This window comes from Mixophyes fleayi, chromosome 9, assembly GCF_038048845.1.
Source record: "Mixophyes fleayi isolate aMixFle1 chromosome 9, aMixFle1.hap1, whole genome shotgun sequence".
Classification (NCBI taxonomy): Eukaryota; Metazoa; Chordata; class Amphibia; order Anura; family Limnodynastidae; genus Mixophyes; species Mixophyes fleayi.
The window spans coordinates 109,933,235-110,077,413 of NC_134410.1; the positions used below are offsets into that span (position 1 = coordinate 109,933,235).

The 144,179-nt window shown below is 41.8% G+C and overlaps 1 protein-coding gene across 2 annotated transcripts; it reads left to right on the forward strand.

Moving 5' to 3' along the window:
* The first annotated feature begins 9,513 nt into the window (after nucleotides 1–9,513).
* On the forward strand, nucleotides 9,514–108,839 carry LOC142100945 (uncharacterized). 2 transcript variants are annotated; one of them, XM_075184869.1, is made up of 8 exons: nucleotides 9,514–9,835; nucleotides 10,749–10,801; nucleotides 13,168–15,500; nucleotides 27,018–27,159; nucleotides 31,476–31,590; nucleotides 33,798–33,921; nucleotides 37,029–37,154; nucleotides 104,862–108,839. In XM_075184869.1, exons 2-8 carry the CDS (start codon nucleotides 10,756–10,758, stop codon nucleotides 104,952–104,954), a joined length of 2,979 nt encoding a protein of 992 aa, XP_075040970.1. In that variant the 5' UTR covers nucleotides 9,514–9,835; nucleotides 10,749–10,755; the 3' UTR covers nucleotides 104,955–108,839. The 2 variants fall into 2 exon arrangements, with proteins under 2 accessions (XP_075040970.1, XP_075040971.1); XM_075184870.1 differs by lacking the exon at nucleotides 104,862–108,839 and adding an exon at nucleotides 95,933–96,350.
* Nucleotides 108,840–144,179: the final 35,340 nt, after the last annotated feature.

Below are 144,179 nucleotides of genomic sequence, written 5' to 3' on the forward strand. Positions count from 1 at the left end.
ACCTGTCATCACCACCTAAATTCCTCCGTGTGATTGATAGTAAGAATTTGTCCAGCTGACTGCATGTCCAGGATGAGTATGAGATTGTAATAAAATATATATTGCTACAGACATATCCACTTTTCTTATTAAAGTATTAGAGGGGGTGTAAAAAAAAACCACACAAAGCATAGCCTAAGCAGCCCACCACTGAAACCCCCAAAATATATATAGCCAGCCCCTGGGCTGTATAGTCTGGGCAAGCTAGCAAACCTTTTGGGAAACCACAGCTTGGGTAACCTACTATCATGGTGATTAGACTCATGGCTGATCACAGTAGGACTGTTTGTAATATAAATTTCTCTCTTTATGCATTAAATAGCAGTATCAACGATGTCCACTTTTGCCTCCATAAGTGCCCTATGGTCAATATCAGTTGGCGAATCTGTGCATTCTCTTTCTAACTTTTAATTCAATGCTCTGTTTGGAATCTTTTTCTCTATACCTATTATGAAGTACTATCTATAAGGTCATAAGGCCTCTAGAAGATGCCTTGAAGGTGAACCGTGCCAGCAGTTTTTGAAAGTGGTCTCATGTAGGCGGAGCCAACACAAAGTAGGCAGGGTTAGTACACCGTAGCCACAATGGTGGTAAGCAGGGACAATGTCTGAGATGGCGATAACTGAACGGATATTGCTGTGGTACAAGTACCGCTGAGATAGTTGTTAAATAGGCTTCCACATGCAAAGGTAATCTTTCCTCTGGCAGTGGTTACCGCTGGCAATAGCAGCATTATCAAATTCACACACGCAAAGGAGGAAACACAGGCACACACAGAGGTGCACACACACACACACAAAGGTGAGGACAGATGTACACATGTGCACACATGCACAAAGGGGGGGGGGGGGGGCAGAGGCAATGCCTATGAAAATATCTCCTTTTATTTTGTCTGCAATATGTGGACATTTTGGGGTGAAATATCTATAATATAGTTGTCACTGGGGCAGCTATGTTTAAATATGTACAAATACAGGAGTTAACGGCGAATATCTAGCAGCAGAGGCAGACCTCTCCTCACTTGCATGCACTCAGCGCTGTTATATTAGGTCCCCTCACACCCTGTAAAGTGCAGTGCATGTGTAACGACTCCCACTGGAAACCTAGATAAACTTTGGACACGAGAGAGGTTTTCACCTATAGCAGCCGCCTTTCCCATAGAGAGCGATGTGCCCACAGGTGCTCGGATGCCCCCAGGACCTAAACTCAGCTTATTAAAGTTTATCTTAGGTACCAGGAACCGATGAGATGTCAAGGAAATAATGGAACGCAAAGTGACGCAATTTGCTTTATTTTAAATCGGATGGAAATTGCACCCATGTACAGCCGTATTCAAGTACAAGAGAATCGGTGTAACTATGCTCTGGCTATACGATACTTGCTGTATGCAGACAGACACAACGCACTGCAGGATGCTCACATGCATATGTGCAACATAGTCCCATTAGAATGCATGGAAAAAATAAATGTGCGCTTGCTGGAACTCGGAACGCCCTTACTGTACACCGCCTACCAGCATACGCTGCTTCCTTCCCCCATTCTGCCCTTCAAATCTTAGGCAGTCAGAAGTGTCATTTGCGCTTGAACTTGAACAGCACGCACTTGCGTTGACTGGTGTAAAGTCAGAGCATGAGAGCAAAGCCATTGCGTGCAAAATACAGCACGGAACGGGAATTACGTTCGAAGATGAATCAGGACCAGGGAGTATAGTACACCAGGCGGTATACAGAAGGTGAACCATTAAAGATGCACATGGTTGAGGGCAGGCAGCGAGCAGGAATAGCTGTTGACAAGCAAGAAGGTCTGGGAAGGCAGCGAGCAGTAATGTTCCAGGAACAAGCCAATGGTCCAGACAGAGATTATCCAGAAACAATCAAAAAATCAGGCAACAGGTAGTCAATATATATATATTCAGCAAATAGCAGGCTTCACGAAGTGCAGGCACAAACGCTACTCACCTTATCTGTCATTAAAACTAATGAGGGCCAATCTGAATGTTCCATTGGGAGCGAGTCCCCCTTTAGTAATTAGTGATTGCCGTCACCCTCTGGATCCGATTTGGGCTTGAATGGAGAGCTATACCATGGAGCAGGTCTGACAGAAGTATTGACGGTGGGAGATTTCAAGGTTACAGGTGATCGTTCCTACCAAATAGGTATAAGTGTAAACTGTATTCTGTATTCTGCAAAGTCAACGGTCTGGAGGAACCAGCCAACCATCAGCAAACAGTTGCCGCATCAGCTGTACACTACACCCAGAAGTAAGCTGTTTTAGGTGCCGGTGAAGACTCGCCTACAACTACCGGCGCTTTCAGTGTCTGATGACAGAATACCATCAGTAAGAGTGGTCAGTAATGGCAGGTTAGGGACGGTAAAAGGGAAAACCAAGACAAGACAAATAAACCGTTGAGAGGGAAGACTTGTTGGCAGAGTAAGCCCGTCTGGTCACATACCTGTACTCGGCATGAACAATAACCGGAGAAGTTCATATTTCAACAATCTGATGACTTCATTTAGAATTAGTAGCAAATCCAGCGACACAGTGCAAATTTGGACCTGAACAAACGATATTGTAATGCATAGGGTGCATTTTTGTATGCATGCTGGTTGCTTTTGCATGTAGCAGCCAAATACTGAGCTGGTTTAATTTAATTAATTTTAGAGATAAACTAGGATGTTCCTAAAACCATACTTTAAATTTGCTGCAACATTGTTTTCTCTGTGTATTTACTCTAAGGCGTAGATTCACTAAGAATTGTGCAAAGTGCTGGTTTTAATCTGCCACACATCTCCAGCAGTTTACTGCTCCAAACCAATGCATTCGCTATAGGGCTGTTTGAGGCTGAGATGTTAAGTGACTGGCGATGTGTGGCGGATTGAAAACAGCTAAACCGTCGCTTCAGTCAAAGCCGCCAGAAAAAAAAAAAAGACTTGTTTAATACCTGCTTCTGATTGGCTAGTTAGCTCAAACGGATGAGGCACCATTGACTTGTGAATTATGTGGGCAATGTCATTTATTAGTGAAGGGGCAAAATTAATATATATTTATTTCATGGGGCAAATTTTATTTTCTATTATATTAAGGGGCCGCAATTATCCCACATGACCAGTTGAGGTCAGAACCTCTATCCTAAGTGGCACCTTAGATGCACAAGGTGCTACAATCTGTTAAATATAACTCAAAATAACATTGCTTTTAGTAGTAAAGAATAAAACATACAAAACTCATAAGAGCTAAATGCAACAGGAGGTGGAGGAGGGTACCTTGAATACAGGTACACATACTTAAAATAAATGAACATACTTCATACTTTACCCGGTAAACATATACCATAATAAAAAATAAAATTTAGAAACCATGTGCTACAGTTTGTTACTCATTAACTTAAATGTCTGATTTTTAGATGTATAACATAATTATGCTGTAATATCTATGATTCATGTCATTTATTTGGGCAGACCACACCCTTTTTTGTAATGGAGATGACAGAATAATGTACATGCGTTGCTGTAATTCATCATTTGTGTTTTAATTCCTATATATCAAGTTTCAATTCATTGTAAAGTTATTAAAAGGTAATTATTATTACGGTTAATTAAAGGATTATGTCTCAGTAGTTTTTAGCATTTACAGTTTACAAGATGCTAAGCCAGGTTAATAGACCACACTGCTTGGGCGTTCTTTAACTTTGATTATATACAGACAATGACTTTAGATCCTAGTTATTTTGACTGGGGTGTGAGGGACAGAAAGTTGAATTTTTGATAATCAAGAATAAGAGTAGTAGTTCCATATTTCATAAATATGAAAATCTGCTTTAGTATGTTTGATTTGTAATTACTACAACTGAACTAGCATAAAGCTGGGTACACACTATATTATTATTATTATCATTTATTTGTTAGGCGCCACAAGGTATCCGCAGCGCAGCACACAGTACTAACAGTAGACTATACAGGGTGAAACCATACAGAACAATGAACAAAAAGTACCAATACTTCAGAAACTCCAGCCAGTCATATGCAGTGAAGACGGAGCAGAAGAACAGGTATGGAGACAGGAGGGAAGGGGGCCCTGCTTATACGAGCTTTCATCCTAAGGGAGGGTAAACAGACCAGGCACAAGAGGAGAGAAGGGAGGACGAGCTAAAGGGAGGAGAGGGGGTTTAAGTAGATGGTTGGTAGGCTTTGAGGAAGAGGTGAGTTTTGAGTGCACGTTTGAAGGAGCACAGAGTAGTAGAGAGACGGATGAAACGAGGGAGGTCGTTCCAGAGAAGGGGGGCTGCACGGGAAAAGTCTTGGATTCTGGAGTGGGAAGAGGTGATCAGAGTGGAGGACAGGCGGCGGTCGTTGGCCGAGCGCAGGGATCGGGCAGGAGTGTGAATGGAGAGGAGGTTAGAGATATAAGGGGCAGTAGAGTTGGAGAGAGCCTTGTAAGTGGTGGTGAGGAGTTTGAAAAGGATTCTGTAGGGGAAGGGGAGCCAGTGTAAGGCAAGGCAGAGAGGGGAGGCAGACAAGGAGCGGCGTGAGAGGAAGATGAGTCTTGCGGCCGCATTGAGTATAGAGCGGAGGGGGGAGAGACGGGAGTGGGGGAGGCCAGTGAGGAGGAGGTTAAAATAATCGAGGCGGGAGATGATGAGTGCATGGAAGATAGTTTTGGCAGCATCCTGAGAGAGAAAAGGACGGATGCGGGCGATGTTGCGTAGTTGTAAGCGACAGGCTTGGGCAAGGGAATGAATGTGGGGGGCAAAAGAGAGAGAGTCGTCGAGAGTGACACCCAGGCAGCGAAGTTGGGTGACAGAAGAGATGGTGGTGTTATTGACGACAATAGAGAGGTCATGGTGGGATGGGAGTCTGGGCAGAGGAAAGACAATGAGTTCAGTTTTAGAGATATTGATTTTGGCGGAGAGGCAGTCGGATACCCGAGCGAGGAGGGTGGAGGAAAAGATCAGGAGAGGAGATATAGAGTTGAATGTCGTCAGCATAAAGGTGATACTGAAGACCGAAGGAGGAGATGAGAACACCAAAGGAGGAAGTGTAGAGTGAAAAGAGTAGAGGGCCAAGAACAGAGCCCTGCAGGACTCCTACGGGGAGAGGGTAGGGGGAGGAGGAAGAACCAGACGTGGATACAGAGAAGGAGCGATTCGCGAGGTATGAGGCGAACCAGGCATGGACAGAACCAGAGAGGCCGAGGGAGAGAAGAGTTTGCAGCAGGATGGGGTGGTCCACGGTGTCAAAGGCTGCAGAGAGGTCAAGGAGGATGAGAACAGAGAAGTGACCCTTGGATTTGGCTGATAGCAGATCATTAGTAACCTTGGCCAGGGCAGTTTCGGTAGAATGGAGGGGACGGTAGCCAGATTGGAGAGGGTCAAGGAGGGAATTGTCTGTGAGGGGCCTGGTTAGGCGGCTACAGACAATTCGCTCAAGTAATTTGGAGGCATAGGGGAGAAGAGAGATAGGGCGATAATTAGCAAGAGAGGTGGGGTCAAGATTGGGTTTTTTGAGGATGGATAGGAGAGATAAGAGCATGTTTAAAAGAGGAGGGTACTACACCAGAGGAGAGTGATAGGTTGAAAAGGTGTGCTAGGTAAGAGCAGGCAGTAGGAGAAAGAGAGTGAAGGAGGTGAGAGGGGATGGGATTGAGAGGGCAGGTAGAGGGTGGAGAGGAAAGAATAAGGGAGAGAACTTCTTCATCGGTTGTAGGGCTGAAGGAGCACCAGAGTTGGGTGATGGGGGGAGGTGAAGCGATGAGGGTGACGGGAGAAGGGGAGGAGGAGATGTTCAGTCTGATGGCCTCAATTTTGGAAGAGAAGAAAGTGGCGAAGACAGAAGCAGAGACGAAAGGCAGGACAGAGGGGGGAGGGGGGGGGGAGAGGAGGGAGCTGAAGGTGGCAAAGAGGCAGCAGGTATTGGAGGACTGAGAAGAAATGAGGGACTTAAAGGAGGATTGTTTAGCGAGGGAGAGGGCAGAGGAGAAAGAAGAGAGTATAAATTTAAAGTGGAGGAAGTCAGCCAGGGAACAAGATTTCCTCCAGAGGCGTTCAGCAGTGCGAGAGCATCTTTGGAGGAAGCGGGTCAGGTTCCAGTGCCAGGGTTGGGGAATAATGCAGCGTCGGCGGATAGAAGAGGCCAGGCCAACAGCGTCCAGGGCAGTGGTGAGGGAGTGATTGTAGAGAGAAGGAAGCCTGGTCGGGACAGGCCAGGGAGGGGAGGGGTGAAAGCAGAGTTTCGAGAGAAGAGGAGAAGGAGATGGGGTCAATAGCATCCAGGTTACATCTAGTGAGGGTAGCTTTGGGCGAGGCAGGAACAGGGGAGGAGGACAGAGTGAAGCAGAGGAGGTGGTGGTCAGATAGTGGGAAGGGAGAGTTGGAGAAGTCAGAGAGATCAGAGATGAGAGAAGACAAGGTCAAGGGAGTGACCAAGACAGTGGGCGGGGGAAGAGGTCCACTGAGTAAGGCCTAGGGAGGAGGAAAGGGCGAGAAGTTTAATGGTGGCGGGGTCAGAACAGTTGTCAATAGGGATATTAAAGTCACCATGTATGATGGAGGGAAGGTCAGAGGAAAGGTAGTGGGGGAGCCAGGCACTGAAGTTGTCAAGGAAAAGGGAGGAGGGGCCTGGGGGACAGTAGATGACGGAGACACGGAGGTGGATGGGGAGAAGAGACGGATGGAGTGTACTTCAAAGGAGGAGTGTTACGATTCCTAGTAAACTCAGCAAGCAGCCACGAAAGTATAATACAAATGTCTTTATTCCAGCAAAATATATAAGCAAGGATTCAGTTCCAGTAACATGCAGGTTTTCATAAACAGGTATAACTCCCAACATAAACATGAACAGGTGTAGCAGGAAGGTACACAGAAATAACAGGTTCCACAGAATGCCAATATAGTTTGAATGCAGGGATAAGAAGGGTGAGTTACCCAATTCCAGGATGCAAAAGTCTTGTCCAGGAAGCAAACAGAGTCCAGGCAAAGTAAATGTCACAAGCAAACTTGCATAGTCCAGTAATCAGGCCAAGGTCTAAGGTAACGAGAGGTCAAGCAGTATCCAGTATTCAGGCAAGGTTCGGGGTCACAAGCAGACAAGCATAAACAGTAAACAGGCCAAGGTCACAACGGGAGATCAAATATCAGCAGACTCAAACTGGACCAGGGGGAACACAAGCAGCAGCCAGGTATACAAGGATGAACTGCACAGCTTGAGGCAGGTATTTAAAGCAGTGCGACAGGTGCAGGTCTAATTAGGCATAATGCAAGGTGATTAACTCCTTCAGGCATGTAGAAAAGTTCAGGAACAGAACAGCAGCACCTCTGGTGGTATAAGGTACTGCTGCTAGATACAAATAACAGGCAGAGTTGTAACAAGGAGAAAGAGAGGGAAGGTAAAGTAGGAATGACACAAAAAGTGCAGGTAGGGGATAGGAGGAGGCCCACTCCGCCTCCTGGATGCTCGTCTGGTCTGGTGGAGTGGGTGAAGGAGAGGCCCCCGTAGGAGAGAGCGGTGGGTGAAACGGTATCAGAAGAAGTAAGCCAGGTTTCAGTGATGGCAAGAAGATTAAGAGAGTTGGAGATGAAGAGGTCATGGATGAGGGAAAGTTTGTTGCAGATGGACCTGGAGTTCCAGAGGGCACAAGAGAAAGGGAGGGAGGGAAGAGGGGAGATTCGTATGAGATTATCAGGGTTGATGGAGCGAGGGGGAGGGTGAGGGGTGGGGCAGTGAGAGTTGGGCGAGAGAAAGGGGCTAGGGGAGAGGATGGGTATAGGAAAGGAGTAGGGCGGCATGGTGAGAGACAGGGGTGGACTGGGAATGAGAGAAGGGGCAAGAAGAGGGTAAGGACAAATAGCGCTGCGGTGAGGGCAGCAGCGGGGGGTAGAAGTGGGCCAGAGCGGTCGAGTTAGATATGGGCTGACAAAGCAGAGTAAGACAAGAACAAAGGGACTGCAGAGAACAATGAAGTATAGCAAACTACGGGGTATATTTACTAAACTGCGGGTTTGAAAAAGTGAAGATGTTGCCTATAGCAACCAATCAGATTCTAGCTGTCATTTTGTAGAATGCACTAAATGAATAAAAGCTAGAATCTGATTGGTTGCTATAGGCAACATTCCCACTTTTCCAAATTCGCAGTTTAGTAAATCTAGCCCTACGAGTTTTTTATCCAATTATCATGCCAATCACACGATAAAAGACCATTTGGTCAGATATCACATTAGTGTGTACACTCTCACGATCATGTTTTATCGTATCGTTTGATTTGATTTTCTAAACTTCCTAAAAAAATCCCGATCAACAATAGAACGATGTTGGGCAAATGTAGAAGTGTGTACGCACTCACCACTAGCAGCGTAGGCAGATATCTATAGAGTGTGGGCAGCACAGTGGCTCAGTGGTTAGCACTTCTCCTTCATAGTACTGGGGTCATGAGTTTGATTTCTGACTATTGCCTTATCTGTGTGGAGTTTGTAGGTTCTCCCCGTGATTACGTGGGTTTCCTTCAAGTGCTTCGGTTATCTCCCACACTCCAAAAACATACTGGTAGGTAATTGGCTGCTCACAAAATCAACACTAGTGTGTGTGTGCGTGTGCGCTAGGGAAGTTAGACTGTAAGCTCCAATGGGGCAGGGACCGATGTGAATGACCAATATTCTCTGTACAGCGCTACAGAATAAGTGACGCTATATAAATGAATGGTGATGATGAGCATGCAGGGGGGAATTCAATTGGGCTCGTTACTTGAAAAAGTAACGTGGCCTGCGCACTATTACCGTTATTACGGTAATAGTGCGCATAAATACCATCATTACGGTAGTTTTAACTCCGGCTTTTTGCTTGCAGCTCCCTTATCTGTGAGCAGAAAGCTGGGTTAATATTACCGTAATAACGGTAATGTTTTTTACGCTGCGGTACTTCGGGGAGAATTTAATTTTCCCCCGCAGAGTCACAATCATTTTAGGAGATGGTTAAGACAGATGAAGAGCACAGATTTGACGGTAAATCATGCAGGTGTGTACACAAGAATCTGCATGCTCATTGGGACTTTCAGTCATTGGTAAAATTGTTACAGAAACCGCATCTGCAGTATTTTTCTGCAGTGTGTACCCAGCTTAAGTTATCTATATTTAATTTTAATAAAAAGAGAAACAAACTTGCTAGCATGCCCATTTAAAATGCAAAAAATTACATATTTTAATTTGCTGTTCTATTCAGCCATATTGCAGATCGTGGAACAACTGAGGATAAATCATTTCATACACAATCCTCTGCATGGTTTGCTGGAGAATAAGAGACCACTGTTGGAAGGAGAGTGAGGTCATCTGCTGAAGGGGGAGAGAACTGGCTGCAGATCACGTGTCCAGGCTGTGGGGGGAGCAGGGCTGGGGGGGGTCTGGGTCTGGCTGCAGATCACGTGTCCAGGCTGGGGGGGGGGAGCAGGGCTGAGCTCTGCCAGGAAGGAAATGTGTTAGCTGCAGAAACAAAGCCATTGTGAGCGGGTGTACAGAAACCAGAACTGCTTATTGACCAGTGACATTTCCCATCCTGGCCGTCACAAAAAGTCAATGACAGGCATGCAATACAATGACACTTACATCCCTAATGTAAAAAAAATCAGATTATATCTCCCAAGTGCTGCTCCTTGGAGCAGTACAGTGCACACACCACCCCAGCCAGCATTGAGATCTCCCCATACGTCTAAGTGATGCTAGATCCACACTTCCTGTCTGCACGATAACATGCAAACTTTACTGCCTGTGATATTTGCAGCAGCCTCCAGATCAAAATTAGGGTTGTATTTCCAGGTAATCTCCAGACTGTCATTATGCATGTGATGGGTTAGGTGCAGGGAATGACGTGACAGCCCATGATTAGAAAAATAGAGGTGTTTTATTCAAGCTTTATTGATATCTAATCTGGTTCTTTTGTGTTGATCCCATTTCAGATGGTGGCTCATGTGCTCCCTGTTATATGGTTCTTTATTTACACTCCTATAGCTCAGCCTTCAGCCTACTTGGTATTACTGAAACATCAGACATCCATTTGACAGGATTGTTTTGGTGTAAATAATAAATTAAAATAAATTGACTTGATTTTGAAGCTGTAATAAAAGTTGCTGATTAACTGTATCCTGAAATATTACCTCAGTCATTATTTATTTATTTACTTTTAAAAGTTTCAAAATAATAAGGGATTTTATTGTAAATGACAAGATTGCCAATTTGAAATGACAAGACTGGAACTGTGTCAATGTAAAAATATTCCCTTTGTGTGTTTTAATGCACTTACAGTTCTCACATTTGACATGGAGATAACATATCAGTGTATTTTTATTGGCATGTTCTAGAAAATTATATTCCAAGCTCACAAATGTTAGGTATAGGCTGCTGAGTAAAAATGGCGCCTGCATCTCTGTTGAGTCAAAACAGCCAGACAGACTTCCTCTTGCTGGATAAGTCACACTATGAGCCACAGGTATGCAGCATGACATTGGGGTATCTTTGCAAGGGGACATCCAGAGATTAGCCGGCACTTTCCAAAAAAAACCTTTGCCTAAGGCTAAAAAAACAAACAAAATAAAAATAGTTATCTTCTAAAATAGCTCTAACTCAGAGTGACAATGCTTCACTACTTCATTACTGCCGTAGGGGAAATATCTTTTTAACGCTCACAAAAATGTCATTACATGCTTTAAGGAAATGTTCCTTTTTTTTGTAGGACAGATATGGAGGATGTATCTGTTGCTCCCTGTGATGAATCCTCTTCTGAAGGTAATTCACATCGTAATGCACATAATGAGTCATGTTTTAGTGTATAGTTTCTATGATTTATTTCTATAGTGAAAGTTTCTGCAGTAAAATCGTTGTCCCACTTATTTTCTATCTGCGGTCATCATACTGTGTTCATTTACATATTTTTACTGCATGTTATTTGGGGGGGGGTTCAGAGGAAAGTGAAAGTGACTTGCTGGAAGTTCTAGAAAAATACCTGATAATTAATGTTATTCTTCTATTTTACTCATTACATTTCTCTTACTAAAGAGCTGTAGGAAAAAAACAAAAAACTTTACACATTGCTGCTCATTGCAATACAAACGGCATACCGCCCTTCCAAGTGAATGGTTACTAAAATTAAAATTGTGATCATCACTGAGGGACCCATTTAATTATCTGTCATCGCAACGATGACAGATGATTTTTCGTGAGCGTTTATTAAAAAAATCCCAGGACAGTGCATCTGATGGGAGGTTGTCCCGGCGTTCACTTCACTTACCTTAGAGCTACTGACCTAAGCTCACACATGCGCAAAGTGACTTTGCAATTGGGGCCGTTCATGTTCCGAAAAGCTAAGCTTTTGTCCAATCGTTTTTCCCTCTTTTTATTGTTGGCATTTCGATTCATTTTATGGTACACGTGATTTTTTCTTTTTTGTCATTTAGTCGACATTATTTTAGCACATACACTAGTTTATTTTAAAAATATATGTTTATAGGGGTAACAAATATAATAGCACTTTTTTGGTGCAGTTTCCTCGGACTCCTGCCTACTTTATAGTTCCTAACAATAGCATGACATAGATTATTTTAAAGTGAACATACCGTTAAGGTGTGAATTCAATTAGCCATGAAGTGCAGCCAGACATTGCCTTGCTGTCCGGCTGTGCACATTACCGGCAGTGCGGTACAGAATCTCTGTTCCTTATCTTCCCACATCTCTGTGGGACGTGAGGGAAAATGAGCAGAGATTTTGAGAAAAAACATTGAGGCGATGTGTTCCGCGGATAATTGAATTTCCCTCAAGAGTCCACATAGCCCATGTAGCTATCTGCAACTTCCTTATTACCTGATAATTGACCCCAAGTGCAGTGTTTGTAAGCCTGTGCTGGAGAACAGGAACCATCCTGAGGTTCCACATGACTATTGAAGGATGTGCAGAAGTGAACGTGGCACCTGATTGGACAGTTAGACGCTACATTCACCAGAAACCTCCCATGTATAGAATATTTGAATTTCTCACTTTTTAGACAGCCCTGTAGCTGAAATTTGTCTTCTACCTGCAAATGTCCTAGTCCGTCAGTTAATAGTGGAGGTGGGGGGGGACCCACAGTAATTTGTTACTTGGGAAGATGCTCTAACTAAATAGAATTGATACAATAAGGTGGGTGAGGAGCGGTTCTACAGCCATTATTCTGCTGCTTACATGATATGGTTGGAACACTATAACTCTTAATTTGACACAACCCCTGAACATGTTTATAATACAATTGAAATGCATGTGACACCTCTGTTTCCAGTGTGAAAATATCAGTATACTGTAAACTCTACAAAACCAAAACAGCCGTTTCATTGTCTTGCACAGCAGCACATACCTGCCCACTGATCCCTCAGCACCATATACCTGCCCACTGATCCCACATACCTGCCCACTGATCCCTCACCACATACCTGCCCACCGATCCCTCAGCTCCACATACCTGCCCACTGATCCCTCAGCACCATATACCTGCCCACTGATCCCACATACCTGCCCACTGATCCCTCACCACATACCTGCCCACTGATCCCTCACCACATACCTGCCCACTGATGCTGCATACCTGCCCACTGATGCCGCATACCTGCCCACTAATCCCTCAACACCACATACCTGTCAATTGATCCCACATACCTGCCCACTGATCCCTCAGCACCATATACCTGCCCACTGATACCACATACTTGCTCACTCATCCCTCACCACATACCTGCCCACTGATGCCGCATACCTTCCCACTGATCCCTCAACACCACATACCTGTCCATTGATCCCACATACCTGCCCACTGATCCCATTGCACCATAAACCTGCCCACTGATCCCTGAAATGTTTTAAGCACAGACGTAGGAATTCAATATGCTATATACATTCTTTTATATGATAACGATATGCTTATGAGGACAATGCTGGACATAAAAGTAGCTTTGCCTTCAGTACTTGTCTCAGCATCACTTCAAAGGCGATTTATTGTTCTTTAGTGATTTTTCTTGAATCCTGTTACCAAATTCCTAATGGTTTTCCAACTTCCTGACACTTTGTCTGATGCTTTAATAAATCACTTAAGCGTTGTTGCCTGATTTCTTTTTTTCCCTACATTTTAGATAATACTCAATCTATGAATGGAGAAACAGTAGGCCTAGCAGAAGATCTATATACCAAACCCCTTCTATTAGATGTTGTAAATGGGTGTGATTTGTCTGCAGCAAGTAACCATTTAAAACCGGAGGAGAACTTGCAGTCAGAAGACGTTCTTAATAACAACAAAGTAGCATCTGAAGAAGTGTGTTTCACAATCCAAAGACTTGTACCTTCAGGGGATGCTACAGCAATCAAAGATCATCTATCCTTTGCAGACGATCGTAAGGAATTGTTTTTTATATCATCTGAAGACATGGAATATAAAGAGACACTTAATCCAGTACGTGACTTGGCTCACTGTTCAGATAAAACGAAAGAACAAGCTGGGGGACAACTGTACAATGGCCAATCAAACCAGGTTTTGGAAAATCACACCATAAAAAGTTACACTGACGATATCGAATGTAATAGCGAAATATCTCAGGATGGACAGGAGCTTGAAGAGACGCACATGGAGACAATAACAGCTCGGGCAGAGCTGTATGACCCCTGTAAAGTGGACTTGTTAACTCTCAAGCAAAGTCTTGAGGATAAAGAGGAATCCTACACAACCGAGTTTAGCTTATATGAAAATCCAAAAGAAAAAGACTGCCTGAAAGTAAAGAATTTTAAAGATAAGCCTCTCTCAAAGACACTTATTGAGCATAACAGTGAGTTGACTATGTCAGACGAAGCCCCAGTGCAGATTATTGGCGCACCTGTAAGGTCACCGGATTTATTTGAAGATATATCTAATAATTTGCACACTCAAGACTGTAATGAAACAGTGTACACTGCAAACAGTCATTCAGATGTGAAAAAATTTGGCATTCACTTACAAAATAGCCAACATGATGTTACGACTGGTACTCATGACATAGTATCTAGTATAGGGCACCTTGATTTATTGCCAATCAGCACTCGCTCGTTTGATTTTCAAACCAAGCACACTGGGATATTTTTATCAAAAAGTGACGGTACTAGGACGAGTAAGATGAGAAAGGAGCGCCAACCACCAAAAGGTGGGAGGTCAGGACCGCATTATGAAATAGAAACGGATTCACATGAGTTGGAGTTGTCTGATAAGGAGAATCTATCTGAAAGGGAAGAAAGCGGAGATGAAGACAACATCGATAATTCCCTTCATTACGGCAGTTCAAGACTTGATCACAGAAAAGAGAGACATCAATATGTTTCGGACAAGTTAGATCCCGATGTCTTGCACCTGCTGGAGATGCATCTACGCAAACAGCAACTAGTTGACATTAAAGAGGAAGGAGAGGAAGAGCTGCTGGATCTTCACATTAACAAAGAGAAGTCTCGTTCGGAGTCTTTCAAAGTGTTGCGGAATATTCCGCCCGTTTTAGATATGGTTCTGGAGGAGCCTGAGCTGGAGCATTCAGGAGAGATGTTGGAAGACGGCAGCAAAACCTCTTCAGATACGGATTCCGATGACGGCAGTAGCGTCTGTGCCATGGAAATGTCTCTGATGGAGTCTCTGCAACGTGACTTATTGAGTAGAAGTAGCAAGATAGATAAACATGAGATAACCACAATTCTGCAGACGTCAAGCCCTGAATTGTCCTTAGAAAGCAAAAGCAAACAGAAGGCAGGTGCACTGCATCGTAACGACTACAACGTCAAGTGTGAAGGCCTTAAACTGCAATCTGATGGATGCCTAGCACAAAGGAGAGGTCCAAGTGATCTACAAGGGATAAAGGTCTGCTCTGCAAAAGATGGAGACCTTGATTCTGACTTTATTTCTGAATGTGCTGCAATGGGTAATATCCATGATATTGGACTGCAGGCAGAATGCAGCACCTTAGATTCGGGGGAAGGGTCACCAGAACAGCCTGCGACACTTAATGACACCGAAGACTTTATTACTGAAAAAACTAGCATGGGAGAACCGGATCGGTCATATGAGTGTGAATCGGTAGACAAAGGTCTGAACCCAGATGTACATGAGAATGGAATATCCGATGCAGTGACGACTGCTACACTCACAGGAACAACATTAAATGACAGTAAAGAGGATGCATGTATAGGGTCAGAAACATCTGTGAAAAGTGCAATCAACTCAGGTTTACCATGCCCTACGTTTCATGGAAACCTGGAACCACATGACATCATTGAACCTTATTTGGATGGTGAAACCTCCTCCTTGATCCAAAGGAGTCAACAAGCTAATAGCCCTTGTCCCAGTGACGGCTGTGATGACATAACTGGAAGTTATTCTACTGAGCCACGTGATGGTGCAGACAAAGCTCTGGGGAGCGAAGAGATACGCCTAACAGATCTCGCCAAAGATCTACAGGTTAGATGTATTCTCAGATTACTGTAGCTGCCACCAAATTGCATTGACCCTCAGGTGTCTACTGGTGCAAGATGGTCATTGCTATTAATATGTTGAATGTACTTAAAATCACAGCTGTTTTATTATATGGTTATGAAAACGTCACCGTATACATAGCCGGTAATGAATTACACAAAACGCGTTGCACATTTTACGTTATAGAGGTTATGTGTGGGTTTCATGGGAATTATTGGTTTTGTACATATGTTTTCATTGTCTAGTAGACTGTTGTGCAAAACCAAGAATTCTCTTCAAATCTGCAAATGCTTCAACATCCGTGATTAAAAGAATGAAAAAATCACATGCTTTGCCTGAATATCTAAAAGAGTAACTTGCTAAATTCAAATTAAAATAATGAAACATTGAATAAACACTATGGGCTAGATTTACTAAGCTGCGGGTTTGAAAAAGTGGGGATGTTGCCTATAGCAACCAATCAGATTCTAGCTTTCATTTATTTAGTACCTTCTACAAAATGAATCTAGAATCTGATTGGTTGCTATAGGCAACATCCCCACTTTTTCAAACCCGCAGCTTAGTAAATCTAGCCCTATGGATGTTGGGGGAAAAAAACTATTTGAAATCTCCATGGTATATTTTGTCAGGCTGTGAATTGGCCCCAATTTAGAGTTAGGAGTATATTCTGCTAGAAGGGGCAGTTTTACACTTTGGATACACCATGTTGCATTGCCAGTAAAATATACAGAGAGATTTAGAATTGGGAGGGGGCGTATAATTATTAGTTATTATATAGCACCTATATATTACGCATCACTTTACAGAGAATATTTATACATTCCCTTCAGTACCTGCCCCAGTGGAGCTTACAATCTATATTCCCCGCCACACAGACGCACACACGTATACTAAAGCTAATTAATCTATAGGTATGTTTTTGGAGTGTGGGAGGAAACTGGTGGAAACCCTCAGAAAAACAGACATAGAACATACAAACCACATTGATAGGACCTAATCGGAATCGAACGCTTGATCCCAGCGCTGTGAGGCAGCAATATTAACCACTGGTGCTTGTCCCAGCTCAATTCTAAATCACAGCGTTAAAATAAAGCTGTCCACTATATGTTTGCAAAAGTAGGCGGTATTTTCCTTGTATGCAAAAAATGCATTTGCAACCCTGCAACACGGTTTGTCCAGATGCAGCTTTTTAGCTGGATTTGCTGGACCTTTGTGTTCATTACCAATTGCTGCTCCGATGTATCCACTCATAGGGGCGTATTCAATTGTTAGCGGTAACGCTGATAAACGAGCGCTCAAAAAATATTACCGTTTATATGGTAATATTGCGCGCGAAAAGCGTTAATACGGTAGTTTACTCGCGGAATTTCAGCTCGCCGCTCAGGGGGCTGCGAGCTGAAATTCCGCGAGTAAATACCGTATTAACGGTAAGATTTTTTGAGCGCTCGTTTATCAGCAATACCGCTAATAATTGAATACGCCCCTTAGTATGCCCCATACTTTAATCATCCCCCTATTGCAGTCAGCATGTTATTAATGTCTATTGCACATAAAATGCATTTGTACACTTGCACCTGATTGCAAACACATGCTCTAGCATGTATACATGACAGTCATCACTATCAATCGGCACTTACATTTGACCTGTAGCTGGTGCGAGTGATACGACAGAAAAACACTTACTTTAGAGATGCCCAAAGCTTGAATCAGACGCTGAAGCGTGCACTCGAGCTTGGCCACGTCCCCTTACTGTACATCGACTACATGCATACGCCATACGCCCCTCCACTCATGAAATCATCGGCTGTCGTAAGTGTCCTTTGCGCTCGAAGATGAATTGCATAGACTTGCGTTCTCTGGCGTATAGTCCAGCTCTGCCATGAGAAGAGCAATTTAAGGCAAAATATTGCAAGTAACGGCTTATACGTTCCATAATAAATCAAGCTCATATTGTATATCTCTCCCTTAATATGCCATACACAACAGTTTTATTCACTAGAGCAAGTGTAAAAAAATCTGATTTGGTATAATGCCATTTATGGACATGTACCGGTCACTCGATACAGTGACTGAATGATGGCTCCGAATCCAATTGGTCAACACACACGTGGCGGGGCAAAGTTCGTCCTGCTGGTCATTTGGGCCACAGAAGGCCCATATTCATACTGGCTAACAAACACACATTTACTAATTAAGCCATCAATGTGACCCTGATCAGCTTTTTAGCAGTCAAAACTACCCAACCTGATTGCTCTGTGCTATTATCTTTGGATATATTGGATGCATTATTGTGGGCATTGAGTGGTAAGCACTGTCTTTAAATACATTCAGCTTTTAAACATTTAATTAATGATAGCCAAGTCATGAGCAACATTTAGTTTTGTGTTGTTTTTATTTTTGCTATTTCATACATTTCCTTGGTAATGGACCATTGTAACTCGGATGTAAACTCCAACTAGAGCTTACTTTGCTAACCATAAAGCTAGCCATACATGATAGTCATTTTACCCATCAGCCCAAGAGCCAAGTGACTGAATCACTGCCCAAACTGAGTGGCCAAATTGGATGCCCACATACACAGGCCGACAGCTAAGTGTTCATCATATACACACCAGACTTCTACCCTGAAGAAATTAACATGACATTATAGAGCAGGGGTAGGCAACCTGCGGCTCTCCAGGTATTGTGAAACTACAAATCCCAGCATGCCTTGCCACCTATCTGCTGGTTATCTGCTGGCAAAGCTTGCTGGGACTTGTAGTTTCACAACACCTGGAGAGCCGCAGGTTGCCTACCCCTGTTATAGAATATGCAATTTTTCAGGGCAGTATGTTCACATCAGTGCCCCTGTGGGATATGACTGGTATACTCTAGTTGGAGTAGTCAGGCCTCTTTGGAATTAGTGAATGAAAAAATTTACAAATGGAGTAAAAATCCAGCTATAAAACAGTGCTTTTATTTCAAGAACACTGATATACCGAGTGAGGCTGGGCTTTATTCCATCTTATATTGTTTAGTTAAATCAGATAAGAATTTTGACATTGATCATAAGCAAGCAGTCATCACAGGGGTAGTAAGTTTTGAAATTACTTTGCTACAGTAGTAGTCAGAACACTTTTTCTTTATTTTAATATTAACGCAAGTGTGGGAATTATTATTACCAATAAATACTGCTTGATTTTGCTAATCAATATTGGACAGCTTTATTTTAACACTTTTATTTAGAATTGGATGGGCTAGTACAAGACCGAGTGGTTAGCATTGCTGCCTTAGGGCCTGAGTCATTAAGGAGAGCAAAGCATAAAAAAGGAGTAACATTTGCACCTGGGCATTGGAGGGGGAGGTAAATTTAATAAGTGGGGACAGATTTATAGTTGGGGTAAGGCATGTCCTAGATCCACTTTAAATTTCAGTGTACAAATAAGCTATCAAGTATGTGTGCTAGATGAAAAAACAGCCAGTATTTAACTTATATGCAAAATAATAAACTAATTTGCACCCCTTGCATTGTAGCATGGTTTGTCCCGGAGAACATTTACTCCTTTTTTGCCTTAATGACTCAGGCCCTTAAAGCGCTGGGGTCATGGGTTCAGTCCAACCAGGGCCCTATCCGTGTGGAGGTTGTATGTTCTCCCTATGTTTCCTCTGGTTTCCTCCCACTCTCAAAAGACATCCTGGTAGGTTAATTGGCTTCACACTACCCTAGTCTGTGTGTGTCTACATTGTAGGGAATATAGATTGTAGGCTTCACTGGAGCAGGGACTAAAGTGAGTGATTAAGTATTCGCTGTAAAATGCTGCTTACTATGTAGGGGTTATACAAAAACAAACAAACCTGGTAAATAAATTTAAATAGCACCAGTATAATCCACCGCACTTTTAACGATTGGGAAATGCAGGGAGGGAGGTTTATAAAAGTGCCTTTGCTGTGGAAGTGTTCCATTTTTATTTATTTTTATTATGCAGTATATTTACTAACCATCCTGAGACCTACACTATTCCAAGAGCCGCTCTCTGGAACAAGCTTAGAAATGCCGACATCATAGAAAAACTGCCAACATAATTTTGCACAGGGTGGAAAGGATCATTTGCTCCCGAACTCCCCACTTAATTTACTATTGCTGTTGCCTGTACTCTCCATTAATTTAGTTTTAAAAAGCACCCTACACACCAATTAATTAAGTCCGCACAGGCAACTGTTCTAGTCAACTAAAGTTGAGGAGCAGAGCATTTTGTATCATCATCGGTTATATATATAGCGCCACTAATTCCGCAGGCAGAAGAGGTCACGTTCGAGGGTCTGGTCATGGACATGCAAGAACATAGGTGCTACATCAATGATTCACACACAGAAATGTCTTCACCTTAAGGTAGAAAACACAGCAGTAGGAGGTTGACATAGAGATGTGATGGCTAATCTGTGACACTCTATGTGTTGTGAAACTACAAGCCCCAGCATGCTTTGCCAGTAGCTAACTAGCTGATAGCTGGCAAAGTATGCTGGGGCTTGTAGTTTCACAACACCTGGCGTGTCACAGGTTAGCCATCACTGTCATAGACCCATGCTTTAGGGCTCTGGTTAATTCTGACTAGGTGTGGTGCCATTAGAAATAATTGCTTCCACTTCACACCCATGTACAAGCATTGTATTGGCCTTAAAATTGCTAATAAAATGCACAAAGTTCACGCCTGTGGGTATGACACCTAAAAATACCTTCCTGTCCCTTACACCACCATTGTGTCACTCTAGTATCCTCTTTAAAAACATCAGCGTCAGTGCACTGGTTCTATGCTAAAGTGACTGCGTTTAAATCCATGAATTCACATTTCTTCTATCGTAATACATTTTACACTTTTCCTGATCATGTGACCTCTTATTAGTTTTAAATGTTTGCTAAGTTCCTCTTATGTGTAAATATGTAAAGAGTACCCCTCTGATGTTTTTTGTTTATATTTCATTACTTATCAATACAAAAACAAAAAACTCTATTGGTTTAACTCAACCTTATCCAAAACTACATCAAGATAAATACTTATACCCTAAAGATCATTTAAAAAAAATATATATATATTTTCAGAAAACATCAACATATTTATAAATTTTACATCATATTCCTCAGCATAATCCATTATGATAATATTGATCATATTATGTTTTAAAATGTAATTTTTTTTTATCAGATCATGTTCATCAGGTCACTTTACTTAAGCAGTATTTAACAGTCTTTAATGTACCACATTTTATTGCCAAGAGGAGTCCCTGTAATTAAGTTTTAGTGCTCGTGTGAAATGGGTCTGTTATTTATTTTTTATCTGGCTTGGCTTTGTATTGGCGCTTTTCACTGCTTTTGGCTTTAAGTCCATGATGGTTTTGCATTTGTAGAGTTTAAGTAATTATCCATATTATTTATATCTGTGTACTCACAGATAGTGTAATGTGTTGCTGCTTTGTGCCATATTTCTGTAAAAGTTCATCCCACATCTTTATGCCCATTCCGGGCATACTCAGTGCCCGGGGGATGGTTAAAGACATCCCCTGCAGTCCGCTAGATCCTCCTGCGCCAGGTACTTTCCTCACCTCTTGGCACGAATGCCCCTCCACTGACCTGCAGCCATTGACTTGTCAATAAACAAGCAATTTTATTTCACCCTCTTCTATGTTAATGTATCACATCTGAAAACTAGACAATCGTAGATATATTTCCATGGCCAACGAGCACCAAAGTCTTTTTTACATTTGGCCAATCTCCACATATTGAATTAGCCCTCAATTTAATCAGAAGTTTAACACAATTATTGGAATGTGTTTTAGTATTGCATTGGGTGTTACCTGCACACAGCTTGTCAAGGCAAGTACTCCCCAGGCAGTAGCAGTGTTTATCCTGCACCCTCTGACACAAGCTGGAGGAGGGGTGTGGCTACAGTAAGAGATACAGACTCCAGTATTAGCAAATTGTAGGGATATATTATGCTCCCTGCAACCATCAAACGTTGGGTACAATAATGGTGTGAACACGTTACAATCAAGAAGAAAATGATCCCTTGCACTCACTTTTTTAGCAATATACTAAAGAACACTTTAGATAGATGCACTCTACATTAAAAACAGGAAATGTTCATTCTATATATTGTAATCATCAACATTTATTTATATTGCGCCAGCAGATTCCGTAGCGCTTTACAATTGGGAACAAACAGTAATAATACAATACTGGGTAATACATACATACATAGAGGTAAGAGGACCCTGCTCGCAAGCTTACAATCTAATCGGCAATGGTTTGATACTCAAGGGTAAATGCTACATCATATTGAATATTTATCCAGCTAGAATGCAGAGGTTACAAAGTATTTAGTGGGCTGTGTGCTCAGTCACACAACTATGTTGGTCAGAGGGTTGTTGTCTTGTGTTAGATGTGTAGAGGGTGGTAATAGGGTAACCTAGGGAGATTAAGAGGGTGGTAGAGGAATACTATAAGCTTGTCTGAAAAGGTGGGTTTTCAGAGAACGCTTGAAGGTTTGAAGACTAGAGGAAAGTCTTGTGGGAGTGAATGCCATAAAGTGGGTGCAGCCCGAAAAATGTCCTGTAACCGAAAATCGGAGGAAGTAATGAGAGATGCAGAACGGAGGTGTCTTGTTGGGAGATATTTTGAGACAAGTGAGGAGATGTATGCTGGTGTAATTTTGTTGATGGCCTTGTGTGTTAGTAGAAGAATTTTATATTACATTCATTGAAAAACAGGCAGCCAATGCAGAGACTGACAGAGTGACTCGGCAGATGTAAAACGATTTGCAAGGAAAATCAATCTAGCCGCTGCATGCAAAATAGATTGTAGGGGCTCGAGTCTGATTTTGGGAAGACCAGTAAGGAGGGCATTGTAATAGTTGATGCGAGAGATGATGAGTGCATGAATTAAAGTTTTTGCAGTGTCTTGTGTGAGATATGTGCGTATTCTAAAAATGTGTTTCAGATTGTACATTATTCTGACCAACTCTCACCAGTCTTTCCCACCTGGCCAATCCCCACATTCAACTAAACATGAATTCAATCCCAGTTTCAACACTTTTATTGTAGTTTCCCCTTGTGCCAGATTTTGTCCAATAAGCTGATATTGCTTTTAAAGCTGTGAGTAGGTAAGACTCAATCCATTTAAAAGACTACCAATAATAGAGTTAAAATTTACATTACATTCATTTTGAGAGACAGGCAAAGACCAAGGCTTCAGTGTGCTTTGGGCTTCTGTGGCTTAATGCGTATATTAAAATACTGGATAACTTACACAGGTTTTAGCAGAATGTTCAATCAGAGTGGTTGCTAACTGGCAACTGAGTGTTTGTGCAAGATTGATATCACTTAAAAAGTAAATATCCCAATAATAGTTTCAATTAAATTACAACCTTGCTCATTTGCTGACAATCAAAAATATTGAGCATTTAAACCAGTGATGGGCAACAGGCGGCCCTCTGAGCCCTCGGCTCTTTCCTGCTTTGTTATCAGGACTGTTTTTTTTATAGCTTGTAACACTTGTTTACCGTGCCTGCCGATAGGTAATAGTGCGCGGGCCACGTTACTCTTACAAGTAGCACGGTCAATTGAATTTCCCCCTCAATCACTTAAATTCTTAATAATAAGTAATTAGTAATAAAAATAAGTTAAAACCAGGGGCAAACGCAGGATTTGTAGAGGGGGGTTTCCATGCCACACCACCAGTGGGCGTGACCAGCACGCTTCGGGGTAGTGGCTATAATTTTAGACGGTGCTTGGCTGCTCTCCAACTCTTCCTATCCCCATCATATACACGAGCAATGCTGCGTGCACTATTGTTAGGGGCACACAGCTCTCCCTTTTCGAGCAGAGCTGTGTGAAGCGGACATACCTCCCAACTGTCCCTACAATCAGGACAAAGTCCTGACTGAGTGTGTCAAAACAGTTGACAGACTGTCCTGCTTTTTCCATTTACTCTCTGTACTTCTTGTACTTTTATATTTAGTTCATGGTGCCAGTTGACATACTGTAGTAGGATTTATCCTGACAGGTTAGAAGACAGCAATGCAGAGGGAATCTGTAACCTGTACCCCTCTCCCTCGTATCTCCCTCACTGACAATAGGGCTATCTGTAAGGATGCATAGAAATGTCTTGTATAGATTGCTGCCGCCTGCTTATTGCAGGGGGGAAGTGGCAACTTGTACCCTGGGAGACACACAAGGATCCCACGGTAACTTAGCACCACTCATATTTTTACTATAACAGACTATTTTGAGAAGAAATGTAGATGGTAAACTGGTAGTTTGGTTCTCTGCCAAACTCATGGAGAAATTTGTGGTGTGATTCTATGATGTCCATAAAACGGCGACACACACACTCCGTCTAATAGAAGGGTGTCAGCCTTGAGCTGTGAGAACACGAGTGACCCAGGGGACAATTGCCATGCTGCCCTCTCAAGTCTTAATGACATCCTAGGTCCGGTAAGAGGCCCATCAGCTAATTCATCCGGTTCCTGGCCACACACTGCCTTCATACAGCATTGAAATTGATGTAAATGACACTTTATTTTGGAAAATTGAAAGTGTATATTGTCATTTTTTGTCTCTCTCTCCTCTCCCCTCCCCCTTTATTTCTCCATGTTTCTCTCCCCATGCTCTATTACCTCTTTTTCTCTCCCCTCCCCCTTTATCTCTGCCCCCCCTCTAGCTCCTCTTTCTCCCACCCCTCGTTCTCCGTCCCTCTCCTCTCGCCCCCCCTCCCTCTCCTCTCGCCCCCCTCCCTCTCCTCTCGCCCCCCCTCCTTCTCCTCTCGCCCCCCCTCCCTCTCCTCTCGCTCCCCCTCCCTCTCCTCTCGCTCCTTCTCCTCTCGCCCCCCCTCCTTCTCCTCTCGCCCCCCCCTCCTTCTCCTCTCGCCCCCCCTCCTTCTCCTCTCGCCCCCCCTCCTTCTCCTCTCGCCCCCCCTCCTTCTCCTCTCGCCCCCCCCTCCTTCTCCTCTCACCCCCCTCCTTCTCCTCTCGCCCCCCCTCCTTCTCCTCTCGCCCCCCCTCCTTCTCCTCTCGCCCCTCCCTCTCCTCTCCTCTCGCCCCTCCCTCTCCTCTCCTCTCGCCCCTCCCTCTCCTCTCCTCTCGCCCCTCCCTCTCCTCTCGCCCCTCCCTCTCCTCTCGCCCCTCCCTCTCCTCTCGCCCCTCCCTCTCCTCTCGCCCCCCCTCCTTCTCCTCTCGCCCCCCCTCCTTCTCCTCTCGCCCCCCCTCCCTCTCCTCTCGCCCCCCTTCCCTCTCCTCTCCTCTCGCTCCCTCTCCTCTCCTCTCGCTCCCTCTCCTCTCCTCTCGCTCCCTCTCCTCTCGCCCCCCCTCCCTCTCCTCTCGCCCCCCCTCCCTCTCCTCTCGCCCCCCCTCCTTCTCCTCTCGCCCCCCCTCCTTCTCCTCTCGCCCCCCCCCTCCTTCTCCTCTCGCCCCCCCTCCCTCTCCTCTCGCCCCCCCTCCTCTCGCCCCCCCTCCTTCTCCTCTCGCCCCCCCTCCTTCTCCTCTCGCCCCTCCCTCTCCTCTCCTCTCGCCCCTCTCCTCCTCTCGCTCCCCCTCCCTCTCCTCTCCTCTCACCCCCCCTCCTTCTCCTCTCGCCCCTCCCTCTCCTCTCCTCTCGCCCCTCCTCCTTCTCCTCTCGCTCCCTCTCCTCTCCTCTCGCTCCCTCTCCTCTCCTCTTGCCTCCTCTCCTCTCGCTCCCTCTCCTCTCCTCTCCTCTCCCCCCCCTCCTCTCCTCTCCTCTCCCCCCCCCCCCCCCCCCCCCCCTCCTTTTCCTCTCCTCTCCCCCCCCCTCCTTTTCCTCTCCTCTCCCCCCCCCCTCCTTTTCCTCTCCTCTCCCCCCCCCCTCCTTTTCCTCTCCTCTCCCCCCCCCCCTCCTTTTCCTCTCCTCTCCCCCCCCCTCCTTTTCCTCTCCTCTCCCCCCCCCTCCTTTTCCTCTCCTCTCCCCCCCCCTCCTTTTCCTCACCTCTCCCCCCCCCCTTTTCCTCTCCTCTCCCCCCCTCCTTTTCCTCTCCTCTCCCCCCCTCCTTTTCCTCTCCTCTCCCCCCCTCCTTTTCCTCTCCTCTCCCCCCCTCCTTTTCCTCTCCTCTCCCCCCCTCCTTTTCCTCTCCTCTCCCCCCCTCCTTTTCCTCTCCTCTCGCCCCCCTCCTTTTCCTCTCCTCTCGCCCCCCCCCCTCCTTTTCCTCTCCTCTCGCCCCCCCTCCTTTTCCTCTCCTCTTGCCCCCCCCCCCCTCCTTTTCCTCTCCTCTCGCCCCCCCCCTCCTTTTCCTCTCCTCTCGCCCCTCCCCCCTCCTTCTCCCCTCCTCTCGCCCCCCCTCCTTCTCCCCTCCTCTCGCCCCCCCTCCTTCTCCTTTCACCCCCCCTCCCTCTCCTCTCGCCCCCCCTCCTTCTCCTTTTGCCCCCCCTCACTCTCTTCTCGCCCCCCCTCACTCTCTTCTCGCCCCCCCTCCTTCTCCTCTCGCCCCCCCTCCTTCTCCTCTCGCCCCCCCTCCTTCTCCTCTCGCCCCTCCCTCTCCTCTTCTCTCGCCCCTCTCCTTCTCCTCTCGCTCCCCCTCCTTCTCCCCTCCTCTCGCTCCCCCTCCTTCTCCCCTCCTCTCGCTCCCCCTCCTTCTCCCCTCCTCTCGCCCCCCCTCCTTCTCCTTTCACCCCCCCCTCCTTCTCCTTTCACCCCCCCCCTCCTTCTCCTCTCGCCCCCCCTCCCTCTCCTCTCGCCCCCCCCCCCTCCCTCTCCTCTCGCCCCCCCCCCCTCCTTCTCCTCTCGCCCCCCCCTCCTTCTCCTCTCGCCCCCCTCCCTCTCTCTCTCTACCCCTCTCTTTCTGCTCTCTTATTCCAATAAATTGCCAAAAACATGAGTGCTTTGAAAACCGTATCCAAATGTGTTTGGCCACAGTAGTTAATGGAAAAAATGGATTAATCATTATCAGATGTATTGCAAAATTGGAAAAACTGCTCTGGTCACTGGAGTATAACATACCTCTGTTTAACAAGACAAGAAATATTTGTACAGTTTAACAAAGACTTCATGGCACAGCACTACACTCAATTAGAAAGGCTACATACATTTAATAAAAATTTGTAGGAAATTGGTTTCATATACAGTAGAAGTGTGTATTATGTATCTCTGTAAGTAGCTAGTAAAGAGGTGTCAAGACTCTTATTCCAGTCCTGCCCAGTGCAATAGCGGAGAAAGTATGAGCCGTTCTATGCGTTTTCCATGCATTCAGCTACATTCTGTTTAATGGAGTCTTGCTGATCGCATTGAGAGCACATGTACTGAGAAGCATGTCCTAGAGCAATTGTTGACATCACAGGCAAGGTATGCGATAAGGAGCCACCTTACAGCAATTTATATTCATTTGTTTTATCCCTATATCTACCTACTTCTGAGTGTTACAAAAACGTTTGACCTAAATGTCTGTATAAAACCCCAATTCTCGCTGTACAGTGAGTGATAATTATTCTTACCTGTTTAATTTTTTTTTTGGGCTTTATTCCATAGGCAAGTGTGAAATCTCCAAATGAATCTATCTTATCTGAACCATCTGCTGAAATGAGTACACTACATTTACACCTAGAAGAAAAGATCATGGCTATCCTGGAGAAAGCCCATGCTGCCGATTGCAGATCCTCACATCTACAAGGTAAGTAAAGTGTGGTCTATTGGAGTACAACAACTTATATATCACATTGTGCAGTATTGTTATAAGATATAAACGTACTCTTATGTACAAGAAGGCCGCAGAAATATACACCATAGAGGTTTAACTTATTAAGCTACGTTGCCCTATGTACGTCTGATGCGCTCTCTTTGGCATCATCTGTGATAGGTAGCATCATGCTGTTGGCATGTCGATTATTCCAAAAATGTCTGAACTTCTGTGGTTTATCTCACAGCTGATCGTTAGAACAGCATGTTCTTGGAATTGCACATAATAATCACAGGTTGTAAATTAAGTAAATGCTGGTTGTTTATGATGATATATCTGACGGACACCCTTCTGAATCAAGAAAGATCATCGCTGTATTATGTATGAAGCTTTTTTCAGAGTGTTGCAGAAGCCTTAGGTGTGCATTAAGGGTTCACAGTTGCAATGTAATAAACTAATGTTAGAATGGGCGAAGTCATGAAATAGAATTCTCGATCAACTGGGTATAATGGTTAATGCGAAGTCTTGGCTGTGTTTGCGGAATGCTAGAATGACTGAAGGTCTTTAGTCAGACCTCTTACTATAAACACATGCACTCAGCCTCCCCTCCCGGGGCGCGAGGTTAACATATCCTTTGAACGCTCTTCCTTATGAGGAGAAGAATTCCTTTACAATGCCTTACTCAGAATAATCCTCCAGAAATCTCTCTGCTGGATGACCCAGTAAGGATTGTAGAACAAGGCTGCTGTAATTTGTAATAACCACCTTCCTTCCACACACCCCTCCTCCCTTGTATTCCCCACTTCTGTGATCGTGTCATGGTTACTGTGTGAGGAACTAAGAAACAGCAGACCAATGGAAAGCCTTGCCACCGCTAGTGCCACTGCGTTCAGGTCATCTATTTAGATTTTGAACAGAAAATATGTTCTAGTAGTTACAGTTCTATTGAAATTGTAAAACACAAGAAATGACTCGTATAAACCTGCGTCTTAAGAGTTATCTTGTTTCTTAAAGGGTTTAAGTAATATATACTTATGTCTATTGTACAGTCTCAAATGTGTGCTGCAATTATGATATTTCTGCAGGAAAGCAGAAAATGGGACAATTACTTATAATTTCTACTCACCACTTATGTCACCGGTGCTTGTTATTGGGTATCGTTACAGTGACAGTCACCGGTGCTTGTTATTGGGTATCGTTACAGTGACAGTCACCGGTGCTTGTTATTGGGTATCGTTACAGTGACAGTCACCGGTGCTTGTTATTGGGTATCGGTACAGTGACAGTCACCGGTGCTTGTTATTGGGTATCGGTACAGTGACAGTCACCGGTGCTTGTTATTGGGTATCGTTACAGTGACAGTCACCGGTGCTTGTTATTGGGTATCGTTACAGTGACAGTCACTGGTGCTTGTTATTGGGTATCGGTACAGTGACAGTCACCGGTGCTTGTTATTGGGTATCGGTACAGTGACAGTCACCAGTGCTTGTTATTGGGTATCGGTACAGTGACAGTCTCCGGTGCTTGTTATTGGGTATCGGTACAGTGACATTCACCGGTGCTTGTTATTGGGTATCGGTACAGTGACATTCACCGGTGCTTGTTATTGGGTATCGGTACAGTGACAGTCACCGGTGCTTGTTATTGGGTATTGTTACAGTGACAGTCACCAGTGCTTGTTATTGGGTATTGGTACAGTGACAGTCACCGGTGCTTGTTATTGGGCATCGGTACAGTGACAGTCACCGGTGCTTGTTATTGGGCATCGGTACAGTGACAGTCACCGGTGCTTGTTATTGGGTATCGGTACAGTGACAGTCACCGGTGCTTGTTATTGGGTATCGGTACAGTGACAGTCACCGGTGCTTGTTATTGGGTATCGGTACAGTGACAGTCAGCGGTGCTTGTTATTGGGTATCGGTACAGTGACTGTCACCGGTGCTTGTTATTGGGTATCGGTACAGTGACAGTCACCGGTGCTTGTTATTGGGTATCGGTACAGTGACTGTCACCGGTGCTTGTTATAGGGTATCGGTACAGTGACAGTCACCGGTGCTTGTTATAGGGTATCGGTACAGTGACTGTCACCGGTGCTTGTTATAGGGTATTGGTACAGTGAATACAATTAAACAACTATCGGAGTGTAATATTACCATTTCTTCAAACGTTATACAATGTGAGGCCCTAGGCGCCTGGGGCCTCACACTGTATTCTGTATTAAGGGTTGGAACTCCCCCTTTTTTTCCCCATTTTTCCCCCTATCTCCCCTTACGGCAGCACTGTCTTGTTAGCTACTTCTTTTAGGGAGCGCAGATTTCCATTCTTGTATTTTGTACTTCAAATGTTGTGTTATGTTGAGAAAGTATTACTGATTACCTAATCCAAGTGAATGACTAAAGATGGCCACGGATTTGTAGATAATGGCAACCAAGTTAGTCATTTTCACAGACACACACAGTGTTCATGACGCATTGTTCGACCTCCCAGATTAACAATTTAAACTACTAACATGATTTTGGAGGGAAGAGCGGACCCTGTGTGTTATTATCTGATGGCTTGGAAGGGGTTGGTAGATCTTTTGATGTCATCATATCCTGAAATATCTTAAAATCATAATTGTCCCGTTTGGCCCAGTTTGGTTGCCTGTCTACTACTGCTAAGAATATTAAAGGATAACTAACATAAATGTTTAGTTTTGAATACAATGCAAAATGTTAAACTAAAAAACAAAATTATTCTAGCAATGACCACTAAACCTAAAATACAGTTTTAGTTGGCTGATGTGAAAGAGGTGGTAATATTCACACGTTTTTATGCCTCTGAAATATTTACACATATATTTGTGAATGTCTATGCCAGATATTTTATAACCCATGATTGCATTAGGCTATATACCCAATGGCATTATTTAATGCAGTGTACCAGTGTTTTTTATCTACTCCTTTGCAAATGTACAATTTGGGGGCAGCTTGGTCAACCTCCAATGACCTTTCAACTGCGAGAAATATCACTATTAAAAGCTCCGCCACAAAACTTTTGTGCTTTGACAGTTTCACTGGCAATATTACTATTTTTTTATTTTTTTTAATTTTTAACGCAAACTGATCACCAGTAGGAATGAGGCCTAAAAATTATTTCTCTAATAAAACTACTCGTTTGCTGGATAATCTGTCAACATGTCTCAAGTGAGTCTGAGAAGCATCTACAGTAGAAGTTCCCAGACGGCCAGGACTATGTTTATATTTTTACAACACATTGATGCAGCAGTTTTGCTTTTCTCTGAAATGTATTAAACATACTTGCCAACTCTCCCGGAATGTCCAGGAGACTCCCGAAATCCGTGTTGGACTCCCAGTAGAGCAGGCAAGTCTCCCGCATCCTGCAACTCCCTGGCAAAAATAACGTGATTCACGGTCAATCGCGTCATTTTGGCCCTGGCCAACGTGAGAAAACGGCATTTCCGGGGGGGCTAGTAAATGACGCAATTGACCGCGCCCCGCCCCCTCCCACCCTCTAGCCATGCCCCTCTCCCGGACTGCATTGCCTGAAAGTAGGCAAGTATGGTATTAAACTATAGGGGTTGTCCATTTTGTCCTGATCCTGAGAGAAATGCAAATATTTAGAAACGGATTTGCAAATTGTACCCTTTTTATCTTTCCATATCACTGCTACCAGTAGTTAGGTAAGCAATCAAAGTGATCCGCAATTTCTAAATATTATCCAAAATATGTGAAACCATGGATTTACAATATGTAATAATCGGTATGCCCCAAGTGCTATTAGGTGACAATTTCCAAATGCTTTCCTTAAATATTCACACCTACATATGGTAATGTATTGTGACTTAACTGGTATACAATTTTTTTTATTTTGCGTGGCTATCCTTCTAAAATTAAATTAATCAGGGCAAACCATTATATCACTTTGAATTTGAAATCTCCTGCTGACAGTCGAGTTCTAGGGATAAATGTATTAACCTGCGCTTTTTGTAAATCGATGATATTCGCCCGTTTTACCGGGGAAATTTAAAGCGGCAATGGCTTTAAATGCAAAACGTGCCTTTAAAGCTATTGCCGATTTAAATTTCTCCTGCAAATTCGCCGAATATCGTTAACTAGCAAAAAAGCGAAGGTCAATTAATACATTTACCCCCTAATGTGGCGTATTTGGTGTAAAAACAGTTTTGGTAATAATCTGTCCTGCATTTGATTTTTTTTTTTATTACTATGTTTTTTAATAAAGTGATATTAGTATAGTTTTTGGTGTTTTTGCTTTGCTGTTCACCTTTTTGCTTTGCTCTCCCACGTTAGCTGAAGCTGAGCTCCTCTGGAAAGAGAGCACAGAGTTGAGGAATGAGTGTAAATCTCTGTCTAAGGAAGCGGCTGAACTCCTGTCACTGTTCACTCAGCAGTCAGTTGTGCACAGGTAGGAGCCGAACATTTGTGTCAATTTCTAATGCTGTTATTAATTGTCTTTATTTTTAGAAGGCTAACGTATTAAGCAGCTCTTCACAGAGAACGTTTAAGCATTCACACTGCACAAGAGGGGCTTACAGTTCTAATTCTTTTCCATACAAACAGATACTGGGGGGCAGCAATGCTAATCAATGTGCCACCTTGCCATCAATCAATGTAACAATTGACACTTTAATTGCAGCTTTGTTTTGCTGGGCCCCATCGTTCAAACCTGATCCTTACATAGAGCATGCATCATATAGGAACGTCACGCACGGGTTTACCTCTAGTTGTCATTATTTGTTGAGGCCATATAACATTTCAGAGCAAACTAACCAAGAACTTGGTGTCATGACAATTTAGTTAATAAAGGAAAGTTCCCCTGGTCTGACAGTATTTGTTGCTCCTTTGCCAACATTTATTTTAATCTAAGGGGTGTAGGATGGCGGTCTATATGCATCTAAGTACATTGTACATTTTATTTTTGTGGCTGGCCAACATCTGTGTGCTCACTCTGGATGCCTGTTACCCCTTCTCCCACCTGAGGTGCTCCGCATATGTGTGTAGTTGGTCATATATATGTAATCCTCAACCAGAAGGGGTTCTAAAGTAACAATATAAATTAAAATCAGGAGAACATCGTATAGTGTAGTATATTAGTGCACCTTCAAGTAATTCAATAAAAAAAACTGTATATACTACTCATCAAGTGTTACTCCATGGATCTAATAATAACATGGGATTGTTCCCAAGAGATCCTTAACTTGCCCACCAGAATGTGTGTGTGTGTGTGTATCTATATATATATATATATCATCATCATCACCATTTATTTATATAGCGGCACTAATTCTGCAGCGCTGTACAGAGAACTCACTCACATCAGTCCCTGCCCCATTGGAGCTTACAGTCTAAATTTCCTAACACACACACAGACAGACACACAGACAGACTAGGGTCAATTTGATAGCAGCCAATTAACCTACCAGTATGTTTTTGGAGTGTGGGAGGAAACCGGAGCACCTGGAGAAAACCCACACAAACACGGGAAGAACATACAAACTCCACCCAGATAAGGCCATGGTCAGAAATTGAACTCATGACCCCAGTGCTGTAAGGCAGAAGTGCTAACCACTTAGCCACCGTGCTGCCCAACTTGTGTACCGCCACATGTTGTTGTGTGAGTTTAATGTGCTTCATACGCACTTGATTAGCATTGGGTAAGTGTTTGCAAATATTTATTTCTTCCACCTGTGTTGGCACAATTTGAAGCGCATTGAACGCACATTTAGCGCCAGTAGCTACAAGGCTGATACGAAGCTTATGGTGACTGTTGGAGAAGCAGGTTAGTTGGTTGTGGGCACAGCATTAGAATTGGTGTACTGGAAATTGTCATTCTGCCAACATTTAGACAAAGCGACAAGCGTATATTTTGATTAATTTTGCCCCTTTGTCTAATGTTTGTCACACAACAGTAGGAATGGATGCTTGGTAGTCTGGAAGTTGTAAATGAAATGCTGATGTATCTCAGCCCTTAAGTTTGTGAACAAATAATTCTTCACATTGTCTTAGAGACGGTAAAAGGCCTTAGCGTATTAGCAACATCTAATAAAATATGTTCCTCAATGTAAGCCAGACCGTGCACATATGTACTAAAAATATTACTTCTGTTTTTGCCTCACCTCATGTATTTATCCTGTCACCATCATCATCAGCTGTTTATATGGCGTCACTAATTCCGCAGCGCTGTACACAGAACTCACATCAGTTCCTGCCCTATTGGAGCTTACAGTCTAAATTTAATAGAAGTCAATTAACCTACTAGTATGTTTTTGGAGGAAACCCCCACAAGCACGGGGAGAACATACAAACTCCACACAGATAAGGCCATGGTTGGGAATTGAACTCTTGACCCCAGTGCTGTGAGGCAGAAGTGCTAACCACTGAGCCACCGTGCTGCCCGTATACAATGTCATAAATTCTTGGCTGTCTTAGAATGTGGTCACTGAACTGTATATTGCAGTACTTTCTTGGGTCAATTTGTGTAATCCAGTGAATTTTCAACTGCAAAAGTCCTACAATGCAACAAGTGATGTTGGTGCATTAATATCTATTTACTGGTTAAAACAATCCTGTGTGCTGAAATGATCTATAATGACCTATTTCTCCACTGAACAGGCACCCGATGAAACAAAGCTCACACAAGACAAAGGCCGGTGGGAGTCTCCTCAGCGACACTAAACCAAGAAACAAGGAAACACTAAGTCTTAGCAGTAAAGCTAATCCCAGGAGTAAGAAGAAGGTACTGGTACATTGTATTTCCTTTTCTAGCATTCTGAGAATCCCTACGGTGCCATTTGCATCAAACACATTATCATAGTTGTCTTTAAAATATATTGTTGCGTATTACAACTTGATGCACTTATAGCAAATCATTACAATACATTTACGTTCAAACTTTTACCATAAACACAAAACAGATTCCAGCGCTGAGCTTACTAATACCCAGTTGATAATTAAGTTGCGGCTGTAACGCGGGATCTTGCTAAACATCCCATCACAAAACCACAAATGAAAACTAAATGAACAGCTCTGACAGACAACTGGTATAAAGTATATAAATAAATAAAAAATGGACTCACTACGGCGGAAATAAATGATTAGGAATGGTTGTCTGCAAAATAAATTCAAATGTATTAAGCCCAATAAACATACATAATTAAAAAACAATCTAAAACGTGTAATTGTTAGTGCACATGATATAAAAAATTCCTAGGTCAGTACTAAATAATAGTTCATACTCAACACTATTAAATCAAATTACAATGGTAACATCCTAAATTAAATAGCAGTATAATAATTAGAAAAGATATGTTTATATATTTGTAACAATAATGAGCACATGAAATATACTCCAAGAACGTTTTATATAACGCATGCCCTTGGGGTTTTTATATAAAGTTAGTAGGAATATAACGGTTTGTTTATGACAATTCCTCCACAATAATAACCCAAAAATAATAAGTGTAAGGGCAAACTCAATTTTTGTCCGGGTAACCGATTGAACAACAAAGGAGCAGTCTATTGAGAATGTTAATCCATATGTTGTTTTTTTTTGTTTTTTGTTGTTGTTTTTTTTCCAGTTTATGCTTATTTATCTTTATTGAAGTTTTTAAGGCAGTTTCAACAGAGATTCACGAGAACAGATAAGTGGGTAACAAAACCACCTCATTAATACAAAATGCCATAATAACACATTCAAATAAATGTTATAATAGAGGAAGAAGAAAAAGGAAAAAGCAGAGACATAAGTTCGTGATTTGCAGACCTTAGTTGCTGTAAGACGCACCGATCGGTAAAGATAGATCGTCCTAAACTTCAGTAGGAATAAGGAGTTGTTGAATACCTGCTTCTTAATAGTGATGACTTAGCTGATGTGGTTAACTTGGATTCACGTTGGCTCGGGAGCACATGACGGCGGCCAGCCGGTAGCGGTAGTGAATTGAGCACGCTCCAGCGCAGCCAACTCACATTATTAATTCTATTCTAACGAGGATCAAACCAGTAGTGCTTAAGAATCGTATACCGATCACCAAAGGCTGGAATGGAACAGCAGTTTAAATCTTCATTTGTTCAGCTAGTAATAGCGGTTCCTGTGTAGTAATGTAGTAGGACGCTGTCTTTTTATAGCATTATACGAATGCCTACAACGCCATTTGCATCAAACAGATTATCATAGTTGTCTTTGAAATGTATTGTTGTGTATTACACTTAATAATAATAATAATAATAATAATAATAATAATAATAATATTATCTTTGACTTATAAGGCGCCACAAAGGGTCCGCAGTGCCGTACATTATATATACAGAAAACAGAACCAAGACACAACATGATACAAAAATATATACAAACACAGGTGACAGGGTAAAGAAACTCAGATTATATCTGGGACAGATAGTGAAAGGGGTGGTAGAAATCAGCAAGAAGAAGGCCAAAGCTTATGAAGACACGGAAACCAGGGCTAGGGAAGCAGGCCAAGAGGTACAGAGGGTGATTGAGTAGTAGAAGGAGCACACAAGGAAAGAGGGCCCTGCTCATGAGAGCTTACATCCTAAAAGAAAAAGGGGGAGACACAAATAGGGTGGTACTAACTGGGGGAGAGAGCCGGGACAAGGAAGTTAGGAGGACTGATAGACTTGAATAAAGAAATGAGTCTTAAGGGCACACTTGAAGCCTTTGAGATTAGATGCTAACCTGATGGAACGTGGAAGATTGTTCCACAGCAGGGGAGCAGCCCGGGCAAAGTCCTGAAGACGAGAGTGAGAGGAGGTGATCAGTGAAGTAGTGAGGCGGTGGTCAGAGGCAAAGCGGAGGGGGCGGGTAGGAGTGTAGGTAGAGATGAGATTGGAGATGTAGGGAGGGGAAGATTGATTAAGAGCTTTAAAGGTGAAGGTGAGGAGTTTAAATATAATTCTGTAGGGTATGGGGAGCCAATGTAGTGACTGTTGGAGGGAGACTGCAGACTTATAATAGCAAATCATTACAATACATTTATTTCAACTTTTACCACCAGAAACTTTGCACATGACACCCTATATTGCTGGGGTAATAATAATAATAATCTGTTCCTTCTTAAAGATTAAGGTGACTGAAACCATATAAATTCAATTTTCACATCAACCAATACAATAGAGCATGTATTGCCAGATGGACCAGCAGAGTGTATCTTTTTCTGAGAATATATTTTTAGAATGTAAGTAAAAAAAAAAAACCACCCGCATGAGGTTGGATACGTACGATATAAACACGGTTAGCTGCAGTAATCTCAAGCTAGCGGGTGTCTATTCTAAAGCTTCAGGAGCCATAGCTAGTTAACATCGGTTATCTTATAAGGATCTACAGATATAGGATCGTTTATCAGGAAACCCTCAGAAATGTATACGAGAAAGGGGAACAGATATTGAAGCTACTCCGTGATTATATAATTCACACTTACACCCAAGTGTCCCCTCCTATAGTCACTGTAAGGCCTTACTGCTAAACACCTTACTGAGGGGGGGAATGCACAGGGACTGTGGGAAAATCTTGTATGTAGGTTAATATACTTTAGTCATGGTACGACAAATTATAGAGGAATGTCCTCAGTAAAACCTCTAGTCCCAAGCCTTCTGGATAACATATCTCATGTTTTAAGTAAGACAAAAAATTAAATGTACCCGTAAACAGCTGTATTTTGTGTAATGGACTCACGGTGAGTGTGTTGCTTCACTTGCGCTGTTTTACTAAATAGGACACATTTTATTCTTTTATATTGAAAGTCATAGGTTCCCAATGAAGCCGTTGACTCTTAATGGTCAATTACAATGATGTACACTTACAGACCCTGCTACCTCTGTCCTGTTTAGGGAGAAGAACAGCTTCAACTTTTGAGCAAAAAATACGACTTCTTACGTCAGGAGGCGCCGGAGATCATGCGGGAGCTGCATGTCTTACAGCGGGACTTGAAGAGCCTTCCGCCACATCACAGCAAGGTGAGAGCTGGGGTGTGGGTTATAATACTCTACCCAGGTGGCCAGATTATTGAAGGCCGCTTTCTATCACCTTAGGTGCATGCTAACGGGGCTTGATTATCCAATAGGCTGCAGCCTAGGGTGCAAGGGTTTTGGGGGGTGCAACATTTTTCGGGGTGCAAAGTTGAGACTGGAAAAAATATAAAGTCAAATTCTTTTCAATATAAAAGAAAAATGTAGTAAGGTTTTAATCTTGACGTATCCCTGTGGTTCAGGCTGAAGATGAGATATCCCTGGGCGGGCGCTTGTCGATAAGCGAATAGCGGAGACAAGAAATGCCACAGGCATGTCACCCCCCCTCCCCTTCACATCTTTACCCTCAACAGCGCTTGTTCTTGCCTCTGTTCTATTATACAGTATTGATTTTATTGACAACGAAATGAGTGATAAAGATTGTCATGACCCTTTTTTTAAAAAACAAATGGAGCGGAGTTTCCAAAAAACGGGAACTTAAACATTGGTGGGATTAAAAATTAAGTATTAGTTCGTTTTTACCTACCGTGTGTCAGCAAGGGGTGGAAATGGAGGGGACACTACGAGCGTAATATACTAGGGCGACCTCATCCCTTAATCAGACCCTGCATGTCAAACTGCAGAGCAGGTCTCTATGTCAAAACAGTGGATGTGTGCACAGTATTTCATGGGCTAGGTTTACTAAACTGCGGGTTGGAAAAAGTGGAGATGTTGCCTATAGCAACCAGTCAGATTCTAGCTGTCATTTTGTAGAAAGTACTAAATAAATGAAAGCTAGAATCTGATTGGTTGCTATAGACAACATCACCACTTTTTCAAACCCACAGTTTAGTAAATATACCCCCATGTGTTGAACTTTCTGTCATTAATCTCATTACAACTATATTCAATCCCTGCAGAAGATCATTGTCCAGTCTCACTAGTTTTATTGCTGAAAGATTTTCACGTACATTTTTTTTAAAAGTAGTTGCAAAACGCTCCCAGTTTGTGTGTAATATAACTACTTCCCACTTTACCTCCCTGTTCATGGCATTTACATAACTACATATTGTGTGGTTTTAAAACAGAAATAGACAAGTTCAAAGGTTCAACCTTATATTCTTTCACAACTACCCTTATCACATATTTGCTAATTTATGTATTTCCTTTTTAAAGCCTTCTTCTCCTCTCTGCTTCATTGACTTTAGCAAGGATTGTATTTGACCTATTTTTCCAGAGAACTAAAGATACATACACCAGGCGGAGTGGCTGGGGCACTATGAGATAGACCCAAGGCCACAGTTCTTTCTACGAAAACAACAAATTAATTATTCGGGTAGAAAACAGGGAGTGCCTCTTTGGAAGATAACCTTGCCTTGAATTAACAGAGTTTGGTCTGTGTATTCTTTCTTTTAGGTTTTGCTTTGATGAAATAGCACTAAATTTATGATAAAGGAAGAGGTCATTTTTAGCAGTACCGGTGCTGTTAGGGCAGCTTTGTACCCTCTAACTAGATCAGTCGGTTTAGGTGTACCGTATGCGTGGCCGGATTGGTCTCAGATCCAGGTAGTCAGTAAAAGGGATGAATGACCAATTTACCTTCCTCTCTGCTGTGTTAATGAAGAAATTATAATGTATATTATATGTTGGCATTTGTACACTCTGCTGTTTACTGTACAAATCAGACCTCAACCTGTTAGCTAGTATATAAGCGGAGCCTAAACCAGTGGCAGTTGTACCATGCAATCCATTCTGAAGGCTAGGGTGCAAAGCAACCTGGTGGCTAGTATACAAGTGGACCCTAAACTAGTGGCAGTTGTATCATGCAGTCCATTCTGAAGGCTAGGGTGCAAACCAACCTGGTGGCTAGTATACAAGTGGAGCCTAAATTAGTGGCAGTTGTACCATGCAGTCCATTCTGAAGGCAAGGGGACAAAGCGACCTGGTGGCTAGTATACAAGAGGAGCCTAAACCAGTGGCACTTGTACCATGCAATCCATTCTAAAGGCTAGAGGGCAAAGCAACCTGGTGGCTAGTATACAAGCGGAGCCTAAACTAGTGGCAGTTGTACCTTGCAATCCATTCTGAAGGCTAGAGTGCAAAGCAACTTGGTGGCTAGTATACAAGTGGAGCCTAAACTAGTGGCAGTTGTATAATGCAATCCATTCTGAAGGCTCGGGTACAAGGCAACCTGGTGGCTAGTATACAAGTGGAGCCCAAACTAGTGGCAGTTGTACCGTGCAATCCATTCTGAAGGCTAGAGTGCAAAGCAACTTGGTGGCTAGTATACAAGTGGAGCCCAAACTAGTGGCAGTTGTACCGTGCAATCCATTCTAAAGACTAGGGTGCAAAGCAACCTGGTGACTAGTATTTAAAAAAAAATATCCAATCTGGTGGATGTAATCGTCAATCCACTTGGGAGGGCCTCTGCTTCGCTTGCGCCTTTCATCAGTTCCAGAGGTACTTGAGTAGAGAGATCATCTGACCCCCTCGGATGCAGAAGTGCCGTCGCCTGTTTGTCAGGCACAGAAGGTATTTCTGGGTTCAATTCCATTGTGTCCATCTACCATCTGTCAACTTAAGCTAAACACCATCGCAATTGAGCATTGTGACTGTGACAATATTGCCAATCACTGGTTTACACCCTTTAGAAGACAGGCTTTGTAACCGCACTTACTGTACCTGCCCCATAGCTCCTTGCATGTGATCGACCCAGGGCATAAAAGACTATAGGGATCATGAGGATAAGGATGAGTCCAGACTGTTTGTGTTTTCATGCTGATGGCTGTTTTATTGTTAGTGCTAATGCTTCCTTATTATAGCCACTTTCCCCAAAAGCAGCTGTAATTGTTACCTCGCTACCTTATGTATCAAGTGTTCCTCACACCACTTAGAAAGTAAAGGTGGTCCTGAGCAAATGAGCTTACAATCTGTTTCATGTTATGGTATGTAATTTGTTTGTGTCACAATTCCTTCTATGTACAGCACTGCGTACATAGAAGCATGTCAGTGATTTATAAATAAAATATAATAATAAAATCAGATCACCAATCTGGTGGCTGGTATACAAAGTAGGCCTCCGATCTGCGCACAAGTGTCTAAAACAGACCTAGGGGTAGATTTATCAAACCTTCAAAAATCCAAAAGTGGTGATGTTGCCCATAGCAACCAGTCAGATTCTAGCTATAATTTTATAGACTGTACTACACCTTCACTTTTCCTTTTAAGAAGGTCTGATACATCTATCCACTGGAGGCTGGTGGGTAATACCTGAAAACAGATTTACAGTCTGAAGGACTGTGTACAGCAGACCTCCAATATGGTGGCTATAGACCTAAAATCTGGTGGCTAGTGTATAATGTAGATCAGGCCTGTCCAACCTGCGGCCCTCCAGGTGTTGTGAAACTACAAGCCCCAGCATGCTTTGCCGGTAGACAACCAGTTTATAGCTGGATGGGCATGCTGGTACTTGTAGTTTCACAACACCTGGAGGGCCGCAGGTTGGACAGGCCTGATGTAGATCTTCAAACCGATTGGTACTTACCTCCTATCTGGTGACTAGTGTATAATGTAGATCTTCAAACCGATGGGTACTTACCTCCTATCTGGTGACTAGTGTATAATGTAGATCTTCAAACCGATGGGTACTTACCTCCTATCTGGTGACTAGTGTATAATGTAGATCTTCAAACTGATGGGTACTTACCTCCTATCGGGTGACTAGTGTATAATGTAGATCTTCAAACTGATGGGTACTTACCTCCTATCTGGTGACTAGTGTATAATGTAGATCTTCAAACCGATGGGTACTTACCTCCTATCTGGTGACTAGTGTATAATGTAGATCTTCAGACTAATGGGTACTTACCTCCTATCTGGTGACTAGTGTATAATGTAGATCTTCAATCTGATGGGTACTTACCTCCTATCTGGTGACTAGTGTATAATGTAGATCTTCAACCCGATGGGTACTTACCTCCTATCTGGTGACTAGTGTATAATGTAGATCTTCAAACCGATGGGTACTTACCTCCTATCTGGTGACTAGTGTATAATGTAGATCTTCAGACTAATGGGTACTTACCTCCTATCTGGTGACTAGTGTATAATGTAGATCTTCAAACCGATGGGTACTTACCTCCTATCTGGTGACTAGTGTATAATGTAGATCTTCAGACTAATGGGTACTTACCTCCTATCTGGTGACTAGTGTATAATGTAGATCTTCAAACCGATGGGTACTTACCTCCTATCTGGTGACTAGTGTATAATGTAGATCTTCAAACCGATGGGTACTTACCTCCTATCTGGTGACTAGTGTATAATGTAGATCTTCAGACTAATGGGTACTTACCTACTATCTGGTGACTAGTGTATAATGTAGATCTTCAATCTGGTGGCCATCAAACTTTTGAACATTTATTCAACCAGCATTTATTTCTAAATATTGTAGTTTTGGCATCCCAGCTCTTTATATATGCCAACCCGACTCCTTTACACTTCTTTCCTACTACAATTATTTTAACATCAGTTAATTCATTTATCCCACGTTATTACTGTTGGAAAATAAGTGAGAAAAGCAGAACTAGACTGACACCGTGAAAATGAGTCAGGTTGGTAGCAGTGGTAGTCATATAATCAGCTGTCACATTTTAGAGGTGCCGCTCATTAAAAGTGGGGGAAATAGTCGCTGTCGGTCACATGGTAAGTTTAGATTATGTGCTTGTTGCTGTTATAGTTATTGGTATTTTAATGTCGCTGTAAACTGTGTCGGCGTTGTGCAGCCGATAAATCTTACCACACCCGTTGGTACTATCACACATCTCTCCGGTTAATTCCATTCTGATCCTTATGTACATTGGTCTCCCTTGGTTACTGCTATCTGCTGTAAAGCCTGACGTTCCTCTATCCTCGGACCCCATTTTGCCAAGTGTTCTGCACTTGCGCAACCCCGGGAACCTTTAAACCTCTGCTCCGCAGCAACTGGATGATCACCAGCCAGTTCCGTTTATAAGGGTCCATCTCCTTTCTATAGGTGTCAGATCATCAGGTCTCCCTACCTGATAGGAAGCATTACCTTTCACTCCTGTCCGTGCTTAATCTTACCTTTGTTCCTGATTTTGTGGGTTAGACCGTTCATTTAACTGCTGCAGCTTCACTCGTCATCTGTCCTGTTCCAGAGTTATAACACCTGTGTGGATTTCAGTGCTTCTGCTCTCTGCAGTTCATCGCTTCACAGCGTTACCTGTTCAGCTTATTCCACAGACAAGACCTGTGGCCTCACTGCAGTGCATTGCTCATCATCCAGAGTTATAACACCTGTGTGGATCTCGGCACTTCTGCTCTCTGCAGCTCAGTACTTTACAGCTACACCTGTTCAGCTTACTCCGCTGCTAGACCTATGACTATAGTGCTTCGCCCAGCATCCGTCCTGTTCCTGAATTACTACACTAGCGTATACCTCAGTCCTTCTGAGTCCTGCAGCTCATCGCTTCACAGCATCATCGTTCAGCTTATTCTACTGTTTAGACCTGTGACTATCCTGCATCGCTCAGCATATGTCCTGTTCCTGAATTAGTACATTGTGTATATCTCAGGCCTTCTGAGTCCTGCAGATCATCGCTTCGCAGTACTACCTGCTCAGCCTATTCCGCTATCAAGACTCGTGGCTATACTGCTGATCATCACACCACATCCGTCCAGTTCCTGAATTTCCATATACCTGGGGCTACATTCCATTCTGCCTTATAGCTACTTAGTGATTCTCCAAATTACCTGCTCTCCGCCCCCTTGAGCACTGCGACCTGCGGTTGAGAGCAGCTAAGACCATATTCCCTTGCGGGAATCCCTGGTGAATACCTCTCCTCCGTTAGACTCTGCACCTCTCTGGGGTAAGCTGTCACTCAAGCAGAGATCAAGACCATTCCCACTCTCCGGCTTTCGTGACAGGTAGATATGTAGGTGTGAACATGTCTATATAAACCGTTAATAGTTATCATTGTGGCTCTCAGAATGTTTTTTTTTTGGTGTCAATAGAGGGAGCTAGAGAGAGATCTTTTGCCTTCAACAATGTTCCTCAGCATGGGTGTGGTTTTATACTTTTAGTAACAAACAAAATTGCTTTCTTTATCTATTAGCTAGTGCCATATTGTAAACCAGTAGAATATCTTTGTTTTAATATTCAGAAACTTATTGTAAGTTGTATTTTTATCTTCACTACATTTGAGTTTTTTGTTTTTTTTAAGGTTTTGGAATATTTAGGATATGGTTTCATGGTTTTTGAATCATTCATCGTTAGATTTAACTTTTCAGTTGCCAGAGGAGTTTGTGAGTGTTATGGTTCAGTCATAGTGCCATAGAAATTATTGATTACAATTGTTACTTAGTCATTTAGCTGCAATATAATTGAGCGATTAGTTAAAGAACTATTTAATACAAATTCACCATAATTAATTAATCTTCATTTGGCGTGTGGAACAAGATGGCGGCATTTGTGTAGGCGCAGAGGCTTGCGCCAGCTGATACGGGGAGTTGTGCGGCACGAGTGTGTGCTTTGCTTACAACAAAGTGGACGTGTCGGAACGCCTAGTTTTGTGGAGCAAGATTATTGAATAATTATAATTTTAAGGGTCGTAGAGAACACATTTTTATGGGTGTTTCTTGTTTTGCAGAAAGGTGCACAGCTATTTTCACTCCACAAAAACTCTTGAATTTTGCCCCAGTTTTGAGTTGGAGGAGCAAATTTGCACCCTCCAGTTGCACCACAGCAGAAACAGAGCATTTCCAGGAACACTTTGGTAAAAACGAATACACATCCTATTGTTATGTCAAAAAGGCCTGATGTCCTTGTCAGAATTAATTTAAGACATAAATGACTAAAGCAAGCAGTACTGTAGAAGAAATAAACAGAACAGTTTATCTATTGAAAGCGGTTCTAAATTGGTGGGAGGCTGGCCTTTGATGTGACGTTCTTCTGATATTTTTCACCACAACGTAGGTGCATTTTCTGATTTTCTACTGAGAGTAGGCATGCATCTTGATGCAGGCATGGCAGACCATCTAGGCCAGTGTTGGCTAACCTGTGACACTCCAGGTGTTGTGAAACTACAAGTCCCAGCATGCTTTGCCAATATATAGTAGCTTATTGCTGGAAGGGTATGCTGGGACTTGTAGTTTCACAACACCTGGAGTGTCACAGGTTAGCCAACACTGATCTAGGTGCTCCAGGGTCAAACTTGTACCCCATTCACACTGCCTATAAAACCCGGGTTTTTGCCGGGGCAAGCTCTGACGTCCCAGGTCGTGGCTCAGTGTAAAAGGGGGTCAGTGCAAAATACCGGGAATTAGACCCGGGACTTTTGCAGGGTTATTCCCGTGTCAGTACCCGGGTCGCCTGCAGTGTGAACGGTGCGACCCGGGTTTTTCAACCCGGGTCTCACATAAAGAAGCTGATTGTGGGGATTAGGGACGCTGGAGGATGATGTAATTTCAATGCTGCAGATAGGAGAAAGCATGACACACTGGCTAGAGGAAGAAGTGCGTGAGCTGCTGCCCATTAGAGGAGAGGAGGAAAGCAAAAAACAGATCACAGGCACTGTAAAGGATGCAACAGTGAACTATAACATACATGACATGACAGTGTCCAAAAGAGCACAGTGTTAGCAGCTGTATCAAGCTCTCATTTGCTTTATAAAACAGCCAAAAACACAATTAAACAGGAACTCCGAGCTACACAATAGTGACTCGTCGGCCATGTTTAAAGCAATCTTCTGAAGGGTCACCACCCACTTTGGCCTCATCTTTGTGTGCAAAAAAAAAATAACTTCACTATTTTTCAGCCAATCAAAACTCCACTTGTGGTGACTCACACTTATTGCCAGGGCAGACCCGGGTTCAGTATGAACGGGGTCAACCCGGGAAATTCCCAGGTCCAAGGGGCAGTGTGAACGGGGTCTCTGAGCTGGAATGCTCTGTGACATGGAAAGACCTGGGAAATTGCAATGTGAAAGTGGTATAAGACAACTTACAGTGCGCATCCAGGGCACTTAGTGAACGCGGTCTGCTGAGTTTGAGAAATTAGCACATTTCAGGTCTCAAATAAAAATTGTACAAGTTTTTCTGATCTGATTTTAAGTTGATTCAAATTTGATTTATTCAGTGTGAGATATGTGCACAAATTTATTAACCCAGAAGGCCTAAGTGTGGTATCAGCAATGTCCTGCTCCTGTCCATTTTCCTGCTGTCCTTGCACTGTCAACTGCAAACAAAATGATTGATCCAGTCAGTTAAATAGAATTAAAAGGGTTAATGATACAGCGTGTGTGGATTAACTTGCAGTGCATGCAATACAGATATAGTATACTTTGCCGTATTGCTCCTGATGAACCCTATTACCACCCCTTCCTTCTTTCCATCCTCCCCACTCCTTGTGCAGACAGGTTTATGGCATTTTTGCGAAGTAAGATCACCGAGGTCTATCTTACATGTTGGAAAGATGCCAAATGTTTTAATATAGCCCTTGTTGTTGTTATTATTATAAGGATGCAAGCATGTCTCATAGTCGATAAAAGGACAGAAAAAGTAAATCTCTGCTTGCAGGATGATTGTGCAGCAGCAACTGGAAAGTATTTATATTAGCATTACTCTTTAACCCTTTGTGTGCAAGAATGGACATGATGTGAACAGTGGTCATTGGTTTAAATGGCTAAGATATCTTCTGACAAAGCCTTTTTTTTGTATCAACCATGTTTAAATAATTATTTGCATTGCAACTGCTGTCACTTCTAAAGCTGGGTACACACTACAGGGTTTTTGTCCAATAATCGGCTCAACCAGCCGACATACGACTGCTCGTTCAAAAGTCGGGTCAGTGTGTGCAGTGACACGATGGTCGAAAGTCTGCCCAAATGGACGATTGTCGCCTCATTTGGTTGGTCGTACCGTTAAATATTTTCATTCCAATCTCGTTTCCGTTGTGTGTATAAACTTCCGACCAATGTGTACGAAATTGCAATCATTGCTCACGACAACATGGCAGTAAAAAGTCGCTAAAGGGACGTCCGCTCTTCCCTTTATCTTCTAAAACAAGGCTAGTGTGTACGCAGTCCATGGAACGAGCGATCGGACCATCGATCGCAAGTAAAATCGATCGGCATAAAAAGTTGGTGGAAAATTCTGTAGTGTGTACCCAGCTTTAGAAAACCATTACCATGGCAATCCTTTATGCTTTATCTTACCTACAGTAGGCAGCCAGTTTGCCCTGTTCTCGGCTTGTTGGTGTAGGATAGGAGTTTTCTGTTCACCATGTGAGGCACTATAGCTTATCCAGATTTAGGAGACTTGAGCACTTCCTTAGTGACATTATGCAAATATGCATTTAATTGCAATTGGATTTCACTTCTGAGACCACCGTGACATAGAAATTACAGCTTTGTCAATAAAAAAAATCTAATTTGCATATATTGCACTAAAGAGGAGTTTGAAAGTCTCCCAAACCTTTATTTTTTATTTGTTAATTCAAGTTTAGTCAACTGTTATCCTGTAATTGTTTATTCTAAAACTGTATTTTTGAGCTCTAGTGCTTGAGCGTTGATTGCATTAATCTAAAGCAAACCAGTTTATTTTTGTCATGAATTATGGCATGGTCAGGAGTAGGTAAAATAATATGTATGACTATACCAATGGATTGTGTGTAATTCACTGTGTTCAAGTGACGAATGGATTAACTACCCTTTCTAAACTACCATTTGCTGGTTACTTACGTCCTGTCTCATAGCAGGGTTGCAAAATCTAGTGGACTTAATGTCTCCTCAATACTTCTATCTGATCACATGTCGGATAGAAATTTGTGACCATCCATACTGAATTCAAATATTCAGGAATATATTTTCAAAGAAGAAATGTCCACATCAAAGCGATTTTCTTTATCATACCAGTTTGAGAAAGTCCTTGTGCATATTCATAATCTGAAAAATGAACTGCATAATACATCCAACACAAAGGTCTACCTGGCAGGGAAAGATGGAGTGGAATATTTGGCCCAAGCAATCAATATTTTATAGTGATGTTTCATGTCTATATGTGGGTAAACTTAAACTCCATTGACAACTTGTATTATTATGATTCTGTGATACACGATAGGAAACCTATTTCCTGTATCAGAATTTGCAGATATTCCTGAATACAATGTGTATATGCGTGTGTGTGTTTCTATATATTATATTTATATATATATTATAGGGTGATTCAAAAGTCGCAGTACACCCTTTTATTTCAAAAACTCTACAGGAAATTGGGAAACCTGAATACTCCAGTAAGGTATGGGTGACGTGGTCTATCTTTTACGGTATGTACCAAACATGGGCGCCATCTTGAAATCGGCCAATCGGCCCAATTCCTGTAGAGTTTTTGAAATAAAAGGGTGTACTGCGACTTTTGAATCACCCTGTGTGTGTGTGTGTGTGTGTATGTGTGTATATATATATATATATATATATATATATATATATATATATATATATATATATATATATGACATATATATATATAGACATCAGCCACAATGTTTCTGAGTCCTCCCGAAAAAGTTAGGAAATTGTGTGTTTTTTTCTGTTTCTGCTTTTTTGTTTAAAGAACCTCAATTGCATAATATTATAATGTATAATTTTTCTGTTATCTTATTTTTTATATCTTAAGAATTGTAACCATTTGTCATATTAAGTTTCATTTGCTATTTACTAACATCTGAACTAACCGCTTCATGTACTAGACGGCTTGGGTATTAAAAGCTGACTAACTGGAATACTGGGGATGGATTGTTTATCAACAACTCTGGTTAAATGAAGTTGAATTGTAGTGGGGTATAAGCTGTGATAGTATTTTGAATGAAGGGGAGTTACCGAAGACTTCCTCAAAGTGTGTTACTTGTAATCATATCTTGGTGGTGGCAGGTTTGAATTAATAGAGAGTGAGATGTATAATTTTTGAGGTGTTTTCTAATAATTTTAGGCCGTGCAGGTGGTCTTGTAGGGATTAGTACCTTTTCTCATACAAGTCGTACAGGTGAATGCTGTTTGTGACCATTTTTAACAGAGGATTTTATCGAGTTCTGTTTGTGTTTACATGCGCTGTACAAAATATTACAAACATACACAACCTACAAATACACTGCACTGCAAACAGTGCACATATACAAATGGAGGAGGGGGAGAAGAGTAAAGACAGATAAAATATGAGGCAGTATACATATCCAGCTATTTAAAATGCACCTCAATTTATTATGATCTGCAGCAGAAATGCTTCCAAATGGTCTTTTAGCTATAATGTTTAATGTCCCTATTCCTTGCTATAAATTTACAAATATATTCTGAAATATTTACCGCCTCATGCTTACAGAAACCCCCAAACTGGATTGTTCTTGCTCTTGTCTGTCTGCTTAATTACAGCACTGTATATTTCTTCTGTTGAAGAGAAGAACTCCTCTTTAGGGGATAGGGACGGAGTCTTTTTCAGGATAGCTAATTGGCTGTCTGCCCAAGCGAAAGAAAGAGTGGACGCACTGACAAACTGCTGGTGCTAACGCTGTCAAAGAGATTTTCAGCTTTCATATGTGCATTACTCTATTGGGAATGGGTAGCCAAAAAGGCACAGGAAATCTGTAAAGACCTTGAATGTCTCGTACTTGTATATCTCTAAAAGATAGATGAAAATTGGTGGTAGACCATTTTTATATAGTAATAATTCTTTATTTTTATAACACCTTTCTTCCAATAGGAGTCAAAGCACTGTACATTGCTGCAGAGATTGAGGCATCCACCTTGGGTGGTCAGACACACGCAGACAGACAGACGCACGCAGACAGACAGACGCACGCAGACAGACAGACACACGCACACAGACAGACACACGCACCCTTTTTTTTTTTTTTTTTAGTTATTTAATTTTTTTGTCAAAAGCCAATTAACTTACCATTATGTTTTTGGACTGTGTGGGAGGAAACCGGAGCACCCGGAGATAACCCACGCCAACATAAGTAAAACATACAAGCTCCACACTAAGAAGGACTTAGTTGGAATCGAACCCAAGATTTCTGCATTGAGACACAGCAATGCTAACCACTGCACCAACGGCAGGGCCACTCTGGACAACAGTTATGCCCTACATAAGCTGTTGTAACTTTGTGCTTAGCGTCACATACATACAGCACCTTCTTTTTTATTTGTTTTTCAGCACATCTTTTCCAGATGTTAAAGATATGTAGTCACGAGCAGTTATTAAAGCAGTATATAGCAAATGCTTCAGTGACTCATGGTGGATGAATCACTGCATCTCCTTGCGATACATCAACCAATGACTGATTGTGATCTTAGATCATTGGTGACTATTGAGGCTGTGTTTGTACTGTCATGCATTCAACCATAGCAAGTATGTCCTTTATTTTTTTGTTCTTGTTTGGGAAAACTATATTATAACCTTTTCTTGCTGTTAGGTTTCCATGGTTTTTTTTTGTGTTTGGTAGTTTATATCTCTACTTAGACTGGGTACACACTGCAGAAGATTTCTCCCGAAGCGATATCATTAAAGATTTTACCAACGACTAAAAGTCCAAATCAGCATATCAATTCATGTGTACACACTATACACGGTTTACAAGGAATTCCTTCAGATCTGCGCTCTTTAATCTGTCATCACCATCGGGTGAAAAGATCTTGACTGGAAGCTCTACGGAGATCCTGATCGTGAGTGCATACACACTGCAGAATAAGAACGGCATCGTTCAACGAGATCTTTAGTCCTATTATAAAATCAAATGAAACTATACGATGTGCTTTGGAACGATAATCTTTCATCGTTGGAGTGTACACACTAATGCGATATACGGTCGTTTATCTTGTGTTCGGCCCGATAATCGGGTGAAAAACCTGTAGTGTGTACCCAGCCTTACTCTTTAGTAACATTCACATGTGCATGGTCTGCAGCAAATCTTTCTACATTGGTTTGCAACTGAAAACCCATCAAGATATTACTTTTTGTTTAGTAAAAAGTCTCTTTTCTGGATACCTGTGCTCTCAGACTGCATTGCAGCCCACAGTCAAATGGTTGCCTTATTTATACATTTAAGTGATGTTATTTATCTTACTGTTGTTTTATTGCACAGTGACTGTTGTAAGGCAGCTGTGGGTGGTGTAGAAGCCTGGCACTGCTTCAGTACCCAGTTGTAACACTTCCTGTCTTCTCCCAGTCCTTTTTGTCCATATTTGGATAGTGGAATGTGGTATGTCAGGGGATGGAGTCAGAGCCTCATTTTTCTGTAGCAGAGAATCGGCCTGGGAAAACCAACTGGAACAGAGATGCTCAAAATAAGTTTATTCTAGATAAAAACAACTGTAAAACTGTCTTAAAAAGTAGTTTTAATAGCATGTTGTGTCTACATTCTCCATGGCAGATTCACATAAAGCATTACCTTTCCTCATATTATGTCATTGGCATTACTCACAAGTACATACACAGGATTAATAGAGGCGGTTTCCATATTTGTGATTCCGAAGAAAACATTCCATTTAACACCATATATAATATTTATATATTAATATATAACCATCCCCTCTCGTCATCATTTATATAGCGCCACTAATTCCGCAGCGCTGTACAGAGAACTCACATCAGTCGCTGCTCCATTGGAGCTTACAGTCTAAATTTCCTAACACACATACACAGACATACACACAGACTAGGATCAATTTGTTAGCAGCCAATTAACCTACCAGTATGTTTTTGGGGTGTGGGAGGAAACCGAAGCACCTGGAGGAAACCCACGGGGAGAACATACAAACTCCACACAGATAAGGCCATGGTCGGGAATTGAACTCGTGACCCCAGTGCTGTAAGGCAGAAGTGCTAGCCACTGAGCCACAGTGCTGCCCATCTATTTGTCCCTTTTATTGCCACCCACTTTGCCCCCTCTCATTGCTATCATCATCAGCATTTATTTATATAGCACCACCAACTTTGCAGCGCTGTGCAGAGAATATTTGACATTGGCATCAGAGCTTACAGTCTAAATTCCCTAAGACACACACACAGAGACTAGTGTTAATTTTGTCAGCAGCCAATTAACCTACCAGTATGTGTGGGAGGAAACCCACGCAAACACATGGAGAACATACAAATATTCACAGGAACGTTTGGCACTTCCAAAATTCCAAATCTTGTCATTTGTACTGTAAGGAAATTGAAACCATGACGGATTCAAGCATAACGTGGGCCTAACATGACTCCCTCTTAAATAAACACATTTTAAGTTCTTTCAGCTTTGACTATATAATCAAAATAAAAAAACTAAACTTTTGAACTTGTTGGATTTGTTTCTTTGTGGTTAGATCTACAAATAGGCATTTTATGAAATGAGATTAGGTATAGAGTTGGTATGTAGCGTTTGGCTCAGGGATGATTCACGGATGCCTAAATGATTCCAGCATGTTCTGTTCTTAAACTGAAATTGTCCTGATTGGTTTCTCATGTTTTGATAAGATCAGTTTCTCAGCCTGGAGTTTTGTATTAGATTTAGTCACAGGATTGCCAAATTGCCCAGATTTTAGTTTGAATCTAGGGGTGAACTTGGAGCCCACAAATTTGGTTTCCTTTTTTTTTTTAATCTACACACGGATTTAGCAATGATGTAGTGCTGCTAAACATGACAACACAGAAAGGGTGGGGTGCACAGACAGATTTCTATAAATTACTTTTCTCTGAAATAGCTCTTTCCTCATTACAACTTGATGTTTTGCAATGCATTACACATGGTTGTTTTTTTTTTTTGTTTTGTTTTGTAACACATACCCTAAACAAGGGACAATAAAGTAGTTGATGAAAGGGGAGCACTTTAACGTGAATTTATACTTGTATTGCGCTATAATTGTAGTCCTCCCTATTAATACCACAAGCTTAGAGCACAGGTCAAAACCAGCATGATAGAAGAATGGTATTCTAGACATGGTGACCAGGATGGGAACCCTAATGCATAAAATGCATTTTTGTTAAAGAAACATGCCTAGCAAATGTGCTTGGTGTTATTAAGGGGGTGCGGTATAAGCTGGGAGCACTGTATTTGCATTCACACATCCCAGCAGACTTCCAGAGACAAAAGAACACAAAAGCTTACTGTCTTTAATGATACAATTATTTTCTGTTTAACCAGATTCACTTTGAGAAGGAATACACATAAAGCAGAGATACTAAGGAGAGGAATTAGCATTAGAAATAATGTCTCTCCAAAAGGGGGGCTGCATGGAAAAGAATCACCGTACTGCTGCTGCCTGGCTCCACCACACATTCCCACACAGAGGTGTTGTTCTGCCTCTACAAGGTTCCCACCACACAAGGTGCTTTCACACTTCCGTATAGGGTTTTCTTCCACCGCCGCCATGTTCCATCACCCTCTCCATTCATGAGGTCTTTCTTCTGCCGCTGCCTGACTCCACCACAAATTCTCACACTGAGATTTCCTTCCGCCTATACCAGGTTCTACCACACACTGCCTCACAGGTGTCCCTCTGCCGCTGCTAGGTTCTACCACAAACTTCTAACCAGAGGTTTTCTTCCACTGTTCCCATGTTCCATCACACTCTCCATCATGAGGTCTTTCTTCCACTACTGCCTGACTTCACCACAAATTCTCACACAGAGGTTTCTTTCCACAGCTGCCAGGTTCCACCACTTACTCCCATGTCACATAGGAGTTTCCTTCCATTGCTTACAGGATCCACTATACCAGTATTGAACAACCTGATATACTTCAGGGCTGCGTGTTCGGCCCACCAACCATCAAAAGGGTTGCACATTACCCTTAATTTCAATTATACAAAAACAGCCCCAAAGCGACCAGGGAACACCCACATTATTCATCCCAAAATGCCCCTTCCTTGCTCCAAAATTCCACCACATGCCCCAAGAACCCCACTAACTGAGGTCAAAGGATTGTAGAAGGTAGAATAGTGATGGATTAGGCCAAAGTCAAGGGATTGGAGAAGGTATAATAGTGGGGGGATGAATCAGAGGTTAAAGAATTGGAGAAGGCAGAATCGTGATGTTCTGATTGACTTTACCTTTTTACTCAAGGGCTGATTGCAGAGTAAAGAAAGCTGCACAGTAGTCCAGGCAAGGTGACTAGCTAGATTGCGTTTCTTAAAGTGCTGATTACAGGAATTGAGAGAAAGTGTTTGCCATTGTGAACTATTTTCTGACACTTTTTTTCATCTGGGGCTATGTTGTGAATCCTCACAGTAATTGTTTTCTGACAGGTGCCAACTGGAGCTAGTGTTGTGAATCCTTGCAGTAATTGTTTTCTGACAGTTGCCACCTGAAGCTAGTGTTGTGAATCCTCACAACTGGATAGTAAAATAAAGGGGTGACTGCCAATCTGTGATTTCAGGCATCTGGGAATGAACCAGATGACAAAGGAGGTTTCTGAAGCATACATAAAATTACATTGATCCCTTGTCTTTTTACACCCAGTGTTTTGCTGGAAACCATGTTCTCTAATGCAACCTCAGATTTAGGATTGATTATGGCCACATTAATATATTGTATTATTTTCCTAATTATCCTGACTATGCTATATTCATGACACTTGCTAACACAGAGGGTGAAAGATTTGGAGATGAACGATACATCTGGGTGTCATCTCCGTAGAGGTGATGCTTAGATCAAAATTAACTTATTTGTTTTCCAAGAAAAGTGATATATATGGAGAAGCCTAGGTCTAAGTGGTTTGAGTTGAGAGACAGATTTGTAAGGGAATAGGAACAAGTAGATAGGTAGTAGAGTGGGAGGAGAAAAGATAGCAATATATTTGAGGAAGTCGTGAGAAGTACAAAACTTTCGCCAATGCTGTTATACTGTACTGGAGATTTTTTTAAGGCAGTGCATTTCTTTAGTGTGCCATGGCTGAAGATATGATCGACTCAAAAAAGATAGAGTATTTGGAGTGTCTTGATCAAGGCCTGTTGCAGCTGTGTAACTGAGATGTTGTACTGTCAGAAGAATGTAGAACTGGAGGAGAGAAACTTATCCAGAGTGGTGGAAAGTTATTGAAAATGAATAGACATGAGATTTCTGCCGGGTATGAGGAGGCTTAGTTAAATTAGAGTACAAGAGGTTAAAATAGCGGAGGAGAAGCATGTATGTGATCCGGTGATGGTCAGAGATGAGTTCTCGGTTCACTGGAAGAGGCCAAGATATAAGGTTAGAGAGAGTAGTTTGGAGGCACAAGGAGAATGGGAATAATCATTAGAATGTTGAAGTTACCCAATATGATGGTGGGGATGTCAGAAGATAAGAAATTAGGTTGTCAGAGATGTAGTGAAGGAATTGTTGGGTGTTCCAAGTGCACAATAGACCACAGCAACTTGCAGAGACAAGGGGTTGAAAATCCGAATAGTGTGTACTTCAGAGGAATGTGAGTGAAAGAACAGTCGGTACAATTGTGACTGTGTGGTGTGGGAAGAGTAATCGTCCAACTCCACCTCCTTATCTGCTCCCAGGCTTGGAGGTGTGGGTGAAGTGGAGACCACCATGTGTAAAGGCTGCAGGTGAGGCTGAGTTTTATTGTTTGAGCCATGTTTCCGTTATTGTCGGACAGTTGAGTTTGTTTTCAGAAAAAGAGGTCGTAGATGGAGGTTAATTTGCTATAGACCAGTGTTGGCTAACCTGTGACACTCCAGGTGTTGTGAAACTACAAGTCCCAGCATGCTTTGCCAGTATATATACCAGGTTATTGCTGGAAGTGTATGCTGGGACTTGTAGTTTCACAACACCTGGAGTGTCACAGGTTAGCCAACACTGCTATAGACAGATGATGAGCATTTTTAAAGGACTTAATACAGTGCTCATTAATCACTACAGTCTTGCCTCACAGATAGATGTGAGACCTTCTGGGACATGTAGTTTTTCATCAGATAATAACCTATAATGCTGAGGACATGGCAGATGGAAAGGAAGCACCAAGGTGCCAGGTTTGCAATAATACAAGATGCTGCTGTGTTTCCACGCAGGTCTAGAAAATAGCAAGAAAACGTAGGAAGTGATTTCTGAATTACTACCTTCCTGATCAGGATTTATTTTATTTTTTTTTGGTGGGGGGGCGTAGTTTTTGTTTCTCTTAACTTTAGTTGAAAAAACCCTTTTAAATATATGGCTATTATATTGACTTAGTGATTTAGTAGGACACGATTGTTAGATAGCACGCAAACATAGAGCAAAAAGGAGAATGGTGTGACCCACCCTGAATGTCACTGGGACACACGTCTTGGCTTGTACAAAACTGGAGAAGTGCCCCAAATGTTCAAAATAATTGTAATTTACGCGCTCGCCACCTTTCACAGTTTAGGGTCCTCTAAGCAGTGAAAGTAACGACCTAATGATGTCATTTTACAGGAAAAAATAAGCCTAATATATATTCCCTACAGATGTAAAGCTGCTGAGAAATGTATTCTCCGAGTGTACATCTGGATCCAAGGCAACACAGGAACTTGTATTGCAGAAATGATCAGCGCGTTGAAAGATGACGGTGATACAAATGTGTTAATATGACACCCTCATACAGTGGAAGAGTAGACGCTTAGCACCAATGTTTCTCTACCTTACATTCTGTATACCCTTTAGTAGGAGATATATACATATACATCCACCGAAGATAAATGTAAAAAGCCAGTCTAATGAATGTACTCTGCAGTCCATTGTAATGTAATACTAATGAAAAGCGACTGACTACAAGCACAATTCCTTTTTAGTGAGCTGAGAAAACATTCATTGTGTGCAGTGCTCGTAAGAGATAACTTCTATTCCTGCCAAGGAGGCGAAGAACAATTGTTTGACATTTTTGTTAGTTATCAAACAGAATTTTTACTATATTAGGACATTGCGTGGAGCTCTGGTTGCACACTGTACAGCCAGCTCGCCCTACTGTACATTTACTGCAGTCTGCAGTCTCCAGTTTTATTTTTAACCTCAGTAATACCACAGTTAAATTTTCCTGTGTATGATTTTTTCAATTGCACCATGTTGATTGTTACTGGCAACCAAATAGACACATGTTAGTGTTTTGAAATGGAGTCGCATCCTTCCTCCCTGATGTAACAAGTCACATAGGAGACCCGAAAATGTATTGTCCGCGCTAAAGTCCACCGTTACTTAATGTTAAAAAACCCTATATTGTATTGTAACTCAATAGATCTTTATTGGCATTTTCGAATAGGGTTACAAAGCAGAAAAAAAGTGGGAGGGGATTTCTTTGGAATAAGGGGATGGGATAGATTTAATTAAGCATTTACAACAATTAAACACACCAAACAGTACAAAAGGAAACGTTAAAGCTGATCTGGAGACAGAGATAACCATGTTCTGGACAAGGCTATTTGTTCAGTACAATAAACATACCATTGATGCCATTTTGTCAGTAGGGAAGAGTCTGCCGTGGAATATTTTAAACCAATGGTTTCCATCTGGTAACTTTTCTGGATGTTAGATATAACCTTATAAAAACCACAATATTAAATATAGTATTCTATTGCAGAATGCAATGGGAATTGGATATAAAATCATTACATTTATGTATTAATGTGTAAAATAAATAGAAAGCAGAGGCACTCTAGCTCCCAAGAAGAGCAATATATAGACCTATAAAGACAAATGGTGGTTTATAAGGAACACCCGTTCCCAATTACTAATATTAATCCTTTAGCAAAAACCAGAGAGTTTTATACTTCAAATGTAATGATGTGTGAGAATATGAACAGTCAATGACCTATCCGTAATTGGCTTTGAAGCAGTAATAAAAGGCTGGTAGTAGATTCTCACCACTCTAATCTGGATAAATTGAGAACCAGACATCATCCTATGAATATGTTCATATGTGTGCACCATAGAAAGTAGCCACAGCAGCTCTCAAATAACAGTGTGCAAACCCCTTAACGCGTTTATCCGCTGAGCTGGTGGTTTCATCAAAAGGATAGCAAACGGAGTCCGTTCTGAGTATTTAATCATTACAAGCAATCCATTAACCATCAGCTTGAAGATTTGAACTGTGCCCACAAAAAAGCAGATAAATCACAAAAAAAGTCACAGTGAAAGAAAAGGAATCATTAAAGATTAAAGTAGTATTAATATGCTGGTTTGTACAATATCTCAGAGCTCAGTAATGAGCCAGAAATGTTACATTTTACAATTACATTCTGACTTGTTAGAGAAATGAACAGTAACAACCTTAGATCATCAATTAGTTAATCACATAGGTGACAGCAGAAAACATGTATATTACACCATATTTCAATATATATGGAATACAAATTATAAAGAAAATCATGACATGTATATGAGAGAAATCCACAATGAGCACAGTAAGAGCAGAGGTAGCTCCCACTGTTAAGATATGCAATGTCCATTCATTAGGGTTCTTGTAAAGATTAACTGTAAACCAATATAGCAGTAAATTATCTACACCTAGTTATACAGACTCTAGGTTGTGAATAGCTGTATATTTAATAAACACATGAAAGTCTGATGTGTGTTATATAGAGCTCAACAGTCAGAAAAATGATGCACGTCTATACGTATTATATTAATAGCAAACATGCTTAATATTAATTCAGCTCTAATAAATTAGTGGAACCTCAGATCTATTATTCGGAATGTTGTTCTACCAGTGTTAAGAAACATTGAATCAAGCGGCAGCTCTTATATCATAAGTCATTCTGTAAAGGATACATTTAAGTAAGTGGAAAAGAGATATTGTTAACATACAATAATTACTAATGTATTGTTCTAATTGTTATTGTCGGTGATGCAGCTGACATTTGAAATACAATATAGCAATCAGTAGAACAATGCTTAATATATATCAAATGTCACAAAGAAGCTACATAGTAGACTCGCATTCATTAATAACAAAGAGGCGCTCCAGTTATATCATAGGTAACAAATACAGGTGGCTCATAAGTAAAGATCAGTGAGTAGTCATAGATATGGTAACGCTAGTTAACATTCTCTACAGATGTATGACATTAATTAGTGTCCGTATTAATGAGTCACATAAATGTATGAAATAAGGCATCTAATAATAAAACACTGATTTGGAACAATGTACTGAGGAGAAAGTTACTATTTAACACAGTTACTATTTAGTAGACAATATGTCAAAATCATGTTCTAAAAATTAAACTTTATATGGTATAGTGCTATTCTAAAAGCTGTGAGTGCAAATACAACCATCACATCTTTAAATGTACAAATTAGTATAAGAAATACAATAAATTATTTAGTTATGTTTATAGAATAATAGTGATCATTATCTCAAGGTACCTTCAATGCAAAAAATCTTTTTTGCTAAAGCCAGTGGTCAAAGTGGAAATTTAGAAGTGGCATTAAGAAAAATGTAATGGGAATGTAAGTGAATGGAATGTGATCGTTTTACAATGAAGGCAGTTAGAGAAGTGGCGGTATGTACAAAAAAATTAGTGTAAAAACAATATATATATCAAACTTGTCAAATATAAATAGGTGATAAAGAAAATGAATGTGTTATACAAAACATAAATGTTATCGCTGGTGCAACAAAACAATAAAGTTATTGGACAACATGGCCAAAACCTGGAAAATTACATTCCATATAGTCTCGATTAAAGCCCTGTGTTAGGGCCTTGTGCATAAACAGTCTAAAGAAATTTTGTCTAAATTCCAAACCTATTATGCTAACTTATATCATACGTTTCCAGTTGACTCAGTTGTGCAGGAATAAAATGGGGGGGGGGGGGGGGGGGGTGCTTCCGAAATTGACAAAGGGAAATTCTTCTGGCAGATATCACAATGACCGAAATTAATACTGCACTAACTAATGTGCAGGCTCCAAAGCATCGTGTCCAGATGGTTTGCCGAGCAAGTATTATATAATACTACAATATAATATTACTCCAGTTCAGCACTTCGCAGTTGGCATCCTCTCAAGAGCCTAATCCTAATATGGCTTAGCCTTCATGCTAACAAAGCTTTTGATTCAGTTTCATGGACACTTCTCTTTGATGTGCTGGAGCACAGAGCATTTGACCCTTCTTCACCCAACTAATACAAAACTTTTATACTGCTTCCTGCATACGATTCCAACTTAATGGGCTAAGAGGGCAGAAATGGGGCAAGGGCACATGGCAAGGCTGCCCACTATTGCCCTTCTTGTTAACTCTATCTCTGGATCCTTTGCTACATACCATACACAACTAGCATACTCATGAGGGCATTCCTATAGAAAGCCAAGAAATTTAAATTTCAGCCTTTGTGAATGACATTCTCTAATACTTAGTTAATCCCAATTCACTGCATCCACTGCTTGGCACAATCAAGGAATATGTCATGGTCTCGGGATTTTCAGGGAACATGGACACGTCGACTGCCATGTCATTAAACACAACAATTACTCACCCCACACGAACTAAGACATTTCATTTGATTGGGCAAATAAAAATATTACTTACACAGCTCCCTAAAGACCCGGCTAATCTGTAACATGTGACTTAAACTAAAACCATTTGTAACTTATCCAGAGAACTTGTGCTAACTTATATGAGATGTGGTGTCCTCTCCAATTATCTTACTTGAGAAGAGCAAATCTTACAACAATTTTGAAAAATCATTTTTATATCTCCTTCAGTCCTTACCTCTCCTATTTTCGAAAGCAGATATTAAGTTAATTCCATCTTCAGAAGCGTCATCTGGAAAACCATACGTCCCAGGATCCGTTTACTCAAATTGCAGCAAAACAAATCCGATGGGGGGGAATAAACATCTCCAGTGTTGCTCATTACAATTGTAGAAATACTGCACTATTCGAGGGACTGGTTACATGGGTCAGAGATATATGCTAAGACCTCCATAGTAAGACAGTTTCTAATAGACATTAACATAATCTTTTTTTTATATCACCACGACCAACAGATCCCACAACATTTAAGAGTTGAACCTTTGTTCCAAACCTTCTTTGGAATGCTCGCAAACTACTTCCTGAGGCATCAAATGGGCCTTAACACCCACAAATCAATCCACCTACTTTTTTCTCAGTGCCCTGGTTTCCAAGGTAGCATGACAACCTACTCTTCCTGCCCTGGAAGGAGAGTGGCATCAATTCAGTTAATTGCCTGCTAGATAGAGCAACAAGAAAATCATATACTTTCAAACAGGCGATTGAGAAATTTGGATTTATTAGTTCCTTCTCTGTTGCCTTTTTTCAAGCACAACACTATATAAGTGGGACCCTAAGGTCTTTCACCGAACAGGACTGGCAAAACCCTGGACACGTTCTTATATTTCAAACCTCCCATACACTATAATTTTGTACGGGATGAGTTGAATCACAGCAAAACCACAACAGATATGGTTCAGTGCCTGCAACATTTCCCATCAATATGGGTAGACATTCTAATCAAAGCACTCACAGAAACTTGTTGTCTCCTAACAACAACCATGTACACAGAATTATTCCTTAATATTTTTCATACTCCCCTCCAAACACCTCCATTGTCGTGGGCATCAGTGCGAATGACACATACCTCCCAAGTTTTCCGCCCGCAGGACAAGGCTGTCCCAATCATAGCCCTTAAATTGTGACTGTTGCACCTAAATCGGGCGGGTTGGGAGGTATGTTAATATCCCATGTATGCTCGTTCTATCACACATTTCACCTGCTATTCTGTCTAGGATCACCATTATCGTGGTTTCCCTTGACTACTGCTACGGTTTGGCGTGCTCGGCATTCCTTTCAGAACACATTTGGCCGGCAGTTGCTGCGCATGTGCAGCCCGGCACTTTCAAACTTCTCCTGCAGTCACATTGGCTGACCGTAGGTCAGTTCACTATTTATGGCACCTACTCCCACCTTCCGTTGTCAGATCTTCAGGTCTTACCTCCTGTGAGGACACTGTTCTCTCTGACTCCTGTCATCTTCTACTGGTATTGCTGGTATTTGTGTTATCTGTTTTCCGATCAAGACCTGTGGCTAACCTACAGAACCTTGCGCATCCTCATCGATCCTGCTTCCAGGCTATACCGCCTCTCGGGACCTCAGCGCTTCAGTTACCTGCAACTTCCACCACTCTACTGTATTCGTGTTACCTGTTTTTCGAGACCTGCAGAACATTGCGCATCATCATCGTCGATCCTGCTTCCAGGCCATACTGTCCACCAGGATCTCGTTCCTCAGACCTATCTATGTACTTACCTTCCAGTGCTCCAACTCGGCCTCTCGTCTCATCTGTATCTGGGTTGTTGTACACTGCTCTCTGCCTCCTAGAGGACCCCGACCTGCAGTTAGAGAGCAGCCAAGCCCATATTCCCTTGCGGGGATCCCTGGGGCATACCTCTCTTTCTGTTAGACTCCGCACCTCTTGGAGGTTAGACATCACCTGAGCAGGGTTCCAGTTCTATACTATTATCTGACACTGTGACAAGTTCCAAGAGATTGTCCACTTAGGCCTTATTCCCCAAGGAATAAGGAATTGTTCTGTGTTGGGACAAAAGCAAGTACAAATGAAACCACATGTCAGACTGGGTAAGTGCCTTTTTACCCACTTTCAGGAGGCCATCTAGTCTTCCCCAATGCACTCACTTGCAGTAAATACAAGTCAGGGGAGTAGGTGACTTTCAGAAAAACACAACCAGGCTGCAACTCTCCCAAATGTGAGGAACTTCACAAGCAGATCTGGAGTGATTTAAAATGAATTGTTTCTTTTTTCAGACCCCAATTTCAGGTGTTGTACTAGTTTTTTAATGCCAGTACAACACACAAAATTGATATCAGTGGGTATGTACATTGGCCTCTATATCACAAAACTTTACTGATTACATCAGGCAATAGATATAACGTGTAATCCTTTTTGAAAGGAGTCGTAGCTCGAGGAAATATCGAGGTTGCTTGTGGGTCAATCAGAAACTTCTACACACTATATGATCGTTAGTGGATTGGGCAGAAAATATTAAACCGTACGACCACACAAATAAGTCGACAATCGTCACTTTGGGACAACTTTCGACCATCGTGTCACTATACACACTAAGCCCACTTCCGTCCGAACGGTCGTATGTCGGCTGATTTGCCCGATAATTGGGCAATAACGCTCCAATGTGTACCTAGCCGATATCTTTTTAGCCCCAAGCAGATATCCTAATTAGACAAAGGTCACAACATGCTGACACTGAAATCTGAACTGAGTCTGATTATCTGATACCTGTGATATTGCTAATTATGTTTAATGACATCTATAAAAAAGTGCTGTTTTTGAATTGTGACATTAAAACATGTAAATGAGTCTTCCACTGGATGATTACTTTTTAATTTAGTGGCTTGTATGTGTCCTCCAATTTTTACTAAATATCATTCTGGCTCCTTTTTTTTCTGTGATATCTTTATGTCAGAGTCCTTGTTCCTCTGGGATAATACTCAAAGCAGCTCCTAGATTCAATTGCAGAGAGCACAACCTGCATACCAATGGAGAGACTGCAAGAGATTGGTTTATATTTTAGGGCCAGAAAAAAACAATACTGATAAGTAATATACATGTTTGAAAGGCACAGAAGGAAGTCAGATGTATTAAGCAATGTATTTATTATGAGGACATGATTTATCCAATAGATAAAAGTAATCTTCTGGACAGCATCTTTATGGCAATATCTCCTGTTTAGAAATGTCCAAAAGGTGTAAAATTATCATTTCAACTCTTGATGTGTGTGTCAGACGTTTTCGAAAAGGAAGACACCAGTTGAACTTGCTAAAGTTGTTGAATTAATAATTGCATTAAAATCCACTTTTTTCAGATAGATGGATATTTTTGTACCTTTTTAATCACTATCTGTGAACTGAGCCGTTCACACTGACAAGCTATTTGAACTGTCATTACAAAACAGCTTCACCCTGTCTCAATGAAGTTCTTTGATGCCAAATTACTATGATTACGAATCAAGGGGGAGGTCAAAGAACAATCTTTTTGAAGCTGGTCATGTCTTATCACTGTTTATTTCCATGGTCTTTCTCTTGTTCTATATATGTCTGATCCTCCTTTATCATTTGTAGATAGATAAGAGCTCCCCATTTAGTGTTCATTTGCAGCTGCTATTTAGTCTAGCAGACATCTATGTCTGTGCAGAAGTAAAAGAAGTATAAATACAAGTGTTTCCCTTTATATAGCCCCAACATTGTAAGCAGCACTTTACACAGAATATTTTTTTCATTCACATCAGTCTGTGCCCCAATGGAGCTTATATTTAATCCCTGAGGAAGCCCCAAGGTGAAACGCGTTGGCTTGAAACCACAGAACACAATACAGCACTGCTCTCTGTAGGTATTGCTGAGAACACCTACATTCAAACCCACCGCTACGAGCGGCGGCATCACAGGCGCATGCGCATGCGCAATAACTCACTATCTGAGACGGACACTTCCGCCAGGCAACAGGACGGGACAAACATCTCCACGGCAACGGGCCCAAAGCACAAGGGAGCGCGTTCGGGTTAGGACTATCCACAACTATGTGATCCGCGATCTGCCTCACTAAGGGTAAGTCTCTAAACCAGCCTCCATAACTGGGCTCATCCGATGGACCTGTCTGGCTCTTACTAACTAGAGATGGGCGGGTCCGGTTCTCCGAGAACCGAACCCACCCGAACTTTGGGTATCCGAGTACCGAGCTGAGCAGCTCGGTACTCTCCCGCCCATTCCGAATCCAAATCGAGGCCGAACGTCATTGTGACGTCGTCGGATCTCGGGACTCGGTTCTCGCGATACTTCAACTTTATAAATACACGCCTCCACAGCAATCCATCGCCATTTGACAGAGGGAGAGAGCAGGGTGTAGTCATAGGCTAATTAGAGCAGGGACAGAGAATACCATATTGTTCTTGCAATTGCTCTAACCAAAATCGCTAGTGCAGAGAGGAGGATAGAGGTTTATTATTTTTTCTTCATATTTGGCACTCCCCAGCGCTTTTGGGGTGTCCCCCATAATTGTGCATTAATATTTCTGGCTGTCAAAAGTCATATCTGTCAGCAGTATCTACTAAATAATTTGTAGCACACCTCAGTGTTTTTGGGGTGTCCTCCCTAATTGTGCATTAATATTTCTGGCTGTCAAAAGTCATATCTGTCAGCAGTATCTACTCAATAATTTTTAGCACTCCTCAGTGTTTTTGGGGTGTCCTCCCTAATTGTGCATTAATATTTCTGGCTGTCAAAAGTCATATCTGTCAGCAGTATCTACTAAATAATTTGTAGCACACCTCAGTGTTTTTGGGGTGTCCTCCCTAATTGTGCATTAATATTTCTGGCTGTCAAAAGTCATATCTGTCAGCAGTATCTACTCAATAATTTTTAGCACTCCTCAGTGTTTTTGGGGTGTCCTCCCTAATTGTGCATTAATATTTCTGGCTGTCAAAAGTCATATCTGTCAGCAGTATCTACTCAATAATTTTTAGCACTCCTCAGTGTTTTTGGGGTGTCCTCCCTAATTGTGCATTAATATTTCTGGCTGTCAAAAGTCATATCTGTCAGCAGTATCTACTCAATAATTTTTAGCACTCCTCAGTGTTTTTGGGGTGTCCTCCCTAATTGTGCATTAATATTTCTGGCTGTCAAAAGTCATATCTGTCAGCAGTATCTACTCAATAATTTGTAGCACACCTCAGTGTTTTTGGGGTGTCCTCCCTAATTGTGCATTAATATTTCTGGCTGTCAAAAGTCATATCTGTCAGCAGTATCTACTCAATAATTTTTAGCACTCCTCAGTGTTTTTGGGGTGTCCTCCCTAATTGTGCATTAATATTTCTGGCTGTCAAAAGTCATATCTGTCAGCAGTATCTACTCAATAATTTTTAGCACTCCTCAGTGTTTTTGGGGTGTCCTCCCTAATTGTGCATTAATATTTCTGGCTGTCAAAAGTCATATCTGTCAGCAGTATCTACTCAATAATTTTTAGCACTCCTCAGTGTTTTTGGGGTGTCCTCCCTAATTGTGCATTAATATTTCTGGCTGTCAAAAGTCATATCTGTCAGCAGTATCTACTCAATAATTTTTAGCACTCCTCAGTGTTTTTGGGGTGTCCTCCCTAATTGTGCATTAATATTTCTGGCTGTCAAAAGTCATATCTGTCAGCAGTATCTACTCAATAATTTTTAGCACTCCTCAGTGTTTTTGGGGTGTCCTCCCTAATTGTGCATTAATATTTCTGGCTGTCAAAAGTCATATCTGTCAGCAGTATCTACTCAATAATTTGTAGCACACCTCAGTGTTTTTGGGGTGTCCTCCCTAATTGTGCATTAATATTTCTGGCTGTCAAAAGTCATATCTGTCAGCAGTATCTACTCAATAATTTTTAGCACTCCTCAGTGTTTTTGGGGTGTCCTCCCTAATTGTGCATTAATATTTCTGGCTGTCAAAAGTCATATCTGTCAGCAGTATCTACTCAATAATTTTTAGCACTCCTCAGTGTTTTTGGGGTGTCCTCCCTAATTGTGCATTAATATTTCTGGCTGTCAAAAGTCATATCTGTCAGCAGTATCTACTCAATAATTTTTAGCACTCCTCAGTGGTTTGCGCTCAGAATGGATTCAAAGCAGTCCACATATGATCTAAATGAGCAACCAGGTTCTGTCACCAGTCCTGATGTTAGTGTTCCCAGTACGTCATCTGGCCAAGGCGATGTCAAACAACAGAGTGTTTTCAAATTAGTGCAAAAAACAAAAACCAAAAAAAAATTTACTGTATTGAAGCGAAAAAGAAGTGTAACTGAGCAAAAGTTAAGTGACGATAAAAAAAAAATTGCAAGCATGCCATTCTACACACGCAGTGGCAAAGAGAGAATGAGGCCTTCACCTTTGGCTATTAGTGGCAGATCCCAAAAAGTTACCCAGGCTACAATTGGTGCACAACTACTGTTACGCGTCAAAGCTGAGCTGCAAGATACCAGTGAGGCATTACAGGAGAATATTTGCTCTGATTCACAAATGACAACAATCCCTGTGGAGAGTCCATCCAACAGTGGGATGTCTAATCGTGAGCATTCTGCTGATGTGTGCCTTAATAGCCCGAGTGTAGCCGGTGATACCCAAATTGAGGATGCCACTTTGGAATTAGAAGAGGATGAGGGGGAGATTTGTGTAGGCGACGAGGGCGCTAATGAGGATGTTGATGAGGATGAGGTTGTTTGTGTAAGTCCTGCACCAGTGGCAGCAGTTCTGGCACGTGACAAGAAAAAGGCCATTGTCATGCCTGGGCATAAAACAAAAAAATCCACTTCTTATGTGTGGAATTATTTCTACCCAAATCCAGACAACAATTGTATAGCCATTTGTAGTGTATGTGAAGCCACAGTCAGTCGAGGGAGGGACCTTAACCATCTTGGAACCTCGTCTATGTTACGCCATTTAACGAGAGTTCATGGCAAAGTGTTGGGAAAAGCTGAAAGTTCTTCCCAAAAGAATACAAGCACTCCCTCATCAGCTAAGACCCTCCGCTCACCGACATACCGACGGCTACAAAATACACCCACCACACCATCCTCATCAATATCCTCAGTAGCGCTCGGAGTTAGCCCGGCATCCCACTTAAGGCTGGATGACTCCGGCACTATTATTGATTCCTCTGAAGAAAGCGTTAGTCCTGCTGCTGCTGTTGCTGCTGCTGGGGGTGAATCGTCATCCCAGAGGCAGGTGAATAAAATGAGCAGTCCTACATTTCAGCAATTAACTGTGAAACAATCATTTGCGAGGGGAAGCAAATATGACAGCAGTCACCCAGTCGCCAAGCGAATCACAGACGCCATGGCTGCAATGTTAGTGTTAGATCTGCGTCCAATCTCCACAATAAACGCAGCTGGTTTTTCACAGTTAATTGAGGTTTTGTGTCCGCGTTACAGAATTCCATCGCGACACCATTTCTCCCGTAAAGCTATTCCACAACTATACCAAAAAGTGTGTAAAAATGTAGAGATTGCGCTGAAAAATGCCATTCTGCCCACTGTTCACTTAACCACAGATATGTGGACAAGTGGAAGTGGCCAAACCAAAGACTATATGACTGTGACAGCCCACTGGGTTGGTCATTCACCTTCACCAGCAGGAACAGCAGCAGCATGTACACCACTACGTAACATTTGTCACAGGCAGGCCACTCTTTGTATCACCGGCTTCACTAACAGGCATACGGCTGACAATTTGTTACGCAAACTGAGAGATGTGATTGATGCATGGCTTATACCACTCGGACTCTCCCCAGGGTATGTCATTTCAGATAACGCCAACAATATAGTGCGAGCATTACAGCTGGGTGATTTCCAACATATTCCCTGTTTTGCTCACACCATCAACTTGGTGGTGCAGAGCTTCCTACGAAATAACCGTGAGGTGCAGGAGATGCTTTCGGTGGCCCGTAAAATTTCAGGCCATTTCAGGCATTCAGCCACAGCATGTAGGAGATTACAGCAGCTCCAAGAGCAGTTTAACTTGCCCTGCCACCAACTTAAGCAAGAGGTGGTAACTCGGTGGAATTCCACCCTGTACATGCTTCAGAGGATGGAGGAACAGCGCAAAGCCATCCAAGCATATTGCACAAGTCATGACATTGGGAAAGGAGGGGGGATGTATTTCACTCTTGCACAGTGGGGAATCCTTTCAGTGCTGTGCAAGGTGCTGAAACCATTTGAAGTTGTGACATGTGAGGTCAGTGCAGACTCTGCTAGTTTGAGCCAAGTCATTCCTTTAATTAGACTATTGGAAAAGCAGCTTGAGAAAATGAAGGAGGAGCTGAAAGCAAGCAATTCAGCAAAGTATGTTGGCCTTGTCGATCAAGTACTTAATTCGCTTCACAATGATCCTCGAGTTATTAAGATCTTGAACTCGGATCAGTACGTTTTGGCCACTGTGCTTGATCCAAGGTTTAAAACCTACATTGAGTCTTTACTTGTAAATGAGCGAGATGTGAACTTTTGCAAGGAGCTATTGCTCAGCAAGTTGGCCGCTGAACTGGGCCTCGGCTTGACGACGTGTCCTCCTTCACTTTCTCAAGCTGTTGCTCGTAAAAAATTAAATTTCCAAAAAAGAAGCAGGGAAGACACAGGGGGCAGACGAGAACAATTTAACATCTGGGCTGGTTTGAAGGATTTTTCAAAAAAATGTGTCACTTTGCCCATAAGTCCATCCAATATGAGTATAAACATGCAAAGGATGGTGGAGGATTACTTTCAAGAGGTAGTTGATATGGAAATGTCAGACAGTCCCTTTCCTTACTGGGAAGAAAAGCAGGCCATTTGGAAACCCATGTACAAACTTGCTTTGCAATACCTAAGCTGCCCACCCTCCAGTGTGTACTCTGAACGAGTGTTCAGCACAGCAGGGAACTTAGTGATCGCCGTAGAAGGTTACTTCCCAAAAATGTGGAGAAAATGATGTTTATAAAAATGAACTACATCTTCCACGAGGAAGGCCTTCACCATCCAAGACATCCAAGCACTGACTGTTCTCTAATGGCGGATTCAAGCGGCGATGAATTGATAGTCTGTGATGATGACGTACACACTGATGAGGGTGAGGATGAAGCTGAAGATGATGCCGATAACATCTTTTTAAAACTTTCTATGTAAGTGTAGGGTGCAATCTACCCCCAAAGAGGAAAGGGACTTGTGGCATTTCCATATCACATACCATCTTGAAAGGCTGCTGTTAGGGCAATTTATCCTTAAGGGTAGGGTGTCATAGACAGAGTGACCCTAAACTGGCTTTGTCCATTTTTCATAATATTGTACAGTCTATAATGGCTGAATTTTTTAGTATTTTATACAAGTGGAGGGGGGCCTAGAGAGACAGAAACCAAACTGGCTTTCTCCATGTCAATTAATATTGTACAGTCTATAATGGCTGAATTTTTTGGTATTTTATACAAGTGGAGGGGGGCCTAGAGAGACAGAGTGACCCCAAACTGTCTTTCTCCATGTCAATTAATATTGTACAGTCTATAATGGCTGAATTTTTTAGTATTTTATACAAGTGGAGGGGGGCCTAGAGAGACAGAAACCAAACTGGCTTTCTCCATGTCAATTAATATTGTACAGTCTATAATGGCTGAATTTTTTGGTATTTTATACAAGTGGAGGGGGGCCTAGAGAGACAGAGTGACCCCAAACTGTCTTTCTCCATGTCAATTAATATTGTACAGTCTATAATGGCTGAATTTTTTAGTATTTTATACAAGTGGAGGGGGGCCTAGAGAGACAGAAACCAAACTGGCTTTCTCCATGTCAATTAATATTGTACAGTCTATAATGGCTGAATATTTTGGTATTTTATACAAGTGGAGGGGGGCCTTGAGAGACAGAAACCAAACTGGCTTTTTCCATTTCTTTACATATTTAACTATAAGTGTAGGGTGTAATATACATTCAAAGACGATGGCTGCATTGCCAATATGCATAGATGGAGAGGAAGACAATCTGTTTTGTGTGTAGAATAGGCCTACCAACGAAGAATTAAACTGTTTTTTTGGATGATTTATTACCTCAACAATTAGATTACTTGTCTCTAAAACAGTTGGAGCACTAAATTGGGTTAATTTAGGCCCAAAAACATGGATTTTCCCAAAAAATAGCAAAACAAAACCAAACAAAACCAAAACCAAAACCAAAACACGCAATGGCGGTTTTGCAAAACCAAAACCAAAACCAAAACACGACGGTAATCCAGATCCAAAACCGAATCCAAAACCAAAACACGGGGGTCAGTGACCATCTCTATTACTAACACTCTCAAACCAGGACTTTGTTTTTGAACTAAATCAAACCTATTTGGGGATTTTTCAGCGTCTGCACTTTATATCTGTTACATAATCTCACTCAGGAGGAATGAACTGTCTGGCTCTTACTAACACTCTCAAACCAGGACTTTGTTTTTGAACCAAATCATTCCTATTTGGGGATTATTCAGTATCTGCACCCTATCTGTTACATATCCTCACTCAGGAGGAATGAACTTATGGAATCCGCATTTGGACAATATTTGTAACCAATACTAGTCTTTGTCGATTTGGCTATTACTCAGTGTTGTTGTACACACGGAAAGCCCTTTATACCACCAGCTGTTATACATCCAATATATGTGTATCTGTTTAATATTGCTTTTACAAGCTGTTACCTATTGATGCTACATGTAAGGTGCTGGTAGTTATCTACCACCAAATAGGTCATATACTGTCGCTATTTTATGTATGTATCTATGTACAGCACTGTATAACCTATACAATATATGTTACATTAAATTGTTTTATACATAACTACATTGTCCATGCGCCCAGGGACCCATCATCATCAAAAATACTGAGCTTATATTTAAAGCTAAATTCTCTACCCTAGTAACATTATCTATCCAGTATGGTTTTTTGACTGTGGGTGGAAATCCATGCAAACATGGGAAGAACATTCATTCTCCATACAGTCCGAGGCCTAGTTGAGATAGAATTGGTCCCAGTCCTATGATGCTGTAATACTAACCACCGTGCCGCCCTGCACAATCTGCATTTTGAATACTGCAACAGTAGTTGCACCCCCATTGTATGGGAGCTGTTCTCAAAAGCAGATTGTAGGCGTACAGCCATGCACATGTTGGGCAGTCAAGTACACAAAATGAAACTTGCTGTGCATCAGTATATTTGGCTGTTAGTAAATTACTCTTATAATACTCTGTCTCCCAAATAATGTTCATAGTGAGCAACAGCACAAGATTGATCCACCCCTAATCAGCAACTTTTAAACTTCTGCTGACCTAGAGCATCACTAGTCCTGTTATTCCATTGTTGTATTTCCAGGGACTCATCACTAGTGGTTCTCTGTGGTCTCTTCAGACAACCACACTTGTTTATCATGTGGTCAAGCTGCCTGGGCTACTCCTAAAAGACCGTCAGTAACAATACCACATAGGTGTGTTAGTTCAACTGAGCTAAGATGGTTTGGAGCAAATCATACTTGATGACTTTTATCATGTTTGATAAAACAGTCAGTATTTAACTTATGTGCAAAACAGAATACTAATTTGCACCCCTTGCATTGTTTGTAACATGGTTTTGTCCAGGAGACTGAAATAAAAAGTTTCTCAAGTTAAGATCCTTAATGAATCAGGCCCTAGAATCTGATCGGTTGCTATAGGCAACATCTCCACCTTTTCAAACCCGCAGTTTAGTAAATGTACCTATGGGAAATTGCTCCGATTAAACACAGCATTTTGTAGCAGGAGCCAGCGCCTGATGGCTCAAATCACGTCATTAAGCCCTGCCTCTACTGGGATCCGGGAAGGTGCATACGCGTCCAGGAAATTCTGGGAGAGTTAGAAAGTGTGATGGAAATTGAATTTTAATTTTTTGTTAGATCATTGGTATAATTAATAATAAAGTTGCATTTCGAGGGTCACGTCATGAGACCACACCACTTTTGACAGCCACGTTCTTTAGCTACATGCTGTTTTTATGACATTTACAAATCTTTAGCAAAGTAACAAATGTGACTAAAATGTTTCTGCTTATGTTATCCGTCCAATCGGCTTCATGAATACAATGCCCTTAATGCTTTATGCAATCAGAGTTCAACCTATGGGGGAGCAAGAAGAAGATATCAAGGATGTAATCATTGACAAATTTGAGGGCTCTAATTCTGATCGTTAAATTACTCTCACTGCTCCAATATGGGGACCATAAGGAACTACCGATGAACCATTTGTTTTGTTTTGGTTATTTTTTTTTATTTTTCCTGTGTATTTTAGTTATGTAATTTTAAGAACTTTTGATGTAAGCACACTCTTCCTGTTTTTGTTTTTAAATTCTAAAATGGATTTGTCTTCTCTTGATGCTGTGACAATAATCCACTTGGCTTAATATGAGACACAGCTTGGCCCAAGTACTGAGCTGACGTTCTTTGTGCAATTTGTCCACCCACGTGTGTAGCCAATTTGGCGATTGGGTGAGCTGGAAGACAGCCTTCAGTACACTTATTTTTAGATCATCATTGGTAGCAGCGAGGAACTGTTATTATCTTTGTGGGTGACTGTATTTTGGGTTAGCGTTCACCATCCTTATAAACCGTATGAACTGTGAGCGTTGAGAGAAGATTAAACCTTACAGCTGCATCTGTCACTAAACACTGTCCATCCATTCCTCCTCTTTTCGTTTAATGACCATCATCGAAGTATAAAAGCTGCATTGTTAAGCAGCTTGTGGAAGTATGGGGGAGAAAAGTATGTGCTTAATTCTAGTGCCGAAAATCTGTTTATTAAGGTGTATTGTAACATCTTTTCTGTACACACAATTATGTAATCGCACTGTGTAAAAAGTGGTTGCCATACCAGGAGCTCCACACCACTGCCTCAATCTCTGCACTCTCCCCTTTTTGTTATTTACTTTTAAGAGGGGATATCAGTTCCCGGCAATAGGCCACAGAGTTCTGCAGGAACAGCCGGGAACCCCATAGTGATGCACAGGAAAATCAGTGATGTTTGGGTACCGTAGTAGCTGCAAATTAGTGCAATCGGACATGTGGAGCATGGTGGCTCAGTGGTTAGCACTTCTGCCTCACAGCACTGGGATCATAAGTTCGATTCCCAACCATGGCCTTATCTGTGTGGAGTTTGTATGTTCTCCCTGTGTTTGTGTGGGTTTCCTCCGGGTGCTCCGGTTTCCTCCCACACTCCAAAAACATACTGGTAGATTAATTGGCTGCTATTAAATTGCCCTTAGTCTCTCTCGGTCTGTGTGTGTGTGTGTATTAGGGAATGTAGACTGTAAGCTCCAATGGGGCAGGGACTGATGTGAGTGAGTTCTCTGTACAGCGCTGCAAAATTATTGACGCTATATAATTAGATGATGATGATGATGATGGTTGTGATTGCAGCTCATCCTGGGGAATTGAATTCCAAAATTCCCATCTGTGTGTTTTCAAAAGCACGTCCGTCTCATCTTTGCAAGCAATTAGGGACAATTTGATGAAATATGTAAAAAAAAACGCAACACCCAGAAGATAATGTACTGCACTCCATTAATGATTCAGTATTTATGTAGTTTTGTTCTTTTTTTTTTTTTTGTAAACATTGTAATTTTTTTACAATGACCTGTAATTAATACATTTTGACTTCACTTGGTAAAACTTTAAACAGATCGCCTTCAGTATCATATGTATTTATGCAGAGTGAGTTCCATAATGGACTCGCTTTGTTCTTTGCATCTCCAAACCCAAAACCTATTGCTTCATTTGTGTTCACTAATCCTATGACTAGGGGCTTACAATGCATTAAGGAATAGGTTTACACTACGTAGATGAGGCAGCTCTCCAGAAGCTTAATCTGAAACAGACTTCCTTCTTAGATTTCCAGGAACTATTTTATCACAATTATGTTGTGATGTAGTCTTCTTCTACGTGCTGATCCACAAATTGTAGATTATGTTTTCTTAGGACCCAGCTTTTGGGTTTGTAACTTCAATAACTTCTGTGTTTTCTTTGGAGGAATGGAATCCAAGTGATACATTTCATTAATGGTTCCCACATTAAAATTGTTCAGTTATCATACATTCCTCAAATTATACTTTGTTCTGATAATGAAGTTACTACGTACGGTAATGCCTTACTAGAGGGATAATGGGTGCAGAGGGGATTTTCTGGGTGGACATGCAACGTCTACTACTGTGCCAACCTTTTGTAGTAAAAGCACCGTAAACGTGTATATTATGTTGTGCTATGAAATAAATGTATTGTTCTTGCTTCTAAGGCTGTTGTCTCTGTAATTTGAATGGCAGCACATTCCTCTAACTGTGGCAGATTATAATACGCAGGGCTGATAGGGCAGCAGCCAGGTGCCCAGAACAGTTGTGACTAGAGGTGATTTGCCCATTCTTAGTGACACAGGTAGGTACTTGCAGAAACCTTTGTATTGAACAGCCATTGCAGTGTATTTTTCTGCTTTATGTGACTGTGTAAGTTTACTTATATGGGCTTATTTCAGTGATGGCTAACCTGTGGCTCTCCAGGTGTTGTGAAACTACAAGCCCCAGCATGCTTTGCCAGCTATCAGCTAGTTATCTACTGGCAAAGCATGCTGGGGCTTGTAGTTTCACAACACCTGGAGTGTCACAGGTTAGCCAACACTGGCTTATTTCATGTGTTTTAAAGTGATGTGCACAAATGTTCTATAAACCACACCAACCGATGAGATGGACCCATAGAGACTCCCGGATTCTGGGTAAGTCTCGCGAGCTCCTGAGAGAGCAGGCCATTCTCCCGCATCCTGCCCACTTCCTAGTGAAGTGTGTGGCATGGGGGCCTCCATGATGTGGTTTGTAGGGAATCGCATCATTTTGACACCACCCCAGTTCAGGCTCGTACTTCACCTGTCCTCCGGGGGAATAAAAAGTAGGCAGAATGAAATAACTGATGCTGTTGATATCCAATAATTCTGTTAGTGGATGTTTCCCTTAGAAAAGTGCAGACACTGAAAATTAATTTTGCAAACGGCCAAGACATTGATTTTTGTGCTGTGGTTTGCAGGGCGATACGGTGGCATTTGCAGAGGAGCAGAAGCTCGCACTGGCTGAGGGGAGGAGTTGGCTGGAGTTAGGGCGTCATTCTGCAGAGTTGTGCAAAAAAAATATTTAATTTTGTGAAGCAAGATTATTGAAATATAATAAATGGGTGTGGATGGGGTACATCCATTTACGCTACAAATGAGACTAACCCCAGCAATATTTTATGAGACAAACAGAAAATCTTAAACTAATGAAACGGGTGGTAATACTCTGGTAGAAGTTTAGACTTAGATGTGATGTTGGCACTTTAGCACAGTGCCCTCTTCGGAGTTATCCTCCTCCCTGAAAACCTACGTGTACTTCTACTTTCTGGAGATGTCTCCAAAGGCCGGGAAATAGACGTACCCTTGCTAAACCAAAGTGATTAGTGGTGCACATCCAGGGAGCTTTATGCTAAGTATTGTTCTCCGAGCCTGTTAACATATTCCGGTATTGAAGTATATTAGGGAATGCATTGTAGAACGAATGAGATATTGTAATAACTTTACTGTGTGTAGGTGTAGACGCATAACGGCAATTAACCTTTCACTGGTGTATTCATGTAGATGTAAGAACTAAAATGGGGCCTTATTCAATGCTGGTAGAGTTAATAAACAAAAATTTTATGGCCCAATCTTTATAACATTCATTACATAATTATTACTTACACATCATTGAAACACAGAGGTGTGACTATGGACCGACAGATTCATCCCTTGTACCTTACAAATTTGGTACAGAGACAAAACTCCCCTTTTGGCCTCCATCCTTTCATTTTTGTGTAAGTTACTGCTGTTTTATCTTCTCCTTGCTGAAGGTATTCCAGATGTTGTTGATCAATTTTCCTGCATTCAGGGATTCTTGCCATTCTGACAAGCTGTGATTTCAGCCTTGACCACATCACATCAGACTGTTTGCAGAAGGAATTCTTCAGGGTCTGACGTAATGCCACTGTCTGGAAGACCACTGAAACAAATACCCCCCCTAACTAACAGGAGTATATACAGTTCGATTGGAATGTGCATCTAGTAAGAGCAGATAGTATCTCTCCCTTCCTGTCCCCTGTCTGCACTGTTTTTTCTAGATTCAAAACCTTGTACCGCATTTGACTTCTGCCCCCCAAGCTGACCCTGATACATGAAACATGCCGATCACAAATTGTTCATTTAAGAGGCATTAGTATTGTGCTTAGAAACGTTTCCTGAACGTTATGATATAACGTTGTAACAAATGTTCAGAATAACAACCTTTACCCATCTCTCTTGTTTCTATCACGTACTGTGGTATCACACAACATGATGAAACGTTAATGTATGTAAGCAGGGCGTTATGCATTTATTAATACTATTATGTGCCGTTTCAAATAACATGCGCTTTTATTCTTTAAATCATTACTACAAAAAAATACTATATAAATATATGAATATATATATGAATGAATATATAATATATATATATATATATATATATATATATATATATATATATATATATATATATATATGTGGCCTGATTCATTAAGGAAATTAAAGCACAATAAAGTGAGTAGCTTTGCACTTTAGCAAAGGCATGTTGCATTGGAAGGGGATGTAAAGTTAAAATGTGATGGCAGATTTATAGTTTTGTAGGACATGTACTAGATCAACTTTAAATTTCAGTGTACAAATAAGCAATCAAGTATTTGTGTGCTACATGAAAAAACGCCAGTATTTAACTTATAAGCAAAATAATAAACTAATTTGCACCCCTTGCATTGTAACATGGTTTTGTCCAGAAGGAAATTTACTCTTTTTTGTTTTGCCTTACTTTCATTAATGAATCAGGCTCATAGTGTCCAAGCTTTTCTTTCATAAGCTTAAAAACATACATTTATTAAAATACAAATGGTGGTAAATTTAGCTGCAGGTTCGAAAAAGTGGAGATGTTGCCTATAGCAACCAATCAGATTCTAGCTGTCATTTTGTAGAATGTGCCAAATAAATGATAACTAGAATATGATTGGTTGCTATAGGCAACATATCAACTATTTCAAACCCACAGCTTTATAAATTAACCACATAGTGTACAATGATTTACCAATAGCATTGTGCATATCATCAAATTCAGGATAAAATATCAGTGTCTGAATGGACTGCAGCCGAGGATATTTTCAGAATCCTGTTTTACCCAGATTATACAATACAATTGAAATGGATCTTTTGAACAGAAATAGATTGATAATGGGAGAAATGAATACTACTACATGTTATTTCAAATTAAAAATGTTTAACAGCTCATATACTGCATTATTCATCACGTTAAAGACTCCAAAGCAGGTAAATACATATACCTTAAACAGTGATATTAAACTAAAGCGACTCTTTACATTCTAATTACCACTGGCATTTGGGGGGTAGGAAGGGCTATTCTCTCTGCTGGGACCCACTCCTTGAAAGATATTTAAATATAGTGTTAGGACTAGTAGCCAGCAATATATAAGTCTTACAACATCACTATCTCCACAGTCTTCTTACTAAGCTGATATCCAATGGATATCTGCTGTGTAGAAAAGAAATATGACTTTCATTTGCAGAGCTGAGCAGTTCACTAAATCTGCAGTGCACACTACAGGCTATTTTATCAGGGAGCTGGTCCTGCTGCAATAGCAGGACCATCACCAGTTTTAAAAACAGATTTAAAAAATTACATTCCATATTCCCCAATGCTGATCCTTCTATAATAGCAGAATCAGTGCTGTTAATATAATTTAAAAATATAACGGTATTTTGAAAACAGACGGGCACCCTAGGGGCTAGATTTACTAAGCTGCGGGTTTGAAAAAGTGGGGATGTTGCCTATAGCAACTAATCAGATTCTAGCTATCATTTTGTAGAAGGTACTAAATGAATGAAAGCCAGAATCTGATTGGTTGCTATAGGCAACATCCCCACTTTTTCAAACCCGCAGCTTAGTAAATCTAGCCCCTAGGAGTTCTTACAACAGCCCCATCACAAGTCTGCTTAGGCTAATTATTATACTTATTGGGGGAATCCTCATTTCTACTAATAACCAGTATCTGAGCTGCTCAACTCCAATTTAATCTGCGCCTGCAGCTCCCCCAACCCAATAGAGTCAAAAGCCTTGCACTAAAAAGTGTTGGAACTCTTCCAGGCACCTTTATTTGCAGGAAAAAAAAAACAACTGAATTTCCGCAGAGGTTTATTTAGGAATATGACAGGATTTGCAGAGGGACAGACGTTTACACCAGCAAATTGGATGGATGATTGTTTCTTTTAAAGTACGCTCGGGTCTTGTCCAATATTTTTAATGACTCATTTTCTGCCTTTCATTTGCTCTTTGGTGGAGAAGCACATTTTTAGGCTCACTGTCAACAGAAAAACTTCAAACACACAAAAGAGACACATGTAAATAAGGCAGCTACGATGTTCCATTATTAATTTAAGCCATAAAATGAGGATTAAGTTGAGCAGTTATTAGGAGGAAAAAAAAGTGGATGAATTTTTGATGTGATATGTACGGTTTTGCAGTACGTCTCTTTCCCAGATCCCCGTACAGTTAGGTCTGTGAAGGCATTTCTCAAGAGCGGAAAGTAAGTATACACCTGACTGTGTGCTGGGCAGATCATCTGATTCTAGACTAACGCGTTTTGCACTACTCGTTATTAATGAAGTCAGTCTAACTGCCCTCACAGTGATAAACCCAATTTCTGGAGGAAAACTTTGGTGAATGCCCCCTTGTCACATGTATGGTACTAGGTTTTTAAAGCTTGCAAAATAAATCTTTAATTTGTCCTTGAATATATTTTGTAGACCTTAATTAAGGCACCTCCACTGAGCTTTTATTCCAATGTAATCAACCCCAGTTTAAGGCTTTCATTATAATTTAACCCTATTCTTGAACCCTTCCTTAGCACTAAAAAGCTTGTCTACCATTCTGCCTTATTTTACCAAACTATGGGCCTGATTCATTAAGGATCTTAACTTGAGAAACTTCTTATTTAAGTCTCCTGGACAAAACCATGTTACAATGCAAGGGGTGCAAATTAGTATTCTGTTTTGCACATAAGTTAAATACTGACTGTTTTTTCATGTAGCACACAAATATCAACTTTAACTTTCAGTGCACAAATAAGCTATCAAGTATTTGTGCGTTACATGAAAAAACAGTCAGTATTTAACTTATGTGCAAAACAGAATACTAATTTGCACCCCTTGCATTGTAACATGGTTTTGTCCAGGAGACTGAAATAAGAAGTTTCTCAAGTTAAGATCCTTAATGAATCAGGCCCTATATGATTACATCCTACTCTACCCTCTTCTCTAAATGCTAAAATATATTTTTACTTCTTTTAATCTATCACTTACCATAGCTGATAATAAATACTACAGCACTGCAAAATTCTAGAAGACAGCCTTTGATCAAACACTGCTGCGAACCTAATATTTATACGAACTACTTAATGTTATCTAAGAATTAAGACACTGAACGTAAGGAAAATGTAATCCCTAATGCTAACTAGCAAATTTGTAAATGATCCTGATATTATTATATATCTAACTATATGTAACTTGATCAAACTAATAAAACCTGCTGAAAATATATATTTTTTTAAAATAAAACCTCTATCCGAGCTGTTTTACATATAATGTGAACTAAAATAATAATCCTATAACTACTAGGTAGCTCCCTGTCTGTAGTGTGTTTTTGTTTTGTCCCTAAAAATTCAAAATTCAACAAAAATCTTTTATTTAAAAAAAAATAAATTTTTTTTTACTAGGATTGGAAATAGACACTTTTATGGAGGGGGGTATATATATATATATATATATATATATATATATATATATATATATATATATACATAGTCAAGACCTTGAATTCTTATTTTTTTCTGTAATAAAACAAAGGTTATTTACTATTCGGATAAACCGGTTCACTTTGTGTAAATGCGCCCATTTGACTACGTTGCACATACGTAGATAGAACAAACGACATCCTATAGGAGTATATACCAATGCCCCATTTCCTCCACGTTAAAAATTTGGGGAAAAGGTCACAGTGCTCAACTGCTAAAGTGGGTACTTAGCCTAAATGCTCAATCTCCATTCCTTAACACTTCTTTACATATCCCATACTGTAAAATAAAATATTGTTGTTGCGTTTCGGCACAAGGCAAAGCGCATTAATGCTGTTAAATTAACTGTTATTCAATAAGGAATACCTTGCTTTGCCCAGGTCCTGCCACCAGGGCTGCCATCAGAAACTGTGGGGCCCAGTACTAATTAATCTGGCAGGGCCCACCCTCCTCATACATGTGCCCCCTCCCTCTTCGCCATACATGCGCCCCCTATCCCTCATCACAGTAAATGTTCCCCTCCCCCAAAGTAAATGTCCCCCTTTTCCCCCAATCACTGTTAATGTCCCCCTCTCCCCCCCCCCAATCACAGTTAATGTCCCCCTCCTCCCATCACGGTTAATATCCCCCCCCCCCACAGTTAAGGTTCCCCTCTCCTCTATTCCCCCCACAGTTAAGGTCCCCCTCCCCTCCCTCCCTTCACAGTTAAGGTCCCCCACAAAAAACCTGGGGGGAAAAAAAACAATACTTACTTTGCGATCAGCTGGCGATCCGGCTCCCTCACTGGTCTCCTCCTCCGTACGGCGCTCGCAGTGCATGTCGGGCGTGATGTCATCACGCCCGCCCGACATTCATTGCGGAGCGCGACGGAGGAGGAGACCATGGAGGGAGCCGGATCGCCAGCTGATCGCAAGGTAAGTATTTTCTTCTTTTTTTCCAGGTTTTTTTTTATTTTTTTTGCTGCCTCCGACGGGCCCCCCTGGGCTGCAGGGCCCATATATATAATCTTTTTTTTTTCTTTGTATATATAGGGGCCCCGGTGCACTGCTGTGCCCGGTGGCCCAAGATGTTCTTAAGAGGGCCCTTCCGTATCTCCCTGATGGCGACCCTTCCTGCCACCAGAAGGAGCAACGTGTTGCTTTCCCTGATTCACTGCCATCTGGGCGTGCTAAGCCGTGCCTCGTTTTGTACAAATGGTGACAGTAGAGCAAGATAGGGACGTCACAAAACTGTGTACCCCCGTTCATGCAGCTTTTCAAAAGTAAGAACTTTGTAACATTATTAAGAGTTCCTTTGCGGCCATAAGTAAGATTTAAGCAGTGATGAAATATATTCCTTATCACCACAAATGTATCAAAAAAAGTTGCCAAGGTGGCTGAGTAATACTGACCCAGAGCGGAGGATTTAACTTACCTGGTCAGCAGGAGTCTGCTTTCTGGTCTAGATTTGGACTTCCAGTGTGAGGGGGGCAGGGGTTTAATTTAGTTATAACTAGTTATAGTTAGTTTATTTAGTTTAAAAGTTAAATATACATTCCACGTCTGCCTTTTCAAAGACTTGAATCATTATAAAGACTTGCAGGTTATCTAGGCTGTGGACATAGGCAGTTTATCCTTCTCAATTCTTGGACATTGTTTGGGACATTTCTTGGCCATTGGGCCAGCTGACATGCTGGTTCCAGACACGTGACCTTGCGGCCCCTTCTTCCCTCTCCCCCACCACTCCTCCTTTATTTCCTAAACTTTCACATCCTAACTCCTTCATATAGCAGCATTATTTTGTAGCCTTATGTCAGTTAAATAATGTTACCTCATGCTTGTGCACAGACCTGACAGTGTATTATGTGGCTTAAATGGAAACAAAATATGAAATAAACATTTTTAAAAATGAATCCATTTAAAAAATGCTTTATTCCAATAATGAAGCATTTTTTTAAAATGATTTTGTTATGTTATCGATATCCAGAGATAGCAACAACTGAACAGGTATAACGACTATATAAATACCACCACAATATATGTTAAATAGGCTTCCACATTAAAAGTGCCGGCAATATCACCTTTCTTGTATTAGGCAAAGCAAAAACGAGGCCTTGAACAACTATTATCTTATATTTTAAAATGAATTTCAGTTTGTACCTCTCTCTTTTGCCACCCCAAAAATGTTGCAACCTCCTCTAAAAGTCTTGCACCCTAGGCTGCAACCTAATAAGTCTATTGGATAATCAGGTCCTGGGGAGGGACTGTAGCTGAGAGAGAATGCAGGACACACAAACACAGATGAGTAACTTGTTGTCATGTCATGTATGTGTTCTATCTTTGTGCTGGTGGAGCATGTATATGAAAAGGAGGAAGTAGTTATATTAGAGATAGGAAGTTGCTCCTTTGCAGAGCAGCTGCCATCTTGTGTGCTAATGTAATAACATTGTATTATACCCTTGCTTAGTTGCATCCAGGTATATATTACAGCATAATATAGATTATGCTGCAGTATAAGAAAAATGTCTATTAACGGACTCTTGTGGCTCATCCGAATGAAACGCAACTCATGGAAACCACTATGGACAGCAATGAAATAGGTGGCTCGCAGAAGAGTGTGAGAACTCTGTGCTGACGTTATTTATTGCATAGTGTTTCACTGCTGTCCGTGTGGACATAGTTGTTCTCTCTGCATAGAGATCAATGCATACTTACCTACTTTCTTCAGCTCTCTTCCGGGAGCCAGCCAGTGGAGGGGGGCGTGAGGGGGCGGGGCGGCCAAAATCGCGTCATTTCGGCCCCGCCCCCTGTGACGTCATGACGCAAATTGCGTCATTTGACAGCGGGGGGCGGGGCTAAACGCCGCGATTCATCGGGAATCGCGGCGTTTGGGATCTAATTCTGCCCACTTCACTAGGAAGTGGGCACTTCCTAGTGAAGTGGGCAGAATTCGGGAGATTGCCACACTCGCCCGGGAGTCCGGGAGACTCTCGCAAAATGCGGGAGTCTCCCGGACATTCCGGGAGAGTTGGCAAGTATGGATCAATGTATCTCTAGGCTGCACTATTTCCCCAGCTTTTGTCTGGAGAACACACTTGTGTGGACGAGCCCTTAATGGTATAAGACTTTTGAACACGTTGCCAGGAGAATGTTTGCCCTGGAGAGAACTTGCATATTTTGGCAACCACTCCCTTCCATTGTATCTGAAAAAGCAAATCCTTGCAGATACTTATACAAGAATTCCAGGGGGTGATCCTGAAAACAGATCTGTAAGATACGAGCAGAAATAAAGTGAGCGATGATTATTGACTCACGTGGATTCTGCATATTGGTGCAACATTTACACTGAAACCCAACCCAGCCACCATTCAGCAATTAGGGTTTTCTACATGTGTAGTGTAAGTCAATTAATGCAAGTGTATGATTGCCAGGTTAGTAAATAAGCCTTAATGTGTGTGCTGCAGTGTGTTGTATAGATATCTAATGAAGAATATAAAAAGCATTTCAGTTACTTATACATATGTAGGGCCTGATTCATCAACGTATTCTGAGCGCTATGCGCATTTGGTTTAAAACGCAAGTATATCGGCTTTGCACATGATGCGTCATGGAACAGCTCTCAAGATACGTGCACTATGAATTCGGGTGTAGGTCTGCTGTGCATTGCTACACAGCACACTGCACGATATGCCCAAAGCCTATCTAGCTTATAAATTCACAATAGAACACACCAAAAAATATATAATGCCACCAGTTAAAAATAAAAGCATTAATGATCAAACAGTTTTTGGTTTTTTTTTGTTTTTTTCTCAAGAAATACATTTATTGGGAAGATCTCAATGTCTACTGAACATACAATACATTTTCACAGTTGTTCCTGATTGTAAGCACATGTTATAGCATGCATACAACACAGTCATCACTACTGATCGGGACTCAGACTAGCCCTGTAGCTGGAGCAAGAGATACGGAAGAAAAACAAGTAACTTTGCGATGCCCAGAGCTAGATTTGGACGTGGCAGCTTGTATTTACGTTTGGCGAGCCCTTATTGTACATTGACTATACCAATCGCCCCTTCCCCGCCTCGTTCACGCCACAAAATCGTAGGCTATAGTAAGGTGTCCTTTGCGTATAAGGACGGAGCAGACAGGGCTGCATCTTCAGACGTATGTCTTGGTTCTGCGCAGAGTGATTTTGCGGACACGACACTCAGAATCGGCCTTGATGATTCAGGCCCGTAGTGTTAGTTTTGGACTATACTGCGTACCCAAAGGTTGTCATAAATGAATCCAAATGTGTTTAGAAAATCCACAGGGAACCATAATAGGAACCTTGCACCCTGTGTCCTAAAGCTCCCAACAAGGCGCACAAAATATTATGAGATATACATAAACACAATAAAAAACAGCTAAGTAAACAGCCCTCAGATTCCTACTCAATCAGCATCGACTCCTCTCAGGATAGCCAAGTTCTCCAGCAGCTTTGTAAAGCTTACATTTGTTTTTCAAACTCAGTCAGTTCTCTTAAGTAAAACATTCCATGTTTGCTTTGCTCACTCCACACTTCCTAAAGTAATGTAAAAGTGTACGATATAAGTGCATGCAAGGCTTGAAGTTCTGACATATCTATGTGAAACAGCATTTCCCCCCTACGTAAATCAGTTATTCCACCTCCTTTTCCCATCCTTGAAGCATTCCAATATCTGTGCATTCAATCTCTACACCCCTGGGCTGAAATTGCTAAATCTGTTTTTTTTTTTGTTTTTAGTTAGAGGGGGTAACATTGTAGCTTCTATTACATTGCACAATACCAGGTACTAAATGTACTTGTTCAGTTTTTCTCTGTATTTTCCATTGATCTCAGCTGCTGTAAATTCACCTATGTTGTCTAGTAGACAAGCGATCTAAATAAGTTATAAAATGTATAATTTTTACATGTTTTCTGCACTATTAAAACCTCCCCCTAAAGCCATATTTTTGCACTTTTGTTACTTCTCTGACATTTAATATGTGTATTATGATATAAACTAATGCATTACAAGCCTATTCTGACTGTACTATTTAATTTGGCACTGTATGATAAATATCTGTACAACCATACAATACTTATCCTAGCTTACTTCAATGTACTTAGTGTGTGAATGATGAGATGTGAAGATTGTATACGCTTATGAGAAGGTTTTTTTTAATATGATATATTTGTTGTTTTAGCCGTGTTGTGGACGCCAACACATTATAAATATCTAATAATAATCTGATGACTTCTTCACCTTTGCTAGAATCATATGCATCTGGTGCTGGATGTGTTGTGTTTTCTGTGTTCCTGTTTAATCTGATTAAATGTATAGGTGTAATCTGTTTCTGTGGCATCTGCTCTAATTATCTTGTTCACTGCTCTGTGTCATAAGACATTGGGCCTGATTCATTAAGGATCTCAACTTGAGAAACTTCTTATTTCAGTCTCCTGGACAAAACCATGTTACAATGCAAGGGGTGCAAATTTGTGTTCTGTTTTGCACATAAGTTAAATACTGCCTGTTTTTTCATGTTACAATGCAAGCTGGATGAGGACTTCTTGAGTGGTAATACACCCCATGCTGCAGTGGAATAGAGCAGGGTACAGCACGATCTAGCCTAGCTCTAGGTTAAATTGAAGGTGTTGTACTAAATTGATCCAAGAAACTCCCAAATTTCAGGTAGTTCTCCTGGAACTATTTTCGTCACCACGCCCCCCTGTACTGTTCACTGGAGAGATCCCGGAGGGGAGGTTTTTAAAGTAGGTAAGAATGCCTTAGCACATCATTCCTCTTTTGTCTTCAAAGGTACCAAATACGTAGCATTAAGTAAACAGGAGGTGTAGACTTGTGAGTGTTTATGTAAACTTCTGTTAGACGGGGACGTTTTTGTGCTCTAAAATTAAAATCTCACCAGCCTTTGGAATTAAATAGCTATTGAGACATTTCCTTCACTCCACTTTATAATATATATACTGTATCTTGTATGTATGTCTTAAATATTTTTTCTTATATTTTTGACCTGATTAAATTGGCCCCAAGAGGAAAAGGGAGAGACCCCAAACTATCTGCTGAGTCTTTTACTATGTAGACCTGTAGCCTCACCAGCAGTTTTGAACAAAATTAGTAATGTGAATAAATGTAGCTCTTCACCTACTGAATAAGCTCAAGTGACAACTGCTTGCCTGCAAATTAACTTTCACATTTCTCTTGGCCGTCAGCCAGAGAAGTGACAGCTCCAGAATCTGGCAGGGATAACTGTGTGACTCCTGGCGTGGGACCTTCCTGATTCTACTTTTGGAATGAGGAAGGGATGCTTATAATTTTAAATGATTTAATTACAGGGAATAATCCTGGAAAAGTGAACCATTTTATTCTAAATTCAAGTTTTGTATGGATAGAATTAGAAACTATGCAGTTGCAGGTAAGAGAAACCGAATGAAACAATTGTTAATTTGTAGCTTAAAGTAGCATTCCCATGAACAAAACAGGGTGTGCTTCTTTAACATAAATCACTGTGGCATTCTGTGCCTTATAACTAAACTATAGCTAAAACTTAATTTTGGCTTTAAGTGGTAATTGCATTCACTGGAATGGGGATCTGATTAAGTGGCATTTTTCTTTACAATCTAAATTATACCCCTCATTTTGAAACTCTGACACAGAGTGACTAGGCTAATGCTGATTGGGATCTGTTATAAGCCATACAACATAATTGATTGTGCTGAAACATTATTATCATTGCTGATGGAAAAAGCAACAAATCTGGGGCCTGATTCATTAAGGATCTTAACATAAGAAACTTCTTATTTACGTATCCTGGACAAAACCATGTTACAATGCAAGGGGTGCAAATTAGTTTTCTGTTTTGCACATAAGTTAAATACTGAATGTTTTTTCATGTAGCACACAAATATCAACTTTAAATTTCAGTGTACAGATAAGCTATCAAGTATTTGTGTGCTACATGAAAAAACAGTCAGTATTTAACTTATGTGCAAAACGGAAAACTAATTTGCACCCCTTGCATTGTGACATGGTTTCTTAAATAAGAAGTTTCTTACATTATGATCCTTAATGAATCAGGCCCCTAGTCCTCATCATGTGTGATTTTAACTATCCAGATATAAATTGGGACAAATAATACTAGAGGTTCTGGCAAAGGAAGGTGATTTGTGTCTATTTTAACTAGGGATGAGCGCACTCGGATTTATGAAATCCGAGCCCACCCGAACGTTGCGGATCCGAGTCGGATCCGAGACAGATCCGGGTATTGGCGCCAAATTCAAATGTGAAACTGAGGCTCTGACTCATAATCCCGTTGTCGGATCTCGCGATACTCGGATCCTATAAATTCCCCGCTAGTCGCCGCCATCTTCACTCGGGCATTGATCAGGGTAGAGGGAGGGTGTGTTAGGTGGTCCTCTGTCCTGGTAGATCTCGTGCTGTGCTGTTTAGTTCTGTGCTGTGCTGTGCTGTGCTGTGCTGTGCTGTGCTGTGCTGTGCTGTGTTCTGCAGTATCAGTCCAGTGGTGCTGTGTGCTGTGCTCTGTCCTTCTGAGGTCAGTGGTGCTGCTGGGTCCTGTGCTGTGTCCTGTTCAGTCCAGTGGTGCTGTGTCCTGTGCTCTGTGCTTCTAAGGGCATAGTTATTTCCCCAATATTCCCCTGTGTTTAAAAAAATAAAAAAAAGTTTTTTTAAAAAATACCAAAAACTACTTTAATTTTTTTTAATTACCACAAAATTTGCACAACCAATCCTGCAGTATAAGCCCATTGGTACTGCAATATTACCAAGTTCACACATTCAGCAGTAAAAGTCCAGTGGTACTGCAATATTACAAAGTTTACACATTCTGCAGTATCAGTCCAGTGGTGCTGTGTCCTGTGCTCTGTCCTGCTGAGTTCCGTAGTGCTGCTGGGTCCTGTGCCGTGTCCTGTTCAGTCCAGTGGTGCTGTGTCCTGTGCTCTGTGCTTCTAAGGGCATAGTTATTTCCCCATTATTCCCAAGTTTTTAAAAAATAAAAAAAAAGTAAAAAAAAATAAAAAATTTTAAAAAAAAAAAATATATATAATAATTATAACCAAATTTGCAAAACCAATCCAGCAGTATAAGTCCATTGGTACTGCAATATTACCAAGTTCACACATTCTGCAGTATCTTGTGCTACATATAATGGAGACCAAAAATTTGGAGGATAAAGTAGGGAAAGATCAAGACCCACTTCCTCCTAATGCTGAAGCTGCTGCCACTAGTCATGACATAGACGATGAAATGCCATCAACGTCGTCTTCCAAGCCCGATGCCCAATCTCGTAGTACCGGGCATGTAAAATCCAAAAAGCCCAAGTTAAGAAAAAGTAGCAAAAAGAGAAACTTAAAATCATCTGAGGAGAAACGTAAAGTTGCCAATATGCCATTTACGACACGGAGTGGCAAGGAACGGCTTAGGCCCTGGCCCGTGTTCATGACTAGTGGTTCAGCTTCACCCACGGATCTTAGCCCTCCTCCTCCTCCCCCCCCTACAAAAAATTGAAGAGAGTTATGCTGTCAGCAACAAAACAGCAAACAACTCTGCCTTCTAAAGAGAAATTATCACAAATCCACAAGGCGAGTCCAAGGATGTTGGTGGTTGTCAAGCCTGACCTTCCCATCACTGTACGGGAAGAGGTGGCTCGGGAGGAGGCTATTGATGATGTAGCTGGCGCTGTGGAGGAACTTGATGATGAGGATGGTGATGTGGTTATTGTAAATGAGGCACCAGGGGGGGAAACAGCTGATGTCCATGGGATGAAAAAGCCCATCGTCATGCCTGGTCAGAAGACCAAAAAATGCACCTCTTCGGTCTGGAGTTATTTTTATCCAAATCCAGACAACCAATGTATGGCCATATGTAGCTTATGTAAAGCTCAAATAAGCAGGGGTAAGGATCTTGCCCACCTAGGAACATCCTCCCTTATACGTCACCTGAATAACCTTCATAGTTCAGTGGTTAGTTCAGGAACTGGGGCTAGGACCCTCATCGGTACAGGGACACCTAAATCCCGTGGTCCAGTTGGATACACACCAGCAACACCCTCCTCGTCAACTTCCTCCACAATCTCCATCAGATTCAGTCCTGCAGCCCAAGTCAGCAGCCAGACTGAGTCCTCCTCAATACGGGATTCATCCGAGGAATCCTGCAGCGGTACGCCTACTACTGCCACTGCTGCTGTTGCTGCTGTTAGTCGGTCATCTTCCCAGAGGGGAAGTCGTAAGACCGCTAAGTCTTTCACAAAACAATTGACCGTCCAACAGTCGTTTGCCATGACCACAAAATACGATAGTAGTCACCCTATTGCAAAGCATATAACTGCGGATGTAACTGCAATGTTTGTGTTAGACGTGCGCCCGGTGTCCGCCATCAGTGGAGTGGGATTTAGAGGGTTGATGGAGGTATTGTGTCCCCGGTACCAAATCCCCTCGAGATTCCACTTCACTAGGCAGGCGATACCAAAAATGTACAGAGAAGCACGATCAAGTGTCCTCAGTGCTCTTAAAAATGCGGTTGTACCCACTGTCCACTTAACCACGGACATGTGGACAAGTGGTTCTGGGCAAACGAAGGACTATATGACTGTGACAGCCCACTGGGTAGATGCATCCCCTTCCGCAGCAACAGCAACAGCTGCATCAGTAGCAGCATCTACAAAATGGCTGCTCATGCAAAGGCAGGCAACATTGTGTATTACAGGCTTTAATAAGAGGCACAACGCTGACAACATATTAGAGAAAATGAGGGAAATTATCTCCCAGTGGCTTACCCCACTTAGACTCTCATGGGGATTTGTGGTGTCAGACAATGCCAGTAACATTGTGCGGGCATTAAATATGGGCAATTTCCAGCACGTCCCATGTTTTGCCCACACCATTAATTTGGTGGTGCAGCATTACCTCAAGAGTGACGGGTGTGCAGGAGATGCTTGCGGTGGCGCGCAAAATTGCTGGACACTTTCGGCATTCAGCCAGTGCCTACCGCAGACTAGAGGCACATCAAAAAAGCATGAACCTGCCCTGCCATCACCTCAAACAAGAGGTTGTGACGCGCTGGAACTCCACCCTCTATATGCTGCAGAGGATGGAGGAGCAGCAAAAGGCCATTCAGGCCTACACAGCCACCTACGACATAGGCAAAGGAGTGGGGATGCGCCTCAGTCAAGCGCAGTGGAGACTGATTTCCGTGTTGTGCAAGGTTCTGCAGCCATTTGAACTTGCCACACGAGAAGTCAGTTCCGACACTGCCAGCTTGAGTCAGGTCATTCCCCTGATCAGGCTGTTGCAGAAGCAGCTGGAGAAAGTGAGGGAGGAGCTGGTAAGCCATTGCGATTACACCAAGCATGTAGCTCTTGTGGATGTAGCCCTTCGTACGCTTTGCCAGGATCCGAGGGTGGTCACTCTTTTAAAGTCAGAGGAATACATTCTGGCCACCGTGCTCGATCCTCGGTTTAAAGCGTATGTTGTGTCTCTGTTTCCGGCGGACACAAGTCTACAGCGGTGCAAAGACCTGCTGGTCAGGAGATTGTCCTCTGAAGAGGACCGTGACATGCCAACAGCTCCACCCTCATTTTCTTCCACATCTATGGCTGCGAGGAAAAAGCTCAGTTTTCCCAAAAGAGGCACTGGCGGGGATGCTGATAACATCTGGTCCGGACTGAAGGACCTGCCAACCATTGCAGACATGTCTACTCTCGCTGCATTGGATGCTGTCACAATAGAAAAAATTGTGGATGATTACTTTGCTGACACCATCCAAGTAGACATGTCAGACAGTCCATATTGTTACTGGCAGGAAAAAAAGGCAGTTTGGAAGCCCCTGTACAAACTGGCTCTATTTTACCTGAGTTGTCCCCCCTCCAGTGTGTACTCGGAAAGAGTTTTTAGTGCAGCGGGGAACCTGGTCAGTGAGCGGCGAAGGAGGTTGCTTCCTCACAACGTTGAAAAAATGATGTTTATAAAAATGAATAATCAACTCCTCAATGAAGTACAGCACTGCCCTCCAGATACTACAGAGGGACCTGTGGTTGTGGAGTCCAGCGGGGACGAATTGATAATGTGTGATGAGGAGGAAGTACACACTGTAGGGGGAGAGGAATCAGAGGTTGAGGATGAGGACGACATCTTGCCTCAGTAGAGCCTGTTTAGTCTGTACAGGGAGAGATGAATAGCTTTTTTGGTGTGGGGGCCCAAACAAACCAATCATTTCAGCCAAAGTTGTTTGGTAGGCCCTGTCGCTGAAATGATTGGTTTGTTAAAGTGTGCATGTCCTATTTCAACAACATAAGGGTGGGTGTGAGGGCCCAAGGACAATTCCATCTTGGAACTTTTTTTTTGGCATTATATGACCAATCAACAGTCGTTTGCCATGTTCAAAAAGTAAAACCAAATTTTAAAAAATTCAAGAAATTAAACCAAAAGTAAAATGCCGTGTCATAATTTAAAACAAGAGTTTTTGACGTGCTCTAAAACTACTGTATTGTTGTTTATATTTTATAAACACTACACTTGAAAGCTTGAGTCTTTCAATAAAAAAGTAACTGTCCATTGCACGAATATTTGCAACAGGGACAATTTTAGGGTTAAGAAAGCCAACTGATAACACTTCGACGCTGTCTGTCTTTATAAACACTACACTTGGAAGTTGGAGGAGGTATTGTGGCCCCGGCACCAAATTTACTACCGGGGCCACTCCACTGTGCAGTCCATATTTAGGTGTATCAGATATTAAACAACGGTGACAGTTGATGCCCAATTTTTTAATTATATTGTGGCCTCGGTACCAAATTGTGTACCGGGGCCACCACACTACGCAGTCCAGATACTTGTTTGGTGGAATTCAGACCAGTTGAGGGTTTTATTATTATATTGTGGGGACCACTCTATCTATACCACACTACAACTCTATACCACTCTATTTCATACTTTAATTCTATTTAATACTTTAATTCTATTTAATACTTTAATTCTATTACTAATTACCATAAAGAGGAACAAAATAAACCAATTTTACCAAAAGTATAATATGACTTAGACTTACAAACACTACACTTGAAAGATGGTGCCTTTAAATGAAAAAGTCAGTCTTCATTGCACGACTATGTGCAACAGGGACAGTTTTTTGGTTTACAAAGTCAACCAATAACACTTGGACCCTGTCTGTCTTTAACATACTTGATGGGATCTCAATGACGAATTGTCTGTACCATGTTTGGAGGAGGTATTGTGGCCCCGGTATCAAATTGGGTACCGGGGCCACCCCACTACGCAGTCCAGATACTTGTTTGGTGGAATTCTGACACGTGGAGGGTTTTTTAATTATATTGTGGCCTCGGTACCAAATTGTGTACCGGGGCCACCACACTACGCAGTCAAGATAGTTAGATGCGTATCATAGATAAAGTACATTCAGTGGTGTGGGGCAAATTGAAAAATATTCAAAATGCACTGACATTATCAAAAACAAGAGGTTGTCACACGCTAAAACTCCAACATGTATATGATGGAGAGGATGGAGGAGCAGCCGTATGTGTAGTGTAATGCAGACCTGTTGAAGGTTTTTTATATATTTTATTGTGGTGCCCAGTGCCCACTCCTCTACGCAGTCCAGATACATTTATTGGTGCGAATCATAAAAGTTCAGGGTTTTTAATATATTGTGGTGACCCACTCCTCTACGCAGTCCAGGTACATTTATTGGTGCGATTCATAAAAGTTCAGGGTTTTTAATATATTGTGGTGACCCACTCCTCTACGCAGTCCAGGTACATTTATTGGTGCGAATCAAACAAGTTGATGGTTTTCTTATTATATATATTGTGGTGACCCACTCCTCTACGCAGTCCAGGTACATTTATTGGTGCGATTCATAAAAGTTCAGGGTTTTTAATATATATTGTGGTGACCCACTCCTCTACGCAGTCCAGGTACATTTATTGGTGCGATTCATAAAAGTTCAGGGTTTTTAATATATATTGTGGTGACCCACTCCTCTACGCAGTCCAGGTACATTTATTGGTGCGATTCATAAAAGTTCAGGGTTTTTAATATATATTGTGGTGACCCACTCCTCTATGCAGTCCAGGTACATTTATTGGTGCGATTCATAAAAGTTCAGGGTTTTTAATATATTGTGGTGACCCACTCCTCTACGCAGTCCAGGTACATTTATTGGTGCGATTCATAAAAGTTCAGGGTTTTTAATATATATTGTGGTGACCCACTCCTCTACGCAGTCCAGGTACATTTATTGGTGCGATTCATAAAAGTTCAGGGTTTTTAATATATATTGTGGTGACCCACTCCTCTACGCAGTCCAGGTACATTTATTGGTGCGATTCATAAAAGTTCAGGGTTTTTAATATATTGTGGTGACCCACTCCTCTACGCAGTCCAGGTACATTTATTGGTGCGATTCATAAAAGTTCAGGGTTTTTAATATATATTGTGGTGACCCACTCCTCTACGCAGTCCAGGTACATTTATTGGTGCGATTCATAAAAGTTCAGGGTTTTTAATATATATTGTGGTGACCCACTCCTCTACGCAGTCCAGGTACATTTATTGGTGCGATTCATAAAAGTTCAGGGTTTTTAATATATATTGTGGTGACCCACTCCTCTACGCAGTCCAGGTACATTTATTGGTGCGATTCATAAAAGTTCAGGGTTTTTAATATATATTGTGGTGACCCACTCCTCTACGCAGTCCAGGTACATTTATTGGTGCGAATCATAAAAGTTCAGGGTTTTTAATATATATTGTGGTGACCCACTCCTCTACGCAGTCCAGAAAGATACCTTGTTGCAACGTTTTGGACTAATAACTATATTGTGAGGTGTTCAGAATACACTGTAAATTAGTGGAAATGCTTGTAATTGAATGTTATTGAGGTTAATAATAGCCTAGGAGTGAAAATAAGCCCAAAAACTTGATTTTTAAACTTTTTATGTTTTTTTCAAAAAAAATCCGAATCCAAAACCTTAAATCCGAACCGAGACCTTTCGTCAAGTGTTTTGCGAGACAAATCCGAACCCCAAAAATAACGAAAATCCGGATCCAAAACACAAAACACGAGACCTCAAAAGTCGCCGGTGCACATCCCTAATTTTAACTACCTTTTGCAAAGTGTTGAAAAACTAACTAAAAAAAACAGATTTCATATCTAATATATAGGGACCTGTATATTGCATTTTGTAAGGGAGCTACGAAAACTGAATTTCGTTCACCTTTAAATCGTCACAGGGAAACATTAAACCTTATTGATTGGGAAGGCTATTTACTTAAAATGTGAACATTTATAAAACTTTTTTTAATAAATACTGCTGGGAGTACATATTGTATGACAGCAAAATATCTGGAGGGAAAACAATCAGTGGGGTTAAATAAGAAAGTAGATAATTTAAGGAAAAAAAAGAGAGCTTTTAAATTGTTAAACCTTGAAGAGAATGATATTATGGAGATATAAGGAATGTAGCAAAATATCTAAAAAAGCAATTCGGTTAGGAAATATAAAACTACAAAGGATGAACAAGGTCCAGGAAAAAGGTTGTGAAGCAATAGCCTGTGCACACAATTAAATGATATTTGTGTATCATAAGAGGATGTGTAGTTATGCCTAAACAAGATTAAGACAAATAAAGAACCTTGCCCATGTGGCACCCACCCTTGTGTTCTAGTGGAGCTAAGTTACATTATTGGTGGACCCACTACTTCTTATGTTTATGAACTCCCTCTTAACTGGGTAATTGTCATAAGATTGTCAGATAGTCAATGCAATACCATTTTTATTAAAAGGAAACACAATAGGAACCAGGGATACTATAGATCTGTTATCCTGACTTCAGTCACGAGTAAATTGTTTTAAGGGATTCTGAGACAATTCTGAAATCTATTGTAGAAAATAATTTGAGAACACAGTGTCATTGGATTCTTTTCTTACAAGAAATGGCATCTGTAGCTTTACTTAGTAAAGGCATTTATGGGGGTGATTGATCCAGGGAGTTTATGGGATTGCCATTTTTGTGGTCAGGAGGTATTTTTTTCCTCCCCGTGAGGTTAAATTGGCAGATCCTTATGGGGTTTTTTTGTTTTCTCTTAAACTAGATCAGGCCTGGCCAACCCTTGGCTCTCCAGGTGTTGTGAAACTACAAGTCCCAGCATGCTTCATCAGTAGATAGCCATCCAAAAGCTGGTAGGGCTTGATGGAACTTGTAGTGTCACAACCTTGAGAGCCACAGGGTGTCCAGGTCTGCTCTAGATCAACCTGTCTGGACTTTAGGGAACATTAAACTTGATGGACCTGTGTCTTGTTTTTCAACCTTACTAATTATGAAGCCACTACACGGAAAATTCCCTGTATGGGCCCATTTCAACTGCTCACAATACTTTTTCCGCTCTTTTCAACCCGAGGTCCAGTCCTGGGAAAATATCTCATTAAATTACATTTGCAAATACGTGACTTTGTATGGTTTGACATTTTGTAAGGTACCAGACTAGCTACAGCCATCACTGTGGAGGATCATTTAGTAGGTTAACTTCAAATATTGGTGTGTCTCCCCCCTTTAAATGTAAAGACATAGTAGATCTGACGGCTACACCTTCTAGTAATGTTTTTATTCTGTCTCGACTAAGATTGTGGGATCTTTAACCACCATAAACTCATAAACGGAACCTATCTTTTCTAGTTTGTGATTTATGTGATTTTAGTCTTTATGGATGTGCCTACTTAAATGGCAGAAGAGCGGGTCTGGGGCACTGCAGGACTCAGACGGCATATTGCAGAGGTATAAATAGGAGCCATATGCTTACCATTGTTAGGAAAGCGTGAGAGTCTATTGTACCACTGTAGAGCTCCATCGGAAAAGTCCTGTAACGCTAATTTCTTACTGTTACAACACGTCTGCTCACTGCAGTTTAGTAGTGGTCACTGTATAATGTGACACAGAGGCCTCTTACTAGCTTTCAGCCCCCACATGTGCAGCGTGTGTCTGCTGCCAGCTGGTATAGTGAGTATAATAGTGTATATTGGACCTGGGCATCTGATTCTGCTGTTCATCACTTGTTTACATTTGAATTTTGCGGTCTAGTAAGAACCTCCAGGGTTGATCAAGTGAAAGAACAATGGTTTATAGAACCCTAACTGAACATAGTGTTGTGTGATGCAGTAAGACATTGTAGTCAGAGTAATGGCTAGTGTTTTATCTGTGCAAATTCACACTTCCATTAACTATAAATATTGCTAATTTAATGGGTCTTAATCCATTATTAAATCAATGCTGATTTATTTATTTTTTTTCTCAGAAGGCTCAGCGAGGTCTCTTTACATTAATCGGCAGTAGAACGACCTGAATGTACTTGAGCACAGTGTGAGATGCTGGAAATAGTCAAAGGGATTAAGATTAAACCAGCCGTGTGCATCCAACAAGAATCACAGATGATTTCAGAAGTTAAAAATGAAAGAGAAAAAAATCTGTTTACTTAAAGTGCAATCACCGCACACAAAACTCTGCAAGTTACCCGTGTGTGAGCACTTCATTACTATTCGTGAACCGTTCTCCAGCATTAATCACATAATTAGAATTTTCTTACCTATTATCATCATCACCATTGATTTATATAGCGCCACTGATTCCGCAGCGCTGTACAGAGAACTCATTCACATCAGTCCCTGCCCCATTGGAGCTTACAGTCTAAATTCCCTAACATACACACAGACACACACACACACAGGAGGAGAGAGACTAGGGTCAATTTTGATAGCAGCCAATTGACCTACTAGTATGTTTTTGGAGTGTGGGAGGAAATCTGAGCACCCCGAGGTAACCCACGCAAACACGGGGAGAACATACAAACTCCACACAGATAAGGCCATGGTTGGGAATTGAACTCATGACCCCAGCGCTGTGAGGCAGAAGTGCTAACCAATAAACCACCATGCTGCCCCTATTATCGTTACTTTAAAATATTTCCATTTTAACCGCCTTGATCAGTCTCTTTAAATCTTGTTTTATTAAAGATATTCTTTTGAATGTGCATATTTTTTGTGTATTGCCCCAATCTAATTGAATTCCACCAACATATTCACACTAGTGTACTAGACAAAAACAGTTACAGATAGTAGAAGACATATTTTCATCTCTGCTTACATTGAAGCCAGAGAATCTGAAGCTTTCCTATACTTACATTTGTTTTGCCCCCTCTTAGGGTACCAGAACACATTACAGTCTGCTCATTTAATCCCATATTTTTTTTAATCTATTTACTAAAGAATTGACACGATCAAAAGTAGAAGCCAAGATCAATCAATAATAAAAATCGATTATTAAATAGGTTTAGGTTGAATCTTATTGAAGTGTGTACATTGCAGTGTATGATTAAATGTAAGGTTTATGCATGCACCGAATCTGTAAGGTGTGAAGCAAGCAACCATTTTTTAGAATTGTTGGCTGACTAAAAAGATCTGATCTGATTATAAAATGCGCCACAATTGTACATCATACTTACCAACTTTTGTATTGTCCTGGGAACTCCCGGGGGAAAAACTCAAGTGTCAAGAGCAGAAAGGTGCGTGACGCACCAAGTCAAGTAATTTTGGGCCCACAAATGCAGCATTTCGCCGCGGGGATGGGGCCAAAGTGACGCGTTTTGCCGCAAATTGCATCATTGAGACCACCTTCATTATGAAGTGGCTGGGGCCCAGGAGAGAGACCCGCTCTCCCGGGAGTCCGTGAGAGCTACCCTGGAAGTAGTAGCAATGAAATACAATAATTTTGTTCTACAACAAAAGCTATTGATGTGGGTGTGGCCAGCTTTAGCCATACAGTTTTATTAAATTGAACAGCTATTGTGTGTTGGAGACATGCAAGCGAATCCAATTCAAATTAGATTTTTTGTTTGTTTGTTTTTTCAATATTAAAGTAATATAAATTCGTGAATTTGCTGCAATTGAACATTGATTTCATATGTTCTGATAAAATCTTTGCAATTTTTTTTTCTGTAGATGCAATCAAATTAATTTCTGAATGTAATGTATCTCATAAGAAAATCATTTTACTGTGTGTGGGCAATGCAATTGGTGCAAACTACAATAAAATGCATATTTGGGATTAAGTCAAAAACATATTGGTAGGTTAAATGGCTTATAGCAAAATGAACGTGTGTGTGTGTGTGTGTGTGTGTGTGTGTGTGTGTGCGCGCGCGCGCTTGCGTGTGTGCGCTTGCGTGTGTGTGTGTAAGAGAATTAGACTGTAAAGTCCATCAGGACAAATAAGAGTGATTCAAACATTCTCTACAAAGTACTGTGTAATATGTTGTCTGTGCATTGTTTGCGCTAAAGGCGTTTTATCATCTAGGCAGAATTACTTATTGTTGTCCTTGGTTAAGAATTGAACAGCACAATTGTATTTACACAGCAGCACTGACTTAATCATATCCAAGAACAATGACAGCATACAACATACCTGTCTGGTAGGTAGAATCTTGCTTGACGACGGTGCACTCACAAGTCTGTGCTGCATCCTTAAATCTATTCCCACACTAGCACCTGATAACATAGCTGTTTATGTGTCTGTTTCCACAAGGGTCTTAATAACCACCTATAGTTCTTAATAGCCACCTCCGTTCACAAAGCAGATTACATGTGTTTAATCCCACTGAACATAGAATGTGGAGGAAAGAGCAGGTAGGGACAAGCCCGAGGGAACTGGTAACCACAATCTGCACCAGACATCGGCATAGCTTTAAATGAGTATTATTAGTCACTATGATATACAGATCATCTGTACATATGTTGAGACATGAAGAGAGGAACATGGTGTAAGTTGCATCTATCCTCAGCTGTGTGTTCCCTCTAACACTCATGGTGCAGACGATCATTTTATAATTGGGGGATGAGGCAGTGTAATTGAGTTTTTCTTACTGTACAGTGGAAAACATTGTAGATCAGACTCAACAACTAAAACCCTGTTTAACCTTGTGTTTATAATTGGGGGATTATAATTGAAATTGAAAGAGAAGTATTAAAGCAGAAGTACCATCTGCAGGGTGGTAATGCAGGTCCCCGCCCCTAGCCAGAGCCTTTGGAGAAATGACTGCATGACTTCCACTTCTCTTCCACTTCTCTTACATCCCGGACTGAAAACCAGAAAGGAGTGTGTGAGGGAGGGAGAATCAATCGCAGCTTGTGATTGGTCCACCCACACCACCATTTACAGGAGGGGTCCTTGCACTTCCATGTTTGACTAGGTGGTAGTTCAGCTTTAAGGTGCCTCGCAGACACTCCCAAGTCCCGTTCCTGTCTCCATAATTCTCAGTTCTTTTGAGAGGCCTCTGCAAAAGCTCTTTGACCAATTACGTGTCAGAATAGAAAAGAGATTATCTCATTTGAATTAAGAATGGGCAGTCTCTTATTTTGGTTATTTTATTTGCTGCTGTTTTGTTTGCATTAGTCGCTATTGTGTTGTGCTTTGTAGCAGCAGGAATGTTGATCTCTTCCATGAAGACTTTCACTGGTAAATAACAGAGGTATGACTAGTCACAGATACGCTGTACAGCTGAAGGCTTCATGTGCAACCGGAGGATGAGTTTAAATGTCACAGGCACAAGTTTTGTGAACAACCAGAGGAAATACAGTACAACATCAGGAATGTGTCGTTTCGTGTGCATCCACTTGTGTTAAAATGTATAGTTAGAATATTGATATGTAACTGAAAAATTAGAAATGCTGTGAAGCTTTCCCACAGTTATCTATGTATTTATCTGCTTATGACGTTGTATTAATAAAATGATAGAACGTAGACATGATACAACACACTGAAAATAGCGCTATCATGGAATCCAGGAGGGTAAATTTATCAAGCTGCGGGTTTGAAAAAGTGGAGATGTCTATAGCAACCAATCAAATTCTAGTTATCATTTATTTAGTACATTCTACAAAATGACAGCTAAAATCTGATTGGTTGCTGTAGACAACATTTTTCAAACCCGCAGCTTGATACATTTATCCCCAGGAATTCTATGGGCAGTTTCCCCTATATAGATTTTACCACTTGACTCTATTGCAGTCAATTGAAGCCATCTTTCAGGTTATTTTTCCAGTACAGGTGTGTGATATACTATCCAGAATGCTTCGGTCTTCGGTAGTTTTCAAAATAAAAGAGGTTTTTGTAGTTTTGAGAGCCATGCTTAAAAATAGATTAAATTATGTTTAAAAATGTCCCCTATGTTTCCACTTTGCAAACATCTTCACTGGAATGATGCCAAAACTAATGAATGTCAAAATTGAAAAAGAGTGGATGTGAGGTACAACATTTACACAACTAACCTGGCAGTAAAAGGTTTAAATGTGTCTTGTAGCAAGGGAGTACCAGGCAAAGTAAACCCTCAATGTTATTGTAAGGTTTAGAGATATGGGAATACTAGTCTCATATATTGCTCCCAAAAGAACGCCAAGTACCTGTGTAAAGAAAGGGTAATTGTTTTAGAAGACAGAATTGTCTTAGGGCTAGATTTTCTAAAAGGCGGGTTTGAAAATGTGGAGATGTTGCCTATGACAACCAATCAGATTCTAGCTGTCATTTTGTAGAGTGCACTAAATAAATGAAAGCTAGAATCTGATTGGTTGCCATAGGCAACAACTCCACTTTTTCAGTCCCGCAATTTAGTAAATATACCCCTCAGTCACGAGTTACTGGGGTAAATTAAATTTCACATTCAAGGCGTTCACATCCTGTAACATGATGCCTCCCTTTCTACAGTAGAATACTTTAACATGATAAGAGCCCCATTATTGGGTCTACTTATCAAGAACCCCCCACTCCCTGATAACTAAATTTTCTATTACTGTGTATCGCAGCAGCCCCCCCGTTGACGCCGTCTGGCAGCGGACAGAGTCGTACCTCTTGCCAAGCCTGTCTTGGGACCCTCTGCACATACTTGAGATCACATGACTTGGGCTTACAGTTCCAGGTTCTAAAAACAAAAAAAAATATTAATAAATAAAAGAGAAGAAAATAAGCTTTATTTTCATAATAAAACTAACTAATAAAGCTAACGCTGCTGACCTTGGTAAATCGGCTTGAAGGCATGAGATGGCATCGCTGGAGACTCTCAGCAATGGTTACCCGCCTGCGATAGCCTATACCGCAGGGCCGTAACTAGGGCTGTGCGACAGGGGCGACCGCCCAGGGCGCAACGCTGAAGAGGGGCGGAATTTAGGAATATTTTAGGTTCATTTGGTTAAAATTGAGGGCTAGGGGGGCAGCATTTGTCTTTCTCGCCCCAGGCGCTAGAATTCTAAGTTACGGCTCTGCTTACCGACTTGGGGCTTTTGTAAAGAGGGAGAAGCCCTAAATCCTGCGAAAAATCCTCTTTTCTCAGGATTTATGTCTTCTCTCCCTTTTTATAACTAGAACCTTGTAACTGATACACAGTGTAACTGCCATCCTGCATTCTCCGCACTGCTCCCAAGGCAGGGCTGTATCTGTCATGCTCACAGTATTTAATGGAATTCCGGGGTTCCAGCTCCCCTAACATGTACAGCTTATAATGTTCCATATCATGGGTTAATATATCATAATATAGCACATTATAATCAGTTTTCGTTAGGAATTGAGCCATGGAATCCAGAGCCTGGGAAGGCCATCAGGCTAGAAGTATAACGGCTTATAGCCAGGACATTAGCCTTAAGCAGTCCGTGTCGTAAGCTAAGTATGGCTAGTGTCATGTAAAATATGTTGTCTTAAGGAGGAGGGTTAGGACACATTTTTGTAAAGATGTACATACACGAGGGACGCTGCAATCTACTGCCACTGTGAATACATTATTGGTTTTCAACTTCACCAATCTGTCGATCAGGTGTTAATTATTTTATAGGTGATCCTGTAACCCTGTGAATTCACACCACACTTTCGGTGAACATGCTGTAGATGCAGCAATGAGATACATAACCCTGCTTATTTTAGTTTGACATCTTGAAGTTTCATGTTTTTCAGAATAAGAGTTGTTCTGAGAGACATAATTGCTTTCTATTTATACTTCTAAGCTACACAAACAACATTTTTTTTTCTGTTTAAACTCTTGTTTATTGAAAACTCAGAGCAAAGTAAAAAATATATATATAATCAGTGTTGACATAACAAGATATATTACAAAGCTTTTCATAGTTAATAATAAAGAAATATAAAGAAAACTAAAACATAGGAAGTAGAAAAAATTATCAGGATAGAAAAAGATGGGAGAAGGGAGGAGGTCTGTTCAAAATTGAGGTATACTAATCTTGTGTGTATGTAGGTTTTATCGAAGGATGTTAAGTTAACAATATTTTTTCTTTTGCAAAAACTATTACTGTGCCCAACAAGACATGTTCCCCAACAACCAATTTCCCTGTTTCTGTTGTATGCATATGCTGAAAACAATTGCTACATTGCCAGATGATTCTCACACTGTGCTGACTTGGAAATGACTCATGTTTTAGTACGTTGTTTTTTTGTTTTTTTTTACTATGGAAAGTGCCCAAGCTGACGTCCTGTTTTGCTAGCTCATGCTTAAACTTGTGGTGAAATAATTGGATTGGGACCCTGTGGTAGGATGTGCAGTAGCTCTTTCTTTTAGCTTGCAGCAATGTGCTGTAATATAAATTACTACTGGGTATAGCTCAACTTCTAAACCTTAGGCCAATTGTAGCTGACTCCAGGTGAAATAGAATGAGTAACAAAATGTATATACTTTAATGTGTGATTTAAAAAGTATTTGTATTAACGCTAAATGAGTTCAGTTATGATTGAAAGAAAGGTGACTGAATGACATAGGACCTCATTAAGAATTGGGTGCATTTTGCACTCCAAACGGGCGCGTAAAAATGATGCAGACTTGCATGTGTGTGTTGGCTCGCATGTATATTATTATTACCATTTATTTATATAGCGCCACTAATTCCGCAGCGCTGTACAGAGAACTCACTCACATCAGTCCCTGTCCCATTGGGGGCTTACAGTCTAAATTCCCTAACATACAGACACACAGACAGAGACAGTCAATTTGTTAGCAGCCAATTAACCTACCAGTATGTTTTTGAAAAGTGGGAGGAAACCGGAGCATCCGGAGGAAAACCACACAAACATGGGGAGTACATACAAACTCCTCACAGATAAGGCCATGGTCAGGAATTGAACTCACGACCCTAGTGCTGTAAGGCAGAAGTGCTAACCATTGAGCCACCGTGCTGCCCAAGCTAGGCCCAACACAGAGCATAACAATATTTCTATGCCAGTCATACAAATGCGTATACCTCATACTTGCCTACTTTTGATTTTACCCCTCCGGGAGATCCCAGAAGGGGGGAGGGAGGTGCACCTGTGGAGGGGGAGTGCAACGCAGTAAATGTCGTAGCGTGAATTGCGTCTTTGAGTCTCCCATCCTGCCCACTTCGCTAGGAAGTAGGCAGGACGCGGGAGAATGGACTGCTGTCCTGGGAGACCTACCCGAAATTCGGGAGTCTCCCGGACATTCCCGGGAGAGTAAGCAAGTATGGTATACCTACTTGATAGAGATGTAGCCTGACAGTGTTAGCTATAAAAATGCATTACCCTATTCGTAAACAATATATTGTAATGAAGTGTCATATACACAGGAGAGAATACTGTCTTGTCTTGACAGTGTTATTAATACATTTGAAAGTCACATTTTCCATGTAAAATTTCATTAAACACACAAAAAAATTCACATCTGTTGTTTACTTGCTTATAGATCCAATATAGCTTTTATTTCCTGCAGTAGCCAAATGAAAATGACAAATAGGAATTCTGAATAGGCAGCAGTGACAGTATATAGCTATGATGCTTGTGAGTGACGTATTGTCAGCTGGAGGGGTCAGTACGCAGGCTGTCAAGCAGAAGCGACTATATAATGCTGTATAGTGTCGTCGTCATCATCATCACCATGTATATCTTTACACCAGGCCTCCAGTACCTGCAGAAGATGCACCTCATAGGAATCCTACCAGGGGATGCCTGAAAGTCTCATTAGGTCAAAATTAATATTAAACCTCCTTTCCCCAAGTATGAGGACGACGGGGTTCTGATGCCTGGCCACCTGACGTGTGGATGATAATTAGCTCCCACCATCCCTCCCTCACCTCTATAGATAACTCTCCTGTCATGTGTTTAAGTGGATATCTGGTTTATAACCACCAATAGGAGCAGCCTTTTTGATGCATACGGTTGACCTATAGAGGGGAAATTCTTTTACATGAGGCTAAATATACCTTGTTTGCCAAATTACGTTATAAACTCCAGTCTGCATAAGTTGTTCCACACAGCATATATTTACGATATCCGTTTTATAGACATAATCATGTGTATCATTTTGTAAATACTAAGTTTATTAGTATATTAGAAGTCACCAAGAGGTACCATAACCAGGGCCGGATTAAGGGAATGGAGGCCCCTGGGCTAAGGGCGCCTCCATTCCCCCGTGAGGCCCCCATTGTGAGCCTCCCCCGTGAGGGCCCCCCCCCCCCAAAGCGCTTACCTGTCAGTCCAGTCCTCCGTCCCCAGCGCGCTGTAAGCTCCTTACTGAGGAGATCTCGCGAGGGTTCACTCGCGAGATCTCCTCAGTGAGCAGAGTACTGAGCGCCGGGGACGGAGGACTACAGTGACAGTGCTCAGCAGCATTGATCGGGCTGGGGGCGCCCCCACCCCCGGACCGATCAATAATGCTGCTGCGGACTTTGAAGGGCCCCCTGGATGCCCGAGGCCCCTGGGCTATAGCCCAGTTAGACCTCGGGTTAATCCGGCCCTGACCATAACCATAAAAAGGCACAAAACTTTTCATATCCTTACAGTTCACATAAATGGTGACATCACATATATTATTAGCAGGGGTTTATATATGTATCAACATCTCTTGTGTTTATATTAATTCTGCCTATTGCATGGCAGTTGAATGGAGTAACACAGCTTGTGGTTTGCTTATCTAGTTGGAATGTAGAACTAAAAATATTTTATCAGTATTCTAATATGGAACGATTGTCTGTTATATGAAGCAGCAGTTTTGTGTTTGCCTCTCGTCTTCGGGTATCAAGTTTCATGCCACTGGCCTGCAGAGTTTACTAGATACATTAATTAACACTACCTGACTGGGATTGCTAGATCCTGAGTGTTATAAGCATAATATGCACATTATTACGTTGGGAGAATTAACCTGTGTAATATATCTGTTTTCTTTTCCACAGCCAATCAGCATCCTGTACCACTTGCTGTGGGGCGGCCTGATCACTGGTGGGACCATGTTGTTTGTTTGGTGGATGAATAAGCAGCTGGACTGACTCCTCCCACTGCGCCCATCCAACGCAATCCTTTCTGTCAGTACCAGCTGAAAACATAAAGGTTGCTGAAGCAAGGATGAACTTTACCTCGAGATTAAAGAGAAGGAACTTTGAGGCAAACGTGTGCTGGATTAATGTATGTCCTGAACACAAATACATCACTTCCCAGGATGCCTACATTTCATCGCATTGCTGGATTTCCTGTGTTTAATTAAGAAGGCGCAGTCGAGCAGATTGGGTATATCAACATTAGAATGACAACGGTCAATGAAGTGTTACTCAGCTTCATCACAAACAAAGAGTGGGACTCACTTTATCTATTAATAGAACAAAGAATCCCCTTAGAACCTTTGACATTTGAAGAACGGAACCCTGAATGCACAGTTACGTTGCTTTGAACTCTGAAGTATGTTCCACTTAGCACACATCAAAGGTGTGTCCTCAGACCTCAGTCTACTCGGACCTGATTCTGCGATATGTACTAAAGACGTTACTGCTCATTTCATTACATAGAACAACCACTAAAGATTTTGCTACACAAACCATCCCACTCACTGACTGCCACAATGACAGAGACCATTCCCTTGACAGCCTGCAAAAGATTGAGTTCTCCTGGCCAGTGGCTGAAGAAAGGACAAAGGTGTTGCAACTGTTTCATCCCGTTGGGTGTTACAGTTCCAGTAGACTGCTCATACCTTCCGACAGTGTTTCGGTAATACAGTCTTCTGTTTCAGTAAAGCTGGGGATCACAATAGGTGGACTAAGTCTGCTTGTCAATTTAGAGATGGCTGTGGTTAAATGCTCAAAGATTGTCTTGAAGTTGGATTTACTTTGTAACTACACTTATTTAATCATACCTATTCAGCTCTCTGAAACTGTGAGAAGTTATTTACAACTATTGCAAAATGTCATTTTATACAGTAGTACACTGTTACGATGTATTGCATTATGCTGTATTTACACGCGTTTACCCTACCACCACAGTCTTACCTTACATACACACTACAAACGTGGAGTGCCATTGTACCAGGTCAACGTACCATTATCTTTACTGGATATTGTTTACCGAACTGTGACATTTTGGCATTCTCATCTCGTGCAATTATCAGCTATTGAAATAGCCAATGGTGAAAAATATGGGGCTATAGATCATTAGTCTTTTACTCCAATGTGGCATTACTGTGCTCCAAAACGCTATGATTAATACGTTTCTCTGAAATAGTTGTACACGGTTTCATCAAATAGATTTTTTATTGCTGATCTTGGCCTTCAGTGAACTACATGGGCTATCACAATGCACAATTTAAAAAGTGGTCTAATTAAAAAAAAACAAAATCAGGGACCTCTTCATTGTGCACTAATTACCCTTTGTAGAGTTTAGTAAATTGCTAGATTTATTTTCAAAGGAAAACGTGTTGGCACTATATAAATAATGTTTAATAATACAGAGTTCATGTTGCACAGAGCAAGCCCTCTTGTTGCATGAGCTCCAGGGAGATGTAACAGCAGACACTTTAAACCCTCTTCTTCTATTGGTACGTAATCCCTCATCGCTAAATTAAGAAATTGATACCTTTTTTTTTTTTTAAAGTGACATTATAATTTGCAGCAACATAAGATGTTTTTGGGGATCCTCGCAGCTGAGCAATCCTCTCTATGCACCATGATTTGCACAGTCCAACAGGTGGGCAACATTCATATATATGACACTGCAAAAGACATGTAAAATGTGTCCTTTTTAAATGTTTTATTAGGTTTTATTGTGAATCAGGTGTTGCCTACTAGAACGGTGAAGTGAAAATGTTAAAAACCTATATTTTTGCATGAATAACAGCCCCAAAAAATATAATTTAACATTGCTATTATTATTCCTTAGACACTGTTTAAACAAGGACCATTTAAAGGAAAGCTCCAGATAAAAGGATCGGTTACTGAACCTCTTTCGCCTTAAGTAATAGAGTAGCAGACTCTCCCTCTGGTCTCTTGGCCGTCACTGAGGAGCACAGAGAGTAAGAGGTACCAGGGGTAAGAGGGTGAGTTTATTACAAACATCAGGGTTAATGGGGCCCTCCGTGAACACAAAGTAACCCTGAATGTGATGTATTAAGCCAAGCCCATTATAAAGTAGACCTGTATCCGCCTCACAAAAGAGGCAGTCATTTTGTGCTCTGAATTAATATACAGCCTATCATGTCACTGGAAACTACTGAGGTATGAGGCACAACATTCCTAGTAAATTGATAGGCTGCTAATGAATAGCCACTTCAGACTACAAACTGGCTACTTCCGTTGTGTGTTTGTAAGTCGATTTTGTTTCTTTATTGAGACCATAGAATAGAACTTTGTAAAACTTCCTCAAGTTACATTTTTTTGTTCGGAATATTTTGTTAATCATGATGCGAGTTCCACCCAATATGTCAATATGGACTGCAGATAATACGGTGCCTCTTTTCTATATAGTCCACCACAGTCCATGGAGATCTGCTAGGACACACACGGGCATGTAGAATGCGTGTGTTTAATAGTTTACAGCCAAACGGCATGGAAATCCACTTCCAGGTGTGCCTCATTTGATACATGTAAAGCTATATTTAACACATATTTATGTATGAAATGCTAAACTTGTAAACTAACCTTAAATTCCCTCCACATCGCTGTATTTTTATATATCTATCGATACACTGACAAAGTGTCTGGAAAGGAGACTGGCAGGACAAAGTGTTTTATAGTAAAATAAAGGCAGCACAGTCCTCTCTACACATAAGTGTGAGCCCCAGTCTCTACTCAGTAAGGGTTGGATATAAATGAGGATAAGCAACAAACTATTGCAGCATGTGCAGCTTTGAATTGTGAAATAAGGGTGGGGTAGCATGCTCATACTGTATTTCCTTATTTTGCTATATACTAGTTCTGCACATACTGTATTGCATGTGGATCTTAAATGTATTTTCCACTAATATGTGTTTTTTCCATTATTCGTGTATGGAGTAGTGATATTTAGTGTCATTCTGTTGTTATCTACGCACAGGGTTTTTTTCATATGCATCCTCATTTCCTGCCCCAGTTACTTATTTTTATACCATGTTTATTTCAATTATTTTGTTCTACTGCTGTGTCTTGACCATTTGTAATGCCAAACATGTAGTTGTTTAATGCAATTTCTCGAGACTTTATATGTGTGCCGAAACTGCTTGTTGTATTACCATTCTATTTGCTCTGGCTTTTTCCAGTTGAAGAGCATGATGATATTGTGATGTGAGCACGTGATCTCAGTTTCACCTCATATTTGGCGCAAGCAGCCCCAGGACCAACACTTTGTTATAATACTCAGTCCATACTTGCCTACTGCCATACTTTCGGGGAGTTCTCTCAGACTCCTGGGAGCATAGCCCCCCCTCCTGGATACAGCTTCTCTTTAATTAGAAGTGGACAGGGCTTTTATGACTGGATCCGTATCATCAGGCTCCTCCTGGGCGGTTCCTGATGATGCTATTCCCATCATCATGGCCCTGCCCCCGCTGAGCAATGATACGATCACATCATTGGGCAGTGAGGGGGCAGGCATTGATGAGATGAATCGTGTCATCACACCCAATGCACTTGCCCTTTGAACCTCCCCTCTGGCAAGTACGATTTAGTCTACCTGTCGCCTACTCACTGTGGAGGCAGCCATTTTATCGGCTGAACCTGTGAAACTGCAGTCTTTTTGCAGTTCCTTGTGCCTCAGTTACGTCACTAGTTTCCAGTAAGATTTCTTTACCGTGTGTTGGTGACAGGTACACGTAATACAATGTATAATAATGTATAGTAATGCCAGAACTGCTTGAACTTTATGCAAGAAAGTTAATGAGAATGTGTATCAATAAAAAGCTTGTGTGAACTAAATATGTGTCCAGTATGTTGTACTTGTCATAATATATTTTATTTCTCTACTTTGTGTTCAGGCAACATCTCCTACTGATTGGTGATAATGCTACTCTGCAGGGAGACAAACTTCTTTTTTTTTTTTTTTTTTTTTTAAATACGTTTTATTAATAACATCTAATCTTGAACAGCATTACAGAATATAAAACTCTTGAAAGGTACATTAGTGAGACGACAAATGCACATATAAATTTAACAAGTTTAACAAATTTATCAGTGTGTGCAACACATTCACAGTGCTTTTACAAAGCGAATTCAGCTTCATATGAGCATGGTACCATAGAGATGTTATTTTGTTTTAAATTATACAAATAAAAGGAAAAGGTAAAGAAGGGGGAGTATAGGGCAAAATGGGGGAAGGGAAAGAGCAGATTGGGAAGGTTAAGGGAGGGGAGGGGGAATTCACGCTTTTAAGTTTTTAGCAGAAGGTGATAATTAAATCTGGGATTTCCAGTAACAAACCGAACATGACTAGAATTGAAGTAGGGGTTGATTGCAATATGAAGCCCATGGAGACCAAGTTTTGTTGAAGGACACGGAGGTGCCCCTAAGCACGCTGGTGATATATTCCATCTGATAGGTGTGCCAGACCCGACCACAGACCATTTGGAGCATTGGAGGAACGGGGTTCCTCCAGTGGGCAGCTATTTGGCAAGTAGCTGCACTGATTACATGCCGAAGAAGCTTATGAGTGTGTTAAGGTCTGGGAGAGGTAGAGGCAGTAATACGTACTTAGGATCGGAGGGTATAGGTGTATCGAGTATAGTTGTTGCTAGTGCGAGAACCTCTGTCCAGAACGGGCGCAATTTGGGACAGTCCCACCAAGTGTGCATGAAGGTGCCAGTGTGGCCACAGTCCCTCCAGCATGTTGGACTTGTTTGAGGATAAATGATATGGAGCCTAGAGGGGACGTAGTACCATCTATGTAGCAATTTATTGGCGTTTTCTTTGATACGGACATTTATGGAGCAACGAGCTGTCCACTCATAGATGTCCGACCATTCTTCTGGATCTAGGGGTGCTCCCAAATCTGCCTCCCACTGTGTCTGAAAACGATCCTTGGTTTCCGTGGAGATAGGAAATAGGGCATTGTATAGCGTAGAGATTAGGCCTTTTTCAGGATGGTCCTGATAGGCATAAATTCTCAAACACAGTGGGGGGTCTGGCAGACAACTGAGCCCTGACCTGTTGGTGATAGTGTCTAATTTGCAAGTATTGGTGGAACTGTCCCATCGTGAACCCGCACCGCTCAGACAATTCCGAGAACTGAGGAAACGTTAGGGTACTTGTTATGTGGTTTAGCAGTAGCAATTTGCCTTCCCTTGCCCATTTTGTGCACATAGGACGTGATAGGCCTGGTGTGAAGGCTGGATTCAACCAAAGAGGTATGAGTATCTGGGGTGCGAGAGACAGATGCCATTCTACTACACCGAGACCAGAGTGAGAGGGAGAGGGCTATTACTGGATGGGTTCGAGAGAGGGCTGGACGCTGTGCAGCTGGGAGCCAGAGGATAGAACAAATCGGTGAGCCTCCCAATAGGTCTGATTCTATATCAACCCAGATCTTGGTCCCAGGCGGGGAGTGCCATTGGACACACTGAGCTAGACGTGCCGCATAATAATTGCGAAGATTGGGGATGCCGAGGCCACCTGCCATGGGAGAGCGTTGCAGGATACGCGCAGAGATCCTGGGTCTCTTATTTGACCAAATGAAGCGCATGATAGAAGTTTGTAGCATTTTAAAGGTAGAGAGGGGAACTTTGATGGGGAGGGTATGGAAAAGGTAGAGCAGCCTGGGGAGCAAATTCATCTTAACTGATGTAATCCGGCCCACCCAAGAGATTATCAGCTTGTCCCAGGAAATCAGGTCTTTTTTGAGGCATGCTATCAATTGGGGGTAGTTTGCTTGGTAGAGGTCTTCTACCTTTCTAGTAATCGCTACACCCAGATATTTGATACTATCGGAATTTCAGTGAAATGGGAAATTTAGCTCCAGAAGCTGCTTCAACTTCAGTGGGATATTGAGATCCAAAATATCCGTCTTGGCCGTATTGACCTTAAAGTTAGAAATTGTCGAAAAGTTATCGAGCTCCTGAAATAGATTTGGTAACGATGTTAGTGGATTAGTAATGGTGAGGAGGATATCATCTGCGTAGAGCGCAATCTTATAGATGCTGGAGGGTAGTTGTATGCCAGAGATGTCGGGGTTTTGTCGTATTTTCGAGGCCAGGGGTTCAATGGTGAGTGCAAACAGGAGTGGGGAGAGGGGGCAACCTTGTCTTGTTCCGTTTTGAATTTGAAAGGATGGGGAGGAACACCCATTCACCTGGACAGAAGCGGTTGGATTGACATATAGGGCGGAGACCCCTTTAAGAAAGCGGTCTTTGAAGCTATAAGCTGAGAGGATCTTCATCATGAAGGGCCAGCCAATGCGATCAAACGCCTTTTCCTCGTCGAGAGATAAGAGAAGGGAAGGTAACTTACACTCATTGATATGCTGGATAAGGTCTATAGTCCATCTGGTGTTATCTGCTGCCTGCCGGCCTGGGACAAATCCAACCTGATCGGGGTGTACTAATTTCGGGAGGATACAATTAACTCTATTTGCAAGGACTTTAGCATATATTTTCAAATGTACGTTAAGTAAGGATATGGGGCGATAGCTACTACAGAGAGAGGGGTCTCTACCCTCCTTCGGTATAACGGTAATCCGAGCTCGGGTCGTGGCCTGGTCAAAGGGAGCCCCATCAAGAATAGAATTAAACCAGGCAGTCAGTTTTGGACTAAGGACCCCAGCAAATATCTTATTATATTTAGCGGGGAAGCCATCCGGCCCTGGGGCAGAGGCTACTTTCATACTACGTAAAGCTATAATAGTTTCCTCGTTTCTTATATCAGAACTGAGAAATTCAATTTCCGATTCAGATAGTTGCGGAAGTTTACACGAGCGCAGGTAGGCATTTATTTTCCTATCTAAATCAGGAGACGCTGGGTTTGAGGCATTTAAGTTGTATAGAGAAGAGTAATATGCCTGAAATTCCTTCAGTATAGCGTTTGGATTATATGTTGACTGCCCTTGAGAGTTCTTGATAGACGAGATTGCGTTACGTGTGCGCCTCTGACGGAGTTTCCGCACTAGCAGGGAGTCCGCCTTATCACCTTTCTCATAAAAGAGCTGCTGAGTCCATTTGAGGGTACGGGCTGTTTTTTTGGATAATATCGCATTGAGCTGGCCCCTCACTATCGTCAACTCCCTCAAATGTGACTGGTCCAAGGAACCTTGATGCTGGGTGAGTAGGGAGAGGAGACGAGCCTCCAGTGTGGATATCTGCTCTCGCACTTCCTTATGCCGAGATGAGGCTATGCTAATAAGGCGTCCACAAATTGTGGCTTTATGCGCCTCCCAGATCGTGGACAAGGACACTTCAGGGGTTTCGTTAAGATTAAAGAATTCAGTGAGGGCCTCTGCAATCTCTAGGCATGTTGCAGGATTCAGCAAGAGAGAATCGTCCAAGCGCCAGTTTGGACTTCGCCTGGGGAGATTTCCCATATCCAGCTGAAAAGAAATGCCCATATGGTCTGTCCAGGCGAACGGGTGAATCTGGGCTCCGCAAAGTTTTGTAGCCAGCTTAGCGTCAACTAGGAGGTAATCTATTCGAGTATATACATTATGAGGGTGGGAGTAAAAAGTATAACCCCTATCGGAGCCATTAACTACCCGCGAAGCATCCAGAAGAGAATTTTCCTTTAGCAACGAGGCAAATCTAGTAGCCTGTCGTGCAGAGTGTGCCTGGGATTGAGATGAAGGTGCGGGCAGAGGTGATCTATCTAGAGAGGGATCTAGAATCATGTTAAAGTCGCCTTCCATAAGCAAATGGCCTTCGGCATGTTTGTGTAAACGGCTGAAAAGTCTCTGAAGAAAGGAGGTTTGAGCGGTGTTTGGGGCATAGCAGCATACCAGGGTGACCGGGAGCTGGCCCAATGTGCCTATAAGCATGAGATAATGACCCTCCGGATCCGTGATCGAGCGGCAGCGGGAGACAAACTTTTAAGGGTTTAGACTTCCCCTTTAAATAATAAGTTAGCGCACAAAATATACAGTATGGAGATACAGTGCAGTGTTCAATCTTGCCCTAAGTTTTCAATACATTTTGCAGTCCGTGGCAAAACTGCTGCCGATATAGACTCAAATAACAAAAGAGATCATGCATTTATTCTTGCACTTTCGAAGATACAAGATACCTGCACAATAACACACAGGACATGTTTTATATCAAACAGAGAGCCTACTTGCTCTTCAGTAGCGTTATATCTTAGCTATAATGTCTTTTAAACTAAAGATTTGCTGTTGGTGCTGTAGTCAGTATTGCACGTATGTTCATGGATTTGTTCTATTGTGATGGAACTTCCTGAATTCTCCATTCATTATCATTGTATCCACCCTGGACATTAGTATGAGTTTTAGTACTTTGTGATGTTTCTGGGTTTATTTATTAATCTTTGTTTGTTTGTGAATGGATGGATACTAATCCCGGCCTAAGGCTTGATCTGACCAGGCAAGCTTGCTGAGGGTGACAGCATCATTCCTCTGCACAATTGGTTGCATGCTGCCTATTGCCATATAGAGGCAGCGCATGGTCACTTTTACATAGTTGGCGCAGCCTCTTGCTGTGTGCACATGCACTCCTACTGACCCCAACTCCATTAGGCCATGGGGTGAGTGGCACCTGAGCACCTCTCCTCCTTACACCTGCTTCTTCCATTGTTCCGTGATCTGTATCTTTCATTGCTTCCCCCCATGTTTCTGTCTCTATCATCCCCTGTCTTCATTTCTCCTTTGTGCTTTCCTGCCTCCAATTTTGTGTTAGGTTATCTTTTGAACTCAGAACTCAGAATTAATTAAAGCAGAATTAAACCCCAGTTGCGAGTAACCTTTACCTCTGGCACCAAGTACAACAATTCAAGGAAGACACATATTTAAATGGATAAAAGTTCAGTATTGAATGAATGAATTATCTCCAACACTCCTCATCAAACTGTTGAAGCTCAATGTATGAACAATAACGTCACACTTCACAAGTGCAAGTAGATATATAGAGAGAGTTCATATTTATAGTAAGCAGCAGATAATTCAGGAAGCATCAATGTTGATACATCAGTTTGTGGTAGTTCTGTAATGCTCTCCTAGAACTGGATAAAAGTTGGAAAGGCTGTACGGAAGCACAGGCCGTTACTTGCAGTAACTTGACAACCACAAGCAAGAAGCTGATGAGCGGGAGTGCAGCACCGATACTTATAGATCGATGAGCTCACAGAATCCGGAATGGACAGAGAAGCTGATGAGCGTTAAGAAGTACAGCACCGACAATACAATAGGATTCACAGCGACAAACCCGAAGTATAAGCAGGTCCAGGCACTTGTGCCTCATCGATGCCATTGATCCCAAAGTTCTGCAGACAATGAACTTCACAGGAGTAAATGCAGGAACAGAGTAGTACGTAAGTTCAGTGTAGTAGTAGTAGGTGTTTTAACAGGAGCCTATTCAGCAAACAGAGATCACAGCTAATACACAGAGTGGAAAAGTTATAGCACAGCGCTGATACATGACGTGCCAACAGAGGTGTCTTCATAACAAACAGACTGACACGTGTCTGTCCCTTCTTTCTCCCTTTACCCCCTTGTCATATCTACCCCCATCATCTACCACCACCCACTTTTCTCCGTCACTCCTCACAATCCACTTTTCCTCTTGCTCTGCACATTCTCACCTCTTACCTTTTTCCTTCCCTTCTGCTGAGTCCTGATGCAAATCAGAAGCAACAGGGATGAATGGCGGCACAGTATCTAATGCCACACAGCTGAACCCGTGGATGACAGTAAGCACGATCTTCTGATTTCCGTTACTTTTACATGATTAAAGAAATCCTGAAAACATAAACAGTTGGTAGCTTTTTGAGCATCAGAGGGTTTCCTCTAGCGATAACACTGCTATTGTCCATGATAACCCTGCCAGCTGCCCCATGTGAACTTATCAAGTATTAAGGCAAGAAGACAATACCTGTTCTGTTGTCTCCATCTCAGGATGGCACTTACAGATCAAAGTCATTTAAAAGATACCGTATTCTTTGAATAAAATATGGTTGAAAATATAAAAGATTTTTTTTAAAATTAAAATTAATATTAGGTATTTTCAGCTATTTTTGTATTGTTTTTCATATTCGCAGAACTGAAAATCCGAATCTGGCAAACTAGCCCACACATGCGCACATCTACAAAGTTAACCCTTACCACACTGCTGCCCCCGCGGTACGTTTTTTTAAATTAATTGCGGCTATAAGGGATTTGAGTTGCCGCAATAAATGATTTTACATATAGACATGCTTGAGCTATTAATGATAAATATCGCTTTATATCTTTGAACCAGATCTCTATTGCTTTAAACAGAAATAAATTTATGAAGCTCCATGGCTATTTTGATAACGCTAGTTAGACCCGCCATACCATGTGACACACGTGATGAAAATCGTCAATGTCTCAAACAGAAGACTTCCTGTCATTGAAGCCAGTATTGCACCCATACCTACATATTTTAAAGGATATTGTCACGGGCACTAGGAGTCTTTACCCAGGGATCACCAGGTGGTAGGCTTACCAGAGCAATGTAGATGGTAATAGTGTACTCTGGTAGCAGGGTGATCACGGAACAGGCAATGGTAGATGATGAGATGCTCAGGAAAGTCTATGACTAGCAGCACTGGTAATATGGAAGTAAATACACGAGGAACTGTATGGACAAGGACACGTGAAAGGTAGTCAGTGGTCTGCAATAGCAAGTTATACCACTGCTATAGTGAGGAGGAATGTCCAACAGCAACGAGGAGGTGATGAGAGTCAGCGGTCTGCGGATAGCAAGTGGTACCGCTGTCTGAGTGAAGGAATGGAATCCAAGTGGAGGTATCCGGGTAGTCAGTGGTCTGCGATAGCAAGTTGTACCACTGCTATGTGAGAGGATACTGGAACAGGTGATACAAGAAACAGGGATCAGTGGTCTGCCTTCAGCAAGTTGTACCACTGAATATATATGTGAGGAGGTGTACGGGGAGAGACTGCAACACAGGATGTACACGGGCACCTTAAACACGATCCACAATAATATGCACAATATATATAAATGACTGAACAGGTCTGCAAATATAGAAAGTCTCTTGAAGTAATCCAGCACAAGATAACACAGTCAATGATGGCAATAGACTCAGCGGATAGCAGACTCCAGAGGAGAACCAACACAGTCCAGCAAGGTATGCAATACACCAGCACAGTCAATGAGAAGTATGCATACCGTGGTTCAGAAGTAGGCAGTCAGATAGGAGTGCAGCGATACCTGAGCGGCAGGAGGCCGGCAGGATAAGAAGTCCCTGGAGGAAGAGTCTAGTAGGTGCAGCGCACAGGTAAGTAGACCAACAGGGACACGAATCCACAGGAATCAGTAGAACGTGGAACTGGACTCATGGAGGACCCAGGAGAATGGAGATGATCTAGCAGAGGAGTAGCTGATGAGATACGAATCCAATGCTGACAGGAGGGTAGAGACCAGCAGGACACAGGAAGGCGTGGAGAGCGGATCAGCAGCGGGTGGACGATAGCGCTGACAGCAGCAGCAGGGCTCTGCGGACACACGGAGGTAGCCAGAAGCAACCAACAGGTACCAATAGCGATGGAACACGGGAGAGCAGAGTAGACCAGGAGCTGTTGATCACGAAGAGAAGCAGATGGTAATAATAGCAGCAGTCTCGAGGAAACACGGGAGAGATGAGATGAGGCTGAGGTGCACCGGAGCAGCGGATAGGAATCAGCTAACAGTCACGATGGTGAACACAGGCGAGTTGCAAGCAGGAGACTGTAGTGCACGGAGGCAGCGGATAGGAATCAGCTCACAGACTTGATGATGAACAGGTGAGTGGATGTGGAGAGAAGGCTGTAGTGCACGGAGGCAGCGGGTAGAAATCAGCAAACAGTCACAATGGAATATGATAGCGTTGAAGTGGTATAGAAGACTGTAGTGCACGGAGGCAGCGGATAGGAATCAGCAAACAGTCACAATGGAATATGATAGCGTTGAAGTGGTATAGAAGACTGTAGTGCACGGAGGCAGCGGATAGGAATCAGCAAACAGTCACGATGAAACAGTTGATGGTAGAAGTGGTATGGGAACCACAGTAGTAGAAGTGGTTTGGAAACCACAGAGGTAGAAGTGGTTTGGAAACCACAGGAATCAGCAGCGCTGAATACACGAGGAAACATAGGAACACCTTCAGAGACTCATGGGGAATGAGACTCCAAGATCAGGCAACGTGGTGTTGACCACAGGTGCTTAATATAGGGAGTGTTGCCTGATCTGCCAATTGAGTTAAAGGGACATACACTGAAGTATAGGAAAGGGCTGCGCATGCGCAGACCCTCAGGATGGAGGACGGCCACGGTTCCTAAATGTCCGGGAAGAGCCACTCACGGTCCGGTGAGTGACAGTACCCCCCCTTTTAAAGGTGTGCACAGAACGCCTGGAACCGGGCTTGTCCGGATTTTTGGAATAAAACTTCTTCAAAAGGGCAGGAGCATTAAGATCTTCAACTTTGATCCAAGAGCGCTTCTCAGGACCAAAGCCCTTCCAATGAACGAGGAAACGGAGGACTCCTCGCGAAATTTTTGCGTCTAGTACCTCAGTAATTTCGAAATCCTCCTCCTGATGAACTTGAACTGGCTGCGGAGCTGAGGGAGGATTTGAGAAACGGTTGATAATAAGAGGTTTGAGTAAAGACACATGGAAGGCATTAGAAATCCGAAGATTCTTAGGAAGAAGAAGTTTCACACATACTGGATTGATTACTTGAATGATCCTATATGGACCAATAAAACGAGGGGCGAATTTCATAGATGGAACCTTCAAACGAATGTTTTTAGTAGATAACCAGACACGATCTCCAATTTTTAGTGGTGGAATAGCCCGCCTCTTCTTATCTGCGAAAGATTTATATTTGATAGATGTCTTCTTTAAACAGGTTTTGACCTGAGACCAGATATTTTTAAAGGTCTGACAAGCAGTCTCCACCGCAGGGACTTGGGTGGGCGGGAGGGCAGGAAATTCCGGAAAAGACGGATGGTGACCGTAAACCACAAAAAATGGAGTTTTGGATGATGACTCATGGTACATGTTGTTATGGGCGAATTCAGCCCAAGGAAGCAACTCTACCCAGTTGTCTTGATTGGCTGAAGAGAACATCCTTATAAAAGTCTCAAGATCTTGATTGACACGTTCAGTTTGTCCGTTAGATTGCGGATGGTAAGACGATGAGAGTGCTAATCGTATGCCCAAGGTTTTACAAAGGGCTCGCCAGAATCTGGAAACGAATTGTACTCCTCTATCTGACACAATCTCAGACGGACATCCATGGATGCGGAAGATCTCTTTAATGAAATGTTCAGCCAGGATAGACGAAGAAGGCAAACCAGACAGAGGGACGAAATGAGCCATCTTCGAAAATCGGTCCACCACCACCCAAATAGTGTTATGATTCTTACTAGGTGGTAAATCAGTAACGAAATCCATACTAATATGGGTCCACGGTTTGGACGGAATGGGTAGTGGTCGCAGCAACCCTGCTGGAGTTCTGCGGGAGGATTTGAATTGGGAACATAATTCACAGGAAGCAATGAACTCTTTGACGTCTCTCCTCATTGAAGGCCACCAGTAACTTCGAGAGAGAATCTCAAAGGTCTTGTGTTCACCGGCGTGTCCAGAAAAGCGAGAGGCATGGAACCACGAAAGGATTTTCCTCCTTAGAGTAGGAGGCACGAGGGTCTTCCCAAATGGTAGCGTTTTGGTGGATGAAGCAGCCAGTGAGATACATTTGGGGTCTAGAATGGTATGGTTGGAAACCTCTTCTATATCAGAGGACGTCACAAAAGCTCTAGATAAAGCGTCAGCTTTTTTGTTCTTGGCAGCTGGTTTGAAGGTTATTATTAATTCAAAACGGGAAAAGAAAAGAGACCATCTTGCTTGACGAGGGTTCAAGCATTGGGCAGACTGAAGATATGACAAGTTCTTATGATCCGTGAAGATCGTCACCGGATGGCGAGCTCCTTCCAATAAGTATCTCCATTCCTCTAATGCCGCTTTGATAGCCAGTAACTCCTTGTCCCCGATAGTATAATTCTTCTCTGCGGGCAGAAGACCCCGAGAATAGAAGGCACAAGGATGGAATTTTTGCTGTTCAGAGCGTTGGGAGAGAATGGCTCCTAAGCCCACATTAGAGGCATCTACTTCTAGAAAGAAGGGGAGTGTCACATCAGGCTGTCGAAGGATTGGAGCCGAAGAGAAGGACTCTTTGAGTGTTTGAAAGGCTTGAAGAGCCTCAGGCGACCATTGCTTAGGATTAGCCCCTTTCCGAGTCAGGGCCACAATAGGAGATGCAATGGAAGAAAAGTCTTGAATGAAGCGTCTATAGTAATTGGCAAAACCTAAAAAACGCTGGATAGCACGAAGAGTAGTTGGCTGGGGCCAATGTAGTACAGCATTCACCTTGTCTGGATCCATCTTCAGGCCAACTCCGGAAACTATATACCCCAAGAATGGAATCTGGGGCAATTCGAATGAACATTTTTCTAATTTACAGAACAATGAATTTTTTCGTAGCCTGGAGAGGACTTCTGCCACATGTTGGTGGTGAGAAGGCAGGTCCTGTGAAAAGATCAATATGTCGTCCAGATAGACGACGACACATACATATAATAAGTCCCGAAAGATCTCATTGATGAAGCCTTGAAAAACAGCGGGGGCATTACACAGCCCGAAAGGCATTACCAGATATTCGTAATGCCCGTCTCTGGTGTTAAACGCTGTCTTCCATTCGTCACCGGAACGGATTCTGATTAAATTGTAGGCACCACGAAGATCCAGCTTAGTAAAAATACGGGCTCCCTTGATGCGATCGAATAGCTCAGTAATCAGCGGAATGGGGTACCGATTCTTGATAGTAATGGCATTGAGTCCACGAAAATCTATGCAAGGGCGTAATGATCCATCCTTCTTTTTGACGAAGAAGAACCCAGCTCCAGCGGGAGAGGTGGAAGGTCGAATAAACCCACGCTGGAGGTTCTCCTGTATGTACTCAGATGTGGCTTGAGTTTCAGGTAACGAAAGTGGATAGACCCGGCCCCTGGGGGGAGTCTTGCCAGGTAGAAGGTCGATCGGACAATCCCAAGAACGATGAGGAGGAAGACGTTCAGACTGAGCTTTATCAAACACATCAGTAAATGAAGCATATTGAGGAGGGAGTCCCGGTGAGGTAGATGAGATGTAAGATTGCTGTACTTTGAGAGGAATAACTTGGGAAAGGCAACGATGGTGACATTCAGGCCCCCAAGACGTGACTTGAGGGGTGCGCCAGTCAATCTGGGGAGAGTGACACTGAAGCCATGGAAGGCCTAAGACAATCGGACTTGTCGTAACAGGAAGGATTAAAAACGATATTTCTTCATGATGCAGGGCACCAATCTGAAGTGTTACTGGAGACGTACTCTGGGTGATGAGACCATTGATGAGACGTGATCCATCTATAGCCGTCACAGTAATGGGTGTTTTTAAGGTGATCACTGGTAGAGACCATTGATTTACTAACGATTTGGAAATAAAATTTCCTGCTGCTCCGGAATCAATCAATGCCTGTGACTCAAAGGTTTTGGTAGCACAGGAAATCGTAACATCAAAAGCGCAGACTTTAGATTTCATGGAAGATGGAGAGGACTCCAGGGACCCTAACTTCACCTCTCCAGAACTAGTTAGGGCCTGGCATTTTGCCGATCTCTTAGGGCAAGAGCTGAGAATATGAGTGGAATCAGCACAATAGATACAGAGTCTATTCTTTACTCTTCGTTTCCTCTCCTCGGAAGATAATTTGGAACGTCCTATCTCCATGGGAATCACAGAGGGTGAAACTGGACGAAATTGAGGGTTAGAACGAAGAGGTGCTTTAGCAGAAGTTGTTTTCTCAGCCTCTCTTTCACGAAATCTCATATCAACACGATGACATAGAGAGATCAAATCTTCAAGTGATGAAGGAAGCTCTTGAGTAGTCAGTGCATCTTTAATTTTATCGGAGAGCCCCTGCCAGAAGGCGGCAACTAGGGCTTCAGTGTTCCACTGAAGTTCAGAGGCTAAGATCCTAAATTGAATGACGTACTGGCCTACTGTATGAGATCCTTGTCGTAGGCGGAGGATGCTGGAAGCAGCGGAGGTCACACGACCTGGTTCATCGAACACACTTCGGAATATAGAAATGAATTTGGCACTATCTTGTAATATTGGATCATTTCTTTCCCACAGAGGGGAGGCCCAAGCCAGGGCTTGTCCTGAAAACAAAGAGATAAGATAGGCCACTCTGGAACGATGGGTAGAAAGATTTTGAGGTTGGAGCTCAAAATGGACTGAACATTGGTTCAGGAAACCCCTACAAGTTTTGGGGTCTCCATCGTACTTTGACGGAGTAGGCAGGTGAAGCGTGGAAGCTGTAGACACCTGGGATGGCACTGGGGAAACGGAGGAAAGCACAGGAGCCTCAGGAGTAGCTGTCACAGTCTGTCCAGATGTTCCTTGGGAGGTTAATGACTGATAACACTGAAGTAACAGCTGTTGGCGGGCATCCTGTTGCTCCACACGGCTGACCAGATGCTGCAGCATCTCCTTGGCTGTAGGTTCCGTATCTGGGTCTGTCATGGCCTGATCTTACTGTCACGGGCACTAGGAGTCTTTACCCAGGGATCACCAGGTGGTAGGCTTACCAGAGCAATGTAGATGGTAATAGTGTACTCTGGTAGCAGGGTGATCACGGAACAGGCAATGGTAGATGATGAGATGCTCAGGAAAGTCTATGACTAGCAGCACTGGTAATATGGAAGTAAATACACGAGGAACTGTATGGACAAGGACACGTGAAAGGTAGTCAGTGGTCTGCAATAGCAAGTTATACCACTGCTATAGTGAGGAGGAATGTCCAACAGCAACGAGGAGGTGATGAGAGTCAGCGGTCTGCGGATAGCAAGTGGTACCGCTGTCTGAGTGAAGGAATGGAATCCAAGTGGAGGTATCCGGGTAGTCAGTGGTCTGCGATAGCAAGTTGTACCACTGCTATGTGAGAGGATACTGGAACAGGTGATACAAGAAACAGGGATCAGTGGTCTGCCTTCAGCAAGTTGTACCACTGAATATATATGTGAGGAGGTGTACGGGGAGAGACTGCAACACAGGATGTACACGGGCACCTTAAACACGATCCACAATAATATGCACAATATATATAAATGACTGAACAGGTCTGCAAATATAGAAAGTCTCTTGAAGTAATCCAGCACAAGATAACACAGTCAATGATGGCAATAGACTCAGCGGATAGCAGACTCCAGAGGAGAACCAACACAGTCCAGCAAGGTATGCAATACACCAGCACAGTCAATGAGAAGTATGCATACCGTGGTTCAGAAGTAGGCAGTCAGATAGGAGTGCAGCGATACCTGAGCGGCAGGAGGCCGGCAGGATGAGAAGTCCCTGGAGGAAGAGTCTAGTAGGTGCAGCGCACAGGTAAGTAGACCAACAGGGACACGAATCCACAGGAATCAGTAGAACGTGGAACTGGACTCATGGAGGACCCAGGAGAATGGAGATGATCTAGCAGAGGAGTAGCTGATGAGATACGAATCCAATGCTGACAGGAGGGTAGAGACCAGCAGGACACAGGAAGGCGTGGAGAGCGGATCAGCAGCGGGTGGACGATAGCGCTGACAGCAGCAGCAGGGCTCTGCGGACACACGGAGGTAGCCAGAAGCAACCAACAGGTACCAATAGCGATGGAACACGGGAGAGCAGAGTAGACCAGGAGCTGTTGATCACGAAGAGAAGCAGATGGTAATAATAGCAGCAGTCTCGAGGAAACACGGGAGAGATGAGATGAGGCTGAGGTGCACCGGAGCAGCGGATAGGAATCAGCTAACAGTCACGATGGTGAACACAGGCGAGTTGCAAGCAGGAGACTGTAGTGCACGGAGGCAGCGGATAGGAATCAGCTCACAGACTTGATGATGAACAGGTGAGTGGATGTGGAGAGAAGGCTGTAGTGCACGGAGGCAGCGGGTAGAAATCAGCAAACAGTCACAATGGAATATGATAGCGTTGAAGTGGTATAGAAGACTGTAGTGCACGGAGGCAGCGGATAGGAATCAGCAAACAGTCACAATGGAATATGATAGCGTTGAAGTGGTATAGAAGACTGTAGTGCACGGAGGCAGCGGATAGGAATCAGCAAACAGTCACGATGAAACAGTTGATGGTAGAAGTGGTATGGGAACCACAGTAGTAGAAGTGGTTTGGAAACCACAGAGGTAGAAGTGGTTTGGAAACCACAGGAATCAGCAGCGCTGAATACACGAGGAAACATAGGAACACCTTCAGAGACTCATGGGGAATGAGACTCCAAGATCAGGCAACGTGGTGTTGACCACAGGTGCTTAATATAGGGAGTGTTGCCTGATCTGCCAATTGAGTTAAAGGGACATACACTGAAGTATAGGAAAGGGCTGCGCATGCGCAGACCCTCAGGATGGAGGACGGCCACGGTTCCTAAATGTCCGGGAAGAGGCACTCACGGTCCGGTGAGTGACAGATATATTTCATATTCTATGGTGTAGGAACTGCCTGGCTTCTCCATTCATTATCATTGCATTGTCCAGTGATTTTTCCAGCTTTTGTTTCGGGAGCGGGAGGGCTTTTTGTCCTGGGCTCCTCTTGGTCTAGCACCATCCCTGCATATTACCAAGCACATTCCAGAGAGTATTGAATCATTCACAAGAGACCCAGCTCATAGTCTAAATTCCCAACCACACACACAAACACTAGGGTCCAGTTTGACAGAAGCAGTGGTAGAAGTGGACATCTAGAAGTGGCGGCATGGAAAATGTATGTGAATGGAATGTGACAGTCTTACAATGAAGGCAGCAGGAGAAGTGGCAGTATGGCATACCACCGTATACACCCCCAGTGATGACTGGTCAGAAGCCAGTAAACCTACCATGTCGCTGGAATACAAGCAATAGCAATCCCTTTATATTATAGATCTGAAACATTCTCTAAGCTGCTCTATGGAAGATTCACCTGATTCCATATTCAGTTGGAAAATTTTGCACATTTTGCCAGCAGAATTTAGCACTAAGTGTTCCCGTTCTTACCCCAACTACATCACACAGCAGAATGAATTGAACATCATTGTACCAGATCTGTTCATAGACTATATGGGCCTGATTCATTAAGGAAAGTAAGGCAAAAGATAAGTACATTTTCTCCAGGACAAAACCGTGATACAATGTAAGGAGTGCAAATTAGTTTATTTTTCCCAAGTTTGTCTGTTTTTTTTACATGTAGCACATAAACACTTGCTAGCTTTATTAATGCGAAGTTAAAATGTAAAGTTAATTTAGGACATACCCTACCCCAACTATAAATATACCATCACATTTTAACTTACCTCCCCCTCCAATGTAACATGGTTTTGCCAAGGTGCAAAGTGACTCCTTTTTTTTTGCTTTAATTTCCTTAACGAATCAGCTCCTAAATGTACAAGGACAATACAACATGATCATTCCACAGAATAGCAACTCATAAGTTGTATTTCCATAATTTCGTATCTCTGTGACTTTTCCTACACGAAATTCAATTTGCACAAAAATTCTCTATAGTCACACTCATCTTTATCTTAGAGACTCTTTTTGCTTTGTGTGCAGGGAAATCAATGTGAAAATATTGTGTTTTAATGTTCTATCTTTGGGAAAGGCCTTATTCTGGGAGCTTGTGTACACACAGCTGACAGCCATCTCTGGTCCTTGGTGGTCCTGTCTTGTACCCATCTCTCTCTTCTTCCATACATCCTAGCTCCTCTAAACAAATGACTGGTAATAAAGTGCAGTACTTCTATCTGTAGCATGGGAGGGTCGTGTGTAGATAGAGGTGGTGTGTGGGAGTCTAGAACACAAGAGAAGAAGGTCTTATCTGGAAAACAACAAAAGCAAAAATGGTGCTTTAAATAGGTTTGTTTAACGGCAGGGAGAATACACAGAACGCCATTCTGTACATTGCTGAATATAATATTCTTAAGTCAATAACATGATTTGGCGGTAAAAAGAGGTTAGTCAGGAGCAAACGTAGTATTTGTAGAGGGGGGTTTCTACACCATGCTGCCAGTGGGCGTGACCAGCATGCATGGGGGCGTGGCTATAATTGCATCCCCATATATACATGGGCAATGATGCGTGCACTACTGTTAGGTGCACGCAGCTCTCCCTTTTCAAGCAGAGCTGTGTGAAGCGGGAGCAGGGTCCAGCTACCTCCATTATACAGTGCCTCAGGCTTGGAGGGGGGTTTCCAGGCACTAGAACACCCCCCCCCCCCCTCGGTTTGCCTATGTTAGTGTGCATTTTAAGTGTACCTTTACGGATATTTTAGATATTTGCGGGATATGGAACAGAAATCACACACAGTCACCTACGGAAACATTCTTAATGCATGTCCACCATGAAGGTCATCGTATTTGGTATAGTAACCTCCTACCACTATCTAGGATCTGGGGCCTGTGACTCAGTGTCTGATCCATAGTGACCTAGGTCATTTTTAAAATACTCTTTTGAGAACCAAGTTATATCTCTTCCTATCCATATTCTCCTATTGTTGTTTATTGTCCACAATTCAATGTTTGGACAGTGTAGCTATTTCCTTTTGGTCTATTGAAATGTTAGGGGAACATGGTGCTCGCCTTCTATCCATTCTATATGTGTATTTTTTTGATAAGGGAAGATTTAACTTGTTTTTCGTTCAGGCCTAACCACATCTTCCGAAAACCATGACAAGTGTTGCGGATGTCTAGGGAAATATGAGGGGACTTTTATCACTTCTAAGAATTTGGTAAAGTCACTTCCTGAGAGATAAAATGCCATTTTAAGTGTTTAGGAAAAAAAAACCTTAATCCAAAATACTAACTCTGCATAATTGTTTAGGCCATTAAAGGCTTATAATACAACAAATTTATTAATCAACTGCTCAAGTCTCAAATTTCAGCTTACTATTTCTTAGCTCTTTGGCTTTGGGCAAAATACTTAATTAGATGGCATCTAGAGTGTTATATTCTAAATATGGGGTATAGCTCTCACAACAGCGGATTTTCCTTGTTATATCCTGCTCCGGTCTTCCTGTAGGATAACAGAGGAGCTTGTACCCGATCTTAACTGTTCAAATAAGATGGAACAAAGATTCTGTTAGATATTATTGCATTTTTTTAAATCATATTAATATCTGTCTAAACAAGTTGGAACAGGCCAATGTTCTGCTTAAGGAAGAAACAAAAATTTCTAGATCGTACAAGTTGATAATTTGATTTGTTTACCCCCTATTAGTTAAAAAAAAAAATACTTGCAACCCTAAGGTTGAAAAAGTGGAGATGTTTCCTATAACAACCAATCAGATTCTAGTTATCATTTATTTAGTACATTATACAAAATGATAGCTGATTGGTTGTTATAGGTACAAATCTACTTTTTCAAACCCTCAGTTAAGTAAATATATCCCTAAGTCCCTTCCATTTATGGATTTGTTGAAGCAATAATTATCTTAATGAACTATTTAGACTATAGGTGATAGGTTACAGTAGAGATGATTTCTGTAACGCCGACCTCTCTAACTGTCAGGTAAATATTCTCACTAATTCGTAACCCTTCTCTATCTATGTCACCATTTATTAACACCCTCTTTAGAAAGTATTGACTGTTTCATATTCAGCTGGTTGTAGAAAGAGGCAGGGTTGTACTTTGTTCTACAGAGCAAAGTCCTGGATACAGAAGATTAAAAACTGGTGCAAATTTCAGTTCCCATTAAGTTCAAATAATATAAAAGGATTATAGAAAGAGGTCCAAATGAGAATGTAGAAGTGGGGTTATGGCATTTCTCCGTGTAGGAGCCCACTTCAACCACTGATTATTGGAAGAATTTTATATGTCAACACATACATATAATGTATGTTTTACACATATCCGTCAAATCATAGGAGAATCACAATTCATTGTACTAGTCTGTCATATTAAAAAAGAACTGTTCAATAAACGTTAATCACAGGAATAGCCCTTCAAATTCACTGGCATAAAGTCAGGTCCTGTTTCTATAGATATCTAGTTTTTAGCAAGTCAGTTTATTGATTACTTGTATGACTATTTGATTTGACTGATTTCTGAGAAGTTGAATAATCTATACATTTAATACAGGGTCCATTATTTTAACAACAAATGTATTCAGCTATGCCCTAAAGTGCAGAAACACTTAGGGGCTTAATTCATATCATAATGCAAATGTACCGCAAGCCATAACAACCAATAATAGGTTAACGATTTCTAAACGGCTTTGTAAAAAAAAGACAGCTATAATTTGATTGGTTGCTATGGGCAACAGCAAACTTTTGCATATTGTACCATGTTATTAGAAGAAGAGACTTAGTGATGGAGTTGCGGAATGAACAGGAAAACATTATGGGCGTGATTCATCGAGGAACGCAAAGTCAACGCAGTTTACATTTTTTAAAATCGGACATATATCGCACGGCCTGTTTTCAAGTACAAGCAGATCTCAAGAAACATTTCCATTTGAATATGGGTACAAGTAGACTCTGGCTATATGGTACTTCCCTTATGCAGACAGACAGAACACACTGCAGGATATGCACATATGGAACAGATGGAAAAAAAATAAATACATTAACAGTTTATCTTAATTGCAAACACATTTTCTGGCATGCATATGTGACCATCATCACTATCCGTCAGCACTAAGACCTGCCCTATAGCTAGTGCAAGCGATACAGCTAAAAAACCTGTACCTTGTGTGTACCTTGCGCTCGACCACAGCACTCCCTTACTGTACATCTCCTGTGTGCATACGCCTCTTTCCTCCCCCAGTCCGCCCTTCAAATCGTAGGCTGTCAGAAGTGTCATTTGTGTTCTAATTGAATGGCATGCACTGGCGGAAAGTCAGCTCCTGGGCATGCGGGGAGGAATTTCTCGCGCAATACGTAACGCAGCAGGACTTGCGTCCGAGGATGAATCAGGTCCTATATTTGTAAATTAACATGTGATTTTCTTTTCAGTTTCTGCATTAAGTTGTTGTTCCATATTAGTGTAAATATTTGCATATATTGGCCAAACAATAGTTTTTGCCCTGAATCTTGAGTTTCTGGTGATGAATCACAAATTATCTACCTGGCGACTGTTACTGTGATTGCAGAATAGGTGTATACTGTTGCTCAAGGGCAGGTACTTGTGTGCAGGAAGCTGTGCATACCATGGGACCAGGGGAATTGGGAAATAGTTTGCTCTCACTACCTGAGTTACTGAAAGTTGTAGCACCAGGGCTGGGAAATATGTACCACACTGAATGTTCCAGAGAAAGAACGTGTATTCGTGCTATGCCTAAGTACTGTACCATTTTCACAAAGGATCGCTACATTCTTCTTTAGTAACATGTTGATATCAGAAGCAACATTCTTCGCTTGGGTACTTGTCAGTCCACTTAGACGTAAGTACTTGGCTAAAAAAATCAGCAGCAACAGGGGGAACCTCTGTTTTCCCCAATCCTTGTCTTCTCCCAGCTTCTTTCTCTCCTCTGCCTAATCGTCTGTGTTTTTTCTAAAGCTAACATTCACCCAAGTCTGAGTCCTAACAGAGTTAGTAGATCAAGTCCTAAGACTGTATTCTGTCCATAGGTTTCATCTTTCATTCACAAATTCTGCACATACAAGTAACATCCCCAAACGGCATGCTTATTACAGACAGAAATGTAAGCAAAAAAACATGTTGGGTGTCCTGCTCTTTTCAGAAAACTTGATTCCAGGGTGGGATATATTGGTTAACAAATGAACAGTAAGTTCTTGTAGTTGATGTGTTGGAAGCAGGAAAAATGGGCAAGCGTACGGATCTGAGCGTCTTTGACAAGGGCTAAATTGTGATGGCTAAACGACTGGGTCGGAGTATCTCCAAAATGACAAGTCTCGTGGGGTGTTCCCAATATGCAGTGATTAGTACCTACCAAAAGTGGTCCAAGGAAGGACAAACGGTAAACTGGCAATCAGGTCATGGACGCCCAAGGATCACTGAACTGGAGCTTGAAGGCTGACCCGTCTGGTCCAGTCCCACATAAGAGCTTCTGTAGCACAAATTACTGAAAAAGTTAATGCTGGCTATGATAGAAAGGTGTCAGAACACACAGTGGATCACAGCTTGCTCTGTATGGGGCTACATAGCCACAGACCGGTCAGAGTGACCTTTCTGACCCTTGTCCACTGCTGGAAGCACCTAAAATGTGCACATGAGCGCCAGACCTGGACCATGGAGCAATGGAAGAAGGTGGCCTGGTCTGATGAATCATGTTTTCTTTTACATCATGTGGGCAGCCGGGTCTGTGTGTGTCATTTACCTGGGAGATATGGTACCAGGATGCACTATGGGAAGAAGACAAGTCAGCAGAGGCAGTGTGATGCTCTGAGCAATGTTCTGCTGGGAAACCTTGGGTCCTGGCATTCATGTGGATGTTACTTTGACACGGACGACCTACCTAAACATCAGGGGCAGGCTGGCAAATTTTAGCCTGGGGGGCAAGACTCGACTATTAGGAACATTTTAAAGGAAAAAAAAATGCAGATGGCCCAGTGATCCAGCCCAAGGTAGCCCACTATGGGACCAGCCCGGGGAGCAGATGCCCCCAGCCCAGTCAGCCCCTGCTAAACATTGTTGCAGACCAAGTACTCCCTTTTACGTCACACTGCAAAAATTGTTCAAGAATGGTTTGAGAAACATGACAAAGAGTTCAAGGTGTTGACTTGGCCTCCAAACTCCCCAGATCTCAATTCGATCGAGGGATGTGCTGAAAGAACAAGTCCGAGCCATGAAGGCCCCACCACCAAACTTACAGGACTTACAGGATCTACTGTGAATATCTTAGCGGCGAATACCACTGGACACCTTCAGAGGTCTTGTGGAGACCATGCCTCGAAGGGTCAGAGCTGTTTTGGTTTCACGACTTACACAATATTAAGCAGATGGTTTTAATGTTGTAGCTAATTGGTGTATATACAATTAATAATGCACTCTACTTTTGGGATACAACTACAAGATGTTTTGTAATGAGATCTAGAGCTTACTAACTGAGCCCTGGAACTTGTATTAAAGCAGCCTTGGCCATTACATAATATGTTGATTTAGTTTTATCTCACAAAGCAAATGAAATAGATTTGTTACAGGTTACAGACATGTACCTTCACCATTTTAAAAAGCCCCATCTCGGACCGATCATTTGAATTAAAGATCCTTTTGGGTCCCACAACCACTTGCAATGTACTGTATGCATTTAAGTCTACAGAAGACAACTTATAAATAAATACTGTGAGTTGTATTAAACTGGTTCTTAATTGCAATTATATCAATATGTATAATTTTTGCTGTCACTCAACCATTTGATCTATTTTTAGCGAATGGAGCGAGGAAAACAAATTATAGATTAAAGCAGCGTTACCTTGGAAACATAAGGCCTCTTACACTCTGGCATTAATATTAACTGTTGTAATGGCAGTTAAATACATGTAGACAGATGTGAAAATAATGCCCATTCTACCAAAATGTGACCATACATATTTGCGTTTTTACCAACATTTATTTTCAGGTTCGGTGTGTTATTTTGGGCGCTTTTTGTTCCACTTGAGAGCGTACAAAGTCTTTTATTCTCAATGGGAACACACACCAATCCAATTAAAACATGGATTCAGTTTGAACATGGGGGCTGTGTGGATGTTGGCACAGAGAGAAGTGGGTGACAATTAGAAGCATGAATTTGGAGAAGTTTGGGAACGCCATACAGGAGTCTACGAATCTATTTGTCTCCCGACACCCCCTCCATTACAAGAAGCATAAGAAGGACGTCCATGCCAAAATCTAAGCTTCTAAGGGGCATATTTATCAACACTTTCATTGCCATAGAACATGCAGAACCAGCTGTTCACGCATGGTTAGCACAAAAGAAAGTTACCAATAGTCTAAAGGAGGAGGTGTTTAAGATATCTCCTGCGTTATATACATTATCACAGGATACCGCAGTCCCTGTAAATGGGGATGGGGACTGTGGTCTGGGCCTATCTATCAAGCACTGAAAAGCTTAACTTATCAGAGCTTAAAATCTTTATCTAACATCTGAGGATGGCGTTACCAGTAGAAATGTATTGAGAGAACAGTGGGGAGAGGGAACTTTGCCGATCCCTCCCCTGTCAGTCTGCATACTCTTCCTCTCTGATTACACTTAGATGCCCCAGTGAAGCACACATACACACAGCAATACATAACAGCTACACGGAACAGCCCAGTCTTTTATTTGGCAAATATAAATATATTCTTATGTTGGCATCCTGTAGTGAATCATTAATAATGCAAGTCACGCCGTTCCCCCCCCTCCTCTTTTTACGAGTATGCCCTCCACTTCCACCCTGTATAGGACAGGTGTGCACCTGCAGATTTGTATGGGGTCCTCAGCAGGTGGACACTGTCATTTTTTGGGGGCATGTATTGGCTTATTGCCTAGGCAGCTATGTATATTTATATGACATGAGCAGAACGGGGGGCACGCATGCCCAGATGGAATAGAGCAGGTGGTGAAATGTAATACTTCCGTATTGGTCATTGCTGGGGCAGCCTCTTATCCAAGGTGCTATCCCGATATGACTTCATTGATAAATTACATCTCATCTCTTAACGCTACGAACAGTGGCGATGGGAGATGCAACTTTAACTGGAAAATATGAGAACTAAACCCCTATATCTAATAAAGCAGAACTTGTCAACACATGGAGCGTGATTAATAGCAGCTTTTCATCTTTCGTGGACTCCGTAACAGATTATCATACATATTATAAGTTTTCTATTCAAGAAAAGGAGAAACAAATTGAAGCACTGGTTAAACTTATCTAATATGAGCAGAACGTATAACCAATAGTGTGGGTGTGGTCCCTGTGACACACACTATTACCGAAAATCAAGGTTTAATCAGTGTCTACACTATAAAGGCATTACAGGAACCACGCGTTTCACAATTCAACACAAAGATAATTCTCACAAAACCCAAAACATTATATATACACAGACATTAAAAACTATGTAAAACCCCTCATTAACATCAAGCAGCATTATCCTGAAATAAAGTACTGTGCCTAGGGCCAAAAGAGACAGAGTACTCGGAAACAGCAATTAATCAAAATACAGACCAGCAGCCTACAAAACATACTGAAACAAACCCTAAATCATCATCATCATCACCATTTATTTATATAGCGCCACTAATTCCGCAACGCTGTACAGAGAACTCATTCACATCAGTCCCTGCCCCATTGGAGCTTACAGTCTAAATTTCCTAACATACACACACACAGACAGACATAGAGAGAGAGAGAGACTAGGGTCAATTTGATAGCAGCCAATTAACCTACTAGTATGTTTTTGGAGTGTGGGAGGAAACCGGAGCACCCGGAGGAAACCCACGCAAACACGGGGAGAACATACAAACTCCGCACAGATAAGGCCATGGTTGGGAATTGAACTCATGATCCCAGTGCTGTGAGGAAGAAATGCTAAGCACTAAGCCACCGTGCTGCCCTTAAATCAATATGGTCAGGATAGGTGATTTTAAGACACCCAATACAAGAACTAATGGTCCTATAATGCTTAGCGACCAGATAAAATCCAGGGCTGGTTACACTGATTTCAGCTGCCGGTACGTTATAAGAACTGTACTAGGGTATCAGTATTATTGGCGTTTGACAGCATCCATTATGGTGAGGTACAGAAGCCAGTCTTCCCAATGCCATCTCGTCATACGGTGTGGCTTCATCCAGGGAGTTGTTACCCCATAGTAACAGCACTTTATGTCAGGGTAATGCTGCATGAGGCTTTTAAAATAGTTTATAATGTCTGCGTATATGTAATCTGTTTTGCTTTGTGTGAGAACAAACTTAGTGTTACATTGTGGAACTTGTACTTGTAGCACCTCTGTAGAGTGACACTGTTTGAATCTTGGTAGTGTGCATGTTATTGTAGATTTGTTGGGAAGGTGCTAACAATCTAGTGGGAAAAGAAGAGAACAGTTGTAGTGAGTGAAGATTGGGGCTCTTGTGAGGGTGTACTAGTGTGAATAGTATATTTTAGGAGTAGGGTAAGCAGTGGCATATCTATAATGGATGCGGGGTGTGCAGTGAACACAAGCCCAGGAGCCAGGGGGACCCCGCACCAGTCCTTTGACTTGTAGGTCTACCCTGCACCCATGGTGTACGCCCATCGCCACCTGTTTCCTTTCTCTATCAGGGCCGGTCCTCTCCCCAGCACAGTAGAAGAGCTGCAGTCCCGTGTGGTGCAGTGTCTCCCAGGCACTGATAGGCTAGGAGGTCACCATGCAGGGCCCTACCAGCGTATCAGTGCTGCATCATGTGATCTGGTGCAGGGACTTGAGCTCTTCTACTATATGTGCGAAGGAAACAACAGGAGTAGGATCAGACAGAGAGTTTTTATACCCACTGCTCCCGCTTTGTGTTTTGGGTGGGTGAAGAGGGATGGGGGTAAAGAGAGATGTCTGCATTGAATTGGCGGGCTTGGCTTACAGAACGTGCAGTTGTGGGGTGAGATGTGATATCTGGTTCAGTGAGCAGTGACACAGCTATCCACAAGCTTACTTATTAATTACTTGTAGTACTTTACTTTTTGCTTTCCTTGCACTGTGACGAATAACAAGGGTGAGTGTTGATGAAGAGGGTGAGAGAATGTGATGAATAACAGGGAAGGTTTGATTAAGCGAGATGACGGGGGAGGGTGATTAATACATGATGAACAGGGTGGAGGCTGATGAATTAGAGGGAAGGAGGCCTATTTATTAAATGTGGGTGCTATTGATTTAATTTTGAGGGGGAAGGAGCCCTAGAGCGTTCCCTTGTTACTCAGTTTTCTAGTAAGTGAATAATTGGGGAATTGTTCGGCACAGTTGGGATTTTGTTTGGAAGCAAACAGAGGTGGGAGCTACTGTGAAGACCTATTAGAGAGCGGGGCTTGTGGCACATGACAAGGGCAGAATGGTGTTAGAACTAATTTGACAATTAGAGAGGACATCTATCACACCCACCCCACTCTCCCCCTGTCACATATATTTCCAAAACAATTTGAATGGCCTGTTCTGCTGTCCTATTTTGGGAGATATGTCCCACTAAGTGACGGCCCTTCATCGCTGCACACACCAGGTGACAGGACTAGGAGATAGACTGGATGTGAGGAGTAAAGCAGAGGACGGAGTATTTTGGACACGTTGAGCTTTAGGTAGCGTTGGGACATCTATGTATTCAATCCTACATGTGATTGTATGCATATATAATATTTTTCTAATACACATAAAGAGTGAGGTGGTGGTCACTCTGAGATTGCTTTCTGTAAAAAGGATCTGCAAGGTATCACATCTGCAACTTGTGGCTCTACACCATGAAAGATCCATACTCACCTTTTATTTTAACACCTGATGGTCCTGAAACTAAACATGGAACTCATCGGTGCCGTCTCGTGGATATGTATTATATATGAATTTAATATATACATACATATATATATATATATATATATATATATATATATATATGTATATATATATATATGTATATTTATTAAATGTTTTCTCCTACAGTGCAGAGAATGAGTCCACTAGGGCCTCATCATCTGCCTATGTGGAAGATGACACAACAGATGGCTCAGAAGTAGCACAGAGTATATCATGTCCAATGATGATCCACCTAGTTCTTCGACAGTAGCTGAAGTGGATCACCCCCATGTACGACTTTCCAGAGCACTGGCAGGCTACTGACAGACCAAAAATAAGAATAGAGCAGAAGACATTGAGGTGCTTTCCTCAGCACTTGTCAATATCATAGATGGTTTGAGCAGGAAATGATAAAGCCACGTAGAAAAGCAAAGTGTTGCCTCATCACTATCAAAAGCCTGATGGGAAGTGTAAGGAACATGACAGTTTACTAAATTTTAAAATTTCAATCATGATATTACTTTACCACCACATTAGTTTTCTTTATTCTCTACCAACATATCTGGTGTGTCTACCTCCAATCCATCTAGGTGCACATACTCAAACCGCCAAACCATCATTCCTACGCCCCCAGTTTAATCCCCACAAGACGGCTCAACAAAATGAACCTCTTTAATTGGTCCGTCGTCAGCTGAACCCTGCTCCAGCTATCGGACAAACTCTTGCCCCTAACTCCATAATTTTCAGCACTGTAGAGATTCCAATAATGCTATGGACAATCAAACCAAGGTGTTCTAGTCAACTGTAATAAGCATCTACATTTTTCTCTAAGTTTACTCTGCTGCTCTTTGCCCTGTTTATGAAATATGTCACTTAATTATGTCTGCACTGCATCTCAGGGGCAGTTTATGCATGGCCCTGACACCAATGCAATTGTCATTCCACACAATACCTACCTCTCAAAATGATTTATGGTTACGTGTGATACGCCTCAGCAAAGATTTTGTAGTTTGCAAAAAATGCTGTCTAAGCTCTTATAATCAGGGCCCTCACTACCCTTTGACTCACGTCTACATCTCCTTTTTTAACCTTGTCTGTACCTGTTTGTTGTACTTTTATTTGCAATTGTATTTCTGTCTGATTTGTGACTCTTACTGTCCGGCACAAAGGAGTTTTGTGGCGTCTTACAAATAAACAGTGATGATGATATGTTGGTGTGATGGGATGAGCTTATTCTGCCACACGTCTGCCATGCGTCATAGGGTCTTGTTGGTTGTCAGTAATTTGTGGTCACCGCCCACTCCTGCTGGCTAAACCATCCAGGGTTGGCTTATTCCCCTTTCTGCCCTGGCAACACTGTATCTAGTCTTTGTTCTTAGCTCCACCACTAAGCTGAATTCAGCTCCAGAAGATTTGCAGCCAGATTCCGAGAGGTGCAGTCCTGAATCACTGGCAGACTGAGTTCACTTAACTCCGCCGTGGCACTTTGTCACCTAGAAGTTCTAGGAGGAAAATGCGCCTTCCTGTTATATTTAAAACATATTTGCCAACTTTTCCTCATTGGCTTCAGGGAGATCCTGCGGGAGGTGGGCGTGCGGGGGCGGGGCTTCACGAATTGCATCATTTTGATCCCGTCCCCTGAACGATTCTCACAATTTTGGCCAATTACCGCAGGGGGTAGGGCTAAGATGAAGCGATATTTGCGTCATTAAGCCCCCCCGCCCCCCCTCCTGCCACTTACCTATTGCGGGGGCGAGAACCGGGAAGGTCTCCCAGAAATGCGGGAGTTTCCCGGACATTCCGGCAGAGTAGGCAACTATGCAGCAGCTAATGAATCTCTAGAGACTGAAGTATCTTTTACATCTCTGTCTCCATTACTGAAGTCATGTTGTCTTACCTGTCAGTCTTTGATTAAATCTTGGTCTCCATGAAAATGGCCACCTCCATACGCATCAATACATGTACATAGGATACAATTTCTGAACTGTGTCATCATGCCAGAGATGGCGAAGCCAACCACGTCTTGTACTGGCTCAGCATCAGGGAGAATGCCAGACTCTTCAGGGAGTGTGGGAGATCACCCCTATTTCAGGGAGTCTCCATGACATTCAGGGAGAGTTGGCAAATATGATTTAAAATTGGTTTGGCTAGTTCTACATTTTTTTATTTAACAAAACTATTCAAATTCAAACTAAACAGGAACATGAATAAATCTACTCACATTACCAGGTCAATTCTCCCTCAGGTGACATAAAATAATCTGCAAGCATATCACATACTCCATACCCTGATTGCCACTCAGAGTGCTTACCCCAGCTAGCAATGTCAATGAACATATTGTCCTCATGAATCCCAGTTTCTATTTGCCTGACAAAGTTATGTAGATCATATGCAGCATCCACCCTTGTCATCATCCATCATGATAATTGTCCAGGGAAACCTCTACTTTGTCCTCAGTACGCCGACAGCGCATTCCACAGTGCACCTCGTTCTAGTAAGTCTATAATTGAAGACTCAACGCCGTACATCAAGACCAAACTTGGGGTAAGGTTTCATTAGATTTATTGACTGAGCAAAAACCTCTTCAGCTACAAACACATAAGGGAACGGTCCCTGGTAATGGTAAATTAAATGTACCTTCTAATATTTTCTGTCCCAATGAGAACATCAATAAACATTTGAATTTACATTTGTCACAAACCTTGGCAGCAGTGACCCTGTCTGGGGCACAGAAGGCTAGAACTGCACCTCTATAGAAGAGACAAGGGGGTATACTAGACTGCGGGTTTGAAAAAGTGGAGATGTTGCCTATAGCAACCAATCAGATTCTAGCTATAATTTATTTAGTACTTTCTACAAAACGACAGCTAGAGTCTGATTGGTTGCTATTGGCAACATCTTCACTTTTTCAAGCAAGCAGTTTAGTAAACATACCCCAAGATGTTATCATTCATTTACTTTTGGCAGGTTAACAGTTGGACAAGAGGAGGGAAAGCACAGGTGAAATTAAGCAATATGGGCCTGAGTCATTAAGGCAAAAAGGGAGTAAATGTTCTCTGGGACAAACCATGTTACATCGCAAGGGGTGCAAATTAGTTTATCATTTTGCACATAAGTTAAATACTGACTGTTTTTTCATGTAGCACACAAATACTTAATAGCTTTATTATTACACTGAAATTTAAAGTTGATCTAGGACATGCCCTATCCCAACTATAAATCTGTCCCCACATTTTAAATTTATCTTCCCCTTCAATGCAACATGGATTGCCCAGGTGCAAATGTTACTCCTTTTTTATGCTTTGCTCTCCTTAATGACTCAGGCCCTGTGTGTATAACATAACATGGGGATGATCCGTTGATTACCAGTGATGTCATACCTGTGGCTATAACATCTGGTCAGCAACTAATTGGTTTATCTCAAACGAAACTTTGGTTCCTGGGCAACCAAGGGGTGTATCCCCAGATACGAGGTGACGGAAAAACGTGCTTGCGTCATATGCACTCTTCGGATCACAGATCCAGCTTGGGCAAACTCCGTCTCGCTCCATTTATGGAAATCATCCAGGAGGGAACGGTATATTGTACTTGAATTTCGGTTATACTCTAAGTTACGGATCAAGCCGGGTAAGCCCTATTATTTTATATTTTCCGGAGTGCATAAGTCACTACAAGACAGCCACACGTGGTTATGTTTTACTGCTATACACATGGACTTCAAGTTCAACAAGCGGATACATGATACAAAGGAGTTATAGATGACAGCAGTTACCTATGCATAGGTGGAACTATACTCTACATATATGTGTTTGGATGTATCGTTAACCATACGGTGGACAACAATACCAGCAAGTTTTTCTATGCACTTTTTCCATTCTATTTGTTCAGGTGTATTACCATTATCCAATATCTATTTTTAATCCCTCCCCGTCCCTTAATTTTTGAATCATGCATGTATTCGGTTTCTGGATATTGGAAATGTATACTTTTTAATTTTTAATTATTATTTGGGTATCTGTATCATATTGGATCCATATGCAATAATATCTTCATCTATATAAAGATTGGCTTCACCTGTTATGAATATATAGAAGGTGTAGGTAATCGTTCCTCTCTGCAACGATCTCATGAGATAAGGAATATATTCTGTTTCATATATTGAGTGGAACTTACCAACTAATGTGATGCTTTGTATTCCAAATTGAGGATGTTTCAGATTTTTCATATATTTGTTATATTAGATGGTGTATGAATAAAATTTCAAATTTAATATTTTAATTTGGCTTCATCGAAAATTGTATCCTATGATAGGAATAGAGCAATATCTGTATTGTGGGTGCCCCAGCGCTTGACTTACAATGTGCATTCCTTTGATTTAACGGTTTGGTGAACCGTGTCTTAGCTGCAGGGTCACCTACTTATTTCCATTTTTTCATTTTGGAATCTACTCTTTATTGACTATTAGCGCCGGGGGGATCCCTTAGGGGATAATTGTTGTCTACCTCTATAGAAGAGACAAGGGGGTATACTAGACTGCGGGTTTGAAAAAGTGGAGATGTTGCCTATAGCAACCAATCAGATTCTAGCTATAATTTATTTAGTACTTTCTACAAAATGACAGCTAGAGTCTGATTGGTTGCTATTGGCAACATCTTCACTTTTTCAAGCAAGCAGTTTAGTAAACATACCCCAAGATGTTATCATTCATTTACTTTTGGCAGGTTAACAGTTGGACAAGAGGAGGGAAAGCACAGGTGAAATTAAGCAATATGGGCCTGAGTCATTAAGGCAAAAAGGGAGTAAATGTTCTCTGGGACAAACCATGTTACAATGCAAGGGGTGCAAATTAGTTTATCATTTTGCACATAAGTTAAATACTGACTGTTTTTTCATGTAGCACACAAATACTTGATAGCTTTATTATTACACTGAAATTTAAAGTTGATCTAGGACATGCCCTATCCCAACTATAAATCTGTCCCCACATTTTAAATTTATCTTCCCCTTCAATGCAACATGGATTGCCCAGGTGCAAATGTTACTCCTTTTTTATGCTTTGCTCTCCTTAATGACTCAGGCCCTGTGTGTATAACATAACATGGGGATGATCCGTTGATTACCAGTGATGTCATACCTGTGGCTATAACATCTGGTCAGTGCAAAGGTACTTTGCCAGATTATTCAGTCTTATCCTGACCAGTGTCCAGCATACTTATTGCTGTGTAGACCTGACGTGGCTTCTTTCCTGACCGCCGCTGGTCTGCCGTTTGCCATTCCGACCCAGCGTCCAGTTTGACCACTGCTATTGCTTACTGCCTCCCCTGGTGATTTTCATACTTTTCTTGATCTCCGCTAGCGATCTTACCAGTGCAATAATGTTTGACCGAAGTAAACTTGTCAATTTATTTTCTTGTAAGAACTTTGATGTTATAAGGACATTGTTTATACTAGTGTTATTGGAAATTGTCTTGACTTCTACTCTAGCCTGCACACTTGGCCTCTGTTTGGAGTTTCTCCCAGAGTCCTCTGGGAACTATGCCTGAGAGATACTGTGCTGCTTATTATCTGAAAACTTCAACCTTTTCATCATTGTAGAAGATTGTGTTGCAGACTGTCTGGATGTAACGTTGCCACTGATACAGACCAACTATTATCCTCAGACTAGGTCTGTATTTCTTTTACACTTACTGCTATCTACGATAGCCATAAATACAAACAAAAATACTTTTTGAAGTTTTAGACTGTGGAGCCGCTATTAGGGCGCGTTTCAACCCTTATTTATTTTCTGATGATTACTCAGAAACAATTTGGAAACTGACTGTTATTGAAGAATTCTTCACTGATAGCTTCACTGACTTTAAATTTCAAGACTCCTCAATGTAGTCCTAATCCCCTACTACTCTGGACATTCTCAACCACAAAAAAATAGATGTGTATAGATGTAAAAACTGCTCCAGTTCCCAGAAATTTGTAATAAATAAAGGCCTAGAATATGAATTAAATATGATAAATATATAGTCGCGGGCAAAAAAAATAGGCAGGTTTTTCTAATCATGCACAATTTGTTCCTGAAAATTGTTGAAATTAAAATATATTGTGGTATCTGTGATATCCAAATACGCATTTCTTTGGTTTGCAGTAGAGTAAAACATGAAAAAGAAGAAAAGTGTACTAAGTCATAGCTCATTCTGCACAGAAATACTTAAATGGGCCAGACAAAATTATGGGCACCTTTTGAAGTAGTTAGAAATAATTAGATTTCAAACAGGTGATTTTCCTTCACTTTGGAATTGAACTCACCTGTGGTAGGTAGCAGGTGCCTGCAATATAAAATTCACTCATTCAATGAGCTTAAATAAAGGAAAGGACTCATCCTCCTGTTTTGTGTCGCTGAGCCTAATTCAAGTCCGAACGCAACTTGCACGTAAATTGCGTGTTTTAAAAGAGCACAGTTCTGATTGTATTCAAATCCAATAGTATATTTACTAATCTGCGGGTTTGAAAAAGTGGAGATGTTGCCTATACCAACCAATCAGATTCTAGCTATCATTTTGTAGAATGTACTAAATAAATGATAGCTAGAATCTGATTTGTTGCTGTAGGCAACATCTCCACTTTTTTAATCCCTCAATTTAGTAATTATGCCACTATGTCTTGTCAGTCATCGCTTAAAGTTGGGGCAGCACTTTGGCTAGTGGTTAGCACTTCTGCCTCTCAGCACTGGGGTCATGAGTTCAATTCCCAACCATGGCCTTATCTGTGAGGAGCTTGTATGTTCTCCCCGTGTTTGCGTGGGTTTCCTCCGGGTGCTCCGGTTTTCTCCCACACTCCAAAAACATACTAGTAGGTTAACTGGCTGCTATCAAATTCCCCCTAGTCTGTGTATCTGACTTTGTGTGTGTTAGGGAATTTAGCAGCTGTAAGCTGCAATGGGGCGGAGACTGATGTGTGACAAATATTATCTGTACAACACTGCGGAATTAGTGGCGCTATATAAATAAATAAATAAATGATGATGATACAGTTGGCACTTACATCTGCACTGTAGTGGGTGCAAATGATATGGCTGAAACCATATGTACTTACGAGAAATACAGGACTTAAAATGGCCATGAGTGTCGGAACGCCCTTACCGTACATGGTCTTAGTTAGTCCACACCTTCCCTCCCCCCATTCCATTTCTCTCAAGTTGTAGACACCCGTGTCGTTTGCATTCAGACATGCATGCAATTGCGTTCATTGGCATAATGCCCGTTTCTGGGCATACACAGAGCTATTTCACGCAAGTTACGATATGCAAACAGACTAATATCTGAGCATAAATCAGACCCTCTGTGTGTGCTGCAATGAGCATGAAGAAAAGAAAGAAAGCCAAAGAATTGTCTGAGGTCAGACAGAAGATTGCAGCCAAGCATGGACAATCTCAAGGCTACAAATAATCTCCAGAGACTTGATGTTTCCGTTTCAAATGTACGTAATGTTATTAGGAGTTTAACGACCCACCGTAGCCAAACTCCCTGGACGTGGCTGCAGAGCAGGGCTGTTTGAATGATGGAGAAATCGCCTTGTTCAACTGCCAAACAAGGTACAACAGTTTCAACTCGCACCATCCGTCGCCAGCTCAATGAAAGGGGGTTATATGGTAGGAGGCCCAAGAAAAACCCACCGCTGAGAGAGAGACGTAAGAAAGCCCAAAACACACGTGAACAAACCACATTTTTTCTGGGAGAATATTCTGTGGTCAGATGAAACCAAATAAGAAAGCAAACTGAAGCTTGCAAAGAAAAGAATAACTTCCCTACAGTCAAACATGGAGAAGGTTCAGTGATGTTTTAGGGTTGCTCTGCTGCATCTGAAATTGGGTGTCTTGAATGTGTGCACGGCATATTGAAATCTAGAGATTACTGGAACATTTTGAAGTGGAATGTTGACCAGTGTCAGAAAGTTTGGTCCTTATCGAAAGGTCTTCTAGCAGGACAATGACCCCAGAAAACACTTCACAAAGTACCCAGGAATGGTTCAATCAAGATGTTGGACTGTTCTGAAGTGGCCAACAATGATTCCAGATGTAAATCCTGTAGAACACCAGTGGAGAGGTCTGAAAACAGCAGCTGGGAGAAGACACAAGTCTGGGAGAACTGGGAAGTTTGCACAAGAAGAGTGGACCAAACTGCCAGTAGAGAGGTGCAGGAAACTCTTCCATGACTGTAGGTTGATTGCAGTTATTTTAACCAAAGCTGTGCTGCCAAATATTAAGTCTATGGTGTCAGTAATTTTTGTCCGTGGCATTTCATTTAATTGTCGAAATCTCTAATTTCAAATACATTTTTAGAAGGATTTACAGTATTATATTCAGACTCAAAAACTAAGGTTCTGTCATATTCACAGAAAAAGAATTGTGGAGGCCAAATATTGTTGTTCATTTCAACTTTTGGAGGAAATTGTGAGTTATTGGGAAAAGGTACAAGGGTGACTATGTTTTTGGCCACAACAAAACATAGGAATGTTTTATAATACTGGGGGAAATAAAACCAAAAATCATTGAGCAATGACATATTTATAGGAGGATGTGTGTCATACGACATACCTCAACGTGACATACCTCAATGTAACAAGTAGACGTTCCTCTAGGGTTAAACTCGGCCTTAGCCAAGTATTTTGAGTTCAGCAACTCATCAAATGTCCTGGCAGTCATCCACATAAACTCAAAGACTTTGTCATCATATTTTTTTTTTCTTTCACCAATAAACAGGATGAAGATTGATGTCACCAGAATACAGAATTATGGGTAAGAGGAGCTGGACCAGCTGCATGACAATAACCCCATCTTGAAAACATTTGTAAATGTATCTAGTGTATACCAAGCACATATGAACCACATACAAATCACATATCAAACGCATTGGGGATTACATACTCTACTGCTTGTATTTTCATGTGTATTTAAAGTACCAACATTTTACACACCAGAAGGAACTTGGTATAAGGAACATTCAAAGACTCAGAAACAACACTAATTGGTCACTAGCAAAGAATGTAGGATTATGGTCCAGAAAACTATAACATGGGAAGAAAATGAAGATCTTTAACAAAGATACAAGTCATGAGACACTTTGTAAAACTGCATTATTATTATTATTATTATTATTATTATTATTATTATTATTAGCATTAAGGACAATTGCTGAATTGGAATAAGAAAACTTATGTTCAAGACCAGTCAATTAGATTATCTGCTTTATTTTTTTTCCTATTTAATGGTAAAGAGCCGTTCCACCTTCAGTTCACTTTTTATTTGTTTTGGCAGCTGAGCAAACCATGTTGCACTGCAAGGGGTGAACAATTTTTTGAATGCAGGGCAAATAATGCATCTTATTGCATGCTGCAAACATACAAGCCAGCTCCATTATCACCCTTCATATTAGACTTGACATAGAGCACACCCCTCACAATCTGCAGTTATGCATGCTACATACCTCCCAACATTTCAGTACCCGACTTCAGGTCAGGGGGCATGAAACACTAAGCTACCCCTTAGATACCTCCCCTCCCCTCCAAACGTTGCAGCCAGAACTAGTAGAAGGTACTCGGCACCCACTCAACCCTGCTCTGTCCAGACAGC

What these genes read in the sequence shown, in the direction of transcription:
- LOC142100945 (XM_075184869.1), top strand. Translation starts at nt 10,756, where the DNA reads ATGGAGGATGTATCTGTTGCTCCCTGTGATGAATCCTCTTCTGAAG. An exon ending in TGATGAATCCTCTTCTGAAG is followed by an intron (nt 10,802 to 13,167) that starts GTAATTCACATC and finishes CCTACATTTTAG; the next exon opens with ATAATACTCAATCTATGAAT. An exon ending in TTCCGCCACATCACAGCAAG is followed by an intron (nt 37,155 to 104,861) that starts GTGAGAGCTGGG and finishes TCTTTTCCACAG; the next exon opens with CCAATCAGCATCCTGTACCA.